The 139269-nt window shown below is 58.9% G+C and overlaps 2 protein-coding genes across 24 annotated transcripts; one reads left to right on the top strand and one right to left on the bottom strand.

The window, feature by feature from the left end:
* The first annotated feature begins 37703 nt into the window (after window positions 1-37703).
* On the top strand, window positions 37704-87071 carry SLC19A1 (solute carrier family 19 member 1). Of its 17 annotated transcripts, XM_036850048.1 has the most exons (9): window positions 41033-41101; window positions 41635-41729; window positions 42284-42382; window positions 42485-42829; window positions 43064-43302; window positions 47411-48179; window positions 48256-48448; window positions 51235-51376; window positions 59582-60404. In XM_036850048.1, the coding sequence occupies exons 5-9, from the start codon at window positions 43114-43116 to the stop codon at window positions 59795-59797; spliced, it is 1509 nt and encodes a 502-aa protein (XP_036705943.1). In that variant the 5' UTR covers window positions 41033-41101; window positions 41635-41729; window positions 42284-42382; window positions 42485-42829; window positions 43064-43113; the 3' UTR covers window positions 59798-60404. The 17 variants fall into 17 exon arrangements, with proteins under 17 accessions (XP_036705939.1, XP_036705942.1, XP_036705938.1 ...); XM_036850047.1 differs by lacking the exon at window positions 41033-41101 and adding an exon at window positions 37705-39197 and having other exon boundaries at window positions 42284-42829; XM_036850046.1 differs by lacking the exon at window positions 41033-41101 and adding an exon at window positions 39304-39690 and having other exon boundaries at window positions 42284-42829.
* On the bottom strand, window positions 63363-111567 carry COL18A1 (collagen type XVIII alpha 1 chain). 7 transcript variants are annotated; one of them, XM_036850032.1, is made up of 41 exons: window positions 110168-111567; window positions 100276-100823; window positions 93295-93384; window positions 92445-92504; window positions 90502-90631; window positions 87986-88062; window positions 87432-87608; window positions 87082-87108; window positions 85867-85929; window positions 85694-85780; window positions 85334-85387; window positions 85018-85176; window positions 84149-84211; window positions 83267-83293; window positions 81948-82088; window positions 81532-81594; window positions 80222-80248; window positions 79378-79413; window positions 78884-78955; window positions 78535-78570; window positions 78181-78270; window positions 77673-77702; window positions 77565-77591; window positions 77312-77374; window positions 77006-77080; window positions 76051-76077; window positions 75801-75854; window positions 75476-75550; window positions 74121-74189; window positions 73541-73583; window positions 72962-73024; window positions 69364-69407; window positions 68991-69113; window positions 68213-68366; window positions 68056-68129; window positions 67537-67668; window positions 67089-67121; window positions 65739-65984; window positions 65330-65527; window positions 64720-64835; window positions 63363-63795 (listed from the first exon to the last, which is right to left on the bottom strand). In XM_036850032.1, exons 1-41 carry the CDS (start codon window positions 111540-111542, stop codon window positions 63582-63584), a joined length of 5262 nt encoding a protein of 1753 aa, XP_036705927.1. In that variant the 5' UTR covers window positions 111543-111567; the 3' UTR covers window positions 63363-63581. The 7 variants fall into 7 exon arrangements, with proteins under 7 accessions (XP_036705927.1, XP_036705929.1, XP_036705933.1 ...); XM_036850034.1 differs by having other exon boundaries at window positions 67537-67665; XM_036850038.1 differs by having other exon boundaries at window positions 110876-111567.
* Window positions 111568-139269: the final 27702 nt, after the last annotated feature.

Genomic DNA, 139269 nt, shown 5'->3' with positions numbered 1-139269 from the left:
GCGCCTTCACCTTTGCCCCAGCACGTGGAGCCCCCCACCCCGGAGAGCAGGTGCTCGGGCAGGTTGTGGGGAAGGACCGGACCCAGCCCCCCTGCTGGAGACCCCCCTGACCTGCCCCGCCCTTCACTGCCCCTGCCTCACCCTGCCCCTCACTCCGCCCTCACCATGACCTTGCCTCTGCCCGTGCAGCAGTGCAGGGGGCAGCTTCCCACCCCCACCTGTCCTCAGTTGCCAGGTGGGAGAAGATGCACTCACCCTTCTGGTGGCCTCTGCGGGCAGCGTGGTCCCAACGCAGTGGGGTGGGGTCCGCGGCCAGGGCAGCAGAGAGGGACGGACAGCGTCAGCGAGACGGGCCTGTACCAGGGATGACCTCCCCGGTCTCCCAACAGAGCCCTCAGTGAAGAGCCCCGGGCTTCAAACTATGGGACGAGCCAGGACCTGGGGCCGGAGGGGTTGGCTGTCCAACCCCAGCAGGTGGTCCAGCGGTGCGGGGGTGAGAGACCCCAGCTGTGGGCAGGGCAGCTCCACTCTACCCCTTATACCTGGATCCCCGTCATGGGTCCTCTTCTGCCTGAGGCTCCCTGGGGCTGCCTCTACTGCCCCAATGGGAGCCTTCCTCTCAGAGGCCCTGGCGCGTCTGCCCGGCCTCCCCACATGCCAGCGTGGGTTCCACAGTCTGACGGAGCAGAGAACTTTCTGTGGCCCCGTCAGACCATCCAGGTAGTGCTGGGGTATGAATATTTTATCGGGCCGTGCAGACGTGCCAGGCTGCATTTGCAGCTGGGGGATGATGGGCAGAAAGAGGGAGCTAATGCCTCGTCTCTGCATAAATCACTGCCGGTTCCGCTGCAAGGGCAGGTGGGGGCACCTGGGGGCTCCAGTGGGAGCAGGACCCCAGCATGTGACATACCCCAAGGGGCTGCAGCCTTTGAGGTCAGGGAGGGCTGCACGAGAATGGGGCAGGCAGCTAGGAGGCCGGGGTCCTCACCCCAGTCCGGGTGCTCTGCACAGCCCATCCTTCCCAGGTGGCTATGGTCACTGCTGTGCAGGAGGTGTCGACAGTGTGGCCGGACTCTGCCAGCTCTGAAACACTGTGCACAGAGTCCTGAGGCCCTGAAGCAGGTGTAGCTGGGTTCCCTGCTCCCCAGTGGCCTGCCGGGCCTGCCCCTCAGAGCAGGGCTGCGAAGGCATGACCTTCAGGAAGGCCTGGTTCAGTCCTGCTCTTGGCCGGGTGACCAGGGCCGGCTGTCCAGCCTCGTGAGCCCCGCTGTCCCCACGCATAAAATGGGCGGAGGGCCCCCGAGGATGGTCCACGCAGACTCCCCAGCAGCTGCTCCTTCTCTGGGGCAGTGAACGCCCTTCTCTCTCCATCTCCACTGGAAGAAAGTGGGAAGGGAGCAAGGACGTTTCCCATGAAACAAGTGTCTGCTCTTCCCACTGAAGACACCCTTCCCGTACCGAGCACCCAAACATATTGGAAATGTACTTCACGATATTTTTAAAGCACGGCCAAGCTGGTCATGCACAAGGGAAGCAGTGGGAACCCAGAAGCAACTCGGTGAGCATGCACTGGGGTCAGAGGGCCCTTGTGACCTGAAGCCCAGATTGCAAAAGGCCCTAGTGAGGGAAGGGGAGGCCTGGAGCCCGGGCAAGGATTGGGGTCCAGACAGAGACCCCCACACAATACCAGGTGTCCCAAAGGACCGCACACTCAAAGGAAAACCCTACCCCCAGAAGGATCTGGGTGAAGCAGGAAAAGAAAACAGAAGAAGGAAAGGAAAGACAGAGGTCTGCTCTGAGAACTCTCACAAGAATCCCAACTCACACAGCTGCAGGGCCAGCAATCACGCCACCTCGAGGCAAACCAAGAAAGCCCAGACAAAGGTTTAGCTCAATGTGGTCCCAAGTTGGGGGTCACTTGCTTAAAGAAATGAAAGAAGGCATTGGAAACAGGTGGACAAGAGATATCAACATTGAGGAAGCAGATATGGAAAAAGTTATAGAAATAGAAAAGGATGAATGAAATAGAAAACACAGTGAACAGATTAAGCAGCAAATTAGATGCAGACGTGTGTAAAATTAGTGAACTGCAGGCTGTATTCGGAGAATCACCCAGAATGCAGCACAGAGAAAGAAAAGAGAGGAAACAGTCCCTCGTTAGTGGTTAGCATTTCATGTGGAGTAAAAGGCTGCACGTGGCCTATCCGGGCTCCAGAATAAGGAAGCAGGTAAAACGGGGCTAAGGAATGTTATGAGATTGTGAGCAAAAAAAGATGTCATTCGTCAGACTCCAACACTTTAATGGATGTAAGCAGGGTAAACATGGAGAAAGGGATGCCTAGATACACCATGCTGAAACTGGAAACTTTCAAAGACAGAAGGAAGATTATAAAAGCAGCAGAGAGAAAAGAAAGAGAAACACAATTAAATAAAAATGAGACTAATGTCTCAACAGCATCAGTGGAACCATAAGACAGTGATTTTTTCAAAGGCGGGGGAGAAAATAACTTTAAACCAAGAATTTTTCCTCCCATAAAACTGTCTTTCAAGAATGAGGGCAAAACAAAAACACTTGTAGTTAAACAAAAACTAACCACGATGAGACACCTGGGTCCAGGTTTACTCTCCCACCTAAAATAACTATAAAACCAGACAAAATAGGAAAAAAATCTTTTTTAGACATTGGACACCAGGAAGAATTGGATAGTGATCTCCAGGATCTCAGGAACAAGTGAGGTGAGCCCTGTAAGTCCCCCTGGCTTACTGTCCTGCCAAGTTGGAGACTGAGTTAGGAGTTGGGAGGCCAAGGCAACTAGAATATGCAGGGCTGAGTACAAGAGAAGAGGGGGGGCTACAGAGAGGGGGAAGGGGAGGTAACTGCAGGGAGTCCCCCCACGTCTAGGGCTAAGGTGATCTGTGCACGCATGTGGAGAAACTGTCTGTACCCAGGAAAGGGCCACTGCAAGGAGTAGGCAGAACAAACCCAGGAGTTCACACAGGGCCAGGGTAGTTCCTGTTTCCTCTAGCCAGACAGCAAAGACCTCCTAACCCACGGTGGGGGCTGGTCATAGGGGCCTTCACAAGGGTATCCCCTCAGCAACAGGGCTAAATTAGCCCCAGAAGAAAGGACCCACATTAATGAAGCTTCAAAGCAAGCCTCAAAATGACCCCAACAAAACCCCCAAATAGTTAAAGTAATATCAAAAGTTCAGGGCTTCCCTGGTGGCGCAGTGGTTAAGAATCTGCCTGCCAATGCAGGGGACATGGGTTCGAGCCCTGGTCTGGGAAGATCCCACATGCCGCGGAGCAACTAAGCCCGTGAGCCACAACTACTGAGCCTGCGCGTCTGGAGCCTGTGCTCCGCAACGGGAGAGGCCGTGACAGTGAGAGGCCCGCGCACCGCGATGAAGAGTGGCCCCTACTCTCCGCAACTGGAGAAAGCTCTCGCACAGAAACGAAGACCCAACACAGCCAAAAATAAATAAATAAATAAATTTATTTAAAAAAAAAAAAAAAAAAAGTTCAGCACCCAACAGTATAAACCCTACAATGTCTGGGGTTCAGTTTAAGATTACTACCCATGGAAGAAGCAGGAACATGCGATCCATAACCAGGATCAAAGTCTGCTGATAGAGACAGACCCAGAAGAGACACAGATGATAGAATTAGTACTTAAGAACATTAAAACGGGGCTTCCCTGGTGGCGCAGTGGTTGAGGGTCTGCCTGTCAATGAAGGGGACACGGGTTCGAGCCCTGGTCTGGGAGGATCCCACATGCCGCGGAGCAACTAGGCCCATGAGCCACAACTACTGAGCCTGCGCGTCTGGAGCCTGTGCTCCGCAACAAGAGAGGCCGCGATGGTGAGAGGCCCATGCACTGCGATGAAGAGTGGCCTCCGCTCGCCGCAACTAGAGAAAGCCCTCGCACAGAAACGAAGACCCAACACAGCCAAAAATAAGTAAATAAATAAATAATAAAAATAAAGGAATTCCTTAAAAAAAAAAAAAGAACATTTAAACGGGTTTGATGACTAGATCCTGTATGTTCAAGAAGGTAGAGGGAAGCATGAACATGAAGGGGAGATTTAAAAAAAGACCAAATCAAAGTTCTAAAAATGAAGAATACATGACATCATAGAGATACGATAAAAATCCATCTGACAATTCTGAGTCCTTTAATGAATGTGAAATAATTGGCAGCATCCCTTTCTTTATTAATGGCACATGAAAGAGCGGTGCTGTCCTAAATTGAGTGAAATATGGTCATAGTCTATCACAACCTACGTGGCATTTACTTATCCCCTTTAAGATGTAACCGGCACTTTGCTTGTTTGTTTATTTATTTTTCATTTTAGGGTCAGGTTGGGAGCAAGAAGGAAAGTAACCTCCCTCATTGACACACTTATTCACTCCAGTGGGTGTCACGGAGTCTGAGTAAACCCCAGGCTATGTAAACCGGGGACTCTACACAAGGTTCTGCAGGAGAAGGAGAAGGTGGAGTGAGACAGGAGTTTCAAGGCAAGAAGTCAAGTTTGGCTGAGGAGGAGGGAGAGCTTGGGCTGGGCTTGGATGAGGACCATTTGACGGGTGAAAGGTGGGGCTTTCAGGTGAGAGACCTGGCCTCCACCAGCCCTAGTGTGAATGAGGAAGGGCACCCCCTGTGTGGCCCAGTCCCGCAGGTACACAAGTTGGCAAGTGGGCAACAGCTTTGAAGTGAGGAGCTACCAACCCCCTGGCCTGTGAAGGAGCTGCCGACAAAGGTGAAGTCAGCGGGGCACATGGGAGGGTGAGGAGAGTGGCCGCTATTCCAGAGCAGCAGAGGGAAACCACTCCCAGGGGAGATACACTACGTGAGCTCGTGGATCTGAGGAGAGAGATTTCCAGGCAGAGTGTCAGGAGGGCTAACTGGTTTCTCCTAGCTTCGTAAAATAAAGTATGGATGAAATAATGAAGGAACTTTCTGGTTTTGAGCAAAATTTAGAGGAAACATAAAGGAGTCAGGATTTGGCTAGGTTCAGTGTTATTTCTTACATGAGTCTTTAAACCAGCAAAATGTGCTCAAAGCAAGAAAATACCCTGTTACGGACTGAATGTGTCCCCCGCAAGTTCATATGTTGGACTCCTAATCCCCAGTGTGATGGTAGAAGATGGTGGAGACCTTGGGAAGTGATTAGGTCATGAAGGTGGAGCCCTCACATGAATGGGATTTGTGCCCTTCTAAGGGGCTGAAGAGACTGGAGCTCTCCCCTTCCACCAAGCGAGGACACAGCGAGAAGACTGCCGTCTACGATCCAGGAAGCAGGTTCTCACCAGACACTGAATCTGCCTTGACCTTGGACTTCCCAACCACCAAAACTGTGAGAGATAAATTTCTGTTTTTTATAAACCACCTAATCTATGGTGTTCTGTTACAGCTGCCTAAACTGATTGAGGCATGACCCACGGCAAAGATCAAATTCAGAGGCTAGCCAGTGAAACAAGGCCCCGGGCAACAATCAGATTGAGTGTGGCTTTCATACCATTTACTGAGCCTGCAGAAGGATTGATGGCTGAGAGGAGTGTCAGGACATCTTTTGTCTAATGGAGCAAGCTCCCCCACCATGAGATTCATAGGTAATCCACAAAGTTTTTAAGAGAATTGTAGTGCCAGAAGCACTGTCACTTGCAATAAAAGAGACAGTTTAAAATGAAAAGAGGTCTCTGGGACATCAACCACCTATGCTCAGGAAGTAGATTAAGAAAGGTGCTCAGGGGCAAATATGGGCCATTTCTCCTGGAAAAGGGAGAATGACTTTGGGAGTCAAGAACACAGAGGCAGAGGCAAGGACAGAGGAAAGCCCTTCTAAGGAGAGCACTCAGCCCTAATCAAGGTGCATCTCCTGCGTCTTGAGCGGGGGGGACTGGTGCCCTGGCAGCTGGATTTCAGCGGTGTGGATCATGGCTGCTCTGGGCCCCTCACTTCCCCTCGTTTTGATTAGGAGTGTCTATCCTGATCATCCTTCCTCCCCAGTAAGTTGGGAGTGGAACAGAGAATTTGACCCTTTTAGTTCATAGATCTCCAGATCAAGATCAAGGGAAATTGCACCTGAGGAAATATCTCAGAAATAAACTGGAAGCTGTCGACTGCAAAAAAAAAACAACAAAAAACCACAGCCTAAAAGTTGAGAATTATGTTTTATTTGGTGGCATACTGAGGACTTAAGCCCAGGAGCCAGCCTTTCAGACAGCCCTGAGGGACTCCTCCCAAGAGGTAAGGGAGGAGCCTGGATGTATAGGATTTTTTGTCAAAAACAAACAAACAAACAGGTAGTCAGAACTTCAAAAGATTACTACTAAAGAAAAACAGACATCTCAAGTTAACGAATTTAGTGCTTTACTATGTATGGCAAGATGCAAGAGTCTGGGCTCATTGAAATCATTCCTTTGATATGCACTTTAGCTATCTGGGGCCAGTATCCTGTTTTTTTCCATCCCAAGTCCCCTCAGGGTGCGCAGTGCTGCAGTGGCTTGATGACCGCAACATTCTTTGTTTACTGGTATGGCAGGGGACATTCTTTGTCCACAAGGCACTTCGTGGACCTGCACTTGTTTTATATGATGAGACTCTGGACTTAAGCTGATGCCATAATGGGATGAGACTAGAGGGGGGTTCGACTGGGGGGAAGCATATATACTACACATGGAATGGACCTGAATACTGTACTCCGAGTGTGGATGTGACATATTCTATTTTTCAAAAGTGGCCACAGGAGCGTCCAAAGCCACATGAAGAAACTTGTCACACCCTTGTCCAGAGGTGGGGCTACTACTCCACCTTATAAACAGTCCAATGAGGCAATAGAACAGGTGTTCATGGTTTGCCTGAGACGGACGTACAGGAGGAGACACGTGAGTGAACTCAGGGAGCGTGAAATTGACCCGGTGGAGGAAAGGATGCTTTACTAGAACAAACAGAATTGGAAAATGACATAAGGGGCTATATTTTCTAGGAGACTTCTCAATAAAGTCAAGCTTTTCAGATTTATGGTATTTTAACTATATTCTATTTTTCTGCCATTTACAAAGCCTTCAAAAATGACATTGCATGCTCTGAAGTATTTCCTTAAAAGATCCGTGTGCCCTCAGGCTGGGTCGCAGGCTTCCTTTACTCCATTCCAGTGACAGTGTGCTGTGGTCATCACTGGCCCATCATCGACAGTCTTGACTACCCAGAGGGACGAGAGGGTCAGCGGCCCATCGCCAACCAGGAGCTTGGGTTTTTAAAGTTCACCTTCTGTATAAATACTCTCTGCTTGTTTGCACAAATGCTTTGTTTCAGGTAAAACCCTCCATAGGAAGAGAAGGTCTCCAGCCCAGTCAGAGGTCAGAGGGTTACAGCAGGCCCCTGAGTGTCCCAACTCCTGGCCCGAGGCCTCCCAGGGAATGTCAGAAGGAGCCCCTAAAGGGAACCAGGACCTGGGACCACAGATGAAAACTCCCGGAAAAGGCAGCCGGGGAGGGGAAGGCCCAGCACGGTCAGGGGCCCTGTGAAGGGGAAGGACCCTCGGCTGCCGGGTGGCCTCTCTGCAAGGCCAGCAGGGTCCAGCCATCGCAAGCTGTGTGAACCACTCCTGAGCCTGGGCTTAGCCCCACAGCCAGGTCAAGGGCCCCACAACTGCTCAGCTCCAGTTTCAGGACGGGGAGGCCATGAAGTAGTACCTGGGGGGTGCAGTGGGTGCTGCATGGGTAGAGGAGGGGCAGAGATGGAGCAGGTGAGGGGCACATGGAGGGGGGTGTGCCTGTGTGTGTGGGAATGCATGGTGAATGTGTGCAGAGGTGTTAATCCGTGTGTGGGGGTGTGTGGTTAACAGGTTGAATAGTGGCCCCCAAAGTTCATGCCCACCCGGAACCTGTGAATGTGACCTTATCTGGAAACAGGGTCTTTGCAGATGTAATCAAGCTATGATGAAGTCATACTGGAGTTGAGTGTCCTGATAAGAAGAGGGACATTCGGACAGAGAGACACAGACGCAGGGAGAAGGTCATGAGAAGATGGAGACAGAAACTGGCGTGATGCTGCTACAAGCCCAGGAGCAGAAAGGGACGCCTGGAGCCACCAGGAGCTGGAAGAGGCAGGAAGGATCCTCCCAGAGCCTCCAGAGGGAGTGTGGCCCTGCGGCTCCTGGATTTGGGGTGTCTGACCCCCATGGGTGGAGGGGCTGGGGGTCCAGGCTGCTTAGGGCTGGGAAGACCCCCCTGGGACAGAGGTGGGCTTGTGGCAGGGGTGGTGGCCTGTGACCGGCTGAGGCAGGTGGCCTGGGACGCCCAGCTCACTCCTTTATTTTGTTGCTGAAACCAAGTCCCTGTGCCAGGCACACAGTGAGGCCAGACAAACCAAAATGTAGGAGTTTGGATCAGAGAAAGGTTAATCACAGGGCTGAGCAAGGAGAATGGGTGGCTCGTGCTTAAAAGACCCGAACACCGATGGCTTTCAGAGAGGGGATTTTACAGGCAACCTTTGGGGTGAGGGCTGCAGGGTGTGTGGCTTTCTTCTGATTGGTTGGTGGTGAGGTCACAGGGTGGTCTCCCAGGAATCTCAGTCATCGCCTTCTGGTTCTGACCAGTCTGGGGGCTGTGTGCTCATGGCCATCATGCAGTTAACTTCTTCCATCTGGTGGGGATTTTAGTATCTGCAAAACTATTCAGGAATGTACGTCAGACACTGTTATCTAGGTACTTCAGAGAAGAACTAAATATTCTGTGACTGCCATATGGCTGATGTATTATTTAAATTGTCACCAGTTCTTCTGACCCAACTGCTATTTTTTGTTACTACATGTTCACATCCGTTCAAGCATTAATTCTTGAGCCAGGATTTTGTGACTCAGGGGAGGCCTGGGAGACTACAGCTTTTCTTTTCAGACAAGAGGCAGGCAGAGGACATGGGGAGTGGGGTCTGTCCCGGGAAGGCCCCAGAGGGTGTTGCTTGGTTACAACGTCACTGTCCCGGAGGAACAGTCTGGGGACCACGAACCCCCGCCCCCCGTCACAGGGCTGCGGCCGGGAGGTTGCTCCACATCGGGAACGAGCAAACCCAGGAGGTGGGGGAGAAGCTGTCCTGCGGTGGGGATGGGACCATCCCGAGGCCCCATCACCCCTGCAGGCAGGGCAGACCCCACCCCAGACGTGCTCGGCTGCAGAAGAGGGAACGTGGGGGAACAGTCAGGCGTCCCCGTCGCAGGGGAGGGGACTGTCCTTCCAGAAAGACAGGCGACGGAGGTAAAGAGGGAGGGGGCATGTGGGCATCCCAGGAAGTTCAAGTGTGAGAGCCTGAGGGGGTGCTCGCAGATGAGACACGGTGGGGGCCAGGTCAGTGAGTTGGGTGCCTCCCACCCCTACCCCCGCCCCCGCCCAGACGCAGAGGAAAGTAAACGCCGTGAAAGTTCTTAGAGACACAATCCCACACGAGTAAGGACTGTAGACACTTGTGAAGAATAAACAGAAACAATGTAGGTGGAAGAGAAAATAAGCAAAGACCTACTGGGAAGATTTTCCCTGGGCTGAGAAAGGCCCTGTTCACGCAGATGGAATGTGAACCGTGTTGCTTTAAAGAATCAAAGCAGAGAAAGACAGACCTGTGCTGGGAACGTGCAGATCACAGGAGCTCCCAAAACCTCCTACACGGGTCCAGTGAAGGAGAACAAGACTGGAGAAGGGAAACAGCTCATTAACAGATGCCGGAGTCCGCCCGGCGGCCCTCCCCCGACGTGTGAGCCATGCAGGGCTTCTGGGGGGGCTGGGTGTGGCCCCAGCTGGGGGCCCAGCAGGCGGCCCAGTATCTCCTCCAGGCCTGTCTCCCCCTCTGCAGGCGAAGGGGGTTACAGCTCCTACTCGTGACGTTGCTGGAGCACGAAGCGAATTCCTCCCCGTGAGGATTTGGCAGGTGCCCATCACACGGTAGATGCTCCCCTGCAGGGCCAGTCCGGGGTTATTGCATTATTGTTCTTTGTATGAATGAACCGGCACAAGGTCAGCTTCAGTGGCCTGAGAGTTCAACCAGCTCTGGTTCTAGAAAACACACTTCCCAGCCGGTGTCAGATGTGACCCTCTAAGTTTCAAGAAACAGGATGCCCGACTCAAACTGGTCTCAACATGAACCTGCTAATAAATCCTGCCTCCTGCGGCAGGACAATCCAGAGTAGATCAGGCTTCAGGTGTGATGTGGTCAGGTCTCCAGACCCATCCCCGCCAACATCTGTTTACGCAGCCCTCCACCTGCCGGTCTTATCCTCCGGGTGGCTGCCCTCATGGTGTCAAAGTAGCTGCTAGTTCCAGTCTTCACACCCACATCCAGGGCCTGAGGGTGGGGTGGGGTCTACCTCTTCCCGCTCTTCATCCTCAGACCCAGGAGACCAGGAGCTGTTCTCAAACTGCATCCCTTACCCCTGAGTCCAGGTTAAAATCTCCTGTCTCTGCTGAAACCAGCCCCTGGTGCTGTTGTGTCCTGGCGTGTTCCCAAAAGCCTGACTTTTGACTTTTGACCCAGCTGCACAGTTCCCACTAGGAGAGATTTTGCTTCTTCTCCCTGGAAGCAAAGCTGCAGGGACCCACCTAAGGCTTTCAAGCTTGCTGGTGTCTTCGCCGACACTTAACTACTTTTACATCATAGGAAACAAATGTCCTTTCTTTTTCTAAACTTTATGAAAGCACCAAATCTGGGTCCAAAGAGCCCTAGAATGTTCGACTGGAGGGGAATCCTCAGTGCAAAGAAGAGAAGGTTGGGCCCAGAGAATAAACTGTGTCCTCAAGTTTCAGGGCGGCAGGAATAGAAGAGGATCTTGCCCCAAACGAGCTCATTCACAGGGACCTGTGGGCACGAGCCATTTCATGAGTCAGAGGCACCTGCACCCTCCCTGCTTCTCACACTGAACGGAGGAAGAAAGCCCGGGCTTTACGGAGGGCACACTGGGGGTGTTGCACGCTCGTCCCTGCAGGAACAAGGCAGGCACCTAGCTCCGGTGAGCACGCCACGGGGACCCCATCCCCCTCAGACTCCCGCGGGTCCAGGTCCTGGTCCTGGACGGGGTGGCGGGGCCACGTGGGTGGAAGAGGGTCTGGTCTGACTCCGAGATCGAAACTCCTCCCTGGCATGCTGGCCAGCTCTTGCCTGGGCAGCTGTGTGAACCTGGCAACCGGAGCGAGAGAGGCCCACTTGACGAACTAAAGACGTGACGAAGGAAAGACATCTCTGGAAATTTCCACCCAGGCGCAGGGGACCAAATCTGGTCAGCCCCATCAGGGCGGCAAGCAGGTGGCCACGTGTTGCCAAGAAGCTCAGCGGGGTGCGTTTCCACTCGGAGAGCTGGGGGAAGCCAGCGCTTAGCAGGCTTATTTTTTAAACACAAGACATGTTCAAAGACAGAACTCAGAAGACATGTTTGTCTTAAAAACTATGACTCACTCTCTCTGAGCTCTTGGCTGTGCAAAGAGGTTGGATGGAATTGAATCAATGGCACAGTTTCCCTCAGTGTGTGCCACGTTAAGTTATTATTTGTGTTTGCAGATTTGGGCATTTTCAAAGTCCATTTATCATTTTAAAGCCCAGAAAGAGATTTGACACACTTTGGGGGTAAAAGCAAGAGGCAGCACTGTGGTCTAAGGCTCCTCCATCCCTGTTCCCATGCCTGTCACACTGACAAGTCACAGATTTTACCAAAAAGCCAAAATTCCAACTTCTTGGATTGCTTGTGCTTCTGCCCGCAGCTTTACCGAGAACACAAATAAGCCGCCCACTTTTAAAGTGTGGGATGTGATATGTCCAGGCTTGTGAGTCACCACTGGAGCCAGGATCATGGACACAGTCACCCCAGAGCGTCTCCCTGCCCCTTGAAGCCTCCCGTCCCCAGGCGACCACCTACCCACTTCCTGTCACCACGGTTACTCTGTATTTCCCAGAATTTCACATAAATGGAGTCATCAGCACGTTCACCTTTGGGTCTGGCGTCGTCACACGACTCAGCACAGGCACTCCAAGGCCCCCGCTGAGGGTCAGCCGTCTCTTCCCTTATGGCGGCTCGGCCTCCCACCCCTACAGCTGCCCCACGTTCAGGGTCACCTAGGGATGGACACCAGGCTGAGGTCGGGTTTGGGGCGATTACAAACAAAGCTGTAAAGAACGCAAGCTTTTGTTTGGACGCCCGGGTCCCACGGAAGGTGTACCTTGAAAGTTAATTTGAAGGAAGAGCCGTGTGCTTCCCAGAACAGCTGGGCCTGCTGTGCTGCCACCTCCCCGCCAGCAGCTGGCGCAGCCGGCTTCTTTGACTTTAGCCTCCTAGTGGGGTGTAGCGTTATCTCACTGAGCTTTTAATTTGCTTTTCCCAAATGAATGACAACACCTTTCCATGCGTTTATTTGCCATAGGTACAATGCTTGTTTTTTCCCCTAGTATACTTTGTTCTTTTTTTAAAAATAGAAATTTTATTTTTGTAACAGTTTAAGATTTATAAACTGTAAAGATAATACAGCGATTTCCCACATACCCCCCGCATTTCCCCCTATTATTGACATCTTACATTAGTATGCTGTGTTTGTTACAATTAATGAACCAATATCAATACAATATTATTGATGAAACTAAGTCGTAGTTTATTCAGACTTGCTCAGTTTTCCTTAGTGTCCTTCCGCTGTCCCAGGACCCCACCCAGGTCCCCACGTGACATGGAGTCATCATGTCCCCTCAGAGCTCCTCTGGGCTGTGACAGTCTCTCAGACCTTCTTGTCTTTAATGACCTTGACGGTTTTGAGGATCAGTCAGGCGTTTTTCAGGACGTCCCTCAATGAAGCCCACAGAGGGGAAGGGCCCTTCTCATCACGTCCCGTCCGGGGTGCGTGCTGTCACGTGACCTACACTGTGGACGCTGACCTTGGTCACCTGACGCAGGTGTGTCTGTCAGGTCTCTCCGCTGTGCAGCTGCTCCCCCCTGCCCCACTGTCCTCTGGAAGGAGGTCGCCGTGCACACCCCGCACCCAAGGAGGGGGGACGCTCCCCTCCCCTCCCCGAGGACGGAGTGTCTGCAGAACAACGTGGATTCTCCCGCAGAGCAGATTCCCTCTTCCCCCGTTTCCTTATCAATCACTTAGTTATGTCCGTTTGGACCCGTGGGTGTTTGCTTTATACTTCGGGCCATGATCCAGTACGACTGTGTTCCGTTGCTGAACCGGCTCCAGCTCTGGCCCTTGGCAGCTCCCTCAGTTGGCTCCGCTGTCCACCCGACAGACACATCCGTGGGGGCTGTAGTGTTTTGTTTCCGAGCACTTTCCTTCCTCTCTGGCACAAGGTGCTCCAGGCTTATCCTGGGCATTTCCTGCTCCTGTCCGAGAGTCGGCATTTCTCCAGGGAGCCCGGGTCCCTTCCGTTGGAAGTGGTGTAGGAAACCAAGATATGGGCGCTGGTGTGCTGACCGCGGCTGGGGTGTGCTTGCTTCTAGGTCCTCTCAGCTGACAAAGAAGGAAGTATATGTGTGTCTATTAACCCATGTGTATACAAGCACACCTCGTTTTATTGTGCTTTGCAGACATTGTGTGTTTTACAAATTGAAAGTTTATGGCAACCCTGTGTCAAGCCATTCTCTTGCCACAATTTTTCCAACATTTGCTCACTTTGTGTTTCTGTGTTACATTTTTCAAAACTTTTCATCATTATTGTATTTGTTATGGTGATCTGTGATCAGTGATCTTTGACATTACTACTACAGCTCTCTGAAGGCTCAGATGATGATTAGCAATTTTTATCAATAAAGCATTTTTAAGTTATGTACATTGGTTTTTATATACATAAAGCTATTGCACACTTAATAGACTACAGTAGAGTGTAAACATAACTTTTATATGCACTGGGAAACCAAAAAATTTGAGTCACTTTATTTCGATGTTCACTTTATTGTGGGTGCCTGGAACCGAACCTGCAGTATTTTCGAGGTGTGCCTGTACACGTACCTAACATTCTTCCATATGTAGCCATCTGCGTCCTCATTAAGCTAAACGTGAGTTCACACTGATGGCTCTAACTCCAATCCACCACCACATGGATCATTTTCGCCTTCTCCCCTTCCTTAGGTGTAACCTCTCCCTCAAACAATGAGACACCTGGCTCCCACCATCTCATCCACTTAATTATTTAATTCCAATATTGAAACCAAGCAGGACCCTGCAGGGCATTCCCAGGAACAGACCCCTGTGTTCCCTGTTTCTTGTTTATAGAAAAGCCTTAGCCACCTAAGCCTCCCCTGACTTCCAAAGAGCAAATTTAATCAGAAAATTGAGAGGGGCTTCACTGGCAGTCCAGTGGTTAAGACTCTGTGTTTCCACTGCAGGGGGCACGGGTTTGATCCCTGGTCAGGGAACTAAGATCCCACATGCTGTGTGGCACGGCCAAAAAAAAAAGAAAGAAAGAAAAGAAAAGTGAGAAAATGCAGAAACAAAGGAAAGCAGTCAAGCAAAACAAAATAATAACACTTTAGCCATAAAACAAAGTCAAGGACACTTCCTCCCTCCTCAAGCGCTGTAGATAATATCCTGATGAATATCCTTGGGCTGTTTTGCAGAAACTAATCCCCACCAGGTGGAGGAGGTTGACTGCAGGCTGACCACCAACATGTAGACTCCAGACATGATGGAGCCAGAAAATCGATAGTTGAGGTTCCTGAAATATCACCCTGTTACCTCACCACCAACCAGTCAGAAGAATGTCCCTGAGCTGACCATGCCCCCTGTGACCCTCACCCCTAATGTTGCCTTTAAAAACCCTTCTCTAAGAGCCATTGGGGAATTCGGGTCTTTTGAGCAAGAGCTGCCTATTCTTGCTTGGTGTCCTGCAAATAAATGCTGTACTTTTCTTCACCACAACCTGGTGTCAGTAGATTGGCTTTGCTGTGCGTCAGGTGAGTGGACCCAAGCTCGATGTGGTAACAGTATACACGGATAGCAGTACCAGAATTATTAACCCATGCCCCCGGGAAACAACTTTATCAACCTATGCATAGTTTCTTTGGCCTTTGGACTTACAGATTCCACTTGTCTACAACATTGGTCATTCCTAAGGAGGTCAGTGCCCCACCCTCCTCAGTGAGGATGCTTTATACATTTGTGATACAGTTAGATTGTTTCATCACATTCTGGATTCCATCCTGAGATCCCCCAACCTCCTAAATGATCTTTTAACTTGCACACAATAAGGTGTAGTCTTTGTGCTGTAAAGTTCTATGGGATTTGACAAATGCATAATGTCGTATATCCACCATTACAGTTTCATACAGAATAATGTAACCATGCTAAAAAAAAATCCCCTTTGCTCCACCTATCCAATCCCTAATCCCTCCTCACAAATTCCTAGCAATCACAGATATTTTTACCATCACAAAAGTTTCACCTTTCCCAGAACGTCATACAATCATAATTATGTAGTGTGTAGCTTTTTCAGACTAACTTCTTTCACTGAGCAATATGCATTTAAGATTCATCTGGAATGCTTCTCTATATCTATTGAGATGACCTTATGGTATTTCTTAATTTCTGTCTGTTATTGTGTTGAATTACATTGATTGATTTTCAAATGTTAAACCAAGCTTGCATTCCTGGGATAAACCTCACTACATCATGATGTATTTTCCTTTTTACATACTGTTGGCCTTGATTTTCTAACATTCAGCTGAGAATTTGTGCATCTACATTCAGCCAAGGAGAGAGTGAAGTGAATATTTAAAGCGTTGAAAGAAAACCTCCACCAACCTAGAATTCTATGTCTGGTGAAATTATCCTTCAAGAGTGAGGGAGAAATAAAGACTTTCTCAGACAAACAAAAACTGAGGGAATTCATTGTCAGCAGACATGCTCTACAAGAAATTTTTTCTTTTTTAAACTTCTTCAGGGAGAAGGGAATGATATAGGTCAGAAACTTGGATCTACATAAAGAAATGAGTGTTTAAGAAGGAATAAAGGTAAATTAAATCCTTTTCACACTTAATCTTAATTGATCTAAAATATAACTGTTTAAAGTAGTAATAATAACAATGTTTTGGGTGACTCAATATATGGATAAGTAAAACAAACGACAGCAGTGGCATAGGGGATGGGAGTGAAATTTGGGAACACTCTGCTATAAGGCACCGCCACTGTACATGAAGCGGTACAGTGTTAACTAGAAGTGGGCTTAGGTTAACCTTAGATAAACCTCACTAGGTCATGTTTTAATGTACACTGCAAACTCTAGGGCTAACACTTAAATTTTTTTTTAAATCAGAAAAATTGATATGCTAGGAGAGGACATAAATGGAATTATGTAAGATGTTCAATTAAAGCAGAAAAAGTAGAAAAAGAAAGCCTCACATTTTGATAAGCTGTGTATTCATCTTCATCCTGGTTAAAATACTCTCTAATTTCCCTATATATTTTTTTCTGACTTGTGGGTCATTTAGATATCTGTTTTTAGTTTCTGGATATTTGGAGATTATCAAGTTTTGTTATTGATTCTTAATTGATTTCCACTGTGGTTGGAGAACATACTTTGAATGACTTGGATCCTTTAAATTTATTGAGAATTGTTTTATGGCCCAGAATATGGTCTATTTTTATAAACTATCTATGTGCGGCAAAAAGATTGTGTATTCTGCTGGTGTTGGGTGACATATCCTATAAATATTAATTTGGTCGATAGTATCATTCAAGTCTTCTATGCATTTATAAGTTATTTGTCCATTTGTTCTTTCAGTTTTTGAGACAGGGTGTTGAAATCTCCAACCATAACGGTTGATTTGTCCACTTTTCCTTCTGGTTCTGTCAGTTCTTTCTTCCTGTGTTTTGACACTTTGTTATTAGGTACATAAATGCTTAGGGTGTTAAGTCTTCTTAATGAATTGATCCTTTTCTTATTACAGAATAACCCTTTTTATTTCTTTCAGTGTTCCTTGCTCTGATATCTACTTTGTCTGATGTTGTGAGTCACTCCAACTATCTTTTAAATAGTATTATCATGGTATGTATTCTTCCATCCTTTTATTTCTAACCTATTTGTATCTTTACATTTAAAGTGTTTTTCCTGTTGTCAGTATATTGTTTGGTCTTGCTTTTTTATCCAGTCTTACAATTTCTGTTCCAATTGGAATGTTTTGGTCATTAGAGCATCAATGTGATTATTAATATGGTTAAGTTTAAATCTATCATCTTACTATTTATCTTACATTTGTCTCATCTGTTATTTTTTGCTTTCTTTGAGATTAATAGAGTTTTAAAATTTCATATATCTTTTATGTTGGCTTATTAGCCATAATTCTTGTTTTTTTTTTCTTTTATCTGTGGCTCTAGGGTTCATAGGACACATCCTTAATTTAACACAGTAATATTATGTTACAAGAGTACATTTCCATTTCCCCCTCCCAGCCTTTGTGCGATTGTTGTTATGCATTTTGCTTCTATGCTTGTGATAAACCCCATAATACACCACTTTTTTCTTTAAGAAGTCAGTTATATTTTAAGAGATTTTAAAAATACATCTTTTCTATTTATCCATATATTTTCCATTTCTGATGCTTTTCATTCCTTTGTACTGATTCAGATTTTCCTTCTTCTCAAAGGACTTCCTTTAATATTTCTTATGATGTATGTCCACTGTTGTGAAGTCTTTCAGTCTTTGCATGTCTGAAAAAGTCTATTTCACCTCCATTTTAGGAAGACACTTTTCTTGGGTGTAGAATTCTTGGCCGAGTTATATTTTGGTACTTTAAAGATGTTGCTCCATTGTGTTCTTATTTACACTGTTTCTATGAGAAGCCTGCTGTCATTCGTTTCTTTGTTCATCTATGTGAAAGTGTTTTTCCTCCCTCTGGCTGGTTTTAAGATTTTTCTCTTTGTCACTAGTTTTGAGCACTTTGTTCATGATGTGCCTTGGTGTTATTTTCTTAATATTTCTTGTGCTTGGGGTTTACTGAGATTCTTGGTTCTGTGCATTCATGTTCAGATATTTGTCCTTATACCTTTGGGGACTTTGGTGACAATATTAGAGGACTTTAACTTGTCACATAACTCACTGTTTTCTATTCATTTTTTAGAATATTTGTCTGTGTTTCATTTTGTATAGTTTCTAGCACTGTATCTTCCAGTTCACTAATCTTTTCTTCTGCAATGTCTAGCCTGCTGCTCTTCCCCTTCAGTGTATTTTTCACCTGAGACATTTTAGTTTTCATCTCTCGAAGTTTGACTTGGGTCTTTTATATCTTCCGTGTCTCTCTTTATCACGCTTCCTCTTTTTTTCTACCTTCTTGAATATAAAAATATAGTTATAATAATAGTTTTAATGCCCTTCTCTACTAAATCTATCTTCTTTGTCATTTCTGGATCTGTTTCTATCGATTGATTTTTATCTTCATTTTCAGTCATATTTTCCTGCTTTTTTTGCATGCCTAGTAATCTTCTATTGGATGCCAGATATCATGTTTTCCCTGTATTGGATGTCTTTGTGTTCCTATTAGCATGCTTGAGCTTGTCCTGGAATGCAATTAAGTGACTTGGAAACAATTTGTTTCTCTCAAGACTTGCTTTCAACTTTTAATGCAAGATCAGAGCAGCCTTTAGCCTAAGGGTTGTTTTTCTCCTTTACGGAGGCAAACCCTCTGGATGTCCCATGAACCCTGCTCAGTGCCCCATGAATTATGAGGTTTTCCACTCTGACTGGAGGAAGCAGGCACCATTCCTTGCGCTGTGTGTGCTCTGAGGGTTGCCCCCTCTTCTCTTTTGGCGGTTCTCTCCCTGGCCTCGGGTACTGTCCTCGCACGCACACTGATCTGTGCTCACCTGAATTCTGGATGGGGATCCTCTGCAGATTTCTGGAATTTCCTCTGTGCAGTTCGTTTCAAGGTAGGACCCTGTGCTGTGGTTCCTACCCACCTTCACCTCTTGGACTCCCAGATTTTTCCTTGATGGGGAAACCTGTGGGCTCTGCCTGGACTTCCTTTCCCTGTGCTGCAGCAGGAACTCTCCTGCCCTGACCTTGGGCACCTCTGGGTCACACCTCTTTTGTTTCTCATCTCAGGGAACACTTATGCTTCCTGTTTTCCAGGGTCTGAAAACTGTTGCTTCCTAGATTTGTCTGTTTTTTCCATTGTTTCAGGTGGGACAGTAAGTCTAGGCTCGGTTAGTCCATCTGAACTGGAATTGGAAGTTGTCAGAGCTGGTCTCTTGAAAAACTTCCCAGAGGCCATCCTAAGTCTTACACAGTTATGGGACTTCCCTTTAGCATGCGTGTGTGGTACGTGTGGTGAGAATGTGTGTGGGGGGTGTGGGATGTGCGTCTGTGTGGAGTGTGTGTGACGAGGGCTGACTGGATGTCATTTTCCACAAAAATGGCTTTTGGTTCAGGCCTGATAATTTGTCTTAGAATCAGAGGGAAAGCCTGCTGATTTAGTGCACATTTCTGGAAGCTTTGTCTTCCTTGGCTGCACAGGGGCTCCCACCCCCGTCCTAGCACAGGGCCCAGCGGGGTAGCTCATACGCACTGGGCGGAGTGGGGACAAGGGAGGTGGTCCATGTTCCAGACACACCATGTGCAATCCTGGTCAAAGGGACCCTATAAAATCAACGTGCCAGGGTCATGAGCAAGGACAAATGTGACACCAACAGAAATTGCTTTTACTACAAATGGATGGCAAGCTATTAAAACAGAATACCTACGTTTTTATTTTATTCTTTGTTATTTTCAGCACATAAAGAAGGTCATTAATTGTTCCTTCTTTTTACCTCAACCATGATTATCCGAAGCCATTTGCCCAAAGCTGTGTGTTATCCAGATCTCATCCTTCGGCTGGCAGACAAACGCCACGTGGCTCATGTGGCCATCCACACTGCGGGGCTGATTAACCACTGCAGGGGCACCACCGTGAGCACCCGGCACGTCTGCCACTTCCTTCTCCAGGTGGTGGCATGAGCCCATCCCTCGCCTGGGGCCCCACTGTGTTGCGGTCTGTGTCCGGAGTGGCTCTGGAGGAGGAGGCCACTGGGGAATGACCCTGGAGAGGGACGGGGGCCATAGTGTCCCCAGGGCTTCATCTGACCATCAGCGCCAGGCCCCTCTGCAGGACGGCTGCCCACTTCACACTCCACCACCCCCGAGGTGTCCCAGCAGCCCACATCCCGGCTAGTTTCCCACCCTTTGCCAGTCAGCCAGGTGAAAGGCGCTGTTCAACCTGCACCCTGATCCTCCGGGCCCCCCTTACTGCTCTGTTCACACACATCCCTGACCACTGGGGCTGCGCCCTCCCTGCTGACGTGTGGGTGTTCCACACCTGCAGCACTCTTCGCCCTCACTGCCACCAGAACTGGGCGTCATGGTTAAAACAAACCTCTCCAGGCACCCCCAGCCCCACCTCTTCTAGGGCCACTTGGACAGCAAACTTTATTTCCTTGAAAGGATTTTATAAATATCCTTGTGCACCAGTGAAATGGTGAATGTTCAAGGTGATTAGTTCTTCACTGCTGTTCAGAAAAGAACTCGAAGCTCCTGTGTGTGGGTTCGGAGCTGTCTCCCAAGCTTTACCGAGGGAAGGGGGAGGTGGACACAGTCCGCCAGCAGCCACGCAGAAGAGGAGGGGGCCGTGGACGCGTGTGCCACCTTGCACATTTGGGGTGGATTCTCCCCCCGGACCCAGGCTGCCTGTCAGGGGCAGGGCTGGGACGGTGGGACCCGGGCAGAGAGGGGGCAGGTGGGAGGGAGACATTCACCGCATCACCTTTTATACTTTTTGACATTTGAATTATGCAAATATACTACCTATTCAATAAAAGAAAGACAAAAAAAAAAAAAAACCAAACCCTGAAAAAATAAGTTAAACTTTTAAAAAATCTTTGCAAGTTGGATTGTCAAAACACGGCCTTCTCATGACTTTAACGTGACTCTTTTTAGTTCTTGTTTTGAGCCGTCGCCATCTCCATCGCGCGCCCGTGTTTCAGCATGTGTGCTCCTCTTTTCCTCGTTGGTCCAACAACGCTCATCAAACACAGGAATGCGCAAATACGTGCAGACACACCCACTGCCTGAGGACAGCAGCCCCGCCTGGCGGCTCCACGCAGACCTGTTCCCAGTGAGTCTCGGGGCTGCAGTCCCTTGGGGTGCTCTTCGACCTAAAGATGTTTTCAGTTGAATGTAGGCATGCCCGACAGTCTTTTCCCTTGTGATTTCTCCCTTCGGCCTCCCCAGATCTATGCGGTTATTGATGTTTATGTTAAAATTCGATTTACCTGGAGTTGTTTTCTGTGTGCTGTGAAGTTTGAGTCTGCCTTCCTCTTCTTCCCAAGGGCTGAGTGTCCCAGCGCGGCCCCTTCCCCTGGACGTGTGTAAGCCGCCTCCACCCAGCCCATCCCGCCTCCTCACATCAGCTCCACTCCCTTCCCTGCAGCTGCTCTTCTGCAAACAAAAAGTAGTTACATTATACACATTTGTTCGTAGAGATGAGCTTTAGAGACAACTTTCCAAGTTGAAAAAAACATGTTCCTTGTATCCTGATGGGCCTTGTACTGATTCTACAGATCCGTCGTGGGCACCACGAGCCTTCCCCTGGGCTCCGGGTACATCTTCTACTCACTTAAATGTCCGTCCGAAAAGGTTTATTGTTTCCCCATATATGTTCTGTACATTTCTTGTTAAGTTTATTTCTAAATATCTTATACTTTATTCTAGATATGTCCATACATATACATATTTTTTTAACAAGTTACTTTACTTAATTCTCTTATGATTCTAACATTTTTCCAAGTGTCACACTTGGCTCTCGCGGGTGGTCTAAATCTGCAGCCAATGGCAGGGGAGTAGCTCCAGTGTGGGCCACGGGACTTTCGGACCCTTCCCGGCGTTCCCGCCCGGTCACACGTCAGGGGTCCCGTCACGCCCTCTGCTTGCCACCCCGCCACCCCGGGAGAAGCCACAGCCCAGGGATGGGGCAGAGGCAGGACCGGCAGACACTGACCTCTGGGCTAACGGCTGCACCTTGAAGGCCAGGGCCCAGCTCCTTGATCTTTTTCGCCCCAGGTCCCTGTGGTCACCTCCTGCACGGTGTCCATTCTTGCCCTTTCTGCTGCATGAAGCTGGGTGGGGACGGGTCAGATCTGGGGCAGGGGGAGGGCTGGTATGGCTCAAGCCTCGAGGGAGTGTGTCTGGGCAGCTGAGGAGGGGGGCTCTGGCCAGCGCTGCCCGCAGATCTGTCTGCGGTGATGGAAACGGCCCACGTCTGCACTGCCATTCACATGTGACCGAGGGCCTGAAACACAGGAACTGGGCTTCAAATTCTGCTGAATGCATTTGACAGGACGCACAGAGCTAGTGGCCGCTGTGGCGGACAGAGCAGGTCTGGAGATGACAGGAAACCTTAGACCCCCGGCTGGTCCAGGCAGGACCCCAGTCGACGGAGCCCCAGCTGGGTTTGGGCTGAAGGAAGAACATCTGGGTGCAGAATCCCCCACGAGGAGGGCGGAGGGGACCACAGTGGGAGCTGGCAGAGAGCACTGTACGCTGCTCCTCTGTCTCGGGCCACGTCTAGGGCCCCCAGGGGACCGTGGCAGGCCAGCCTCGTAGATGCCACAGCTTGTCCTCAGGTTCCCCTCCGTGATCTTGGTGTGTCTGAATAGCCCCTGTCACAGCCCTCATGTGAAGTGTGGATTTGGGGACCACGATGGGACAGGGCGGGTTCTGTATCGGAGCTGATGGGGAGGCCGTGTCACCCGCCAGGGTTGACAGTGGGGTCCCCGGGGCACAAGGCCTGGGGTAGGAGGAGGGGGACACGGCCCCAGCTGCTGGTCCGTCCTCTGCTTCTCTGCACTATTTGAAGAGGTGAGAGTCATTTTTCCAAGTTGAAAATGTGGCTGTTCCCTTGATAAATGTGCACAAGAGGCTCAAGAGAGACAGGACAGCACCGTGAGGGACGTGGCTTCATCCTCTGGTCCGAGGGCAAGCTGGCTGGTGTGCCCCACGTGGAGGTGGACAGTGGGGCCGGGTGGCCACCCCCGCCTGTTCTCGCCCCCGGACCCGCTCGCCTGCTTCCAGCCAGACGGAGCCCGGGAGCAGACGCAGAGAGATAGTGGGACCCGCCCCTGGCCCCACGGCGGGCTCCTCTTGGCTCCCTCTCGGACCAGGGCAGGGCGAGCCGAGCACGGCCACGGCCACATCCCCTCGGAAGGAAGCCGCGTGGCCCACACAGGCCGTTCCGTGCTGTGTTTCAACTGCTTAGTGAGGTCTTTGTACCTGAGAGCTGCCACCCCAACTGGGTCTCAGGAGGAATCGAGTGATGTCACGCTCCACCTGGATGGGCCCCTGACCCGCCGCCAGGCTTGCAGGTCGCTTTTCGCTGATGCCCGGCAGCCTCAGTGGTCCCGTCCGGTGCAGGGTGCCCAGAGACAGCCCCCCAGCTTCCCCCGGGGGCAGCCTAGCCGGGCAGGGCATAGCCCGCACCCCAGCAGGACAGTCGTGCCCACAGCTGCCCCAAGAGAGCGAGAGAACTCGGGTCTGGGCCTGGCCCTCTGTGTGCCCAGGCCCGAGGAAATAGCCAGCGCCTCCCTGCACCGGGTCCCTGGAGAGGAGAGGCCCAGGGTGGTCCGAGCACCTGAAGAGGAGGCTGGGCCGGCCTGGAGCCGTCTGCAGTGGCCACGTTATGCCTCCAACTAGCCCAGTCGGCCTCCGGCCCCATCACCGCGTGTGGGCCTCGTGCTGCCTGTGCAGGACCCCCCCTGTTGCCCTGGGGCTCTCGGGGCCCCCAGTGCGGTGAAGCAGCTGCAGTGAGTCCTTCCCGCCCTCTGGACTCAGCTCAGGATGTCTCAGCGGCTGGGCCTGCAGGCCGGGGGCTTGCAGAGTGGAGCCGGCAGCACCTGAGTCCCAGGGTCACCCGGCTGAGGTCCTGCCCGCCCTGCCCACCTGGGTTTGGAGAGACCAGCTTGTGAGCCGTCAACCTCCCCGACAGCAAGGAGGCCCTGGACTCTCATCGGAGCAAGGGCGAGGCAGCTGTTTAACTATCCATCTGCCGGCAGCCTCATTTTGAACGCAAGGCTCTAAAAATATCCTGAATAGGTGTGCCCAGGGTGCACCTTCCAAGGGCGGAGCTGGTGTTGAAAGAGTAATGAGTCAGACACCGGAGGCCGGAGGCCGTTCCCCGCCCACACCCTGTCTCACCGCCTTGCCCTCAGGGAACCAAGGCCCAGGGCAGCGGGGTGCGGTCACTAATGCACCGGTTTTCCCTTGGCGGCATTTTCTGCTCATGCTGAGGGTCTATGCTGTCAACTAAGCCGCCAGCGCCTCATCTTAGCTGGACGAGCTCACGCCTCTTGTCACCCGTGGACCATCAGATTCTCCCAGGACAGCAGGGCAAAGGGCAGTGAAGACGGCAATCACAGGGCCCTGGCACCTTCCAGGGTGAGTGTCACCATCCTGTATCTGGTGGCCCACCCCGTGCCAGCCTATCCCCACCTGCCGTCCACCTGCCCCAGGTGAGTCAGGATTGAGTCACCTGAGGGGCAAGGGCACTCACACAGCTCCATCCGCATCCGTGGCCTCCATTGGCCCTAGGGGCCACACCAGGTGGTCAGCCTGGAGACCCAACCCCAGGTCAGCTCAGGACACAGAATGAGTCCCCACCCCTGCCCCGGCCCCGAGCATCCCTCTGCCTGCTTCCGTGAGCGACCTCGGGATGGGTCTCCGCACCCTAACCCCTCTCGGCTCCTCTGCTGTGGCCACACCCCTCTTGGGGACCAAGGCCAGAGCTGGTCACTCTCGGGCAGACGGTCATGTGCCAGTGGCCCCCTGCCCCTGCCTTATGCTTGTTGCCTTCCCTCCCCTGTGAGTGAGCAGAGACCGAAAGGTCCCCCCCGTTCCTGGTGGGGGGCACGGTATTTGGGACCAGGTAGGGCTAACAAAGCTGCCAGCCGGCACCTGGATTCACCCCATGTGGACCAGAGGCCTGGGAAGTGTGGCAGGGGTGACAGGGTAGAGCCATGGGGGGAGGGGCAGGGGCCCAGGGGCACAGAGGGAGGCGGGGTGGGGCATGGAAGGGGGCGGGGGACACTCGGCAGGCAGCGCTCCCGGGACCAGGCAGCGGCAGGCCGGCTGACCCCCAGGAGCCTGCGTGGAGGGGTCTGGCCTTGCTCCCGTCCACCAGCAGCTCCAGAAGGCCCCCGTTTCCCGTCCAAGCAGGACTGGGGGAAACCGGCCGTGAGGCACCTTTTAAATACTTGGCAACGTGGAGAGACAGATGGGTAGCGGCTGAACCCAGATCGTTTCTCTTGTACCCTCCGGGCTCAGGCCCTTTCCGCTGGCACCGTCGCCCACCCTCCAGTAGACAGTGAGTCCGTGTGTCTGGTGCTTTAGTCAGCTCCGTGCTTTGAACGGAATTCAATTAGTTTTAATTAGTACAAATTTAATCAATTTTCATCAGTTTTAACTAATTAAAAATTTTTATTAGTTAAAAATCAGGGCTTTCACATACAAATGTCAGATAGCAGACCCTTGGCCCCTCTGTCCGCATCTCTGTGCTCCCCCTGCACCAGCTTCCTCCTGCTTCGAGGCTCTGACCCACGACCCGGCTGCCCTTGGGCACCGGGCTCCTGCCCACAGAGAGCAGAAGGGCCAGAGAGCCCACCAGGTCTCTCTGCTGCACCCCGTCCCCTCCGCCCCCAAAACAGTCGAAAACCAGCCGGAGAGGCGGCAACCCCGCCTGAGGCTGGCCAAGCTCTGAGGCCTCTCCTTGGGGAGAGGTGAGGAGTCACCCGGGGCAGGTGAGGCGAGGGCTCCCCTGGAAGCACAGGGTCCCTGCTGGGTTCCCTTCCCCTCCCTGTCCTGCTCCCCACCCCCGGCCTCGTCTTGCCAGCTCGCGGGACGCAGTGACTGCTCGGAGTCAGCAGAAAGAGGTGGTCTCAGGAGTCAGTGCGCAGCCTGGCCCCAGGTGGGGTGCCCTCACCCTCAGGCCACCACACAGCCCAGCCCACCCACAATCAGCTCTCAGGGCCCCCGGGGGAGGAGCCTGGTCAGTGAGGGTCCCAGAGCCAGGAGGGCAGGTGAGGGCCAGTGAAAGCAGGTGAGGGCAGGGGAGAACCAGTGAGCACAGGTAGGGGCAGGTGTGGGCAGCTGAGGGCAAGGTAAGGGCCAGTGAGGGCAGGTGACGGTGGGTGTGGGCACGTAAGGGCAGGTGAGGGCAGATGAGGGCCCGTGACAGCAAGTACGGGCAGGTGAGGGCAAGGTGAGGACCAGAGAGGACAGGTATGGGCAGGCGAGGACTGATGAGGGCCAGTGAGGGCAGGTATGAGCAGGTGAGGGTGAATGAGGGCCAGTGAGGGCAGGGATGGGCAAGTGAGGGTAGGTGAAGGTTAGGTGAGGGCCAGAGAGGATGGGTATTGGCAGGTGAGGGCAGGTGAGGGCAGGTGTGGGCCTGCGAGAGCAGGTGAGGTGGGGTGAGTACAGGTATGGGCAGGTGGGGGTAGATTAGGGCCAGTGAGCACAGGTATGGGCAGGTGAGGGCCTCTGAGAGCAGGTGAGGTGGGGGAGGGCAGGTATGGGCAAGTGAGGGCCATTGCGGGCAGGTGAGGGCAGGTGAGGGCAAGTACGGGCCGGTGAGGGTCCGTTTGGACTCTCAGCCTGCGCTCCTCCACGCCCACGTCTTCCTGCAAACCCCGCTCCCAAGGTTCTAATGACGCTCCTGCCCGTGGCCATTTCTGGTGGGCGTCACCTCGTATCTCTGAGCACTGTTTACCCACTGACCCCTCTGCCGACAGACTGTCCCACCGGTGTCCTGTCTGTGACTCCCAGGGCAAGCCTCCCTCTTGGGCAGCACCGCCATATGCAGAGCCCATGACAAGCAGCCGCCCAGCGTGGTGGGGTGGCTCAGTCACCCTCCTTCCTAGAGGCGGGGGTCAGCACCTCGCTGGGCCCCTCGGCTTGAGGAGAATTCCCACTTGGCTACTGCCTTGAGCAGAGCCCCCCGAAAGGCAGGCACGTGGCAAGCCTGACCCACTGACGCCCTGCACCCCACCTGGCGGCCACAGGTGTCCCTGCAGCTGCCTTTCGTGGGGCCACTGCTGCTTGTGAAGCGGGTGGTGTCTGCACCCCGCCCCCTCTCCACTTCCCACGGCTACGCCCCTCCCCTCCTGACCCACCCCCACGGCCTCTCCCCACCTGCCTGCTGCTTGCTGGTTCCAGGATCCAGGGCCCTCACGGTGGGCCTGCCTGGCACCCCATCCAGCCCAACCCTTAGGCTCCCAAGCGTGGCTGTCCCTATGAATCTGGCTCCTCCAGGGACCTCATGTAAGTGGATCAGATAGTATTTGTCCTTGCTGCCTGCGAAGCGGGGCCCCCGAGGCCAGGAGCCACCTGCCACCTGGTGGTCACGTCCCAGACAGGGCACGTCTCAGCCACCGTGCTTTCAGAAACGGTAATAGAAGAGAAGCCAGTTCCAGAGCCATTTACTTAAACATTTAAAATGGGTCAAATAACAGGGTGCCAGGTTTTGGAAACATAAACCATGGACTAGCCCTATAAATCCAGAATTCGTGACAGGGCCCTTCAGGAGAGAAGAGTGGGCTGAGACTAGGGAGTGCTGACCCCCTGGATTTTCTATCGAAAATGATAGGAAGGTGCCATGTTAGGATTTGGTAAATCTGGATGGTAGGTTAAAAGTAAAATAAAATAAAGTAGGGAAAACCACAAACACTAACAAAAAGGTTCACCTATCAATTTGTCAGTAACAATAATAAGAGTAAAAATAACAGCAGCACAGCAGCCAAAAGTGGAAGCTACCCCAGTGTTCACGGACAGATGGACAGATAAACAAAACATGGTCCATCCACACAACGGAATATTATGCAGCCTCAAAAAGGAAGGACACTCTGACACCTGCTATGACATGGATGAACCTCGAGGTCATTATGCTCAGTGACGTAAGCCAGTCACAGAAGGACAAATACTATCTGATCCACTTACATGAGGTCCCTGGAGGAGCCAGATTCATAGGGACAGACAGCAGGACGGTGGGGGCCAGGGGCTGGGGGAGGGGATGGGGAGTGAGTGTTTTATGGGGACGCTTCAGTCTGAGGAGATGGAAATTCTGGAGATGGATGGTGGTGATAGTTGCACAATAATGTGAATCTAGTTAGTGACCCTGAGCTGTGCACTTAAAAATGGTTAAAATGGTACATTTCATGTTACGCATATTTTACCACAATAAAAAAGTAATAATAATAGCCAGGCCCAGGGGTGTTGGTGCGACGGGCACCCAGCCCCGCTGGCGGGGTGGGTGGAAACAGTAGGTGTGAAGGGGCAGCCCCACAACCGTAACTCCTCTGGGACCCCGTCCTGGTGGGTTGGCAGGGGGATGTGGCCTCAGGTACGGCCATTACAACCTGCTTCAGGACCTGTCACTCAGACGAAGCTTAAACGTGCGGCGCCTCTGGTTCCCTTGGCCGGGCGGAGCAGAGAGCGCCCGCCCGACGATCCCAGGGTGCGCAGGGCCCGCTCCCGCCCTCCTGTGGGGACCAGCACCCCACTGTCCTCCAGCCACGAGGCACCGAGGGCCCATGCCTGGTCCGGGGCTGGGGCTGGTCACCCGCCCAAGGCAGACACCGCCGGCCTCACAGCACAGAGGGTCAGGGTTTATCCCCAAGGTCGGGTGGGCTCCTTCCCTGGGGCGAAGGGAGACAGCGGAGACTTCCGGTGCTGGGAATACGCACGTTTCCAACGTGGGAGAGTCTGTTGGCTCAGCTCTGGTGGGAGGAAAAGCTTCTTGTGCCCCAGGTCTTGTGTAAAAACCAACAAAGCAGTGGTACATGTCGTGACCCATCCCGCCATCACCTGGGCGCTGGCGCAGGGCGGGTGGACGGGCAGGCCCTGTGTCGGGCAGAGCCCCGAGGGGGGGACGAGCTCAGCCCAGGCCTGAGGGGCACAGCGGGGGGACCCACTTGGGGCTCGGCTGAGGCAGCCAAGGAACGACTCGGGGCTCGGGGCTGCTCTGGGCAAGGCATCTCCTCCTGTCCTGGGGACGACGGCGACATGCTTGTCCCTCCACCCAGGATCCTCAGGAGGTCTGTGCCCCAGGGCCAGGTCTCTGCTCGCTTGGACACTGCCGGGCGCTGGCCCTGGGCCGCACTCCAAGTGCGCGGCCTGCCCTTCCAGCAGCGCCCCTGGGCAGCGGTGCCAGCCTGGTCCCCCAGAGTCCCCTAAGTGTCCCCAGGACAGACACAACACACAGCGGCGGGCAGAGCCGCACTGCCTGCGCTGGCTGCCCGCTCGCCTGAGGCTCTTCCGGAGGTGGGTTCGTTCCGGCTCCTCGCAGCACAGCCCAGCCAATGACACTCACTCTGCCTGGGGGCCCGGCCTTGGGGCGGCGCCTGCTCTCTTGTGCCTCCTGCCCCTCTTCTGGGTCCCGGGACGTGGAGGGGGGACAGTCCCTGCCTCCTGGGGCTGCAAGAGGGGCCGGGAGTGGGGGGGACCAGCAGGTGACAAAGACACAGATCCACAGGGGAGAGCACCTGGGTGTGCACCTGGGAGCAGGGGGCTGGGACGGCCGCAGGGGGAGGGGCAGGAACGGGGAGGGAAGGGGGAGGGGAGGAAGCACGACTGACCCTGGAGTCTCTGTGGGCTGGACCTGAGGTCTCGAGCTCTCTCAGTTTCTTTACGCACTCACACTCACGCACGTGCGTTTACACGCACCCTGCACACAGGAAGGTATGAACACAGCGGCCGTGTGTGATCCTGAGTTTGCTCTCTGCCTCTTCCAAACACAGCAGTTCCTGTGTCAGGATGTGGTTTTAGCAGCCTCGTGGTGTCTCCTGCAGCCCTGCCCCCACCCCACCCCCCACCCCCGCTTGTGCAGCCCAGCCGAGGTCCCGCTGACGTCTCAGGGTTTGCTTTCTAAACAGCGCAATCCTTCTGTCCGATCACAACTTTACGGAGGTGTGATTTACCCCAGCGGCAAGGTCTCTCATCGTTAGCATGAGCCAGCCGTGGACTTCATGCTTGTTTGCCCTCAGCCTGGAGAAGGGCCTCCTTCCTCATCTCGTTGCCCCCGCCCGGCCCACAGGCTGAGCCCAGACCCCCAGCTCCGCAGAGGCGATGCCCGGGTCTCAGGGGACCCCTAAGTAGCCCTCTGTCTCCCGAGGGTTTGGATGCTTTGAACACAGCGGAGAGAACAGCAGAGGGGCTGTGCCGGACCCCAAGCAGACCTGAAACATCCAGCAGGAGGGTGGGCGGCAGCGAGCCCCAAAGGTCTGGGGTGGGGGAGGGGAGCACTGATGCCGCGGCGCAAGTCCCCCTCCCCACCCCGGGCTTCCAGTCTCACCAGGCCCCGCCCCCACCCCACCCTCATGGAACCTGGGGAGGTTGGGCCGGCGTCTGGCTGCCTTCCCACCTCCCCATGAAGCCCTGAAGGTAGGTGGTGGCTGAGCTGGTCATCCGTCTTCCCAGGGAGCCCGGGAGCTGAGGGCCACGCTGTCCCCTCTCTACCTGGCTTGTCCCCCCTCCCTAGCCTATCCCCTAACCCTCCCAGAGCAGGGCCCACTGCAGCACTCTTATAGCAGCACCCCAGCTGGGGCAGCCCCTGGGCAGCCACAGCACAGCGTCGGGTGGACCCCAGGCTGCTCACACTGACCCCGTCCTCCAAGTCTCCCGACAGTCACTGCTGCAAACTGATGGCCGAATAGCCTGTCTAACGAGAGATGAGGGACATTTAGACCCCTGCGGAATCACAACGAAACTGTTTAGAATAATAATAATAATAATATCAAGTAATAATAGGAAAGTGCTCAGAAGACATTAAAATAACCAGTGGGAAAAGAGCCAGTACAGGGTAGAATTTGAATGTGACCATTTCAGAGACTGCCCTGCCCGGTTCTCATTTCCAGAACACAGAAGAACCCTCTCACCCTCCAGAAGCACTGGTGTCCTTAGCCTTCTCTCCCACATGGAGTGACACCCTCGCTATGTGAAACATCTGGGGGTAAGAGGGGTTTCCATCCAGCCCGGAAATCACTGGCAGTGGACGCTGGCTGCAAACAAGCTATTTTTAAAACTTCCACATAACATTATTCTTAGTGGCCAGAGACTAGATGCTTTGCCTCTGAGGTTGGGAACAAGGCAAGGATGTTGGTTCTCACATGAGAATCAAAGTGATGAGGCAAGGAAAAGAAATAGAGGCATAACAATTGGAAAGGAAGATGTGAAAGTCTCTATACACAGGTGGCATGATTGTAAGTACAGGAAAGTCTAAGAAAGCGATCCAGAAATACTAGGATCAATAAGTGAACTTAGCAAGGTTACAGGATACAAAGTTCATACAAAAATAAACTATATTTCTATATTCTAGGAACAAATAATAGGTAGATAAAAATTTAAAAACACCATTTACAGTACCATTAAAATCATAAAATATCTAAGAATTAATTTAATGAAAAATTGCATGTTCTTTACACTGAAAACTACAAAACATTGCTGAGAGAAATTAAAGAGTATCTAAAAATGGAGCAATGTACTATGTTCATGGATTGGGAGGCTCATTGCTTGGGTGAAAATTCTCTCAAAGTTGGTCTATAGATTCAATGCAATCCAATCAAAATCTCAACAGGCTTTTTATTTTGTAGAAGTTGAGAAGCTGATTCAAAATTTATATGACAATGTAAGGAACATTCAATAGCCAAAACAATTTTGAGAAAGAAGAGGAAAGTGGGAGGGCTCAGACACAGAGAAAATCAAAGGGAATGAATAGAGTCCAGAAAAAGACCCACACATATACAGACAACTGACTTTCAACAAAAGTGTCAATATAATTCAGTTGGGGAAAGAATAGTCTTTGGACCAAATAGTGCAAGAACAGCTGGGTACCCACTGGGTACCCATTTTCACAACACTCGTTTGAAATGGGCGATGAACCTGATGACTAAAAAGTCATTCGCCATCTGGTTCTATGAGAATTAGGCCACTGGCCACTGCAGTCTTGACCTTTAACACAGCCTGAAAGGTGTTCAGGGCAGAGATCAGGAATGAGGCGCTCTGGGTGAAGGGCTCTGGGAAAACTGGAAGAACAGGATGTCAGATGGCTAGCTATTTTCAGGAGAAAATTTTGTGAACCCAATTCTTGCATCTTCTGATACCTAGAAAAGCAGTAAATCCATTAACACAGGCATCTGCTCCTCGTGACCAGCAGCAACCTTCTACCGAGATATGGGCTTGATTGCACATACCGCCTTCACCAAAATCACGTATATACTGACCTCCCCACTTTACCTCTTCAGAGCAGTTCCTCAGAGCTACTGAGAGGCTGTCTCCTGGGCTATAGTCCTCAGTAAGTCCCCAAATAAAACTGAATTCACGGCTCTCATGTTGTGCTTTTTTTTTTTTTTTTCAGTTGACAAACCTCAGTTTAAAAGCTAAATCTGTAAAACTTCTAGACCTGTGTTGTCCATCTGGGGAGCCATTAGCTATACGTCGTATTTATATTTAAATTAATTGAAGTTAAGTTAAAAATTCAATTCCTAGGCATACTTCTAGTGCCCACACACATCTAGTGGCTGCCTGTCGGATGGCACAGACATGGGACGTTTCTGTCATCACAGGGACGTCTACGGGACTGGGCTGTTACACATGAAAACATAGCAGAAGATTTCCCCAAACTTGGGATGGGCAAATATTTCTCAGGCTACAGCAAGCAATATTCATGAAGGGAAAATGGATGGAATGGACTTCATCAAAATTCTATCTTCTGCTCCTTAAAGGATACTTAAGCAAACAAAAAGACAAGCCACACCTGGGGGAGAATATTAATATCCCATGTATCTAACACAGAACTGGTATCCAGGTACATAATAATCCTTACAACTCACCAAAGAGAAGACAAATACCCTGTGTTTAAAGTATGCAAAAGATTTGAATGGCCCTTAAAGATACACAAACTACTAATGAACACATGGGAACGTGCTCCAGATCACGACAGTTTGTTAGAAAGGCTGACGTTTAAAGAGATGACATCACTCAGTGTTGACAGGGCTGTGGACGGGGCAATGGTACAGCCTCGGAACACAGTCAGGCAGTTTCTCGCAAAGTTAAATGTGCACCTACAATAAGACCCTACAGTCCACTCTTAGGCATCTACTCAGAAGGGGTGAAAACATACATTCACCAGAAAAACTCGTGCACGGATGTTTGTAGCATTTTTATCTATAATCCTTAAAACTGGCAACAACCCAAACATCCATCAGGGAATGAAGGATGAACACGTGAGCTGGATCCATATAATGAAAACTACTCAGAATCACAAGGAAAGAACAGTTGAGTGAATCCCAGAAGCGCTGCTGAGTGCACAGCCCACCCTGAGTAAACCCTCTGCCCTTAAAACCCTGTCCTGAGGGAAGCAGCTCAGCGCTTGACTGTGGCTGGGAAAGGGTTGTGGGCTCTCTGGGTGGATGGACGTGCTCTGTATCCGGGTGGGTATAGAGGTGGGCGGGGTGCTGTCAGAACGCATTGAACTGCATACTTCAATTTATTTCACCGCAACTTATTGCATGTGAATTGCACCTTAATAAACTTGACTCTTTAGACCTGGCACTGCCCTAAGTGGGTGAAAGGCCGTGGGACCCCCATCTCCTTCCCTCGTCTCCTGGGGGTGCAGCCCCAGCTTCTTTTGACAGGGAAACCGGCATCGGGAGAAGAGGGTAGTGAACAAGGGAGTCCGAGTGAACAAGAGGCTGGGGCAGCCGTGGGTGATGCAGAGGGCTACTGCCTGGACCCTCCCCAGCCAGGAGCGCCGGCTGCCAAGTGGACGGGGCGCTGGCACCCTGGCCCTCGGTCGCAGGTCAGTCCGGTGCCCTTGGAGTCTTGAGGTGCGTTGGGGGGAAGGTCAGGTGCACTCCATGTGACTTACACACATCTCCCACGGAGACCTTCCCCCCCCCCCCCGCCCCTTCTCAGCCCCAGGGCCGCCCTCCCAGGCCGCAGACCCCCGAATCTCTCCTGCACTTTGGAGTCAATCTCTCCCCAGAACCCAGGCTGATGCGTTCGGATTTCCAGGGGTGGCCACGAGTGTTCGGGGCAGAACACTGACCAGCACCTGGCCCGACCTCGCCGCCCTCCCTGTCCCCGTCTCCCCAGCATTCTGACAGTGTCCCCCAGTTGCCCTCCTGCCCACCTGGCCCAGGGGATGCCTCCTGCTGGTCTGAGACACCCTCCTGGTTTGGGGCCTCCCACCTCCCGGTGTGCCCCAGGGGGCACGTGGGCCTGGCTCTGGGGACCCCTACCTGAGCCGCAGCCGGGGGTCCTCGCCTGCCCCCTCCACATGCTGGATCCACTGCTGGCACCACTGCCGTGTGGAAGTGAGTTATGAAGGGCTCTTCTCCTTGGAGTTTCCTTGGCTATTTTGTCTTATTTAGTCTTAGAAATGAACTTAAATTTTATTTGCCAAGTTTCATAAAACAGACAGCTCCTCCTGAGATCTGGAGCAGAACTGCATTAAATGAAGAGGCAGTGTGTCTGCAGACTGAGGTTTTGCCAGATGTCGTGGTCTCCCTCAGTTGTCACACTCAGGGGGAGGGGCTGTGCACAGACCCCCACCTGTGAGCACTGTCCTCCAGCCCAGTGGGGACATTTGTTTTTACTGTGTTTCTTGGTCAAATTGACAAGCATTTGACAAGCATTCCCTACGCCATGTTATTTTAATTTTTTGAGGAACTCTCTTTTGGATTTTTAAAGAATCAAGTTTTATTTGCTTTCCAGTTAATGAATTTCTGTTTTTCTCCATATTTCATTCTTTTTTTACTTTCTTTTGTTCATTTTGCTCCGTTTTTGTTCTAGCTTCTGAGTTAACTGCTATGTTTCTTTCATTTTAATAGTACAGCCAGGAAACGATGAACATGATCTAACAGGGAATTCTCCTGGGGCCCTTTGTCCGGGCCCCACCCACGTTGGTGATGGGTGTTTATCCACAGGAGCCTGATTTCCTCTTCGACCTGTGGCTCACTTGGAAGAACGATTGAAAATTTTCAACCAGTCAGATCTGATTGCTTTTTCGGTATCATTAATATTTAGTTTTATGAAGTTAAGATCTGAGAATATGGCCTAAGCGAGTTTTCATTTTTTGAAATTGGTATGAGCTTTGATTTGCAGCTTGATTTTGGGTCATCTTTTAAACTTTTCCATGGGATTTTGGGGCAAAAATGTCTATTCTCTCTATGCATACTGTACTTTATATAAAAAATAGTATCAAAATTGCTCATAGTGGGACTTAAGTCTTCTACACACTCACTATGCATGTTCCATGGGGATCTCTTGAGTTTGGCCACAAGAGCCAGCGTCCCCTACATGGCTGGATGTGGCCACATCCTCCCTGCGTATTCCTGTACCCGGTGCAATACCATGTGACTCTTAGAACTTCTGCACAAGGCGGGGTCTGGGTGAGAGGCAGGAGTGGGCAGGGCAAGTCCCACCTCAGTGCATAGTTCAGACCTCCGCCTGTTATCGCCTGTCATCCACGGGCCAAAGCCAAGGGGCGATGACTCCTCCACCTCCCCCAGGCCACACGCACCTTCAAAGAGACCTCTGTTCCCAACAGCCCGGCACCCACCTCGGCTGACATGTCTCAGCTTGTTTGCTCCTGTCCTGACACAACCCCGCCAGCCAGAGGCTCCGTGACCCTGGAGTGGAGCCGAGGGCGCTCAAGCATCCATTACTCCCCTGGGGGAGGACAAGGCCCCTTCCCTGACGTCCTGAACCCCCAGTGCGGACATTCCTGGTCTCCATCTGAAAGTAATGCTGCCCACGACTGTGGGCCCTAAGCCTCAGAGGCGCCCTGACTCCCAAGTCCCTCTTCCTGTGGGTGGCCGCAATCCTCCTGAAGTCCTCATCCAAGTTCTCTGGGCACCAGAGACCGCAGTACACACTTCGTTGGTGAGGGCTGAACAGATGTTCAGGATGCGAGGCAGCAGGACGCTCGGGGCCGATCCGTCGTGCAGACCGGTGCCTCAGGGAGAGAGCCTGGGCCCCTGGCCTGACCCTGCGGTGGATGCGTCCTTGGGTGACTCTGAGGGAATCTTTCCAGAAGGTGCTTGCTGGGGTGCCTGTGGCACACGTGTGTGCCCATGTGTGCGTGTCCCCATGTGTGCTGGCATCTGGTCTCAGCCTTGCTTCCAGAGGTGACACATGATACCGAGGCTGAGGCTTGGGGGAAGGCACGGTCCATCCCACTCGCCGACTAGGCCAGAGGCCACAGGCTCCCCAAGGGGCCCTGAGCCTGGGGCAGCCCAGGTGTGCTGGGCGGGTCCAGGGCCCTGTGTCCCTCCCGCGCTGAGCACCGCCGGTATGTCCTGGTCCCCACCCCCGGTCTCTCTGTGTCTCTCCATCTCTCTCCCTCCCTCCTCCTTCTCTCCCCCTCCCTCCTCCTGCTCTCCCCCTCCCTCCTCCTTCTCTCCCCCTCCCTCCTCCTTCTCTCCATGCTCCCACACCTCTCAGTCTGCTCTCACTCAGCCCGGGTCGCCTTGGCTCCTGTCTCCTTTCTGTCCCCCCTTGTTGCGCATTTTGCAGTCGAGGACAGTCAGCTCCTCCGGTTTGTGAAGATCCCATTCCTTCCCCACTCTCTCCTCGGCGCAGCTCAAGGCCACCCCCACAGCCCATCCCTGGGCCCTCCTTTCAGGGATGGACCATTTCCCTGGGTTAGGCCAGGGTGTCCCCGCAGAGCCCGAGGGGCCTGGGTAGGAGCTGGCAGCGGGGAGAAGTCCACCATCCACCCCCCGAAGCCTGGGAGAAGCCCTTTGGGAGACTGGACGCCACGGACCCCCAAAGATGAGCCTCCCTTGAAGTCCTCCCAGGGGGAGTCGTGCCGGGACTGGGACCCCGGCAGGCTGGCCTGGACGGCAGTAAGCAACCTGGACTTGGGGTGTGGGGCTCTACCCGGTGGTGGAGGGGGAGGGGATGGAAGGGGGATGGGATACACTCTGGGGGGGGGTCCCAGGAGGTGGTGAGCTGGGGACGCCTGGAGCTGACAGGCTGGGGCAGCCCGTCGCGGGGAGACAGGGCTGGGTGGGCCAGGTACGGGCTGGGGGCTGTCATTCACGACAACTGCTGAGCGCGCCTGAGCTCCCCTTTGAGAGGCGAGGGGTCTCGCGGGGCAGTGGACCCTGGACATCTCTGTGAGCACGCGTGACTGGAGCCTGCAGGCTGGTGAGGCTGAGGTTCAGCGCTGCCGGGCCCATCCTGACCCCTCCCGACCATGGGTCCACCCAGGGGCCAACTGTCGCTCCCTCCGCGACCCCTGCGGCAGCTACCCGGATCCTGCGAGGAGCCGGCGCGTAAACATCTGACGAATAGACTGTTAAAGCCAAGAGAACCACTTAAAGCTACGATGACTGAAGCACAAGATCCATCCCCCAAAATGACCGCTCGCCCCCAAGCCACTTGTTTCTGCACGTCTCTCTGCTTGGCAATCCCACTTTCCAGCCAGCTGCACCTGCGGGGCCTCTGGGACCCTGTGCCCTGGCGTCCAGGCTGCTCCTGGCAGCAGGATCACATCCTGGACTCTGGAAGCCCTTCCCTCTTCCCACGGAGGAGCGGCCTCCTGGTGACAATGCCCATGGGGTGCTGCTGGGCACCGTGGCCCAGCCAGACACTGCAGCCCCAGCCGGGCTGAGCCCGCCTGAACCCCCCTTCGGGCCAGTGACCCCTCCACCCCGCCCCGGGCCCAGCTAATGCAGGATCCCTGAGCTCTGTGTGGCCAGGGATCAGGGCGAGGCTTGGGCTCCACGCAGGCCCACATGCCCGAGAGAGACCACCGGGTGAGGGACTTGGGGGACGGAGCTCCGATCCTCACTGTGGGCCTGCTCGGGGGCAGCTGCTCTCTGCACACCTGTGCACACCTGTGTGTGCCACGGGGGCCCACGCTTCCTGTCCCGGTCCCAGGGTGCTGTCCGTCCTGCTCCCCAAGGGGCCGCACTGCTGGTCTGGGCCCATTCCCAGACTTGGCCAATGGCAATGGCTCACTGGTGCTGGGTGCCCTGTGGCCACGCTCCTTTGTGCCATCCTTTAGGGCAGCAGGAGGGCGTAGCCACTTTCTGAGGTTGTGAGGCCAGCCTCCAGGTTCTCCCCCTCCCAGTAGTGAGGAGTGGGGAGCAGTGGGGCTGCCACAGGGGCTGCTTCCCACTGCTCCAGCCTGAGGGTCACAGCCTGGGCACCGCAACTTCCCTGCCATGACTCAGAGGCCGGCCCCCCTCACTGTCACGGGCCTCACTGCACCAGACAGGTCAAGTCCGGGGTGGGGGGGGCGGTCCTGCCGTGAGGAGCGGGGAGAGACATTGGCCTGTTCCCTCCCTGGGATCCCTCCAGGGGACCTTCTGCTAGGTCCAAACAGACCTCTGGTCCATCCCTTTGTCTTTGTGCCCATCTCCCAATTTACGCTTCGTCCCTCGGGAAGGCTGAGCCTGTGCCTTGTTGGAGTTCCCAGTCAACCGCCAGAGCGAGCGTGGGTCAGGGTGATCCGCACAGACGCCTGCGTGGGGGGAGGGGGCCCCTTCCAACGCCACAGTCCTGTCCTGCCTGGCTCAGGGACCCACGCCCCTGGCTTGAGTTTGCGGGCTGGCTAGGAGAGGAGCATCTCAGAATGGATGAACCGAAAAGAAAAGGCACAGGGTGGCGGCGGGACAGGCTGTGCATAATTCAGGGGGTCTGCACTCGTCGAGGGGCGGTCACAGCTTGCGGGGCGCGGGGGTACGCGTCTCTGTCCAGGTCCGTTCCCGGAGGCCTCCAGCACAACCCCGAGCTGTGATCGGTATGACCAGAGCCAGGCGCTGGGGGGGTAGGCGCCAGGGGCGCGCGAGGAGCTCGGGAGGGGGCTCCGGAGGGTGCGGCCGGGCGTGTGGACGCACGGGGAGTCGCCCGCGCTGGGCGGCCAGGGGCGCGCGATCGGGGGCGGCGACGCGGTGGGCTGGGGTGGGGACTGAGTCCCGAGTCCCGGGGCGCGGGGCGTGCGCGTGGGGCTGCTGCGTCCGTCCCGCGGGGACCTCGGGTGCCACGGTGGGGCGCGCGTCAGAGACCGTGCAACTGCTGTCGGCGGTGACGTGCGGCGGGGGCGGGACCAGGTGCGCCCCCTCCCCCAGCCTCCCGGAAGCGCGCCGCCGCGGGGCATTGTGGGCAGTGTGGTCCCTTCTAGCGCCAAGCAGCGGAGGCCGCGAGCGCTCAGGTAGCGGGGCTCCCCTGTCTGCAGGAGCTCCGGGGCCGAGGACCGGGGGCTGCGGGAGGAGCGCGGGGGTGCACGCGCTCCGAGTGTCGGGTGGACGGGGGCCGGGGGCTTTGGGGCCCGGGGAGAGCACAGGGGGCACGGACCCCTGGTGCGGGCTGGGCGCGGGGGCGCTGGCGCTGAGTGAAGGGGCGGTGAGTCCCACGTGCAGCCTCGCCCCATGTGGGAACCCAGGCGCACGCTCCAAGCGTCTGTCACGTTCGGTCTCCGCGCGGGCCTGTGGAGAAGCCCCCGGTGCGCTTCTGGTCTCCAGCCAAGCCACTGTTGTTTCCTGTGCCCGGAGTCTGTAGTTGTGAACAACTTCCCCTTGGAGCAGCTCCTGGCGCGGTTGGAGGCCAGCGCTGGAGACGGTCCAGAGCAGTGGGACGCTCTACACGTTTGCGGGAGGAAAGCTATCCCCCGGGTCCTATCCGAAACACTTGTCCTGAGTGTCCAGGTATCCGCCAGGCACACACGTGTGTTCATGGGGTTCCTCGCCATGTGGGGATCCCCGGCCGCAGGTCTCAGAATACAGGTTGGAATCTGGGCCAGCTCAAAACTCCAGAATGCATCTAGAAGCAGCAGCTGTCTCCCAGGCTGCCCACGGTGCCAGAGCCGTAGTCCTCGGAGCTCCCTGCTGGGGGCCCAACCTCGCTAGGGAAGAAACCCGGCTCGGCGTCCGCCCTTTCCTCCGCACCCCCATCCCAGGCCCCAGTACAGGTGGCCTCTCCTCCCGGGGGCCCTGCTGCTCCTGTGTGGCAGCCCGTGCTCCCGGGATGGGGCCAAGCAACTCCCCGTGACCCTGCAGTCCAGCCACGGGCCCATGAGCTGGCAGCCCTCCGCCTGTTTTGGAAGCTTTGGGAAGCGCGTCCGGTGGTGCGGAGCCAAGTGTGGGAGGGACGCACCTTCCAAAGTGGGCCCGGCCTGGTGTGGCGGGTGTCCCTTTAGTTCGGATCAGTGCCACCGATCACGGCCCCGGGTGGTGGTCCCGCAGCGGCCGCAGTGCCGGCTCCTTGAGGCCTGGCCCTTCTCTCTTCAGTGAGGCCTGTAGGGGCATTTCCGCCTGTGACGGGTGACAGAGGTCAGCGCTGCCTTGCGGCCCCCTCCCCGCAGTTCTGCCCTGGGTGCCCCTGCAGGGGCCTTCTCACCGTGGGGAGCCAGGGGTGCTGGTGAAGGGCAGGCCCAGGACTGTGCCCCCCACAAGAAGTTGGAGGAGGGCCTTATGTGGGTGGAAGGGACAGATTTTAAAGCAACGCTCAGGAAAAAACGTCAAGCAGGAATGAAAGTGGCCATTTCTGAAGGGAGCCCTGCAGGGTCTGGTACCTTCTGTGCGTCTCGGCATCCTCACTGCTGTTTCTGTTTCCCTGGCACGGGGCAGGGGGAGGCCGGGCTCCAGGGGTCACTGGGCCGCCACGGGGCGGTAGAGGTTTCCTAGGATAGGCGGCTGCCTTTGTCCAGGGTGGGCATCTTCACTCACGTCCTTGGAGAGCGGGTCTCTGGCACCCGGGCTGAGTGAGAAGCACAGAGGTAGTTGGAGGCCTTCTTTCTGGTGCGCGTGATGGCCCTTCCCAGCCCCGGTGAGAGGCTGCCTTCCTTCGGCCACCCCTGCTGGGTGGCAGGCCTGAGGCTCAGGGGCTCCTTGAGCAGATGTTTTTGGAGACAGCAGGTAAAAGGCTCCCCGTGCAGCCTGGAAGACCCGCCAGCCAATGGGCTGCAGCCCAGAGGCGAAACCGTGCGCACGTGAGCCCAACGTGAGCCCTTGGCCCTTTGCTTCCTGTGATCCAAGAGCAGAGGAGGCCTGGGTTTCTCCCTGCTGGCTGGGGGGAGGCCCCTCCTTCCTTCTAGCTGTCCCGTAACTCAGGAGGAAGGTGAGGGACTCCAGCACTGAGCACAGCGTCCCCAGATGGTAGGGGTGGGGCTGGGAGGGAGGGGGCGCAGCTCGTGGGACACTCCCTGAGACCCCATGTAAACCCCGTCCCTTCAGCCCTGCTCCCCGGGTGTCAGCAGACACTGCCCCCTACCCGCCCCCCACCAGCTCCCTGGCCATTGCAGGGTGTGGACCCTTGCATGTCTTTGCTTCTGGGGATGGCGGTGGTCCACCACTGTGCTGTGACCCTGGAGGACTCCTGGGACCCTCAGGGCTGGGCGCCGGGGCCCTGGGGCCCATCTTCGTGTCGGTGGAGGCGGGATTGTGGTGTTGGCCCGAGATACTGGAGGCGGAGCTCTTACCGGTGACCAGCTGGAAATCCCGAGGCAGCAGCTCCCTGCGTGCTCGGTCACCTGTTTGGGCATGTCCGGGGGCCGTGTCAGGGTGCAGAGTCCTGGGGTGTGTCCGAGACCTTCAGACAAACTTCTGACAAGCTCTCACTGGAGTCTCAGAAGCACCGCCTTGGGGTTTCAGAAGCCATGGGAGTCCAGGAAGTAGAAAGAAGAAGCTGGTGAGCTTGCTGGGTTCTGGTGTCTGAGACTTCCGCCCCGGGATTCGGGGGATGCCAGGTAAGGAAGCGTCTGTCATCTCCTTCAGAACAGGGGGGCCAGGAGCAGGGGCCCCCAAGCCCCTGGGGGACAGGGAAGGTGGGGGCCCACTCCTGGAGACCCTGGGCTTTGTAAATTCTTGGCTGTTCACCCCACGCTGGGTGCTTAGCTGGCTGCAAGTGTGCATTTTTCTGGCACCCAGGGGGCAGCGCCCCAGGAGTGGGAGAGTGAACTTGGCGGACTCCTGGGGCTGGAGCGGGGGGCCATGTGTGCACCCTCCGCCCCAAACATCAGAGTCTTTCTGCTGGAGCCATTTGGCCTGTGTGCTCTTGGTGGGCCACACCTCCCAGGGGGAGGGGTGCCAGGGGGAGGGGCCGGGTTCCAGCCCCCGTCCTAGCTGGTGTGTCGCTTGGCCCTCGAGAACGTTGGGACCTAGGACCCTGTAACTCCTGGGCCACTGTTGCCCCCCTCACCCCTACCCTGCCCCTCACTGTAGCTTCACAAACAAACCTGCCAGCCGCAGCTTCTTCAGGGGGTTTACTGCTGTCACACAGCAGCCCCCCATTTTCCCGCAGTCCCAGAAATAAACACAGGAGGAAGGAAGAACAGCCGGATGCATCTGACTGTAGTAGTTCCCCTTGCTGAGCGAGGCCCAGGCCTGTGTTGAAATCACGGTACTGGGGTGAAGTCTTACTCTGCCCTCGGTGGCCCCTGGGGGTTCTCTGTCCCCGTCACTGACCCCTGTACTGTGGTCTGGTGTGTGCCTGGCCCGGCAGGTCCTCCTCTGCCACGTCCTCTGGGCCATCGCGGGCGTGACTGCTCCTCCTCTGGGTCTGGCACTTGGACACGCCAGGTGCTGTGGCACCGTGAGAAGCAGGCCGTCAGACCTTGCGGGGGAGGTGCACGCAGCGCAGCAATCGCAGCCGGCGCCGTGAGCACGTGAGATGAGCCCAGTGTCCCCGGGGACCTGGCTCTTAAATTGCATTTAGTTTTCGTTACTTAACATTTACGGGCCCCACGTGGTTGGCAGCCACTCTATGGGAGCTGCAGCCCTGGAGCCCCCAGAAGTGGTGACAGCGTGGCCTGGCTGGGCCTGGCTCCTGGATCGCCACAAGCTCCAGGTTGGACCACGGGGCTGGGACTGGGGCTGGGACTGGGGCTGGGGCTGGGGCTGGGACTGGGGCTGGGGCTGGGGCTGGGACTGGGGCTGGAGCTGGGGCTGGGGCCTCTCCACCGTGTGAGATAGAGCCCGATTGAATGATGGGGGGAGGAGCCCTTTGCAGCCAAGTTTCCGGAGGCGGGAGACGGCTGCGAGCTGTCTGCTGAGCCGCCCTGACTCTGGCTCTCCTTCCCAGGTACAGCGTCCCCTTCGGTCTCCTGCAGGGCTGTCGGGGGCCTGGGCAGCATGGCGCTCTCCGGCCTGGAGGTGGAGAAGCAGGTGCCGGCGGATCCCAGGCCGGGCCACAAGCTGCAGTCCTGGTGGAGCCTGGCGTTCTGCCTCTGCTTCTACGGCTTCATGTCCCAGATGCGGCCCGGGGAGAGCTTCATCACGCCCTACCTCCTGGGCCCCGACAAGAACTTCACGCAGAAGCAGGCACGTGGGCGCGCGTGTGGGCGGGCCGGGCTGGAGTGTGGGGGCTGCTCGGGCTGCGGGCGCTGGCGGCTGCCAGGTCCCTGCGGTTAGAGGGACGGCGGGTCCGGCAGAGGGGTCCATGCCTGCCGTGGGCCTCTGAGGGGAGAGCGCAAGGGGGCCCCCGCCCGCCCGTTGGGCCCTTGCTTCCAGCAGAGACCTGTTTGCCCAAAGGGATTACGGAAGGGATTTGACTTTTGCTCAGAACAAGGACAAAGGATCTCATTGGAACCTGACTAATAAGCTTATACCCGGCGGGTCTCTGGGGTCAAACGTGGCGTAGAAGCAGCAACAGGCAGCTAGTGTCCCTCCCGGTTTCTGTCTCCATAAAGTAAAACAAATCAGAAGGGCGCAGAGGCCGTTGGTTGATGAAGCTCACGGTCAGGGCTGTGGTCACCACCCCTGCTCGTCCTGCCTGAGGGCCGCCCGCCGCCCCAGAGCCTGGCCCCGGCCCGCCAGCCCTGTCTGTCCCCTCCAGGGTGGCCGCCGGCCTCCACACCCCCTGTCGCTGTCGCTGGCCCCCGTTGGGTCCCACCGGGATTTCCCACTGGATTTCTTCAGGGAGCCCCTGCCTCTCCCTGGCCCAGAGCTCGGCCCCAACCCCTCACCGACCCCGGAATTAAGTCACATGGAGTCGCCGTGCAGATGAGGCCTGTCCCCTCAAAGTAGCCCTCTTGGAAAATGGACACAGCGGGGTGCCCGGGCCGCGTGCACAGGCTCAAAGCTGTGTGTGTGTGACTGTGTCTGACCGCACGGCCAGCACTGCAGCCAGAGGGGTCACTTCCCGGGTGAGTCCGGGGTGGGGGCTTGCCTCCCTCAAGCAGCCGGTCTGGCACATCCCTCGCTCGCTGATTGGCCGGTTCCCTGGACACCACTCTGTTCTGCGAGGGGCCGTCTTCCACTGCGGAGATGACGTAGGAGTGAGTGGGAAGCTCCGTGAAAATAACAAGAAGGAAAACCTGTCATGAGCTCCCCCGACCTGCCCTCTTAGCTCACTCGGTAACCGATTAAACAGTAGGTTGCAGAAATTAAGCCACCCCCCAGGCGTTGGACGTGACCAGAGGACGGCAGAGGCCTGTCTGGGAAGAGCCCGGCGGGTCTGTGGCCCTCCCACACAGATTCGGGCTGGTGCTGCCCAACTTGCACCCAGGACCTCAAGCCACAGAGGGCCTGCCCTCCGCTGCTCCAGGGGTCTCCGGGGTCACCAGCTCGTCCCTGGGGGAAACGCTGCTGCCCGTGGCTTCCTGCCGTGACCCCCTGCAGCGTGAGGCTGCTTCCAGCTCCTCGGGCCAGCACCCGTGAGGCGCTGTTGAGTTTCTGCCCATCTGATAGACGGAAGAGCTTGTTGCCGGGTTTGCATTTCCTCGATTTCTGCCGCGGTCCTGTGTTCCTGGCTGTCCCCGGAGTGAGGCCTTGGCCAGTCTCCCCCTCCCTGCGGGCGTCTGCCTTCCTGGGCCTGGCGGACTCCTGGCGCTGGCGGGATCCACCGCCTGTGGGCAGCGGCTTCTCCTGTCTGCGCGGGCCTCCTCCCTGCTTGCCGTGTCCTTTTATGCCGCAGCTTCACCTTTTAATTCTGCCGGATTTTCCTTTTGGTTTGTGCTGAGTGTTGCCCCACATGCCGCCACCCCCGGTTCGTGAAGCACCTCCCGGAGGGTCCGAGCTTTGCTTTGCGCCTTTGGGCCTGTGATTCCTCTGCATCTGAGCTGCCTGGGTTGGGCCGTGCCCCCACCCCCCTCCGTGATGACCCGTGCCCTTCACATCACGACCCCTGCTGTGTGAAGGGCGCTTCACACGGCAGTCCTTCCAAGCCCGTGGCTGATGCCGCCCGTTCTGGCAGGATCCTCCGTGGTGGCCCCTGTCCTGTCCTCGCTCCCCTATCAGGCAGGACTCAGCGCCCCTCTGGGTGCTGCCAGGTGTTGGCTCTTGGGGCTGCTCTTGGAATTCAGGGCCCCTCTGGCCTGGCCCTGCCCTGCTCCCCCTGGTCCTGCCGGTCCTCAGGGCCCACAGTGCCCCATCCTGGTCCTGGCTGCTGTGGGGCCCCAGCCAGGCCTCTTGACTTCAGAGCAGCTGCTGCCCTGAAGCCACCTGGGTCGTGACCTGGGCCCAGCTCCCGCGTCCTGCCCCTCAGCCTGGACCCGGCCCGTCCAAACCGAGGTGTTGGGAACATGGCCCAGCGATGCTGGACCGAGGCCAGTAGGAGGCCGTCCTCGTGCCACCTGCCCCAGGGACTTTGTGGGTGCCTGTGCTCCCAGCGCTTCACAGGTGTGGCACGGGTCAGCCTCTCGCCTGGCCTGCGTGCTTGCCCAGCCTGAGAAGTGTGGGCAGCGGCAGCGGGAGGGAAAGCCCAGCTGGTCTCCCTCAGCTCTCACCCCGTGGCCCTTGCAGCTGTGCAAGCCATCTGCCAAGAGGTTTCGTCAGCTGAGAGATGGTTTGATGTTCCAGGAATTTTCCATAAACAAGGTTCTGACCCCTGCAGCCGGCCCCCGTGGCTCTGGGACCAGCGCTGGTTACTCATCCTGCCCCGGGGACGGACTTGCACCAATACTGTCTTGGACTGTCCTGGGGCCATTAGTGCTCGGTGTTTGGGGGACCACAGCCTTTGGGGTCAGCCATGGCTTCTGGTGGGCATGTGGTGCAGGAGGCCACCAGGCAGGGGAGCCCTGGAGGTGGTGGGTGTGCGTGCCAGCCTGGGGTCCTGGGCACACACTGGGAAGCACTGCCCTGGGGCTGGCTGGTCAGGTGGCACATCGTGGGTGGACAGATTCGAGGGCTGCAGAAACCCACAGGTGAGCTGGCCGCTAAGCGGTGGGCTTGGCTGGGCCCCACGTGCTGGCCTGGGCTTGGCTCTGGGTCTTTGGTGGCATCTGTAAAGTGGGCCTTGGTGCCTGCTGGCCTTGCAGGGCTGAGGGCCCCCTGGGCTGGTGCAGGGATCGCCCCATGGTGTTAGCAGGTGGTCAGGCCTGAGTCAAGGTTAGCGCCCTGAGTCAGGTAGGACCCAAGAGAGGCCAAAGCCTCTGAGAGCCCAACAAGGCCCGAGGCTCACCTGGTGCTGCCCTGGCTGATCTGAGCCATGGCTGGGCCCTGGGCAGGGTCAGGTGGAATCCCTGGGTGGGGTCAGTTGGAGCCCCTGGGAGGTGTCAGATGGGGTCTGGTGCAGCCCCTGTGAGGGGCCACCTGCTGAAAACCCACCTGGGCCTTTGGAGAGGCTGTGAACACAAGGTGCGTCCCGTGTCCATCCCCCAGGGAGGGCCCGAGGCCAGGGACCTGGGCCTCTTGTGAGCTGGGACCTCTTGCTGGGGGCTGGGCCCAGGTGGGTCCAGGATGGCCCTTCCTGGGCAGCCAGGGGCACATCTGGCTGTCGTCCCAAGTGGGTCTGTGGCTCTGGCCTCTGCCCTGTGTGCCCAGGAGGGAGCGTCCTGCTGGGCCAGCCCTCTTTGAGTGGAGAGCTGAATGGCCGAGGCTGCGGGCAGCTCCGTTGGTGGAGCCGGGAGCCCTGGCTCCCGTGGACGCATGCCCCTAGTCTTGCCTGGCAAAGGGGGATTGAGGGCCCAGTCCTCTCCTGCATCCCCTGTGCCCTAGGACCGAGTGGGACCGGCCACTGAAGGCCTTCATTGGCGGCCAGCATGAGTGTAGATTGGTCACAGCTCTGTTTTCTGTATTGGTAGACTTAAGGGGAAATCATACCATGTTTTTATTTAGTTAGAAACAAACAAGCCTGGATCAGCATGGCTTAGCATGTAGTTACTGATTATTTTCAGCGTACTTACCAGCTCTCTGCGTGTGTCAGCACCGAGCTGCTGTCTGAGAAGCACGCCCGTGGGGGATGAGGTCAGGGTAGAGCACGGTCTGGAGGTCGGGCTGTGCTTTTCTCCATTTCCCTGGCTGCCCTGGACAGTCTTAACGGGCTGCACATCTTTGGAGGACGGCGCTCCCCATGTAGTCCTGGTGGGGTGCCACGGTAAAGGGGTGCGTGGGGTCCGGGTGGGGCTCCCAGGCACCCGGCCAAGTCCGGTAGATGTGATGGGCGACTGGCGCTCCAGGGGCTTGGGGTCACACACCTGCTGTCCTGCAGGTCACCAACGAGATCACGCCGGTGCTGTCCTACTCCTACCTGGCAGTGCTGGTGCCCGTCTTCCTGCTGACCGACTACCTGCGCTACAAGCCGGTGCTGCTGCTGCAGGGCCTGAGCTACGTGTCCGTGTGGCTCCTGCTGCTGTTCGGCTCGTCCGTGCTGCACATGCAGTTCATGGAGTTCTTCTTCAGCATCACCATGGCGGCCCGCATCGCCTACTCCTCCTACATCTTCTCACTGGTGCCCCCCGCCTGCTACCAGCGCATGGCCGGCTACTCGCGGGCCTCCGTGCTGCTGGGCGTCTTCGCCAGCTCGGTGCTGGGCCAGCTGCTGGTCACGGTGGGCGGGACCCCCTTCTCCACGCTCAACTACATCTCGCTGGTTTTCCTCGCCTTCAGCCTGGTCCTCACGCTCTTCCTGAAGCGCCCCAAGCGCAGCCTCTTCTTCAACCGCGGCGCGCCCGCCTGTGCCGGGGCCTCGCCCTCCGAGCTGGACCCGATGAACCTGGGCCAAGTTCAGCCCACGGGTGGGAAGCCGGGCCAGCTGCCGGCCTCCTGGCGGGACTCGGCGCTCGCGCACATGCTCCGCGAGCTGGGCCACACCGCGCGGCTGCCGCAGCTGCGCCTCTGGTCCCTCTGGTGGGTCTTCAACTCCGCCGGCTACTACCTGATCGTCTACTACGTGCACATCCTGTGGAACGTGGTCAACCCCACCACGGACACCACAAGGGTCTACAACGGCGGGGCGGATGCCGCCTCCACTCTGCTCGGTACGCCCCGCCTGCCTCACCCGGACGGTGGTGACCGTGAGGGCGAGGACGGCGCTGACGCGTCTTGTCTCCCCAGGTGCCATCACTTCCTTTGCCGCCGGCTTCGTGAGGATCCGTTGGGCGCTGTGGGCTAAGCTGATCATCGCGGTGGTGACGGTGCTGCAGGCTGGGCTCATCTTCCTCATGTACAAGACTAGCAACATCTGGCTGTGCTACTCGGCCTTCGTGCTCTTCCGTGGCTCCCACCAGCTCCTGGTGCCCATCGCCACGTGAGTCGGGCTGGTGCGGGGTGGCCATGCGGGACTGCTGGCAGGAGACTCCCGAAAGAGTGGAGCCGAGGGTGGGCAGCTGGAGGGTCGTGCACTGTGTGTGTCGAGAGACCTCCTTCCAGAAGGTTCCATGGGGAGCAGCAGGGGTATGTGCCAGGCAGCGCGGAGCAGGTGTGCTGGCGCGTCACTCACATCACGAGGCGTGTGAGCCCTGGGTGCCTTTAGCCAGGGCCCCACTTGTCCACAGCGTGCCCCGTCCTGGCCACCAGGATCGCAAGGCTGGGCAAGGAGCCATGTGGGCGTCCCCTTTGCTCCCCCCTCGAGCCACAGTGTCCACAGGGACCGGACCTCGGGAAGCCCTTTCTTCCAGTCTCCTGGCCCTGCTGTCCCATCTTGGGTCATTCCCATCCCCTCCCACTCCCACTGCTGGGCACGGTGGCTCACAGCCCAAGAGTGGCTGGGTGACCCAGATCGCCTCCTGCCTGGGGGAGCCCTTCCCCTGATGCCCTTGTGTTCCTCACGCTCCTGGGGATGCTCCAGCACTGGCCCAGGGACGTCCCGGGAGCTGCCTGCCGACCACCCGTGCCTTCCAGAACCTTCCTCAGCCCGCATCTTGCTGGCTTCTGACACCCTCGTACACCCTTTGAACTGGACCTCTCACGAAGCTGCACACGCACACCATGTTGTTCACCCCAGACACATGCTCACACCATATGTGTTCACACCATAACATGCCCTCCTGCTACACACAGCACACGTGCTCAGGACACACGCTTACACCTCCTGCACCTGGCAGGTGGCCTGTCATTGTCCCCAGCTGTGTGGCCCTAGCTCCCCTCCGAGCCCCGTCTCCCTGGGGGCACCTCCCTCCCCACTTGGACTGTCCGCTCCGGTCATGCCCAGCGAGATCTGTCCCTGCCTGGTGTTGAGCTCAGAGCGTGTCCTCGGACTCCTGACCCTCTGCAGCCGTTGCCCCGCAGTGTAGTGGCCTGATTCCCCTGAGCCGTCTCACAGGAGCGCCCGGCACCCAGCGTCCCTCGCCTGCCCTGGGCTGCGTCCTTCCTTTCCTCCCCCTCAGGGCCAGTGCTGCCCAGACACCCCAACTACCCTGGCCCTGCTCTCTTGATTTCTGCTCCTAATGCCCCCCTGCCCCCGTGGCCATGGCTGTGGCCTGGACTTCCACGCAGACTGGACACTGTGTCCTCCCCTCCTGACGCTCAGCCTGTAAACGTCCCACCTGTCCCGTCACTGTCAGCGTTTCGGAACGGGCGCCAGAGCCGTGGGTGTCTTTCCCTCACTTCTCCCAGGACCACTTAGTGTCTCGCGTGTTCTTGTTAATTGTAAAAGCCATAGGTGTTCGTGGCAAAAAGATCTGATACAATGCAGAAAAGCTCAAATGTGAGGCAGAAAGGCGTGAAGGAGACAGCAGACCCCCTCAGACCCCAGCCCCCGTGGCTGACATGGGTGTTGGGCTGCCTGGAGCGAGCCGGGGTCACTCTGCACCCCTGCCCCTCGTAACCTTGTGGCTCCATGTCAGAGGGCATTGTCCTCGGTCCTCCTGGTGATAAGGCCCCTGTCTCCGGTATCTTCCTGTGACAGACGACATGGGAGCCACACCCTCTCACCTACATTTTTCTTCCCAAATTCTGATAATGGCCTCAGGTGGGTCCTGGAAGGGAACCGCCAGGTCAGGGGACACGCGCTTTGGAAGGGGGTGTCAGAGATGTTGCAGGCGCTGTCCAGGCAGGCACACAGCCCCTGCGGGTGGTGGAGGGCGGCCCGCGGGCCACTTGCCTTTCCCTGGCGTCCTGCCCAGTTTATACCTGTGGCTTCTTTTTCTGCTAGGATTTCTTTTTTCCTGATTATCTGCAGTGTGCTTACATCTACCACATGTGATAGGAGCCTTTTATTATGTGTTGCCGTTTTCTTTAATCCAACTCTCGGTGTTCGTGCAGCACTAGCTGAGTCAGTTGTGTGTGTGGTGTGGCGTTCTGCCTGTGCCGGCGGGACCTGGCCCAGCTCCCGCTTCCCAGGACTTAATCTGTCGTCAGGGACCTTTGATCCACCTCCTGTCTCAGTTAGTGCGCCGTTTGTCACATGACTGCTCATCCTGGCACTTCGTGTACTGTCCCCTCCCCCTGAGCCCCCCAGCAGAAGCTCCTCGGTCATTCTTTTTAGAGGCTTCTTGGGTATTTTTGTTCATTTATTCTTCAGAACTTTAGGACACTTCTTGTTCAGTTTTTTCTTTTTTTTTTTTAAAGGCACTTTGGGGCTTTTAATTGGAAGTACATTCAAATGTTAATTTCTTTGCAGAGCACTGCAGGCTCTGAGCGTACTAATTCCTCCTGCCTTCTTTATTTGTTTTACGGTTCTTTCTATAATTTACTGAATCGTTTAACGACAAAGGACTTTAATTCCGGACTTTTCCTCGTGCCCTCTCCGTGCAGTGCCCTGTCTGTTAATGCCCTGCTCTCATGAGGCTGATTTTCTGGGAACCCTGTAGTGATTATGACTTACTCTGTACTGGAGTTACCAGGAGACTTTAAGCATCTCCCGAGGTTGCCTTCTGCACCTGGTTTTGCACTCGCTTTGTGAGTCGTTGCGGGAGGATTTGCCGGCTCAGGACGCAGCCCCGGAGCGGTGGGCAGCCTGGGCACTGGGCGGGTCTCGCCTGTCCCCTGCGGCTGTTCCTGGTGGCCCAGGAGCGCTGCCCCGCCCCTGGGCCCTCTGCGCCTGTGCTGCATCTCGCCCCCAGCTGAGTCTGAGTCCGCTGCTTCCCCGTTAAGTTTTCAGATCGCGTCTTCTCTTTCTCAAGAGCTCCGCGCCCTTGTCTTCGGAGTCAACACGTTCCTCGCCACTGTTCTCAAGACCATCATCACCCTCGTTGTCTCCGACAAGCGGGGCCTGGGCCTCCCAGTCCGCTCTCAGGTGAGCCCCCGTTTTGGGCTCACTTCCTTGAGGAGGGAAGGCTCTGGGGCGTGTCCTGGCCAGGCCTCCTGGTGGCCACCCAGCCAGTGGCGTTGCCTTTCCCGGGACCCAGACCACAGACCCGCTGAGGGTGGGGCGTCTCCATCCAGACCCTCTGGACTGAGCGGGAGCAGGGAGGGAAGGGTCAGAGGGCCAGGTGGCAGGGGGCCACCATCCAGCCCGTGCGGCTCCCTGCCAGGGCTGAGTTGGGGGCTGTAAATGCCGCCCGCGTCTGGGCAGTGCGGTGGGCATGCGCGGTCGAGTGTGGTGAGACCTCTGGGGCCTCCAGGGCCATTCTGGGTGCAGGTCGCTCTGGAGGCGCTCGCACCGGCCCTGGGCGCCCCCTGCACTGGCTGAGGTCCCAGGAGGGACAGAGGCGTGGCCGAGCATTCCCTGTGCCCTCGTTCAGGTCCCTGCCTGTGATGGGTCCTGGCTCACGTGACAGCTGTCTGTCTCCTCTGTGGAGGGCAGCGGAGAGTGGAGCTCGTGGGGTTGACGTTGGCGCGTGCTGGCCCCTTTCCCGTCCCCTCCCTCCATCCAGTCCTAGGCGGGTCCTCGGTCTTCCAAGAAGAACTTGAGAATTCCTGTTTGCTGTGAGACTGGGGGCCGCTCGGGCATGTGACTCCCGGTGGCCTCACCCAGGGCGGGACCACTCTTGAGTGAGCGGGAATTAGCCAGAGGATGGTCCCGTGGGAGGGATTGTCACCCGGCTCCCCGGGGACCCTGCCCCGCCCTCTGCCTGTGGGACGCAGCCTCCATCTGCTGGGAGCCCAGACCTCCCTGGGGCTTGGTCGGCTCCGGGGAGAAGTCCCAGCCCTCTGTCCGAGGTGCCCTGGTGATCCCAAAGCTGGCCAGGAAGAAAGTTCGGGCACGAGAGACCCTCTTGTTCAGAAACTGGCTTTTTGGATGGGGTTTGGAAATCCATTTGGGTGAAGGACATCAGAGCCTCTGGCCCTTCGTGTCCACATGGGCAGGCAGGTCTTGGCCCTTGGTCACTAGTGGGGCCCTCCAGGGACACTGCCCCATCCGCCCCAGGCTGAACACTGGGGACTGTGGCTTAGCAGGGTGGCCAGGCTGGACTCAGGTCCACAGGTGCACGTGCAGCTGCACCTACGGGGCGGGCGGGAGGGGTTGTCTGGAGAGCACAAGGCCTGTCGTCCAGAGGTGGCGGGCTGGGGCCTCCTTCACTGGGGACCCTCCAGGGGAGGCCTCTCCCCCAGAGCGGTGGCCTCCGCAGGGGAGCATGTTGTCCCCTGGCCTTTGCATGGGGCCTTGCCTGGCGGCCGTCCAGCTGGCCTGGGAGGGGCCCCAGCGCCTGGGGGAGCCTCTCCCTCCCTGGAGCCCTGGGTGTCCCGGCTCTGGGCAGCGGGGCTTCCGAGGGGCCCAGGGGCTGGGCCTTCCTCGCCTGACCTGGCCCCAGCCCCTTCCACGTGACAGCTTCTGGCCACGTTGGGTCAAGCTGACAGCAATATATTGATTTTTTTCCTGCTGGGTTAATTTCCTGGTTAAAAGGTAACGCTAGAGGTTTGTTCGTAGTTAGAAATCCTGGTGGCGTCCAGAAGGAAAGTCACCCCAGCTCATCCTACTCACCTTTCCCGAGTGCGGTGCTCCGGGTGCCCTTTCCCTCCGTCCTGGGTGGTGAGAGTGGGGCGGAGCCGGTGGGGAGAGTGGGGCGGAGCCAGTGGTGAGAGTGGGGCGGAGCCTGTGGTGAGAGTGGGGCGGAGCCGGTGGTGAGAGTGGGGCGGAGCCGGTGGGGAGAGTGGGGCGGAGCCGGTGGGGAGAGTGGGGCGGAGCCGGTGGGGAGAGTGGGGCGGAGCCAGTGGGGAGAGTGGGGCGGAGCCGGTGGGGAGAGCCAGCAGGGAGCATGCAGGGAGCTGGCCTGGGCTGGCTTGTCTTTTAAGTTGAACTCTACTTCTGGGGCACCACACACTCACCTGTGGGGTAACAGGTGATGCAAAGACCCACGTACCTGGTGCGGGCCCAGCCTCCCCACCGGTCACGTCCTGCAGGTCTGCGGTGCGGGCACTCTCGGGGTGCGGACCACACACAGTCGAGACGGGCGCATCCCTCCCTGCCCCCCGCGGCCACACCGGGCCCCCACCCTGCCTCCTCCCCGACCCCTGGCCACCACGGTCTGTCCCCCATTTCTATAGCGTTGTCATCGCGAGAGTGGGACCCTGCAGCTGTGAGTCGGGATTGCCTTCCCCACTCAGCCCAAGTCCTGGAGATGCGTGGCTACTTTGCTCCGGTCCTTTGCTGCATGGGGCTCCGCGGTGGCTGGACCACGGCCCATTTACCCACTCTCCGCCAAGAGCCCTGGCTTTATCCAGTTGGGGGCTGCTCCAAACATTTGTTTATAGCTTTTTGTGTGAACCCAGATTTCCATCTCTCTGGATAAATGCCCTGAAGTACGGTTGTTGGGTCACGTGATGGCTGCCAGGCTGTTTTCCGCGGTCGCTGCACCATGTTACGTTCCCACTGGCCATGCCTGAGGGACCCGGCTTCTCCGCATTCTCATCAGCTTTCGGGGGTCACCATTTCTGTTCGGCCATTCCGAACGGTGTGGAGCGCTGATGACCCCTGGGGTTTTCACTTGCTTTTCCCTGGTGGCTGTGATGCTCTTCTCCCCACGTGCAGCTGCCGTCCGTACATCCTCTTCGGTGAAGTGTTCCTTCACTTTTCTGCCCATTTCCTAATTGGCTCCTTTGTTTTTTCACTTGAGTTTTGAGAATGTCTATTTATTCTAGGCAGTAGTCCTTTGTTGGATGTGTGCTTTGCAAAGTCTTCTCCCTGCTCGTAGCTCACCATCTCATCTTCCTAATAGGGTTGTTTGCAACATAAGTTTTTAACTTTGATGAGGTCTGACTTATTCATTTGTCCTTTTGTGGATCTTAGTTTTGGTGTCACATATAATAACTCTTTGGCCCTGGGTCCCAAAGATTTTCCCCAACATCTAAGTCTGTGACCTGTTTTGAGTTAATTTTTTGTGTAAGGTGTGAAGCTTACAACATTTCATTCCTTTGTCTGTGGATGTCTGGTTGCTCTAGCACCATTTGTTGAAAAGACTGAATTGCTTTCCACCACTTGCGTGAGTCTGTTTCTGGGCTGTCTGTTCCATTGAGCGATGTGCCTACCCTCCCTCCATCACCACGCTATCCTGCTTGTGTAGCTAGGTGGTACGTTTTTGAAATTTGGTACACTGATTCCTCCAACTTTGAAATTTAAAAAAAAATTATTTTAGCTATTATAGTTTCTTTGCCTTTCCCTATAAATTTTAGAGTAATCGTGTGTATATCTACAAAAATTTTTGCTGGGCTTTTGCTAGGAATTGCATTAAGCCTGTTTATCAATATTGGGAGAATTGACATCTTTTATTATGTTGAATCTTCCAACCTGTGAACATGGTATGTCTCTCCATTTATTTAGAACTTTGATTTCTTTCAGCATTTTGTAGTTTTCAACATGCAAGTACTGTAGTGCTGTGCATGTTTTGTTAGATTTATTCCTAAGAAGTTCAGTGTTTTTTTGAGCAATTGTAAATGATACTGTATTTATAATTTTGGTGTCTGCATTAATCTTCTAGGGCTGCCATAACAAAATATCACAGACTGGGTAGTTTATGCAGCAGAAATTTATTCTCTAACAGTCTGGAGGCTGGAAGTCTGAGATCAAGGTGTCAGCAGGTTTGGTTTCTCCTGAGGCCTCTCTCCTCAGCATGCAGACAGCTGTCTTCTCCTTGTGTCCTCATGTGATCTTTCCTCGGTGGGTGTGCACTCCTGGTGTCTCTCTCTTATAAGGAGTCCTACTGGATTAGTGTCCCACCCTCATGACCTCATTTAACCTTAATCATTCCTGAAAGGCCCCATCTCTAAATACAGTCACACTGGGGCTTAGGGCTTCAACAAATGAATTTTGGAGGGATACAGTTCAGTTCATAACAGTGTCCAGGTGTCCACTGCTAGTACAGGCAGACCTCATTTTATTGTACTTCACTTTATTGTGCTTCACAGATATGGACTTTTTTACAAGTTGAAGGTTTGTGGCAACCCTGCATCGTCAGATGATAGTTAGCATTTTTTAGCAATAAAGTATTTTTATTAAGGTATGCACATTGTTTTTTTTAGACATAATGCTATTGCACACTTAATAGACTATAGTATAGCATAAACATAATTATTATATGCACTGGGAAACCAAAAAATTTGTGTGACTTGCTTTATTGCAATATTTACTTTATTGCGGTGGTTCGGAACTGAACAATATCTCTGAGGTCTGCCTGTATAAGAAATACACTGATATTTGTGAGTTAACCTTGTATAGTCTTGCTGAGGTCACTTATTAGTTCTGGGAGGTCTTTTTTTTTAATGCTTTTTATTTATTTTTCTTGCCTTACTGTTACTTGCTAGAACTTTTATCCTTATTATTTCCTTCTTTCTACTTGCTTTGGATTTATTTTGCTCATCTTTTTCTAGGTTCTTTAGATGGGAGCTTAGATAAATCATATGAGAATTTTCTTTTCTAATATTTCCATTTATTGCTATACATTTCCTTCTCAGCCTGCTTTAGCTACACCCCACAGATTTTGATATGTTGTATTTTCTTTTTCATTCATTTCTATGTATTTCTATCTCCTTTCATACTTTCTAGTTGACCTATGATTATTTCAAAATGTGTTGTTTATTTTCCAAGTGTTTTGATATTTTCCTGTTATCTTTCTGTTATTGATTTCTATTTTGATTATGTTCTATTGTGATCAGAGAACACAATCTGTATTATTTCAATTCTTATAATTTGTTGAGGTTTGTTTTAGGGGCCAGGACATGATCTATCTTGTTATAAGCTTCATGTACACTTGAAAAGAATGTGAATTCTGCTGTTTTGGGGTGGAGTGTTCCATAAATATCAATTAGGTCCTATAGTCGATGGTGGTATTGCTTTCTTCTCTATCCTTATGGATTTTTTTGTCTGGCCTGTTGTTGAGAAGGGGTGTTGAGGTTTCCATTTATAATTGTGACTTTGTCTATTTCTCCTTGCAATTCTGTCGTGTTTTTGCTTCACGTTTTTGCAGCTCTCTGTTGCATACACATACACTGGATGCCTTGGTGGATCGAGCCTTTTATCATTATATAATGTTCTTCTCTGCCTGTGGTCGTTTTCTTTTCTCTGAAGTCTACTTTACCTGATATTAATATAGCCATTCTGCTTTCCTTTGGTTAATGTTTACATAACATACTATCTTCCATCCTTTTACTTTTAACTTGACTATATTGTTATACCTGAGTTTCTTGTAGATAGCATATGGTTGTCATGTTTTTTTAATCCACTCTGCCAATATCTGTCTTTAATTGGTTTATTTAGACCATTTATATTTAGTGTAATTGTTGATGTATTAGTCCTTATGTCTGCCATTTCATTTTTTGTTTTCTTTTTATTCTCTCTGCCTTTTGTTTCTGTTTTCTTTTTTTGTGCCTTCTCATAGATTATTTACAGATTCTTCAGAATTTCATTTTGGTTTATCTGTTGTATTTTTGAGTGTATCTTTCATGGTGACTTTTTTGATGGTTGCTTTGTGTATTAAATGGCCAGTTGTAGTGAAGTATTGAAATCTCACCTCCTTTAGGTCACCTTTCTCTCTACTGTTTAAGTACAAGTGTCTTACTTATTTTTTCTATATACCATTAGAGCCACCTAAGATAGGATATTAAGTTTTGCTCCAGCTGTCAAACATTTAGGAAACTGAAGAGAAGGAAAGTCTATTTACCCACAATTTGGATCACTGTGTTCTTTCTCCTTCCTGATGTTCCAGGTTTCTTATCATTTACTTTCTGTTTAGAGAACCTCCTTTAAGCATTCTTCTAAGGCAGGTCTGCCGGTGACAAATTGTTCTTTTAGTTTTTCTTTATCTGAGAATGTCTTGATTTATTTTTCATTCCTGAATTTTTCAAGTATGAGAAAAATTTGTCATTTCCTTGTGGCCTTCCTGGTTTCTGATGAAAAATCCACTGTCGTTCTAATTATTTTTCCCTTAAGGTGTCATTTTTTTTCTGGCTGCTTTCAAGATATTTCCTTTTTCTTTGTCTTTAGCTTTCAAAAATTTGAATATGGTGTGTGTTGGTCTGATTTGGGGGGTGTTGTCTTGTTTGGGGTTCTCTCAGCTTCTTGAATCTATAGGTTTATGTCCCTTGCCAGACTTGGGAAGTTTTCCCAGTCATTATTTCCTCAAGTACTTTTTCAGCCCCATTCTTTTTCTTTCTTCTTATTTTACACCCATGACACAGTGTTACATTTTGTCCCCTGGAGAATGAGGCTCTGCTTTTTTCCCCATCTGTTTTCTCTTTGTTGTTCAGATTTGGTGATTTCTATTGTTCCATCTTCCAGTTCACTGATTCTTTTCTCTGTGCCCTCCATTCTGTTGTTGAGACCATTTGCTGAGTATTTATTTTGGTTATTATATTTTTCAATTGTAACTTTTCTTCTTTATATCTTCTGTTTCTTTTTGAGACTTTTTTCATTTGTCTCAAGCATGTTTGTTATTGCTTGTTGAAGCATTTTTATGATGGCTACTTTAAAATCCTTCTCGGATAACTTTAACACCTCTGTCATCTTGGTGTGGGTGTCTGTTGATTGTATTTCATTCATTCAGAGATCTTTGTGGTTCTACGTATGCTGAGTGATTTTTTTTTTAATGAAGCCTGTACATTTTGGCTATTATGTTATGAGACTCTGGCTCTTATTTAATCCTTCTGTTTTAGCTAGCTTCTCCTGACACCAGCCTAGCAGAGGACTAGGGGCATGCACCTCATTATAGCCAGGTGGGGTGGAATTCTAGGCTCCCCACTCAGCCCTCCTCACACTGAGGGGTGGGGTGGGGCTTCTCCTTACTGCTGGGCAAGGAAGGGAGTGCCAGCTCCCCACATGGCCTGCAGTGGTCAGGAGGGCCACGGGTGCCTCATTACTGCTCCCCACGTGGCCTCCAGTGACACTGGTGGGGGAGGGGCATTCTCACTGCTGCTGGGTGGGGTAAAAGTCCTGACTCTTCAGGGAGGGGGGGCACCACCTGGTGGGAGTGAAAATCCAGCCTTTCCATGTGGTCCCTGTGGGGGTGAACATTCCAGCTCCCCACTGGGCCCTGACCAACCCCACCCGACAGGGGTGGGAGGTTTTACAGCCTGGGTCACGAGGGTGGGGTCTGGCTGGAGGAGAGTGGTTTCCATTCATCAGTGTCCTGTCCTGCTGGGTGGGGTGGTGGTCCCTCTCCTGATCCTTTGGTCGGAGCAGCTTTTGTTGAGTGTTTTCTTCTGTGTTTCCTGGCGTTTCTTGTTTGTGGGCTTCTTTGGTTCCTTTAAAAATACTTGCAGCAGAAAGAAAAAAAGCCCAGGGAACACATTGCCGTGGGGCTCCTTGGATTCCAAGGTCCCAGCTAGTCTGCCCCCATCCACTTTTCAGAGTCACCTTCTGTGTGTTGTCTGTGCAGTGTCCAGGGTTTTAATCGTACTTGCGAGGAACAGGCAAGTCACGCCAGCTCCATCTTCCCGGAAGCCAAGTCCCCGACGTTTCATTTCCTGGTTTTGCTTCTGAAAATGAGCTTTCCTAGAAGGGCTGAGCATGCAGTGCTGAGGGGTTCTCGGGGAGACCACCTGGGGCAGCTGAGCTCCGGGGCCGTGGGTGGAACTCACGCTCGTCTGGCCCACACACGAAGGAGACCACCCTGGACCCCCTGCCCCCTGCGGTCTGAGAATCGGGGGGAGTTTCCCGTGTGCTGGGCGCTCCTCCCTGTGTGTCACTGCTCTGCAGCTTCACTGGTCCTGGGGTGCAGGGCTGCCCTGCCCTGGGGCCATGGGGGCTGCGGGGGCCGGGAGACCTGGGTGGCCTGTTCTCCACCAGCCTCCGCCCGCACAGGTGTCCTCCGTGAGGACTTGGCCCCAGAGCCAAGTGTGCATTTGCTGTCAGATGAGGTGATCAAAGTGCTACGGGGCAGATGGCGGAGGCGCAGAAGTGCTGGGTTTGCAGAAGCTCCGCTGGGTGGGTGAAGGCTGGGCCCTGCTGCCACCTCCATGACCCCTGGGTGCCCACCCCCTTTGCCGTGCGTGCTCCCCTGGCCTCTGAGCAGGAGGGCCGTGAGGGGGGGTGCCCCCGCCCGCCTCACCTGCACCCTCTCTGTTCCAGTTCCTCATCTACTTTGTGTACTTCCTGGTGCTGTTTGTCGCCTATGTCCTTGCGGCCTTGCTGTCGGGCCTGCGCCACTTCCGACAGGGCCGCCACCAGCCCCTGCCGCCGGCCCAGGAGCTGATGAGCCCGGTGCAGGAGCAGGCTGTGCAGGACGGGCCCGCCCCAGAGGACGGCGTGTGGGCCGTGGGGGAGCAGCCCGAGGCCAAGGCCTGACCCTGCCCGGCCTGCTCTCCTGGCCGGTGGGCGGCCAGGTTCCTGATGCCAGAGGCAGCCGAGCCTGGGCCTTGACCTCAGAGCTGACACGTCCCCAGCAGCTGCCTGTCATCTGGGTGTCAGCGGACGGGTTTCCAGCATCGTCCACATCGTCAGATTGTGGCGCTGGTGACTGACGGGACCCCGGTGCTCTGTCCCCGAGACCCATGCCTCAGGGGCCTCCAGCCTCCGCAGGGGTCCTTGGCTCACCCCGAGCAGGGCACCCCTCAGGCCTGCTTCACGCCCTGGCCATGACCCGCGGCCTCCCGGGGACGCCCAGGCAGCTGCCCGGCCACCGGGGGCTGGTTTGCTGTCCCTGCCTACACGTGGCCGGTGGGGGGTCCACGTGCCCGCCAGACCTCTCTGCTTTCACCCCCTTGTCCCGGGGAAATGGCAAGGTGGTCCCAGATGCGAGCCCGGGGGACCCGGTGCCCACGGGGTGTCCCGGGCCCTGGGGGTGGGGGCCGTGTTCCGGAGCCTGTGGCTGAACTGTGACATCTGCAGTTGTCCAGGTACTTTCGTTGTAAACGATGCTCTGTTCCTTTTTTAAAAAAACTGACAAAAATGAGGACCCTCGTCTGGCTTGTTTCTGGGGGAGAAGCGGGGTGCTGGGGGTGGCAGTTCCGTCAGGTGAAAGCCCGGGAGCACCGGCTCCTCCGTTCTGGGCTTCACCCCAGGTCCTCTCTGTCCTTCGATCGGAGCTGGGTTGATGCTGACCCTCTCCCGGTGATGGGGGCCACTCACGCGCAAGCCCCCGGGGGACTCGCCCACGTTACCCGGGCACTGCCGCCGGGCCCGAGAGCCGGTCGTGCTTCCTCTGAGACGTGACACCGTCCCCTTGGCCCCAGGCACGTGAAGCAGACGCACAGCCCGAGTGAGGGGACCCCTGACTCCACGCATCCATCCGGTCAAGAGAGGGTCCCAGCCCTGCCCCCCAGCAGGCGAGGACCCAACCCCGTCCTGAGCTGAACCCGGCCCTTCCCATGGCCTCCGGCCCTCATCCAGGGTCTTCGGGAAAGGCCGCTGCTGCGAGTTCAGAGCAGGACGCCTGGTGGAGGAGGGGCCGGAGCTGGCTGCCCCCTGGGATCCCCGAGGTCGGGTTGGGTGAGCAGGGTGTCTCGGGGCACCCTGAGGGTCGAGGAGAGGCTGTACACGCAGCTTAACTCACGGCCGTCGGTGTGGGTCAGATAGGGCAGGTGGTCCCCAGGCGCATCCGCACAAGACACCACAGCCGACCCCAGGACGCTGCTGGGAAGGGGCAGCACCCGCTCCGTGCTCAGGGAGCTGGCGGGGCTTGACGGGTGGAGGGGGCTCGCCTCTGGCTCCTGACCCAGGAGGCAGCGCTCTGCTCTGTGCCCCCCATGAGCGCGACCGGCGCCCTGGTCTCCCGCCTCCCCCTGTAGCCTCCCCACTCGGCCTCTGCCACCCCTGGTCCCGAGCTCCTGGGGCACCACTGAGCCCCTGCTCCGGGCAGTGTGCACGGCCCCTCGGGCTCAGACATCTGCCGCAGCGGTGGGGGACACGGGCGCCGGGGCACCTACCCGGCTCTTAAGATCTCGTGAGGCTGCTGGCCCCCCGGGAGACCCTGAGAGAGGAGAAAGGTGCAGGCACCTGTGGCCTTCATGGACAGCCGTGGACATGCATGTGTATCTGTATCTCACATCCGTGTACATCTGTGTACCCCTGCGTGCATCTCACACCCATGTATATCACTCACATGTGTGCCTCTGCGTTTATCCATGTACACCCATGCACAGATGTGCATATGCACACGTGTGTATATCCATGTACACCAGCGCACACCCATGGTGGCCCTTCATATCCGTGCATTCCACATCTGAGGATTCAACCAACTGTGGATTGAAAATATATTTTTTTAAATTCCAGAAAGTTTCAAAAAGCAAAACTTGAATTGGCCATGTGCCAGCCACTATTTACATGGAATTTACATTGTATTTACAACTATTTATGTAGCGTTTTTCTTGTATTAGGTATGAGAAGTAACCTGAGATAAATTAAAGCATACAGGAGGCTGTGCATAGGTTATGTGCAGGCATTGCACCATTTTATATAAGGGTCCTCAACATCCGCAGGTTTGGTATCTGAGGGGGTCCTGGAACCAATCCCCCACGGGTACTGAAGGACGACCATGTCTCTGGGAACCCATGTGTATTCATGTGCATCCGTGTACACCTGCACACCTGTGTATACCTGTGCACACCTGTGTGTATCCGTATACATCTGCGTATACCTGTGCACACCTGTGCTCCCTTAGCGGGATTGGCCAGCGGGGCCGTCCAGGACAGAGGTTCCCGAGGACTCAAGACAGTGAAAGCTGCTTGCAAACCAAGTGTCAGTGTAAATGGTCATTTTTATTTGGCGCCTGTTTGGGAACCACAGACACGGTTCACAGGACCAGCCCCTCTGGTTTACAGTCACACTGCCTGGACAGCAGACCCTGGGGCAGCTGGGCTCTGGGCCACCCCGCCAGCTCCCCTGGAGATGCCCGCGCGCACCCCAAAATGTCCCCTTCACTCCTCCCACAAGGAGGGCAGTGACGTGGGTTTTCCCCGAGACGTGCTGCTACAGACAGTGGTGAGCGGGGTCCAAGCACACGTGGCCCACCTGTGGACACGGCCCAGTCCTGTCCTGGGCCGGCCCAACCCCTCCATGCAGCCTCGCCCGTCCCGGGGCTCGGCTGGGCAGCCTGTGGGCTCTGTCCTGGCGGGGGGCACGTGTGGCCTTTTGCCTCCGAGGGCTTCTGCCTCTGTGTCCTGCAAAGGTGAACCCGGCGCCTTGGTGCCAAGCTCAGCAGGAGGCAGGTCTGACCCAGGACTTGAGGCAGCCTGGGTTTGGGCCCAGTTGGGTCCCCAGACATGCTGCTGGGCAGAGCTGGTCAGGCATTGGAGTCAGGGAAGGAGCGCCCGGTGTGAGGTCTGGGCCCAGGGACCCGGTGCTGGTTTATGGACCCCTCAAAGCTCTCCCAGTATTCCGGGCCGGGCCAGGCTCTGTGCCGGTGGGACCTCAGGCGACACGGGAAGCCAGCGTGGGACAGAGGAGCGCAGACGGGCCCACATGGCGGGGCTGGCTGCACACAGCAGCAGCAGGAGCCCCGGGGGTGTGCGGGGGGTTTGAGCTTGGAACCTTGCAGCCAGGGGAGTTGCTGCCAGAGGCTGAGAGAAGGTGGTCTCCCCTGGCACCGCGTGTGGCCCAAGAGAGGGCCGGCCAGCTGGAGAGAGGGCAGGAGGGAGGCCCCAGCGCCTCCTCGCGGCTGCCCTGCAGACAGGCCTGGCGTTGGCGCCACAAGGCTTTCTGGGCAGGAAACGGAGCCACCAGTACATGCCCGGGCGGTTGGGGGCCCCATTCAGCACCCGGGAGGCCTCCCCAGGCAGAAGGTTCCAAGTCGGCCTCTTGCCTAAACGGGCCAGGTCCACCCCCTGGTCTGATTCGGGCCAAGAGGGCAGCACAGGCACCGAGGCTCTGGGGGAGAGGTGGGAGGGAGGAAGAGTCTGGGCACCAGGCTGTCTTAAACTTTTTAAAAAATACACTCTTTGGCTTCTTTTTATTTCTGGAGGATTACATGAAACGTGAACCGTACAGGAAAGTGTCCCAGCCAGGTCACCGCCCTGGGCGCCAGCAGAGGCTCCCTGCCCGGGCCGGGGGCGCGTCCGCTCCCCTGCCCGCCGCCTGGCTCTTCTCCGGCCCTCTGTCCGTGCGTCCATCTGTCCATGGAGCAGCAGAGGCCCTACTTGGAGGAGGAGGTCATGAAGCTGTTCTCAATGCAGAGGACGATGAAGGCGTTGTAGCAACCCGCCGCTTTCTGCTCCAGCAGCCGGCCCGCCAGCAGCGAGGAGGCCTGGCCCGTGGCCGCCCTGGCCTCAGTCCGCCACGTCTCGCAGTAGCTCTCCGTCAGCCGGCGCCCACTGGGGTCCGAGCCGTGCCACAAGCTCTTCTGGGGCCTGCAAGAGGCACCGGCCGTCAGTCTCACCGGCGGCCACCCCCACCCCACGCTGGAAGCCACCCCAGGCAGGACGGGGCGTCTCCCAAAGGCGGAGGTTTGGCGGGATGCGGGGGCCGCTGGGAGGGCAGGGACTCGGGTGGCCGGGAGTCAGGCCAACCTCGTCCTGGGCGCTCGGCCTCCCAGATCACACCCCGTCCTGCTGCTGCTTTTGGGGGCACAGCCTGGCCAGCAGCGCCCGGTGACCTCGAGGGTTGACCCTTCGGGGCCTGGGTGGACCTGGCTTCGAGTGCCCATGCTTCGTAAGGGCCATCTCGGTGTGGCCTCCTCGCTGGGAACGAGGCGCAGGCCTGGGGTTCTGGCCTCGGACCAGCCCCTGGGCCGGTGGAGCCCACAGCCCTGCCCGAGGCTCCCACACGGCCCTGGGCGGTGCTCCTCGGTGAAGGCAGGGACACGGGCTCGTCCAAGACCCTGAGCCCCAGAGCGGTGGGGAACAGGGCCTCACACCTGCAAGCAGGGGCATGACGGGCGTGAAGCTGACCTGAGGGCAAGCTAGTGACTTGTGCCAGCGTGTCAGGTAGACACGCGTGTTCTCCGACCCAGAGACTCCAGGGTGAGGAATTTACAGAAGTAATTTGCTGTGATGTTTATGTGACAGACAGAGGGGGCTGGAGCCTGTCTTCCCCAGCAGGAAGTTGGGGGCACTTCCCCGGGGAAGCAGGCCAGGTGAGGGTGTTTCAGGTAACACCGCAAACGACGCTCTCTACTCTTCCTCCTGTGCTTCTGGATTTGGGGGGTTTTAAGCCGCGAGCGTGTTCCAGGATTGGGTCAGCCTGGAGGCTCAGAGCCGGGAGCGCCGCCCCTTTGCTCAGGGCTCTTGGATCCAGAGAGGCCCCGAGCTGCTGCGCCCACACAGCGGACCTACCAGGCGGGGTGCTGTAGGACGTCTCTGCCGTCGAAAGAGAAGATGCGCGCACCAGGCTTCAGCTGGCCCTCGGAGCCCGAGAACAAGGCCTCCCAGCTGGGAGACAGCACCTCATCCTGCGGGGGGAAGCGAGGTCACCCCGTCTCTGGTCACCTCGTGCCAGAGGGCCGAGCGGCCCAGGGGTCTCAGCAACGCCCACGCCCGCCCAAGGGTGGGCTGGCCCCAGGCCTCCCGCCCTCTCCCAGGAACGCAGGGCACCCGCCCCCAGCCCTGGACCCGGGGCCAGAGTGAGTCCACCGCCTTTGGTCCCGAGGAACACCGGCGCTCGCTGCATCCAGAAAGCACGTGGCTCCGTTCGCGGAAGGGGCCGTGGAACACATCCCCGTGAAGAGCACCGGGGCAGGGACGCCCAGCCCTGGGCTGACACCCGAGTGGTGAGGGGACCAGGCCACCTCTGGAAGCTGGTGACGCACCAGCGCGCCTGGCAGGCGGGGGCAGGGGTCGGGGGCCACGTGGGGGCTCCATGGGGTGCCCGGTGGTCCTCAGGGGCGAGACCCACCCAGCGCCCACCCGACGCCCAGGCCCGGCCCAGGTTGGGGCGTGCACGCACTCTGAGGTTGACGATGGGCAGGGCGGCGCGGTCTGCGCGGCGCACGATGCTGTAGAGGTCCTGCAGCCGCGAGGAGAGGAAGGCGCGGAAGGTGCCCGCCAGCCCCGCCGCGCGCGCCTGCTGGAAGCACTGGAAGTCGGCGCCGCGGATGCCGCGAAGGCCCCCCGACTGCGGGCTGTTGAGCGCCACCAGGTGGAGCTGCGGGTGGAGCCGCGTGTCAGCCCCGACGGCCCGGGTCTCCGCGCCCCGCCCCCCGACCCCGGTGGGTCTCTGGGATGCGAGCGGGGTGGACCCCGGGGCAGCGGCGGGGGGAGGGGATGGGGAGGGCGGGTCCCAGACCCAGCACCCTCCCCGGCTGCTCTGGGCTCCGGACTCTCCACCCCCAGCGCTGCCCGGGGTGGTCACTCACCACCGGCTGGAAGTCGTGGTGAGTGTGGGCGGGTGAGGCCGTGGGGGTTGCCGGCCGGAGGTGCGCGTAGGCGCCGGGGTGCGGGGCCCTGGGGTAGGGCTGGGCGTGTGTCAAGCGCGGGGGGCCGGCCAGGATGTCGTCAGCCCGCCAGGACCGCGCTGTGGGGGGCGGGGGCTCCCGGCGGGGGTACGGGTTGCCCTCGTGCAGCTGCACCACGGGGGGCTGCAAAGCGGCCACCTCGTTGTCCTGCAGGCAGAGAGGCAGACAGCGCCGTGGGGCCGGGCCTCCTGCACCTGCGGGTCCCGCTGCCCGGCCCTGCACGCCCTTCGTCTGCACCCGGCTGTGCTCTTGGGCCGGCGACGCTGGACTGGAGGTGGCGAGCTGGACCCCGGGGCGCCCGGCGTGTCAGGCCAGAGCCGGCCCGGTGACACCTCAGTCGGGCTGGGTGGCCCTCTGCTCAAGCCCCCGGGTCCATCACCCTCAGGAGCCAGCTCCTCCCCGTGGCCCTGGGCACCCTTGGGCCGACCACCTCCCCCTGACCTCCCCCTGCTGCAGCCGTGGTACCAGCAGCCCCTTAAGCCTCTGCCCAGTTCCTACCTCCGGCGGTGACCTCGACCTCCAAATGCCAGCCCCTGTGCCCCACCCACTTCCCAATTCCGTCCCTTTCCCACAGCACCCAGCACCTTCGGACACCCGTTACCTGTGTACCTGTTACCTGGTACCTATTACCTGGTAGTAACGTCTAATGCAATCATAAGTTATAGAATGAATTCATGTATCTAGCTGAAATGTTTATATAATTATATGCTATTGCCTAGTCACCTACTGCCCTTACTGCCCATCTCCCCACCATGATGTCGCCTCCGCGGGGCGGGGGCTTTGCTTGCTTCAGGCACAGCTGTGCCCGCGCCTAGAACAGCGCCCAGGACTAGGTGCTGCGAGAGAGAAGGGACCCCCCCGAGCCTGGCGGCGGGGCAGACCAGCCCACGCTGAACCCGGACACCCGAGACCTAGCACGGAGCCCTGCTCTTGAGCCGTCTGAGAGGCGTGACTTCTATTCAGAGGAGCACCGCCTGGGGGACGCGACCCCTACTTAGGGAGACTGGAATATCCTGGGCCCCCTCCCGCCTGCCCCCCTCCTTCCTCCTCCCCCCACACCCTGAAGGGTCTGTCCCCGTGTCCAGCCCTCTGGACGAGGGCAGACAGACAAGGACTCAAAGGAGCCCCTCGCCTGGGGAGGGTGATGAGCGCGGTCTGCACACCCCCTCCCCGGCAGGGGGGCCCCACCCAGGCTGCACCCCTGCCCACCGGTCCCCCGAGATAGTCGTGGGAAGAAAGGACGCTCCTTACCGTCCCGCGGGGGAGGGGCGTGCGGGCCTCCAGCTGGAAGAAAACAGGGGGTCACCCCGGGACCTCCGACCCAGCCAGCGCCACTCGCCCTGGCCGCCCCCCACACCGGTGAAGGCCGGCACGGCTGCGTCCCAGTGCCCCCCACCCGGTGCCCGGCGCACAATAAGCACATCTGTTAGTTTAAAAACTGAGAGTCACTTCTCTGTGAACCTAAAACTGCCATAGAACAGCTTCTAATAAAGAGAGAAGTGGAGGGAAGCGGGTGAGGATGGAGAACCGCTGGCCGCATGCCCGCGGGCCCCACCCGGCTGGTCCTTGCCGCTCGCCAGGCGCCGGGGCCCCCTGCAACGCAGGTCCTCCGCCTCCCGCCTTCTCTGTACCCTTTGCCCCAAGAGCAAAGCGGGAAGGCGCCCCACCACGTGCAGGGATCACCCTGTCCAGAACTCACCAGAACCTTCCGGAACCCGTTCCGGACCCGGACGTACAGCTCCTCCCTGTCGGCCACATAGACGAGCCAGCCCTCTGGCACTTCGGGCACCTGGTCCAGCAGGGTCTGGTACGTGGCCCAGACCCTCACCTGCTGGAAGCCCAGCCCAATGGGGTCCCCTGTGCACAGGAGACCTCTGGGCTCATGGGGAGGGTTGGGGGCTGCAACAGTCTGAAGACCTACGTGGCCGCCTCCTTGCCAGGCTGGCCCCATGAGCGCCACGGGGAGACCTCAGCCCCCAAGTGCCTGGGCCACCGCAGCCTCTGCACAGCAGACCCGCCCTCAGGGACCTTCTCAACGCCCCTCCTTCGTCCTCCTCCCCTGCCCATCTCAGACCCCAGCCACACCTGGGTCCCCCACTTCTGCTTTGGAAACCTCGTCTCAGGGCTCTTGGCACTGGGGTACCCACCCACACGCCTCCAAAGGGAAGGGCAGCCAGGCAGTGAGGGTCCGACAGGTCAGGAACAGGGTGGTGCTTACCCCTGAGGAGGTGCCCATGGATCCGGGCGGTCCTGGGGGCCCAGGTGGGCCTGGGGGGCCAGGAACACTGATAGCTACAAGAGAGAAGCCAGAGGTGGGAACAGTGGCCCTTCCTGGACGAGGCTGGAGCCCAGGGCCCACTCTCCACCCGACTTACTCTGCCTGTAAGGGCCAGGAAAGGATGGGGGTCCCGGGGGCCCTGGAGGTCCGGGGGGCCCAGGAGGCCCCTGGTGTCCCTCGTAGCCGATGCCAGGGGGTCCCTGAGGTCCAGGAGGGCCAGGCTGGCCCTGGATGCTCTCTCCCTTGGGCCCCTAGCGTGGAAGGCAAAACACAGGGCGCTGTCACCTATGTCCCCAGGCTGGGGACGAGCAAGCTTGAAGGTCCTGGCTGCATCTGCCACAAGCCCCTGCAGGGAGCACGGGCCACGACCCCCTGCAGGGAGCATGGCCCCCAAGCCCCCGTCCCCACACTGCCCACGCGGGGCCTGGGAAACCCAGCCTTCCCACTCCATGTGCCCCACACTGGGACGGGACCCTGGGACGTAGACGAGGACAGCCGCCCACAGAGGTGCAGCCCTGAGGGCCCCCACCCCTCCTCCACTCCCGGACGGAAGCTGGGGCCCACGGTCCCCCAGACGCTTTCAGGACAGAGGGTCTCCCTGAGGGGGTTTGGTGGAGAACAGCGCCAGCAGGAGAATGGAGGAGCCCCCAGGTCAGGTGCCCAATCCGGGAGGGCAGCCACTATGCACCCACCAGGCTCCCCACGTGGGTGCCCTGCGCTCGGGCAAGGAGCCGGGAGGCGGACGCTCGGGGCCCAGCCCGCAGGGTGGACCTGCCCTTGGCTCCTGGCCCCAGGGACCCCGGGGACGCGAGCTCTGGCACAGGATGGGCCTGGGCCTGTGTGTGGTACCCACAGGCGGCTGGGGTCAGACTCACCGGAATCCCAGGGTAGCCTGGCGGGCCGGGGGGGCCAGGCATGCTGGAGCTGAAGAACCCGCCGCCCCCGGGCTCGCCCCTTTCTCCTTTCTGCCCGGCGGCCCCTTGGTCACCTTTCTCACCCTGTGGATGGAAAAGCTTGTCGGGACAGCCCCGTTCCCGGTGCCGTGTGGGGAGGGGCGGGCGCCGATCCCCAGAGGCCCCCGGTGAAGCTTCTGCGGCCCAGGCCTGGCCAGCCCGACAGGAAGGGGCTCGGCCTCCCAGCTTCCCATTGCGTCAACCGAATTCCCGAAAAACGGAGCCAGGGGTGCGCGTCCCGGGTGCCCTCTGGGGCCCCGTGTGGGGGGCAGCGTGATGACCCGGGGTCACCCACCTTCATCTCAGCGCCCAGGTGCAGGAGGTCGAACGGGAACTGCCCTACGGGGGGGAGAGTTTGGGAGGTCCTCAGTGAGACACTGTCTTCCTGCCTGGTCCACCCGTCCCCCCGCCCCCGAATTTACCTAAGTCCCCTCTTTCTCTAATTTCTGTATTTCTGTGTAGAGATCCCCTGCATGTTTTGTTACAGTTATTCCCAATCACTTGATATTTTTTTGTGTTTTTGTTCATGGTGCCTTTTTCCCTTCAGTTTTTATCACTGACACACAGCGCTGCAGACGGTCAAGGGGGACCGCTAAACGACCGACTTAACGTCTGCTGCGAACTGCACACCATAGGACGTTTAGTTAACAGCTACCACCTCGCAGAGACACACACACAGGAAAAAACATGGTTTTCCCTCGTGACAAGAGCTGTTCTCGCTTTGCACCTTCAAGGACACTGGGCAGAGGTGTCGGCTACAGCTGCGTGCCCCCGGGTGCTGTGTCCTGTAACTGGACGTTGGTACCTTCGACCCCCTTCACCCCCCACCCTGCATCCCACCTCTGGCAACCAACCTGATCTTTTTCTAAACGGTGCCTTTTAAGGATTTCATTTAGTCTATGACTGACCATCGATTTTTGTGAACTGCCCCTGTGACTTTGGTAAATTTACTCATTAATTCTGACGGTTTATCTGCACATCCCTTTGGGTTGTTGACATTCACAAACGTGTCCTCAGTGAAAACAGCAGGTTTGTTTCTTCCAGAGTCACACCCTGCGTTTGTTTCTCTTCCCTGCCCCGCACCCTGGCTGGGCCCCGCGCCGGCAGCAATGACCGGCCACCCCCCATGGCCCCGACCCGCCACTGCGGATGGCGGAGAGAGGGTGCCCGCTCTTTCCAGAGCACGGGGGTGCCATCTTCAATGTCTCTTGCTGTCTCTTTCCTTCATCAGTCCCTCGAGGGGAGTATTATTAGTCTTTTCAAAGAACTAACATCTGACTTCTTTGCTTTCTTGATGCTTCCTGTTTTGTACATTTTTTTTTTTTTTCCATTCACTGCATCTCCCATCTGCTTTCTGGGAGTTAAATCTATTTGTTTTCTAACTTCCTGAGCTGGATGCTTGAAGCGCAGGCTACTTAAGGCTGTGACCTTGTAGACAAGGAGCTGACAAGACCCTCGCTCCTTCTGGGTGGGAAAGCGACCTTGGCTTACCCTTCTCCCGTGGCCTTTCCCCTGGAAACCTGATAAAGGTGGGGGTCAGACCCCCAGGGTGAAGTGATGCCTGCTGAGTGAACCATGGGCCCAGGGGGCTGGGGGAGCCCCTGATCTGGGCTCCACCAGGGCTGCTCCGGGAAACCCACGCCCGCCCAGGGCCACCCGGCTCACGTTCACGGCCCGGAGCTCCTGTCCTGGGTCCTTCCTCAGAGCGGGGTGACCCCACTGCCACCGCGGGCCACGGAGTGAGGGCCGAGAATCCCAACCCCAGCCCTGGCTGCACCCCTGCCCCTCAGACACAGCCTTGTCCTTCAGCTCCAGGGTTTCCAGTTCCCACCGTGGCCTCTCCTCCCCGCAGGCGCCCTGCTCGGTGGGCCCGTCCCGGTTGTGTCTTCGATGCTCCCTCGAGGGCACACAGGCCTGAGGGACTTGCTGTGTGCCCGGCGTGAGCCTGTGGGCTGCCATGTTGGTGCTGGGACTGGGGGCCAGGTTGTCACCTGCCGTTCATATCTTCCACCTCCCAACTGACCCGGCCTTTTGTCTGCTGCTTCCCTCGCTTACAGATTTCCCCCTGTACTGAGTGACTTGTGTGTTTTTCCTTTTATTTCTGTCAATTTTTGCTTTTCATATCTTGAGGCTATGTGGTTACTGGCGTAGAAATTTAGAATCGCTGTACTTTCCTGGCGGGTTTACCCCTTTATCATTATGGAGTTTAAAAAAATTTTTGGCAGTATTTCCTGCTTTAAAATACACTTGTCTGATTTCTCACGAGCACACACACACACGGCTCCCTTCTCACCAGACTACCACCCCTTCCCCCTCAGCTCTCATGTCCTTACACTTGGGGGTGTCTCTCGTAAGCAGCACGGCTCTGGTTCTGTCCCGTTGACGATGTTCGTCTTTAAACAGGAGAGCGGACCCGCTCACTGAACATACGCGCCAACGGATCTGAGTTTAATCAATCTTCACCCCGTTTCCTGCTCCTCCACCTGTTCCGAGCTCCTCTTCTCTCCTTTCCTGCCATCTTCGGTCGGGTTTTTCCTACGCTGTTCTTCCTTCCTGCTCGGTTATCAGGGGCACGTTCCCTCCTGTTCTCGGCTGGTCCCTGAGGTGACAGGTGCGTCCTTCACTTGGGTCTGATGTAACGGGGTTTCGGCCTCCTCGGGGCCAGGCTGGGGTCTCGGGGATGCGACCTCTCTGCGGCGGGGCCGAGCGGGGACGCGTGGTCTCACCGCCCCCCTGCTGCTCCTCCTCCGTCCCCGCGTCATCAGCACCGCTTCCTTCTCCCCAGCGGCCCTCGCGTCCCCCCTGAGGATGGTGTCCTGAGAGGCCTTGTGGCCCACTTCCTCTTCCTGTAGAAGACGACGTCTTTACCGGCTGCAGAATTCTAGGTGAGCAGTTACCTTCTTCCGACCTTTGGGACCCTTTATGGCCTCTGGCTCCTCTCAACCCCGTGAGGAATCAGCTTGTGGCTCGTGTTGACCCTTCGTGTGAAGGGCTCCTTGAACCTTTCCCTGGTTTGGAAGCTCGGCCGTGACGCCTTCAAATGCTCTTCTGCCCCAGCCCCAGCCGCGTGTCCTCACCCGCACGTGTCTGACCTCCCTCGGCGTGTCCGACAGCCCAGCGCATCGCCCGGACTCCGGGCTGACCCCTCCCCTCCTCGGCTGTGTCCCGTCTGCCTGAAGTCGCACAGAATCCTCACGTCCAGGGGCTGCGGGTTTTCAGTCCCAGAACTACACCCGACTCTTGCCCGCGGGCTCCAGCTCTGTGCTGCCATCTCCTCTTCTCCACGTCGGGGCATCACCGTCACGGTCAAGGCCAAGCCTGGAAACTCCTGTAGTGCTGGCTGGTCGCTTGCCCGCTTGGGAATCCCAGGCCCTCAATGAGCTCACCTTCCTCAAGGGGAGGGTTTGCTTCTGCTTCTGGCAGCTCGCAGGGGAACCCCGAGCTTACGCAGACTCTGGCAGTGCCCGGGGGTCCAGCTCTCCTGGCTTCTGCCTGGCCTGTGCCCGACATCACACTTGTTCTCCTGCTTCATCGGCTGCAGAAGCAGGATTCAGCAGGGGATTCCTGCCATCCCAGGGGACATCCGAGGTGCCGGGAGTTCATCCCCTGGACGATCCAGGCCGATGAGGCCCCCGCGGTGCGCTGGGGGTGCCGGGTCTCCCCTGGGAGGTGCACGCTGGGGCCCAGCCCTGCTCCTCAGCGAGCGGGGGGCTGGGACATCCTGCCTGGCCACCACCTCAGGCCCCTGTCCTTTTAGCCCCCAGCCCTGCCCCGAGGCCGCGGGGCCAGCCAGGCGTCCCTTCAGAGCCCCCTGAGCCCCGAGGGCTTCCTTCCTCCGGGAGCCGGGTGGGCGGGTGGCCACACACAGCCCAAGGCCCCCAGAGAACTCTCACCTGGTGGCCCGGGTGGGCCCACTTCTCCTTTGTCACCTTTCGGTCCAGAAGGCCCCTGGTTCCCTGGAGGGACAGAGACCCCAGTGCCTGTTACTAAACATGTGACAGAGGCGCCTGGGACAGGCCCTCCTGCCCACGCATGGCCCAACCCTGGCGGGCACTGTGTGCGCTGCAGGCCTGGACCAGGGAGGGGGCAGCGTGTGAACCCAGGGACAGTCAGAGTAAGAGCTCGTGACTGGCGGAAGTGCCCGGTGGTCGCGCCCCAGGGGCTGCAGCCTCTGCTCCCAGAGGCCACGCCACTCCTGCAGGGAGGGGCTCGAACAAACAGCAGGCTTGGACGAAGAGCTGGAGCTGGACAGTGGGTGGCCAGTGGGTGGCCGCTTGGTGCCCACTCCCACCCACGGCTGGGCCGCCCGGAAGGCTGTGCTGGGAGGACCCAGCAGCCCAGCAAAGGGGGCCGTGATCAACTGGGCCTGGGGGGCCTGGATCATCCAGCACCCCTGTGAGGGCCGCCCACACCCTGCTCTGAGCTGTGGCCGGAGGGGTGACCTGCCCTCCCCGAGTCCCCAGGACCCTCACCTGGCAATCCCGGGGGTCCAGGGCGGCCAGACTCCACAAACGCCTGCGAAGAACAGGCCAAAGATGGCCGTTGAGAGACGCTCTGGAAACTGAGGCCACCACCTGCCCAAGGGTCTGCGAGGCCACACCCCCAAGCACCCCTGCCCCCCAAGACAGAGAAGCAGGGAGGGGGAGGGAGAGGACACAGGATTTGGAGTCGGGAGCCCCGGTCACGAGATGACTGCCCCAGGTGGTCACTTCATGTCACTGAGCCTTGTGAGGTAGGGGGAGTTCACCCCCCAGGACCCCAGGGCTCGTGCTCAGAAGCCCAGATCCAGAGAGCCCTCCCCCAACCTCACTTCCCCTGGGGGCTTGTCTTCTAACCAGCGGCCCACCAGGTGCGGCCTACAAGGCAGGTGGGCCTGGGTCCCACCACCACGCCCTTCCCAGAAGCCCCCCCCCCAGCCAGGGTCTCAGAGGTCGTGGCTCCGGCTGCCCTGCCTGGGGTTCAGCCCTCCCCGGGTCAGCGGAGGGGAAAGGAAGCCAGTGCAGGGAAGAGTGTGGGGACGCAGTGGGAACAGCAGGTGTCGCGGTGACTTACGTTGCTGTCATAGACAGGAGTCCCGGGAAGGCCCGGGGGCCCTGGGGGCCCAGGCGGGCCGGGCGGACCCTGCGTGGGGGAAGAGAAAGCCTGGTCAGTCAACACTGGCCAGCGACACTGTCCAGAACAGCAGATGTGGGCAGGAGCCGTTCTGAGAATCACGGTGAAGTCAGAAAACATCAGATGGACAACGCGTCCAGTTTACTCTGTGGTCGTGGGTTCCCTGAGGACAGAGCTGCCCCCTTCCCGTTCCCAGACCGGAGTCCTGCTCAAATCCTCCCACGGGAGACGTGCGGGTGGCGTCTGGGCCGGACACGACCTCGGACACGGCTCGTGTTGTTACTAACTGCCAGCTGGGTGAAGGTCGGCTCCGTTCGTTCACCCGCTCGCAGGAAAAGGACAAACGGCCGATTCAGGCAGTGTCAGAAGAGCCGTTCTGAAAATAGCGGCTCGCTCACCAAAGGGCTGGCCTGAGTGATGACAGTGCCTGGGGACAGGGTCCCGGGACCTCACGGCCACCTGCTCTAGGGCCCCTGGGCACCTTCGCCCCGACCCTGCGACCGAGGAGAGAGGCTGGCAGCGGAACAGAGGCGCAAGCTCAGGCCCACGAGGAAGCCGGACGCGCTGGACGCCCTGACGGGGGCGCGCGCACAGCGGCGGGCGCTCCGCCTCTACAACTCAGAACCGCGGGGGGAATTCAAGAGCCCCCCGTCCTCCTCGACGGAAGTGGCCTGGTCCACCTCCATCTCAGAACTCTGCAAGACGCCGCCTCGTGTTCTGAGTTTTCATGACACCACTGCAAGGAGGAGGGAGCCCGAATGAAGACACGCAGTGACGGAAAAACCAGAAGAGCCGCAGCCTGAGCCACTGCCCTCAGGACCCCGCGTCGCGCGGCCAGGCCAGGTGGGACGGGGTCCAGGAGAAAAGGCACTGGGTGCAGCCGGCGGGCCCACTGGGTGCCCAGCGGGGTCAGAGGTGAGTCCTGCATCTCGATGGCACCGTTTCAGGTAGAGGTGACGACAGGGCCTCACCCGGGGACTTTACCGAACCCTCGGCTCACGAGGCGGCAGCAACTGCAGCGTGAAGGCGGTCGGAGCGAGAGCCCCACGGGCCAGAGGCGCCCACCCCAGAGCCCACGCGGCCTACAGGCCCTTCTGAGAAAACCACGCCGGGGCACTGTCCGGTGGCCTTGGCGCGTGTGTGTGCGTGTGCGTGCGCACACGTGTGTTTGTGTGCATGGGGGTCTGCGTGTCCGAGGGCCACGAGGCTGCTCAGAAGCCTCCCGCAGGTGAGCTCTGGGACCCGAGCCGCTGCGGCCAGGCCTCCTACCCCCGCCCGCCCCGCAGGACACTCACCCTCGCGCTGAATCCCACGCTGGCATCTCCCGGCTCCCCCTTCTCCCCTTTCAGTCCGTTCATCCCGGGGCGCCCCTGGGGCAGAGCACAGTGGGTGGCAGCTGTGAGGGCTGGCCCAGCAGCCTGTCCCCACCCAGGGCCTCCTCGGGGTGCCCGTCCCTCTGCGGCCCAAGCTGCCCGCGAGCGGGGCTGGAGAGAGTCACGCTGGGGCGGGGGGTCCCCAGGAGGAGGACAGCAGAGAGACTGCAGCCCACTCCCCTCCGGGCCCATTGTCCCCGTGGGCCTGGGCTGCTGTCCACACCCGGCACGAGACCCGGACACTCACCGGCCGTCCAGGGAAGCCAATCTCTCCCTTGTGCCCGGGCCGCCCATAGGGACCCTGTGGGGGGAGCCAGGTTTTAGGTGAGCCGTGACCGGCCCCCCGCCCCGCGGTCTCCCTCCCGACACCTGCCCCCGCACTTAGAGGCGCAGCTGGGATAGAAGCTCAGCTGCCACGCCCGCCCAGCGGCCAGGCAGGCAACGGTGCCCTCCGCAGCACGCGCATGGGCGCTGTGGGGAAGCCTGGGTCTACTCACCGGGGGTCCTCGGAAGCCAGGCTCCCCCTGAACAGAAAACCAGAAGGCACCGTTAGGTGGCCGTAGGTCACACCCCCCAGTGGGCAGCCGCCGAGGGGTCCCTGTGTCCATCTGGATGCCCCTGGCGGCGCCCGAGGCACTGACAACACCCAGGAAGAGAAGGAAACAGCAACAGGGAGAAAGCTCTGGACTGGGGTTTGTGTCCCTGGGCCCACCCTGGGGGCCCTGAGACCCAGGGGTCGGCCCCGCAGCGCCCGGGCTGGAGGGGTCTGTGGGCCCCGACCTCAGCTGTGACACACGGTGGGGCCGGCGGAGTTCTCTCTGCCCCGCGGTCCCTCGGTCTATCCCCCGACAATCCTGGGGGCCTTTGGGGACCCCCTGCGGGCCTGTCCCCAAAAGCCTCCTGATCCAGACCCAGCTCTCCCCAGGGCTGGGGGTCCCCTGCTGGGGGGGCAGGGGACCCAGGGCACAGGCCCCCGTGGAGCCCATTCCCAAGCCCAGCCATGCTTGGCCCCCTCCTGAGGAAGGCAGGCCAGGATCCCTGCCCCCAGCGGCAGTGCCCCCAGAGGGCCAGTCGGGCACCACAGGGGTGCAGCTCCCACAGGCGAGGCCCAGGCCGGGGCCCCCAAGAGCCCCCGGCCCCTCTGCAGTGTGGGCCCCGCTGACGGGCAGAGGAGAATGAGGGGCCAGCCAGGCTGAGGCTGATTGGAGGTGCAGGCTCCGAGGGGCCCCGAGGACCCTCCCACCAGGGTGGTGGGAGAGGAACAGACGGACGGGCGAGGGGCCCAGGCTGCGGAAGCTTCCAGAGCCCGATCAGCAGAGGCTCCCACGCACGGGCAGGAGCTGGCCCCTCTCAGGAGGACAAACCCCTCTGTGCCGTCTCCACGGCCCCCGAGCCCCGCTGCCCCGGCCAGGCAGGACAGAGGGTGCAAGCTGGGCCCAGACGTCCCCTCACCTTGGCTCCTTTCTGGGCGGAGGTCAGCGCTCTGCCGTCAGGGCTGAAGACCATGCCCGGCTCACCCTTCTCGCCCTGGAACAGGGGGGCGGGTAAGGGAGGCCGGCTCGGGCAAGAGCAGGCCTTGCACCCCCCCAGCCCTGCAGTGAACCCCCCTCGGCACCGACGCGACAGCCCAGGACACAGAGCCGTGAGCGGGGCCTCTGCAGGTCCAGGGAAAAGACCAGAGGGGAGTCCGCCCCAGGTTCCCGGGCATGGCCCCCCTCCCCCGGAGCGGTCACCCGGTGACCCTGGACGGCCCCTCACCTTGGGTCCCGGGAGGCCCTGCTGGCCTCTGGAGCCCAGGTCTCCCTTCGGCCCGGCTGGTCCCTGCAGGAGACACAGAGCGCTGCCCAGAAGGCCCCTGCCTCAGGGCCGTGACCCCCCACCCCGCCGTAGACGCCCACCCGACACCCCTGTCCGGATGGGGTCTCCGGCTCCGGTTCCTCGGCCTCACGGGGGCCCACCCGGCCCCCTGCCTGCGAAGCAGAGGCCCCGCGCCCGCTGGGGAGGTACTCACGGGGAGGCCTGCGAGCCCCGCCCGGCCCTGTGGAGAGAGAGACAGCGACGGTCAGGACCTGCCGCGGGGAGGTGCACGGCACCCAGCCCGTCCCGGGGCCGCACGTACCTCGGGGCCCGGCACGCTCGCCAGTGCCCTCTGTCCGTGAGTCAGCAGAGCCAGTGTCCCGGAGGAGGAAGGAAAAGGACCACGTTTACCATGAACACTCAACTCCCGTGACATTACCCACACAAGCCCCACCAAGAACACCAGGAGGTCAACGTGAAAGGCATCTTCCTGGCTTTGGCCTCAAGGTCCCTGAGACGAGAAATGAAGCACCCCCGGGAGTCCGCTCCCGTGCCACAGAACCGGCCCGGGACCCTGGGACCAGGGGGACACTGCCCCCCACTCCCCTGGGTGCTGTGCATGGGGGCCGGAGGGGGCCTGTCACAGCTGGAGCGGGTGACACGCGGGCAAACAGCACGACCAAAGGGCAGCTCTGGAAGGGCCAGCTTCGACGCCAAGAAGCCCCATGGAACCAACAGACTGGAACCCCGGGGGTCTCTGGAGGTCACCCTATGGGGGGAGGGCTGGGGGCCCTGGGCAGAGCATGTGTCCACCCATGCACGGTTCTTACGTCCTGCTCCGACACGTAGACGACAGGCCCTGGGGGTCCGGGGGGTCCCGGGAGGCCTGGCTGCCCCACTCCGTCCTTCCCTGGGTCGCCCTGGAAGAGAGTTTCCCCTGGGGGTTGAACTGCAGCCCAGCCCGGACTTGGAGGGGTTTCCGGTGCCCACGGGGTGTGAGGAGACGCCTGAGGGCTGAGCACAGTGGCCCACAAGCCCCCACCCCAGGCAGGGCAGGCTCTGAGCCCGGATCCCGCCCAAGTCTCTGCGCCACATGGGCGGGCCCGGGGCAGAGGGCAGCACCCCCGGCCCTGCCGTGCACCTACCACCCGTCCACAGACACCCGCCAACCCCTGCAAACTCACTTTCTCTCCCTGGGGCCCTTTTTCTCCTTTTGGTCCCTGTGGAGACAGGAAGAAAATCGTTCATCATAAACAGCACACGAGCCCCGCTTCCTGGAGACCCCAAGCCGCTGGGACTGGCCCTGAGTGAAGATGCGGAGTTTCCCTGCACTGACCACATGGGGCCTGGCGGGTGGGGGGGGTCAGCCACGCAGGAAGCCCCCTAAGGCAGCCTGGACCGCCGACTCACGTCCCACGGAGCTGGGGTCTCCGGGCCCTGTGGGGACCCTGAGATACACACCGGGCGCCAGCTCTCACCCAGGCGTGGCTACTTTGGGGGAGTCAGCCGCAGCAGCCCCGGGTGGCCACTCACCTGGAGTCCGGCTGCACCCTCCCTGCCTGGAAGGCCGGGGGCCCCAGGAGCTCCGTCTGCTCCGACCTCTCCCTGCAGTGGACATGAGGAGAGCACGTGCGTCAGCCGCGGCACCTGGGGGCCACGGTGTCCCGGAGCTGGCCACCAGCTCACACCCGATTCAACCTGGTCTGTCGACCAGGTTGAGGGAGATCCAACCTGCTCGGCCTCCTGGGGAGCGCCGTGGGGCAGAGGAGGGGGCAGGGGTCAGAGGACTCCGCTGCGGAGCTGCATGGGAGGAAAGCTGTCCTATGGGAAAACCCGGGGGGACCCGGGGGGGACAGGGGGACAGTGGGAGAAGGACGCCGGGCCTGGCATGGACTCACCCCTGTTTACTGAGGCCCCAGGCGATGAGGACCAGCCAAGCTCCTGGTCTCAGCCTGGGGACCCCGCCCTGCACCCCAGACCAGGGCTGCTAACGACTGGAGTTCCTGAACCCGAGGTACTGTTCTTACCTTGGTCCCTGGTGGCCCCATGACTCCAGGATCCCCCTAAAGTGGACAAAGGGTTCTGTGGAGCTGCGAGCGCTGGCCCAGCCCCCAGGCAGCGCCCACCCCTCCTCAGGTAACCAGGTGGTCCCCACGCCACACCCCGCAGCTCAGAGCTGAGGACCCCAGACCCTGTGCCCACCCATGCGCTGAGCGCACACGGCCTGGACTGTTCCGGAGGCCAGGCCACCATTTCCCGCAGAAGCAGGAGCACTCAGGTGACTTCACCTTGAACAGTTCAAGAAAGCTAAGAAGGACGTCCTTCTAAAAAAGCCATCTTTCCAACTGTCTCAAAGGTTTGCAAATCAAAGCAGACGCTCTAAGGGGCTGGGCGGCACAGCTGGCGCGCGGGGGTCCCTGCACCCCCGGGACGCACGGGTGCCCGAGGAGCAGGGTGGGGCTGCTCCTGCCCTCGCCACTGCCCCCCCAGGGGCGGGAGCTGCTGTCCCCCAGGGGCGGGGAGGGGGCAGGGCCAAGCAGGGAGGCGGGGCCAGCGGCGGCGAGAGAAGCACCCAGGTCCTGCCGGGCGCCAGCCGCTGTCCCCCGGGCTGGGGGCTCCTTCCCTGAGCCCCTCGCTCTCCCCAAGTCAGCACACACCTGGCACGTGTGGAGCCAGAGATCCCGACTCACGGGGTTAGAAAGATGGGACGGCGCCACCCCCTGGACCGAGCTCTGGGGACCGTCTCCCCGTTAGGCTTTTCTGTATTTGCAAATTTCCCACGAGGAACTTGGGGCCACTGAGCAGTAGCTCCTGGCAGGAGGGGGTGAGCGGTGGGCGCCCCCCCCCCCGGCTAACAAATCTCTCACTGACCTTGACTCCAGGCGGGCCAAGCGGTCCCTGGGGGGCAGAGAAGGAAGCGGGCCAGGTCGGTGCTGCTTCCGCCCCTCGGGGGACAGCCTTTCCCCGCAAGAACACTAGCCCCTCTTATAAAACACGGAAAAAAGGGCGTCCGTGTCAACAGGGGCCCGCACAGCCCGAAACCCCACCAGACGTGGCCTGTCCTCGGCACTACCTGGTGTCCCACAGATGGCACACAAACCGGCCGCGGGGAGGGCATGAGCAAGTCACCCCAACGCAAAGAAACCTGCACTTTATTAACTAGAAACAAATGCATTTGAACGGATGGGATGCCGCCTTTTGGCCTCCCCAGGGAGGAGGAGGGTTTAACCCCACCCGAGGGTCTCCATCACCCTGAGGCCACGGAACAGCCCACAGACCCCTCCAGGGGTCAAGCGGCACTGGAGCTGTGTCCTTGGACCTGGAGGAGGGGACCCTGCCCTGCGACCTCGCCCTGCCACCTTGGCTCAGATCTCACCGGATGCCGAGGCAGCTGACTGCTACTGCCCCAAACTAAGCCTTTCTAACGCAGAAAGGGAAAGGCGCTAACTCAAAGGGGCAAAACCGCTCTATTTCACCAGAGTTAGCTTCTGCCCGAGTGAAAATCCTCAGCAGTGGTGCTCAGAACAGGAGGCCCGTCCCACCACCCTCTCGCTGGGCTGAGACTCCAGGAGCCCAGCTGGACACTGGTTCGAGGTCCCCTAAGGACCCCCAGTGGGGTCTGTGTCGGCCCCGCGGGCTCCTGGGGGAGGGAACCCTCTCTCTGCCCGTCCCAGGCATCCTGCCCCTGGGATGGCCCCTCGTGTGTCCGTCTGGTGTAAGCTCGGTTACCTCTGGACGCCAGGAGCTCCAGCTGGACCTAACCCTGACCAGTGCACATGTCAATGGCACAACAAGGTGGGATTTCATAGGAATCCATCCATTTTTCATAGGAAAAGTGTCCCCATTTTTCTTTAACTAAAGTTCTGCTCAGGTCAAAACTGTGTAACTTCCCCAAAGTTAGAGCCATAAAGAGAACTGGGCTAGTATTTCCCAGGAAGACCTGTCTTTGGGGCCCATCCTGCCCCGTGCTCATTCAGCTCGACCACCAGCGGCATTCCCCACACTGGAGACTGGACTCTCTCCCCAGCGGCCGTGAGGTAGACAGTGTCCCGGAGGCAGATGGCTCACTGGCTCTGCAGGGCTGCTCCTGGTCCCCCTGGAGGCCAGTCCCAGGGACGCTCCCCCGGACCCCCCAGGCAGCCCCGCCCCCAAGCCGACCAAGCCCAGCTCTGGGGCAGTACCTGCGGCCCACTGGCACCTCGGGCTGTCGACCAGAAGGGGCCCCCGGAGCCTTCCATGTCGTCCTGGAGGAGAACACACAGGGACGCCAGGGTCTGTGTGTCTTCTCACAGGAAGAGACCTGCCCCAGGCTGGGCAGGGACCCAGACGCCCGAGCGGGTGGATTCTGAGGGTGGGGTTCCCTGGTTGCAGGGCCCCTGCTGGGTGGGTCACGGGGACAGCAAGGCAGACACGCGAGGCTGCCAACGCCCCCCATTCAGCGCTCACATGTGGGGACTCCGTCACCAGCCAGGAGGAGCCCAGGCAGGGGTGGCACCAGTCTGGCTGCTGCCGGGCTGCGCCGGTCAGTGTGGGTGCCCGAGGGCGCCTGGGGCCGCAGAGCCGCGCTTTCTGGGGGCCAGGGGCAGCGGGTACTCACAAACCCCGCAGCGAGCCCGGGGCCTGGGGGCCCGGGGGGGCCCGGGGGCCCTGGTGGTCCTGCGGGTCCTGCTGGTCCGGGGTGTCCTGCCAGGCCGTGCTCCCCAGGCGTGCCGATGGGGCCGGGGTCTCCCTTGCTTCCCTGCGCAGGTGGGAGAGAAGGTCATCACCTCGGCCCTCGGGGTGTCCCTAAACCCCAGGCGCCACTGCACTGCCGGTGCACCTGTGTTTTCTCGCGAGCATTTTACATCTGAAGAGCCAGGGGGTGAACAACCAGCCAGGAGCTACGCTAACCCCACAGCACCTCTTCCTTCTGGCCTCGCCCGACTTTATCCACTTAACACGAAACCACCGAGCAAGACCCCCAGGCGGGGGCCCGAGACACTCCTTCCAGGAGGGGGGAGGACTCCGCTGGAGGAAGCGGGGCAGGGGGCCCAGGACCCCATTGCCACTGGGATGAGGGAACCATGAAAGCGTCTGTGACTGGGGCCGGCCCAGGCGTCTCAGTCAAGATGCTCGAGAGCCCTCTCTCAGGTCTGAGTGGCCTTGGTAGCTGAGCATCTAGCTCTGGTGTCCAGGATCTCCAACTACAAGTGGAGTCTGGCCTCGCCTGTGCTGAATTTCACCCCCAGCTGTAGCCTTTTCCCTCACTGTAAATCTCACCAGCTTTCCCCGTTTATCCCTGAAGCCCGTGCCCGTGTGTGCACGCACAGGTTGTGTGTGTGCACGTGTTTACACACCTGAGTCTCTACTCTGACCCTCGTCCCTCCCTCCAGGCCCCTCCAGTCCCACTGTCATCCTCCCCCTTCTCTCCCATGTCACCTTCCCCCTTCTCCCCTCCCCCTTCTCCCCCTTCTCTCTGTTTTCCCGGCGGACGAGTCTGGAGCTGCACCCCCTCAGCGGCTTCCCCAGTGACCGGCCCTCTCTCCTGGGAAGGCTGCCGGTTTGGCTCATGGAGGGGCTGGGGTGGCCTCCCCAGGACCAGGCCTGTGTGACGGTGCTAGGGACCCACTCGGACCACACTGGGGCCCCAGCAGCACCCCGACCGCCAGCAGCCCACTCCCCCGCTGCAGCCCCCGGGACCCCAGGGCTGCCTGCTTCCGAGCACATCTGCTCTCGTTTCGTCCCCAAACCAGAACTCGGGTGGAAACGGTCTTGCAGGACAAACGTGGTGCCTGCTGCCAGGGCGGTTCCTGGCCGGACCCCACGATCAGTGCCTGGGGGCTCGATCTCTCGGCCGCCATGCCCTCACCCCCACCCCCTCGGCTGGCGGGCCCATTCCGTCCAGGAAGAGCGGCGGCACTGGGGCTTTGTCTGTACCTTGGGTCCTGGGGCGCCGGCCTCGCCCTGCGGGAGGAGAGAGCAGTTACTACACAATCGGACCAGGGCGCAGGCAGCAAGAGAGAGGGACAGAGTCTCACTTGCTTTATCCCAGCCCATGAGGTCAAGTCTTCCCCTTGTACCAACTATCTCTAAAACTCCAAGTGTCTCCTCTTGGCCCTGGTGCACCCCTGGCTGTTCCCGCCGTCACCCCTGTTTCAGGTGAGGATGGAGGCTCCTGGGAGGCTCAGCCGTGGAGGGGGCAGAGCTGACCTCGCTGCTGAGCGGCAACCCTCGCCCCCCGCCTTCCCCGGAACCAGGAGGAGAGTCCTTCTAGCTCAACGGCTGCAAAGCAGCAAGCTTGGAGCAGCGGGTTCCCTTAAAACTGGCCTCCTCTGCTAAGCCCCAAACAGCCAGGTTCTCGCTGAGAGATCACAGGGAAGTGTTATCTCCAGATGACTGTGTGGGCATCTCCCGTGGTCCATCCCCGAAAAACCACACGGAAACCTCGGGCCCCGGTTACAGGTTTGTCCAGCCTTGAAAGTTTCTCCATTATCAATGCAACCAAAATGGAAACTAGAAATAAAATGTCCAAATCAAGTAAAGCGTCGATATTCTTCAAAACCACTAGGCCAATTGTCATCATGGAGAAACAGCATTATGTAGTGAAGTCCTGGATTTTTACAGGAGGCCCAGCGGCCGGTTCTGAGCCAGCGTGGGAAGCCCAGGGTTCCCCAGACGGCGGCTCCCTGTTGGATTAAAGCCGTCACCGCCCTGCCCTGTGGCATTTCTCCTCTGTTGACCCGGGGCCGCACCACCCAAATACCCACACGCCGTGGCGCTAGGTCAGGTCCGCCCTGGACGCCGGGGGGAGTGACTTACAAGGCTGCCTTTCTGGCCGGTCTGTCCTGGTCGCCCATCTTTCCCTGGAGGACCTGGGGGTCCCTGGGGAGAGAAGAGCAGAGTGTGAGGCCAGATGGAGAATGATTTGGGTTAGCAGGAGACCATCTCCGCATCCGGCACCTGACACACTCCCGGGACACGGCCCAGAGTCCCACGGCTCACGGGAGACCCGCCCACGTAAACGGTCAAGGGCGTCGGACAGCTCTGTTCGGGTTTTTCTTTCTTTCTTCCCCCTTTTTAGTTTAATTTGAGTCGCCAATCAAACTAGGGAGGATGAGAAGGGCCGCCAGCCCCGTGGGGAGGGGGTGGCCTCGTGTGCAGAGGTTGGGGCTGGTGACCGGCCGTGGACACTCAGTAAAGGGTCATCACACCTTCAGCAGGAAACCGCATGGCCCACGGACTCTGTGTCCCGAGCACGTTGCTGGGTGAAAACCAGGTGCACACCCCTGGCTCCTGGGACCCAATCTCAACAGCGACACCTCCAGGCACCTGCCAGGCCACGGTGTGGTGTCCCCAGTGCCAGGAGGGGGGCCCCTCTCGGCCTCCCATCCTCCGGGCATCAGGGCCAACCCCGCCCGAGTCACCCCCGAGACGGCCTCTGCAAGGGCAGGGAGGCGAGCAGCTGTCAGGTGGGCACCAGCGGCTCAGCAGCCAGAACCACGGGGCTGCCCACCCAGGTCCCTCCCACCCCGGGGGGCCCAAAGACGGGTGCCCCCCCGAAAGGATTTGAGGGGTGGGGAGGACGGAGGTGGTGAGGGGGGCTTTCACCCGGACGGGGGAAGGCCCCACGCTCCCTGTCCCCCCGACCCGGATGCGGACACGGGCAGGTAAGGGGAGGCGGGCCTTACTGGGGGTCCAGGAAGCCCGGGGGGCCCATCCCGCCCAGGCACTCCGGGAAGGCCTGCGGGTCCGGGGACGTCTGAGCTGTTCATCCCGAAGCGGCCTGGCTCTCCGGGCAGGCCTGGGACGCCAGGGGGCCCAGGGGGGCCGGGGACACCTCGAGGGCCCTGGACACAGAAAACAGAACCGTCACTGCATGCGGCACTGGCCGAAGGACGCCCACGGCCCCCACCCCCACCCCGCCAGGCCTCGTCGCCGCCCAGCGGGCTCCGCTGGTGCTTGGGGTCGTCAGGGCAGCGGCCACCCCGGCCAAGGGTCACTCACGCGGAGGCTCTCCAGGTCGCCACCAAACCCGGACCCCTCCATGTCGATGAAGGTCTGAGGGGAGAGGCCGAGTCACCGGAAGCCCCGACGGCCCACCTGCGGTCAGCCGGCGAGGCCGCAGCCCTGCCCCGAGCTCCGCCCCGAGCACCGGCCCTTGGTGCTAACCGTGCAGGACTGTCACAGTGACCTCGAGCCCCCCGACCCCCGAATGAAAACATCCGAGGCAGGGCAGGAGCCAAGTGCCCGGGGACTGCACACGCCCCGGGGAGGCCGGTTCCGGACCCGAGCAGTGCGGCATCGGAAGCCGAGCACGACCAGAGGCCCCTTTGCTGGGACCGGGGTGGGAGACGGAGGACTCACCAGCCTGTCATGTCTGAAGGAGGGTCCGGGTGGCCCCGGAGGCCCTTGGGGTCCTGGGGGTCCCCTCGGCCCGACCCCAGGATCCCCCTGGGAACAGAAGACCCCTGTCACACCAGGGTTCACAGCCCCACCTCGGGTTGCGCCCGCCCCACGCCTGGCCGGTTACCTCTCACCTTCTCGCCCTTGGGGCCCACGTCTCCCGGGGTTCCTGGGAAGCCCTGTGGCCCGGTGTCCCCCTGGAAGACAGAAGCCAGGAGGTTCGGTCAGGAGAAGGCCCTGTGCCCATCACCGGCCAAGCCACCACCGACATGCGGCTCTGTGCCTACGGACCAGATGGGGCTGTCATGGGGGCCGCAGGGGTGCACCGCCAACCTCGGAGATGCGAGGCCGCCACCAGGGAGCAGCGGCCCGCAGAGGTGACCTCGGTGTCCCGGGGACACCAGGCCGGAGGGTGGCACCCTGCCCGTCGCGTGTGTGCGTGCTCGCGTGTGCTGCGGGGGCACTGAGGAAAGGAGTGCCTCCGTGGGTGCTGCCTGGGTGAGTGGGTGGAGGCCGCGCGGCCGAAACGGCCCTCTCTGTGTTTGCGCGTCCGCAGGCAGGGCGCGTCCGACTCGAGGCCCCAGCGCACCCCGACCCAGGAGCTGGCTGATCCAGTCACCGGACCCTGGATTCCACACGTGCACACACGCACCCCGCTCTGCAGAGGCTCCCCGCAACGACTGAGCCACGCTTTGTCCTCAAGCGCAAAGAGGCCGATGAAGGACAGGCTGAGTCCGCGTGACACGTCCCCGCGTCCTTGCTGACGTCCCCCCGGGCGTCTGCTGTGTCTCCGCTCAGTCCTGCGAGCCCCCCTCCCTGCCTTCCCGTCACCATTTGTGGGTCTGTCGTTTCCTAAATCTTTATTTGAACCTTCTTGTGTCATTTTATTCTGTTATTATCAACCAATAGCATTTGTTGATTTTTAAAAATCCAAACTGTCTTGAGAGAGAAGCTGTCTTATCCACCGTGACGGCTGAAAAGCCTGTGGTTTCTCCTGCGAGCGTCTCTCTTCTTCTCTACGTGCTGTGTCCCCGCTCCACCGCCCACCCCCAACTTCAGGCTGTTTCTCTCTCACCTCTAAGAATCTGGAAGCTTTACCTTTTACTTCTTTCCTTTTCTTTGTTTCCTGGTAGCCTAAACGTCTCAATACACACGCAAAACTTTATATTTCTCTATCAACCGTTAGACTTATACTTTCTTAACAAAGTTGCATTTTGAAAATGGCTTCACTTTGAAATCTCTTCAGTTTGTCGAGCTTAAAAACAGTCACTGGGTCGGGGAGAGGGGGAGCCCGGGGACTCATGCAAACATCACAGATGACACAGGTTCTGAAAGAAGAGGCAACTTACAGGTTTCCCATCTTCGCCAGGATCACCCTGGAAAGCGGGAGAGAAACCATTAGTGACAGAAAATCGCACCTGACCCCACCCCGAGCTGAACATGGAAACGGACCCCTGTGCCCCCAGCCCCTCTGCTCCCACGAGAGGGTGGCTCTCTGCACGGGGCTGGAGAACCTTCCGTCCAGGGCACTGCGGCCGCGTCCCCGCCCGCGGCCCTGGGCTGGCTCTGCCTGCCCCCCGGCCACCCTCCCGCTGCACCCAGGGAAGGAAGCAGCCGTCCGGAGCCCCAGGACCCTGCTGCCCTCTCCCCTCTGGCCACGCCCCCGCCCCCGGCTGGACGAAGCGGAGACAGTACTCACGGGCTCGCCGTCCCTTCCGGGGGCGCCATCCTTCCCCGGGGGCCCCGGGGGTCCCTGCGGCCCGGGAACGGGCTGTGCATCGGGGCTCTGCACGGCCGGGCCTGCGGGACCCTGGGGACCGACGGGGCCAGGGGGGCCCTGAGCGCCTGGTTCTCCTTTCTGGCCCTTCAGGCCTCCCTGGGGACGAAGAGGAGAGGGTACAGGCTGGGGCGGGGGCACACACGCTCGCCTGCGTCCTGGGCCAGGCCCGGGATCACACAGCGGGGGGGTGCAGACAAGACAGGCGCAGGGGGCAGGCAAGGGGACATGCTTGTGGACGCACACGGGGCCGGCATGGTGGTGCCAGCACCAACAGGGGGCTGCCTGCCCGGCGTCCCCTACACCCGCCCTTGTGCTCTGGCTGGGGAGCGGCCCCAGCTGTGGACACCCAGTGCCACTGGCGCCCACGGGGACGGGGGGCACAGAGGACGGCCGGGAGCCCCAGAGCTCTGTCAGGGTCCCCAGTGAGCAGAGCAGGGGCTCCGACTGCTCTGGGGTCCCCGTGGTGACCTCACCTCTTTCAGGCCGCGCCCAGGGCTCCACTCGCTCCCGGCCCACGTGGTGACTGTGCTCAAGCTGGGGAGGGTCTGAGCTGTAGGAGGCAGAGGTGGCCGTCAGACCGTCCCCAGGCTGCCCCCTGCCTGGCGCTCAGTCCTGGCCGGGCCCCGAGCCCGGGCTCCAGCTCCGTCCCCGCACACTCCCATTTCTCCTCCCGATGAACCGTCTGAGGGTCTGCGGCATCCTCACGACCCCAAGACCCTTCTCTCCTGAGTGCCAGGCGTCACCTGGGAGCGAGGGCCTCCGAGAATCCGGCTCACGTGTGGGAAGTGCAGCGCTGTTCTGTGCAGTGACCTAACCCAAGTCTCCCCTCGCGCCCAACCGCGTCCCTGTGGCTTCCTTTTGGGGGATGGTGATGGTTCCATCACCATCGGTTCCAGGACCTGTGGAGGGTCGGCCCACCTGGCAAATCCGGCCAAAGCCAGCCTCAGCCCAAGCTAAGGATGGTTCCCACGGAGTTGGGAAAGCAACAAAACGGCCCAGAGAAGAGTGCCTGCGGCATGGACGCCTGGCCCCAACACATCATCCTGCGCGTCCCCCCTCCCCCGTCTGCGGGTTTTCCCTCCACTGGGTGCAAGATGGCGCCTCCCCTTTGTGATGGACAGGAATTTGGGGGTGGACTTTGAGACTGTTCCCCCAAAGCTTTCCAACAGTGTCAGCACCACTGAGTCAATTACAAAACGGGATTCAAGCCGCTTGGCAACGTCCCACTTCCTGAGGGGTCCGTGCGCTTGCAAGGTCCTGACCTCACTCTGATGGTGCCGGGCGCTGAGCTTGGGCGCTGGACAGGACCTAGGTTTCCAGGGTCGCACAGCTCTGGGGGACGTCCGTGCCCGTTTCCAGAAGAATTTGGGGCCACAACCCCCCATGCCCACCTGCAGCCGCCCCTGGGCTCGCCCTGCTCAGTACGCGAGCCGGCCGGCGCCTGCTGGGGGCACTGTCGCCTCAACCAGCCCCATCCCACCCCCGCAGACCCGCCAAGTCACAAGTCAGCCACCAGAGGGCACCCCATCCTGCCCCACGCTGGCCTGGGAGGACACCTCCCAGGCCTCTTCCCGCATTAGCATGATTTAAGGCAAAATTAAAATTCCTGCCTCAGAAACATTTAAAACTGCAAAAATGACACTCAGAGAAAGCAAAGGCCTAAATAAGCCACAGGAGACAGATCCTGAGTCCGGGGTCGGAAGACTCAACATGAGCTGGACGCCCAGGCCGGTCCCCACGCTGACCTACAGCATCAAAACCCCGGCAGCCTTCCTCGGAGAAACTGACATACGGGTCGAAAATTCACACGAGACTGCGAAGCACACAGAACACCAAAGCGGCTTCGTAAAGGAAGAGCAAAGCCGGAGGCCGCACACCACCCGAGCCCAGGCTTATCATGAAGCCAAGCCATCAGGACCGTGTGGAAGAGCCGTGAAGACGGTGAGACGGGGTCCGAATGGAGCAGAGTCCAGACAGACTGGCACATACGCACAGCTGTTCTCAGCCAAGGCCCAGGGCAACGCAGAGGCGAAGCACACTCCTTCCAACAAACGTGCCGGAAGCACATACGAGACCCACGTCCTATGGATCACAGGCCCGAGTGAAAACCCGAGACTGGGCCGGCTTCTCAGACGCGACACCAACACTGAGACCCATAAAGACCAAACCGATACCTCATTTCATCCAAGTTAAAACCCTGTGCTCTTCTAAGTCACCGTTAACAAAATGCAAAGATAAGCCGCAGACTGAGAGGATATCTGACGAAGGAGTCGTGTACAGAAGATAAAAACTCTCAGAAGTCGATACCAAGAAAACAAACGGCCCGTTAAAAAACGGGCATGAGACTGGAACAGATCTTTATTAAAGAAGATACAGGAATAGCAACTGAAGGGAGACGTGGGCCCTGCAGCAAGCAGCAACCTTTGTGGGCACCTGCACGCGGCGATGGGCAGCTGTGCACGAAGACACGGTCCGCTTCCCAGGGTGGCCCGGGCATCCGAGCCTGTGCACCCTCTGGGCCGGGCGTGGGGGGAGTCCCTGAGCCCCCAAATGCTGCCCTACTTCGCAGAGGGCCTGAGCAGAGGCACCTTTGCACCTCTTCCCTGAAAACCAGCTCTCACATCCTCCTGGTGACCCCGCTGTCCCCAGGCTGGGAAGGAGCAGCACCCTTGGGACGGTCCCACAAATCCCTCAGGAGCAGCAGAAAGTGAGAAACAAAACACAGGAGAGACCACGCCCACGGAGCCGCGGAGGACCCGCAGCCGGGGCAGCGAGGGGGCGGGGCAGTGAGGGGGCGGGGCAGCGAGGGGGCGGGGCAGCGAGGGGCGGGGCAGCGAGGGGCGGGGCAGGCATGGGCCCTCCCCCTCGGGGCGCGCGTGTGACGGACGGGAGCCCCTCCTCTGCCACACAGACAGACATGCGCTGGGCGCACACACTGCATGCACACGCACACGCCACTGACAAACACACCCTCCCAGCAAAGCTTTACCTCCTAACGAAGACACCGTGGTCTCCTCCTCAGTCTCCTCAGTTCTGAAATCCTCCTGGTTGCCCACTCCAGCCAAGGGTGGAGAAGTGACTGGAGGAGCCTCGGGGAGCCGGGGTCCTAGGGGTGCGCCCTGGGGTGAGAGTGGGAAGCAGCTCTGTTATCAGTGAGGCGTGTGGCCCGTGAGCGCTGGCAAAGCTGTCAGGTTTATATGCGTTTGGTTGTAAAATGAGATGTTTACGGCCTTCAGGGAAGTTAAGAAGGAGCCACCAGAGACTCCGTCACAGACAGGAAGGAGCTCTAGGCCCCTCCAGAGCCATTTTCTTCTGAACAGCTCAGGGGATGGGGGTCTCCTCGCCCTGCAAGTCGGCAAGTCCCCCAACCCCCCACACCTGGAGGGATGGCTGAGCGCCGGGCCTCCCCCTCCCCCTGCAGGGCCCAGGACGGCCCCTCGGAGACTCAGGGAGCCCCAGGTCCTGCCCGTGGTCTGGACGGTGACGGGCACGTAGCCATCACCATGGCGGACGCCCGCACAGGGGGGGAGCCTCTGCGTTCTCTGCACGAGGGGAGGGGTGGCCGCCACGTGTCCTTGGCGAGGGTCATGACCCGGCACCCACGGCCTGGCGATTCCACCCACCACCCCACCCGAGGGGACGAGGTGGCCCTGCTCTATAAGCCCACTTCCCTGTCCCCATAGGCACACGGAGCTGCGAGGACGTGGGCACAGGCGCAGTGAAGACGCTTCCCGTGACCAGCCGTCCACACTTGGCATGAGCTCCCTGGCTACAGTGCTCGGGAGACGGCGCTGGTCCAGGTGCCCGGGACGGCATGCTTGTGAGGCCCGCCCAAGGGCTCCCCCGCCGCCCGGCGGGCAAGCGGCACCCGCGCTGGGCACCAGGCCTCCCCGCCACAGCCACAAGCCTCCAACGTGGGGAAGGTCCCCAGGGACCCGGAGCTGGTCAGCCGCTGACACCCCAGACCCTGTGGGCGGGGGAGAGCGTGCAGGGGGCGCTGAGGGGCCGAGGGTGCCCTGGGCCAGGCCGGGCCCCGCACAGAGGCTTCCGCACGGCCCCTCCTCCCTCCCTCACTGCGGCCTCGGCCAGATTTTCTGAAGCAGGAGCCGGCAGGGACGGCCTCCTAGTTAGCGCACTGCAGGCCGGATGACTCTTTCCATCTCTGACTGCCCCCCGCCTCCAGTCTGTTAAGAGAGGCCCCGTGGCTGCAGCACGTCACGCCTTGGCACCGGTACAGCAAGGACACCGCCGTCTCCGCAGTTTGTGCCCAGGGCCCCTGGGTGGAGATGGCTGAGGAGTGGACGGGCCACGTGACCCCCGGCAGGGCCGTCGTGGGCACCACCCTCTGACACCCTCCAGGGGGCGGCCGGGCGCCAGAGCCAGCGCGGCTCCCAGAGGGCTGCTCTGGCCAGTGCTGGGAGCCCCGGTGTCCCTGGCGTGCGGGGGGCCGCCAACCGTCCACCCCAGGGCAGCTCAGCACTCTGCCCCATCACGGCCCCTCAACGCCCAAGCCCTAGGTGGGGGCAGTGCTGGGGATGGGGTGGGGGGTCAACACGATTCGTCCAAACAGGAGACGGCGATGTCCCTGTCACTCCCGAGACACCCCCAGCCCTGTGTGTGGCTTTGGGCCGTGTGGGCTACGGAGCAAGCTTGGCCCCTTAGTCCCTTACGGCCCCACAAGCTAACGGGAGACGCAAACAGATGCCAAGGTCACTCAGACAATCGCACGAGGTCTGGACCAGACACCGGCTTTGAGAGAACACTCCCCCCCAAGAGGAGGCTCAGCCGGAAGGCGCGCCGCCCACTCAGCCAGAGTCCCGGTCCCCCGTCTCCGGCGGGAATTGGTCTTGGCGACCCAGGGAGCCCTTAGAATTCGTACATGCGTGTGCACACGTGTCCCCGACACCCCACCCTGAGGGCCCCAGCACTCACCAACTCCTCCCCGATATGCTCCCAGGTCTCCGCCAGCCCGCTGCCCAGGTCTCCTGACGCCTGCAGGGTTGACAGGAAACAAGCCGGTGACCGAAGCCCCCCAGCCCCCCGGGAGCTCGGGGTGGGGGGAGAGGGCGGGCTGGGTGGGGGGCTCAGGGTGGTCCTCAACAGGGCACGTGTCCATCAGACCACTTAGAAAGAAATGCCCGCGGGAAACGAGCTCAGCGACTGGCCGGACACACAGACCCGCACGAACGCATTCCTTCCTCTCGAGGGGTCATCCTCTCCCACGGCTGAGAGGGGAGGCCCCGCCCAGGGACCCTCGGGCTCGGACTCAGCGTGAAGGTCGTGCCCCCTCTCGCCTGCCCTGCTCCCTGCACACGGCTGAGACCTGGGTTTGCCCTGGGGACACAGGTCTCCTGCCCGTCTGTCCTTCACACACCAGAGGTGGTGTGCCTTCTGCCTTAGGTCCCACGGGACAGTGTGCACACGCACTCACACACTACTGCACACGCACACACACTCTCACACACACACATTTTTTGCTCTGGCGACTACTAGTGACTCTATTGCCAACTGGCTATTCTAGTGGTGATTTTTAACCTTTAGGTTCTGTGTTCCTATGTGGAAAGTTCTAGGCAAGGGAGGTTCTTTCTCAGGTTACAGGTAGATAGAAACGTAATCCCAGGTAACATCGACCCAAAGTGGCATCTTTCAAAAGAGACCTTCCTGGTCCCATTACTTTGGGTTTCCAGGCAAGGCCACCCCACTCCCGGCCTTGAGTCCCTCGTCCCACAAGGTGGGGGAGGGGAGGGAGCCCCCTGCCTGAGCCCGGGCAGCGGCCACTCACCCGGTCGTCATCGTCCTCCTCGTCCTCATCCAGGCAATGCAGGGGGCTCACCTGGGGCTCCTCACGCAGCCTCAGATCTGAGATCAGGCCCTGAACACAGAGAGGAAGGTCACCAGGGGTCCCAAGGCAGGAGGCCCAGGGCGCAGGGAGACCCCGACTCAAGCTGCAGCCAGCTCAGAGCCCGGCACATCTGAGGCCGATTCCAGGGGTGACACCACAGCGGGTGACACCACAGCAGGGGACACCACAGAGGGTGGCATCACTCCCTCCCTCCCTCCCTCTTCACCATGAACACTCATCACCCTCTCACGGGCTCCCCGCTCCCTCCGTGGTCCCAGCCCCACACTAGGTGCCAGGACACAGCACAAACACATCTCTCGGGTCCCAGTGCAGAGAACAGGTCAGCAGTGTGCGGTATCCTTGGAGGTGGTGTCCCCTCAGGGCACGAGGTAGACGGCACCGGCCGGGGGGAGGTCGGGGCAGCAGGCACGGAGAAGATGCGGGACCCCCGCTCCTACAGAAAGCCCAACGCTAGGGCAGGGCCACCACCAGCTGGGACGGCACGATGGCCGAGCACCTCAGCCTGGCTGCACCGGGGCCTTTGCCATGAGGTCTCCTGTTCCCCAGAGGGTGACACAACCACAGGTTCTGAATCGCGGCAGAGATCTCGGAGCTACGTGCGTGAGGCCGCTGGACCCCAGGCCTTTGGTGCCCTTTCTAGAAGGCTTCCCTGCCTGGGAGTTATGAGTATTCACACATGCTTTCCTGGTATTTCTTTTGTTTTCATTTTAATCCACGGGATTTATCAGTGCATCTTCTCCTGAATAGAGACCACATTTCATCGAGTCTAAGACGCACATTTTCACAGCTCTTAATACAGACCAGTTTAGGTCAGGAGCTGGCAACCTTTCTCAGTCAAGGGCCAGATGGTGCATATTTCCAGGTCTTTGTTGACGCTGCTCTGCAGCTGTGTCGGGAAGCTGACCACAGACGGTTGGTGGACGCTGGACGCAGCTGCTCCCACCAGACCGTACAGGACACTGAAACATTCACACCTCACAAAATATTCTTCTTCTTTTGGTTTTTGCAACCACTTAAACATGCAAAAGCCTTTCTAGTCGCGGGCTGTATAAAAATAGGCGGCAGACGGGATGTCCTCGGGCCGTGTGCCGACCCGGTCAGGTTACTGTTTATCCCCTAAGTGCCCTTCACACTCCCTTTATCACTGATCCTTCGTCTCATGGCCATCCTGCTCCACACGTGACCACAAGCCGACAAACACCCCCGCGTGTCCCCATGAGCCCTCGCCTGAGGGCTCCACTCCTCTCTCCGGGCCCAGCTCAGGCCACCTCCTCCAGGAAGCCCCACGGACTCCCTCCCAAGGATCAGCACCTCTGGGGGCCAGTTCTGCCCCGCTCCATACTCCCCCTTGTACCTCCACTCCCACTGACAGTGAGGCCTATGGAGTGGGACACCCCACCTCCCTGTGTGTGTGTTCGTGTGTACACATCACGTGTGTCACGTGCACGTGGATGTGCACGTGTATTCATGAGTGTATAAGTGTGTCATGCAGGTACGCGCATCGTTGTGTGAGCGTGCACCTGCATCCATGTGCTTGTGTGTATGTGCACACATGGGTGTGTATGTGCACAGGTGTGTGTGCATGTTCAGGCACACACACCTGATCCTGGGAGGCGAATGAGGTCAGCTGGCCCAGGTGGGGGGCTGAGGGAGAACCCCACAGCCCCCAGTTACATGAGGTCCTCATGTCCCCAACACAACTCCCAGCCAGGCCTGCGAGGGGAGGAAGGGGCCAAGGACACGGGTGGGGAGGAGATGCAGGCAGGGGGTTTCAGCTCTGCAGTGCACATGTGACCGCCCCCCTTTCTCAAGTGAGCACGAGGTCTGGCCTCAGGGGCGGTGGGCCCTGCTCGGGGTTCCCAAAACTGCCGCGGCCTCACCAGCTGACAGGGGCACCAAGTCGTCGACAATGGCGTCCTGTCGCTGGTCGATCTCCGAAGGTGGCAAGAACAGCGTCCATTGGTGGTAACACGGGCCATCTTCACTGTTTTCCCCACCTGACCACAGCTCATTTCAGAAGCTCTAAGGCAGAAGCGCCCGTGGCTTCATGGCCAAGGCCCATCCTGCCTGGTGAGCCCCCCCTGCAGCTCTGACCCTCACACCATGGCAGGAGGCTGCACGCTTCTCACGCTCAGGATGACCAGCGGTTCCAGAAGGTTCTGCAGGACGGCCTGGCGAGGACCAGCACCGGCCTGGTGACGTCTGGGCCTCCAGGGGAAGCTGACAGACCACAGGGCTGGGGGGCGGGGGTAATGGTCAGCACTGCTGTCCAGGAGCCTGTCCCCTGGCTGGCGGGAGGGAGGTGGCAGCGTCTTCCCGGAAGTGACCAGGCGTGTGGAGCGCCGTCTCCCTCAGTCTGAGGTTAGCCCATGGTTTCAGCTGAACCAGTGCAGACACCTACGTCCAAAGCTGAGTCCAGCTGCTTCTGCCCTTCACGTCCAGCTCCATCCTTGCCTCCCCTGGGTCCCCCGTCACTGCCCCCCGCAGGGCAGAAAGCCGCCGCCTTCTTCGGAGCCTTGAACCAGCCTGCAGAAACCCCACAAGCCCACAGTCGGAGTGGAGCTGGCCCCTTCTCATGGCGGCCGCTGGGGAGCTGAGGCTGTGTCCAGGGCTGGAGATCACCGGCGGGACACAGGATGGCCTGACTGACCACGGGACGGTGCAGGCATTGGGGTCCCTGGGCCCCGTGTGGTACGTGGATCCTACGGGCAGAAAGCTGGTTGCGGGTAGAGGAGAGGCTGTGGGGCTGGCGGCCTGCAGACCACCCAGGGCTGGAGCTCTGGTCTGAAGAGGGACAGTCCACCCGGCCGTGATGAGGGGATTCGGCCGTGGGCAGTGGTTGGTCTATTCCCCCCTGCAATCCTGAGATGCTCCACCCACCAGGGAGGGCAGCGAGCTGCCGGGAGGGGCATGTGGAGGGTCTGTGTGCGGGAGGGCACACGTGTGTGCATGCACGGGGGTTGGCCACTGGGCTCGGGTCAGTGGCAGCAGCGTGTGGGGGATGGAAATTCTCGGCCCACCCAGCCCTGCTGGAGGAGGGACAGGGGGTCTCCAGGTGACAGAGAGTCATGCCAGGGGCGGCACGAGGGGCCAGACGTTCAATTTCTAGAAAGCCACACTCTGAACGGCACTGGGGGCACTTCGTGTGTGACAGGGATGCGGGGAGGGCACGAGGCTCCCGGCAGGTGGAGGGCATCTGGGCATGACCGTCCCCACACGGACATTGTCCCCTGAGGCGAGGGTCCCCACACAAGCCGGCATCAGGCCAGCCGCTCAGCAACAGGCTGCCGGACGCCGGGAGGCATGAGGAGCAGAGGAGAAGGACACGCCCGAGGCCACGTGCAGCTGGGAAGACGTCAGTAGCACAAAGGCCACGAGACCCGCGGCACGCAGCGGACGGACTTGGAAGCAGAGGTTATGAAATCCAGACTGTTTGAAATCTGTCCTGTTGCTGTCTCGCTAGGGCCACTGGGCTTAGAGTTGTGTGCAGACGACCAGAGCCCCACGCTGTGAAAGCGCATCCCTAGTCACTGGTGCCGGGTCTATCTCCCTGGGACCCCAACTCCGGGTGCCCCAGGGTTCTCCAGGGGGCCTCCCACACTGAGGGGTATCAGGGGTGTCTGCTCCATCTGGAAGGGCCGCATCCCGGCCCAGGGCAGTGGGGCTGAACAAGCCTGGACAGGGGGTGGGTGGGCCGCAGCCCTCCTGGGCCTGCTTTGCCCCTCCTCACCCCCAGCCCCTCCCTCCTCTGCTGGCTGACCCCCCAGGTTGCCTGGTCCCTTGTCACCTACCCCAGCTGTCTCTGTGATTGGCCCACACCACCACCGTCCCATTTCCCATATGTCCTGAACTGAGTGGCTTCTGACCAGCTTCCCGTATCAAGCCCCAACTCAACTATCTGCGTCAAATTCTATTACAAGCAACTCTCTCCCTATTTCTCCATTTCACGAAGTCAGGAAATTGCGTGACTGCTGCAGGACCGTGACCAGTTACACTACGGGTCCGGGTCACTTCAGATGACTGACAGGAGTATTGGGAGAAGCTGGTGACAGTGACCTCTGGTGCCCCGAGCTGCCCCTCAGTCAGGAGCAGCAGGTCTGGTGTGGCTGGACTTGGGGGCCACAGCGAGAGGACTGAGGGGTGTCAGAGGATGCCGGCACTTTCCCTGCCCACTGTGCTCCATCCTTGGGGCCAAGCCTGCCCAAACCTAGCATGGCTGGTGGGCACCCTCTTGGTTTCAGTGGACCAATCACTTATTTCTTATGTAACGTGGCCAACAAAGCCGCCTGCTGAGGAAAATTCACAGCCTCCAGTGCCCTCATCATAGAACAAGAGCAGTGAATGTTCAACATGAGGCGCACAGCTGGAGCGCAGCCCGGGAAGCTGGGCCGCGTCTCTTGTTCCCAAGCACAGTCTTGCCCTGGCCCAGTACCGGTTTCGGACGAGGGTCCCAGGAGGTCTGAATAAACAGATGACTAAACCTCAACAGAAACCTGGGTAAAGAGGAAGGTGGCTTCATAAAGAGAAAAGCCAACAAGAATGAGAAAACAGGAACACTTTCGACAAAGAGAAATTAAGTCAAGAAAATTCAACTACATAGTATTTGAAATAGTTAAAAAAAAAAAAAGAATGGGGTCAATAACCACTGAAAAAGAGTTGCAAGTAACATTTTAAGCAGAATGTTGCAACAACTGGGTGGAATTAGGGATTTCCCAAGAAATATTTATTACCAAATAAGCTCAAGAATAAGAACGAACATGAAAGACCAAGGACGTTCATAATTTTTGTGACGGGAGAAAACAGCAAAGGGTCTGCACGGACCGTCAGGAGGGGAGCCGGGCTGAGTGCTGGGTGGTTGGCGAGGGGCTGAGCACGCTGCCCCGGAGACCATCGGTGGGGACACCTGGCTCATTCCGCACCCCAAGCTCTGTGCTCATCGGGACCAAGTCTTAGCAGTCACACATGCGTGTGATTCTTTCCCAAGAGTCTGAATTCAGAAAGGCTGACAAACCCTGTCCTAAACCCATCTTGTCTACTCCTCCCCCCAGGCAACACGCTTCACCTCTCACTTGGCTGGAGTCTGATCAAACTCCCAGAGAGAGATTCGCGGAACCGGAGTCCGAGGGGACAGAGGAGCCACAGCACACTGGACTCAGCTGGAAGTGGCACGTTACAGCTGGGGGAGGGGCAGCACCCTAACCTTGCTAAGCAGGGCTCCAGACAGAGCCGGACAGTCTCCTCTGCTTCTGTCTCTCTAATCTTCAAAGATTTTTCTGGGTGTCTATTCCAGGCCAGATTTAACCCCAGAAACACTTTAAATATCCCAATGGTTGAAAAGAATGACTAGGTGAAGAGGCAAATGAAAAACTGGGAAATAAAATCTGCAGTGTATAAAACAAAGATCAGTGTCTTACATACATAAAGAGTTCATATAAACCAATAAGAAACAACTGAAGCCATTAAAGCAAAAATGCAAAGGACATAAACAGGCTAGTCACAGGAATAAATACAAATAGCCAGTAAACACGTGAAATATTAAAGTTTGTTTTCACTCACAACTAAGAAATGCAAATTAAAACACCCAGACACTGTTTGCCTATGTATCTAACTGGCAAGTGTGTTTTGCACAGATGACCCCAGCCTGGTGAGACCCTCTGGCTGTCCTCGATGCAGGAAGGTGGTGACCTCTGTTAGCACCCTGAGACAGGCAACCCCTGTTCCCACCAGCACACAAGCAACTTTTGTTTTAAAGTGTTAAAGAAACATGGACCTTATGGGGGAGATTTCCGTCTAGAAAAGCCTGGGAAATCTCAGAACAACTCGCCAGTCCACACAGACCCTCCCTAGATAGAACGGCTCTCTCCAACTTCTCTCCAGTTAAACAAGTTTGAGTATCAAAATGAAAACACGAAGAGGCCCAGTTTGGTATCAAAGTCCTGCTGGCTCCCAGACCCCACGGGTGAAAGTTCCTGCCAAAGGTGAAAGGTCAGCTTTCAGAACCGAGTCACCAGGACTTAGAACAACTTTAACCAAGCAGCCTTTGTCTGGGCAATAATTAACTTTCTGTCCCCTGGGGACACATCCCCCATTAGCACACACAGGGACCCCTGTCTGGACCGCCGGGCGTGGCGTGCCAGCTGCAGAGTGGCTGCAATGTTAGAATTCAGGGACTTGTAGGTCAGTGCCTGCTGGGGGTGCCCACGCACTGTTTCCAGGAGGCGGGCTCCAGCTAAGAAGTGTGAGGGTCGAGGGCCCAGGAGAAAGACCCCGCTAGGATCTGGGATCTACCTCCCCCCAAAAGTGAACGCCAGGGCCAGGCCTGGGGTAAGGGGCTTCCCTGGGGACATGGTGGAGACCGCCACATGCCGGTCACCGCAGGGGAAATTCTGCCCACGCTGCTCTGAAGTGGAGGCCTGCCCTGGGCTCACCGGCCATGGGGCCACTGCACAATTTGGCAAAAATAATAACCAGCACAATGAATGCTGGTGCGTGGCATGAACCCCCTGGCCCAGCCCAGCTGGTGTGCGGCCAGCCCCCAGAAAGGCCCACACTCAGCGCTCCACTGCCGTCTTGAAATTCTTAATTTTCACTGTGCGTGGTCTGCTGCTGGGCCTGGACAAAGCCCCCTGCTCACTGATGGGGGGGCAGCACACCCACGTGCAGACACACATATGCACACGGGGGGTGGGGCCCCTGACGGTGGCAGAGGTAGGTATCCAGTGAAGAAGGCGGTCCCAGAGCAGCAGGGGAATAAAGCCCAGGGGGAGCTGGGTGGACCAAGGGCCCGCTCCCCCCGGGGTTTTCCTGTCCCCGGAGCCCCCGCTGCAGCAGGTGGGAGCAACCACCGTCCCCAACCCCAGCCCGCCCCCTGCCCCGGGCGCTGGCGGCCATCGCGGTTACCTGGAACTTGTCAGGGTCTGCTCGGCCGGCCTGGGCCACGAAGAGGCGGGCGTCGGGCTCCAGCTGCAGGCCGCGTGGGGAGCGCGCCAGGGGCTGGCGCTGGACCTCCTTGCAGTCCACGAAGAGCGCGGCGTGCGTGCCGTCCACGGTGAGGGCCAGGCGCGTCCAGCGACCGTCCAGCGCGGGCAGCGCGAAGCTGGCGGCCGTGTGTGTGCGGGCGGCACCGGGCTCGGTGTAGAGCAGCTGCACCTGCTGCCACGCCCCGCGCGCCGCCGCCAGCTTCACGCCCACCAAGACCACCGCCTGCGCCGCGTCCGTGACCGCGAAGAGCACGCCCGCGCGCGCCGAGGCCGGCCGCACGCGCACCAGCAGGGAGAAGCGGCGGAAGAACGTGCTGGGCAGGAGGCTCCGGGCCGCCCAGCCGTCACCACCCACGTCCACACCGAACTCGTAGGCGGGTCCCACGTCGGGGTCGTGCACCAGGGCCACCTGCCGCGGCAGGGGCTCCCCGAGCAGCAGCTGGAGCCCCACCTCCATGACCTGGCTGTCTGTGGAGAGAAAGACAGCAGTGAGGCCGCGCACGCCCAGGGAAACCGAGGCCCGGCCGCCCTCCCGCCCGCCCCGGCGGGGACACGACAGCCACCTGCCCGTCCAGCCGCCGCGCCCGCCCCCACAGGCTCGCTGCTTCCAAGTGGGGCGCAGAGACCCTCCCAAATCAGCGTGGCGGGAGGGGCAGGGGCACAGCCCGCTGGGGACCCCGTCCCCCGTTAGCACAAGGAGCCACCGCCGGGTGCCGAGGGCTCGAGCCCGCCCCCGTTCCCACACTGGAACCACAGGGGGAATGCACCAGACACTGGTCAAGGTACCCTCACCCACCCCGGACACTGCTGTAACTTAAAGACATCGAAACGTTACAAAAAAGAGAGAGATGCACACAGGGGGTGCCCTGAGCTGCGTCTACACTAGGAACGTCCTGGAAACGAATTACACTCCTAGGAAGGGAGACCGTAAAAGGGGCCGCGTTTCTTGGGGGGCCCTTGTTAGCTGTGGTCTCCATGTCTGCTCACACTTGGTACCGCAAACTCCACCCCAGCCTCCCAGGTGGCTGGGGGTTTTACCAGCTGGTGGGTGCTTCACGGGGCTCCTCACTGCCCAGTGTCCACACCAGGCGCCACACGCAACCGCCCGACCTGGACGGGGCTGCCTGATGGACGACCCCGGCCTCCTCCGCCACCGACCGTTCACACTCGTGGCCCCACACCGCTCCACCCATCCTCTCAGTTACCCCGTGGCTTTCGTCCCTCCTCCTCCTCGTGTGGTCAGCGACCCCCCCCAAACAGAGCCCCCTCGGCAGCATGGGCCCAGGCTGGGACACAGCCACGGTGCCTGGACCCACCCGAGCCGTGGGTACACCATGAGTGCTGCTTCCCGGGCGTGTAGGGGCCACTAGTGGCCTGGACTGATGATCGCTGGGACCGGGGGTGTCCAGGGCTGGTGGCGGCAGGGCCTACCTCTGTACAGGGGACGTGGTCACTGGCCGCCACAGGAGGGGGAAAAACCACTGCAGGGAGAGGCGGGTTCACCAGTGGCTTCCCTGAACGCCCACACTGCCAGGCAGAGTGGGGACTTGGGGGCCGTGGTCTGGCCAAGGGCTCCCCCCAAGGCCTTTTCTCTCAAGACCCCCCATAATCTGGGCGCAGTCTGCCTCCAAAATGAGGTCCACCGGGAGACGCTCTCCTGGGGAGCGGCTGCTGGCGTGTGGGTGTCCTGACCAAGGTGCGGATGAGCCCCAGTGTGCACGCGACTGTGTGTGCAGGTGACAGCGTGACTGCGTCCGTGCGTCAGTGTGCGGTGGGCGCCTGGAGTCTGGCCCCCGAGCGCAGGGTCAGGCCGACCCGGGACTTCCTGGGACAAAGCAGAGGGAAGAAAAGCTGGACCCCAACTTCCTAAGACAAGCCGTGCCTTTCAAAGAGTCCCCTGAGGACAAAATATGACAAGAGAAGAGACAAGAGGCGCCCACACGAAGACCAGGGCTTTGGGTACCCGCCAGGCTGGTCCTTCCCAGATAGCGGCGTCTCTGCGTGGTCCCGACGTCCCACAGTGTGGGCTCCCCCTCGGCCTCACCCTGCCCCTTGCAGGTAAGACCCCGACGCAGATGAGAAGTGGGGAACAGCCAGGGCGGTGCAGACAGCAGCATCCGCGCAACAGTGGCCTGGCCTCAGCGCCTGCCCAGGGTAAATGGCCCCTCACAGGGGCAGGGGATCTTCACCAACACCCTGGGCTCTGGGAGGCCCGCAGTCACTTCCTGCTCAGAGACAGACACTGCCGCCCACCCAGATGGCGGCTGCTATACGGTCCCTTTGTATCAGAAGTGCCCAGGGCTCAAGTGTCCACTTGGGGAGATGCTCTAAGATTAGGAAACAGGACCCTCACCAGCCTGAGTGCCAGTGGCCCCAGTGTCCCAACTCAGCTGCCCCCAAAGTTAAACATGGATGTGCCCCAGCAGTGCCCTTCCTCCCAGGCAGCCAGAACTTTTCCAGATTAATTGAGAACACAAGATGCAGCAGCCGCTGACGTCCTGGGCTGGAAGACAATAGCGTGTTATCGGGACAGCCCAGGGACCCCAGAGATGCATGAGCAGTTCCTTTCCAAAGTTCTCCCATTTCCTCTCCATGAAATTCTCCATGGTTCCCATCGGGAGTAGGCCTCCGAATGCCACAGCCCTAAGATCACTGCTCCATTCTCCAGTTACAGGCGCCTTGAGCAGGGGATGTGGCCACACCTCCCTGCAGATCCGACAGCTGCTGTGCTGGAGGTGCTGGCCCGAGGCGCTGACCCAGCTGTCTCGGGAAGGGAACCAGTACCTCTCCAGAGAGCGAGTGCCCAAGCCAAGCTCTGGGAGCTCAGAGTTACGCCTTCCTGGGAACACAGTGGGTGGCACCTACATACGCCAGGGCCCTCTGGTCTGCCACACTCGCTTCAGATCAAGGAATCGGGGACTTGCTAGTTGAAGACAGTTTCCCTTTCAGCAAACAGGCCAGCCGGGACCAAGCGGGATTTAGCCCAGGTACTTAAGTTTGGTTCAACATTTGAAGATCAATTAATGGAGTCCATCACATCAACAGACTTAAGAAAAGTCACATGGTCCTATCATTAGATGCAGAAAAAGCGTTTTATAAAATCCAATGCACATTATGATAAAAACTCTTAGTAAACTAGGAATAAAAGTGAACTTCCTCACGTTGATAAAGACTACCTACTAAAAAACTACAGTGAACATCATACTTAATGGTATACTTAACGGTGAGAAACTTGCAGCTTCCCCACTAAAAGCAGGTACAAGGCAAGGATGTCCCCTCTCACCACTCCTTTTCACCGTAAGAGCTAATGCCGTAAGACCAGAAGAGGAAATAGAAGCACACAGACTGGAAAGGAAGAAATAAAACTATCATTCTGCACATGACATGAAAATCAAAATGCAGAAAACCCAAAACAATTATCCAAAAAATACTCCTGGAACTAGTGATAACGGCAAGTTTGTAGGATATAAGATTCATGTACAACAGTCAACCATTTTCTATATACCAGCAATGAACAAGTGGAATTTGAAATTAAAAACACAGTACCATTTACATTAGCACCCCCAAGATAAAATACTTATTTATATTTATACCAGGTATAAATACGACATATATGTGTACAAGATCTACATGAGAAAACCTACAAAACTCTGACAAAAGAAATCAAAGAAGAACTAAGTGAATGCAGAGATATTCCATGTTCATGGATAGGAAGACTCAATGATGTCAAGATATCAGTTCTTCCCAATTTGATCTATAGATTCAGTGCAATCCTAATAAAAATCCCAGCAAGTTATTTTGGGGCTATCAACAAGTCAGTTCTGAAGTATACAGAGAGGGAAAAGACCAACACACTACTGAAGGAGAAGAACAAATTTGGAGGACTGACAGTATCTGACTTTAAGACTTATTATAAGCTACGGGAATCAAGACACTGTGGTATTGGTGCAAGAGAGACAAACAGATCAATGGAACAGAACAGAAAGCCCAGAAATAGACCCACATAAATACAGTCAACTCATCTTTAATAAAAAAATCAAAGGCAATACAATGGGGAAAAGATAGTCTTTTCAACAAATGGTGCTAGAACAACTGGACATCACATGCAAAAAAAAAAAAGAATCTAGACACAGACCTTAGACCCTTCACAAAAATTAACTCACGATGGATCACAGACCTAAATGTAAAATGCAAAACTCCTAGAAGATAACATGGGAGAAACTCTTGATGACCTCGGGTTTGGCAATGACTTTTTAGATACAACACCAAAGGCACAATTCATGAAAGAACTGACAAGCTAGACTTCTGTGCTCCAACAGACACAGTTACGACAACGAGAAGACAAGCCACAGACTGGGAGAAAAAACTGCAAAACACGCATCAGATAAAGGACTGTTATTCAAAACATATAAAGAACACTTGAAACTCAACAATGAGAAAATGAACAGCCTGATTAAAAAATGGGCAAAAGATCTGAACAGATGCCTCACCAAAGAAGATATACAGATGGCAGTTAAGGACTTGAAAAGATGCTCCAAATCAGCTGTCATCAGGAAAATGCAAATTAAAACAACAAGGGAATTCCCTGACGGTCCAGTGGTTAGGACTCGGTGCTTTCACTGCCGAGGGCACAGGTTCAATCCCTGGTTGGGGAACTAAGATCCCACAAGCCGCGTGGCTCGGCCAAAAAATAAAATAAAATAAAATAACAATGAGATATCACTATACACCTATCAGAATGGCCAAAATCTGGAATATAGACAACACCAAATGCTGGAGAGGATGTGGAGGAACAGGAACTCTCATTCACTGCTGGTGGGATGCAGAATGGCGCAGCCAGTTTGGAAGACAGTTTGGCGGTTTCTTACAAAACTAAACATACTCTCACTATAGGAACCAGCAATCATGCTCCTGGGAGTCAAAAACTTATGTCCACACAAAAAGCAGCACATGGAAGTTTCTAGGAACTTTATTCATAATTGACAAAACCTGGAAGCAACCAAGATGTCCTTCCGTAGGTGAACAAATAAATAAACTGTGGCCCATCCAGACAATGGAATAGTATTCAGAGCTAAAAAGAAATGAGCTATCAAGTCAAGAAAAGACATGCAGGAAACTTGAATGCATATTTCTAAGTGAAAGCAGCCAATCTGAAAAGGCTACAGGCTGTATGATTCCAACCACATGACATTCTGGAAAAGGCACAACTATGGAGACAGTAAAAAGATCACTGGCCGCCAGGAGTCGGGGAGGAGGGACGAACAGGTGGGGTGCAGAAGATTTGTAGGGCAGTGAAAATACCCCTCGTGACACTATAATGGTGGATACATGTCATTTACATTTGTCAAACGCATGACGGAACATATAACACTAAGAGTGAACCCTGAACTTTGGACTCCGGGTGATTGCGATATGCCAGGGCAGGTTCATCAATAACAACAAATGTACCACTGGGTGGGGGTGTTGACAGTGGGGAACTCTCTGGACCTTCCTCTCAAGTTTGCTGTGAGCCTAAAACTGCTCTAAAAAAAGTCTTTTAAAAAAATTAGGCAAATGATAACAAAAAGTAAGCAAATATTGCAACCCTATTATCAGATAAAACAGAATTTAAGATGAAAGGCATTAAGTGGGACAAAGGGGATGGTAATTTTGACAATCCACCGAGATGTGATGAGCCCGGTACCACCCCGTGCACCCAGGATGCATGGCAAAAAGGGGAGAAAGTCCTCATTCACGATGCAGACCCTGGGTCTCTCTCCTGCCCTACTTTCCCGTTAAGATGGGACATAACCACCTCAGTAAGACAACCTGATCACGTGTCTAAGGAAAGTCTATCCTGTCCCTTCCTCACACATGGCAGTGGTCACCAAGTCCAGACAGCTGCAGGGCTGGGGAACCTCATCTCAGCATCACAGAGCAAACCAACAGAGAAAAAACATCTCAGAAACATGCAGGACTGGGAAGCATCCTAAACAAATGGAGAGGTGACCCAAGTCCCTGCGGACGTGCCGACATGTTTATAACGTTCAGATCTGCGCACACATCCACCATGACCAATCACAGCCCCAGGGAATGTTTCTGATGATCTAGGAGAGAAAGTGCCCAAGGGCATCCGAGGAGTCTTTGAAGAAGGCTACGCATTCCAAGTGGGGCGTGTTACCCAGCACCCAAAGCTGGGATGCACAGGGGCTCTCGGGCCGCCAGTCATTAACACAGACGTGAACAATCGAGGAACAAAGAAATCGGGAGGCTGAGCGGGGCCACTGGCCCTCCAGCGACACAGGGAGGCTTCCCAGACTCTGTGCAGGAAGAGGAGACTTTCAGGTGCACAGAACGTGATCCCACGTCCACAAAGCAGGACTCACAAGTACGTGTGGGTGCACACACGTGCACGCACACGCTACGGCAGCAGAATAATGGGCCCCAAAGATGTCTGTCCCGCAACGCCTGGAACCTGTGAGTTGTCACTGCACTCGGCAAAGGAGACTTTGCAGATGTGATTACGGTGACGGCCCTTGGGATGAGACCATCCAATCTAACCAAGAGCTGAGCAGAGAACCTCTCCCAGCCAGGGCAGAGAGCCAGAGAGACGCAGCCTGAGAAGGGCTGGCGGCACCACTGGCTTTGAAGGTGGAGGGGGGCCGTGAGACAAGGAACGCGGGCCGCCTCCAGAAGCTGGAGAAGACAGAAGCCGAATCTTCCCTGGAGCCCCAGAAGGAGCGCAGCACTGCAGACACCTTGCTTCTGGCCCAGAGCGACGGATTTCAGACTCCTGACCCCAAACGTGACACACTTGTGTTGACTTGAGCCCCTGAGTTTGCGGTCATTTGTCTTGGTGGCCACAGGGCGCTCACACACCACATGTGTGCAAATCCACAGAGACGCCCCCCACAGGGAGCCGTGTCCGGCCCTCCCTGGTGAGGCCCGGACCTTGACAACTGTGTTCGCGACTGGGTCTGGGATGAAAATCTAACACAGGGGAGAAGCAGCGGAGGACGCCGTGAGAGCCGGGGGGCCTCAGGGGCGAGGGAAGCAGGTGCAGGCGGTCCCGGGGCCAGCACGTGCACGGTGGCAGGAGGAAGGCCCGCTCTGAGCAACGGCCACGCTGCACTCTCCCTCCTCGGGACTGAGGCCGCTCACCTGCAGAACCTGCCCCTTCCAGTGGGGCCTCTCCCGACACCCCGGGCGCCCTCTCCCCGACCCCAGCTCCGTCCTCGCTCCCAGGGGTCAGTCCCCCCGCTGCCCACCCAGCAGGGACCCGGGAGGACCTGGGACGGACGCTGGCCCACCCGCCCCTGGGTGGAGGCCTCACTCCCCAATCTCCGGGGCCTGGGGGACAAGAGACCCTCCCGAACAGTGCACTCTCCCCACGGCACCACAGGGAGGGGAGGGGAGGGGGCCGCGACATGCACGGCCCACCAGGGACCGGCCAGGCCCGCCAGGCAGGGGGCGGGCACGGCTCAGGGGCCCAGCCTGACCGCAGACACCGACGGAGCTGCCGGGGCCTCGGCGGCGGCAGACGCCCTCCCCTCCCCTCCTGGCCACGTGGTGCTGGGGGCCCCGCACGGGGGTCCTCCCGACCACCTCCCCGAGCCCCACACCGCTGGCCGCGAGCCGGCGCCAGGGAGGAAGCCAGTCCAGGGGGAGGCGCTGTGATGGGCTGTACAGGGCCACGGCCTCGGGCTGCTGTGCACCCGTCCACGCCCCACCGGCCACTGAGAGGTGAGACGGCCCGTCTCTGTCCCGGGGTCTGCCACCGCCCTGCAGGACACACTTGAGAGGAGGGACGCAAGTGGTGGTACCGCGGGCGTGCGGGGCCCCTGCGGGCAGCTCTGCTGGGGCCTGGGAAGGAGGCAGCACCCGCGGCTCGGGCCTCCGCCCGACCGGCCCCACGGCCAGCACAAGCAGCCCCAGGACCTCCCTCGGCCAGAGCCAGTTTCATCCCAGGGCCGCCCTCCCCGGCCAGGCCTCCCCCCTCCGCCTGCCCCTCCCCCACTGCACACAGGGCTGGCCCAAGGGACTGGCAGTGGGCAGGAGGGGCAGGGCACTCCAGCCCCGGCCCCGTGGGACACCCCTGGCCAGGCCACAGCCAGCAGGGCCCCTGGGGGGGTGGACGTCCGAGCGGCCGACAAGAATCCCGCACGCTCCTGCTCTGAACGTGGCCTCAGGCTGCGGCCCTGCCAATGTCTGCCCACGCCCAGAGAGAAGTCCCCTTGAGGCCGCTCCACAGACGGGGCCAGCTGCAGTCAAGGAAATTCCACACCCCGCGCGGCTCTGCCTGGGCCCTGCCGGCACGAGACCCATCCTGCACCAGCCCCCGGCCCCGGGCCCACTGAGGCTGAACCCCCAACCCAAAGGGGACCTGGGCCCAGCAGCGGGATGTGTGTGCCCAGGGCTCTGAGTGGGCAGGCCTGGCCCTTCCCTGCTCCCTGCCCCTGCCCCGGCCCCGTGGAGGTGGGCCTTTGTGTGGCACCGGGGGCCCTCCTGGCAGGACACCTCCCCGCGGGGCTGCCCCCGCCCCACGCGCTTGGTGGAGACAGGGCAAGGCTGGCTGGGGGACGCGGCACAGAGGCTGCAGGGCCCGGGCTGGCCCAGCGTTCGGGTGTACCGGGCACTGACCGCATGGAGGGTGAGGGAGCACGCAGCTCGCCGCAGCCCCCGCCCTTGGCGTGAGATCAATGCCCTCCGTGCCAACAGCCCGGGCAGGCCCCTGCCTCCGCCCTCGGCCCCGCTCTCAGGGACCGCCACAGGGCCCGTGGGCTCCTCACGCGCCGGGCCCTCCCGGACAGCCCCCCCGCCCCCGCCCGGGCTGTTCCTGGACACCCTCCTGGCCATCCTGCTCACACGCAGGCCTCAGCCGCCGTCGCCCCTCAAGCAGCGTCCCCACCCGTCTGTCTGCAGAGGCCACGGCCCCACCCCCTCTCCTTCCCAGCCCTTGCTTTGCTTCCTCCTCGGAGCGGGCACCACCCGTCGAGGGCGCTTGCTCCTGCCCCGCCGCGGCCTGGGCACCGGCAGCCACCTCCTCGCTGCATCCCAGGCCTGGCCAGGGAATCGCCCGTGCACATCCCTCAGGGGCCCAGCAGAGTGACACCCCCTGTCGGGGTCCAGTGCAGGCGGCCCACCCCCACTGGCCCAGCTCCAAAGCCCAGTGACTTCGGAGACCAATGAGTGGGTCAAGGCCGCCCCCCACGGCACCGCGGTCGGGGGGGTTAGCAGTACACACACGGCAGGGCGCGGATGGGCCCGCAAGTGCAAACGGGGAGCGGGCTCCACTCAGGGGCCCAGCCGCACCCAGGGCGCAGAGGGGGCTGGTGGGCCCTAGGAGGCTGCGGCGGCCTGGCCTGCTCCCCTACCAGCCACGTGGTGACGGGGCGAGGTCCATGTGGGGGGACGTGGGGGTGGAGAGGGTCTGGAGCTCACGGACCGGCTGGGGGGGCCCCCGCGAGCCCCTCAGACTCACTGACCGCTAGATGGTCAAGACCTCTCGACCTGAAGAGCAGCAAGCCCCCCGTCCCTTCCGCCCCCTCGGCCGTGCAGGCTGGGCACAGTGGCTGGGAGCAGCAGGCAGAATTCGGTGGGCAGTCCCGTCGCCGTCCTGTGCCTTGGCTCCCCCTCCGCGACAGGCATGTGGCAGGCGACCTCGGAGCGTGGGGGACCTGCCGTCACGCACAGAACCTCTGGCCGCGAGCACGCCTCTCGGCCTCCGCAGACCTCAGCCTGCCCCCCAAAGGAAGCAGCGCACGCCGTCCAGCCTCCCGAGGGCGCTCGCCCGGCCGGACCGACGGGAAGGCGGGTGGCGGGCCGGCCGTTACCTGCAGGCGGCCCAATGAACACGCAGCGCCCGTCCTCACGGGCCGGGAGCGAGGCGCAGGGGAACGGCAGCCCGCGCCCGTCCAGGCGGCTCCAGCACGCGTCCTCCAGGGCCTCGCAGAACTGGCGGCAGGGCGGCGGGCCGGGCAGGGCGCCGGGGCCACAGGCGGGGGCCAGCAGCAGGCAGAAGAACCAGGCCAGGAAGCGGTGGCAGTGGGTCTGGAGGAGCGCCCCCCAGGCCCGGGCCGCGGCCTGCACCTCCTCGCCGCTCGCGTGGTGGAGGTGGTTGGGCAGCCAGAAGCGCCCGACGCCCAGGTGGCCACAGAGCGCCAGGGAGGGCAGTAGGGGCAGGCAGCGCCCGGCAGCCCCCAGCAGCGCGGAGCTGTCGGCGAGACCGGGCCCCGCAGGGTTAGCCACGCGGGGGACCCAAGCACCCCTGTCCCCACTTAGAGCCACGAGTGCGGCGTGAGACAGCTTGGCAGAGGGGTCAGAGGAGAGAGCCCAGGGGCCAGCGTGCGCTCCCGGGGAGCCCGTCACCAGGGCAAGCGGAGGAGGCGTGCGCGTGCGGTCATCAGGGCGTCGGTGCCGCTGGCCGGGACGGGCTGCCGCGGGCGAGAGTCCCTCGCTGTCCAGCTCCTGGGGCCACCCCGGGGGCGGCTGGCTTCCCTGGGGAGGGGCCCCGGCCCGCGCGGAGGACAGAGAAGGTCTACCTGGGGATGGCGGTGGCACCGCAGGCTCCCTGAGCAGGGCCCGGGGCCTGTCCGGGGAGGGCGGCGGCTGGGTGGGCGCAGGCAGGGTGCCGGCCTCGGTCCTCTGGGCGTCCGGAGAGCTCGGGGCCCCTGTGCTCAGCCAGACGGTGGTCCCGCCGTCCTGGGGGCCGCTGGAGGGTCCCGGGGTGGTGAGGGGGTCCGTGGGGTTCCCGGGGCCTGGCGTTCCCGCCGTGGCGGAGCTCTCGGTGGGGGTGGTGTCGTCCCACAGCTGGACGAAGCTCCGGATGCCCAGAGCCACGTTCAGGATCTTGGCTCCGACGCCGGCAATGTTCTCCTCCTTCGTGTCCGGGCTCGCAGTGGAGACCGCCGAGGGGACAGCGGGGGCCTGGCCCTGGCCCACCTCCGGCCTCTCCAGAGGTGGCTCAGGGCTGGCAAGGGCTTTCCACTGCTGGGTGGGGTCATCCTGGGGGGCCACGTGCGTGGTGGTGTCCTCTGTGGGCCGCACAGGTGAGCTGCCCGGGGGCGTAGAGGCCGGTGCGACCGTGGACCCGGCAGCGTTACCGGGCCACAGCCAGGACATCAGGTCAGCCCGGGCGGGCGCGAGGCAGCAGGCAAGCAGCAGCAGCAGGCCGCAGTGGCCGCGGCGGCCGCTGGGGTCCGGAGCCATCAGGCTGTGTGCACCGCAGGGCAGCGGGCGGCCTCTGCTGTCCAGAGGCGGGGCCAGCCCGCCCCCGCCTCCCGCCCCTGGGCCCGCGGCCAGCTCCCCATTCATGCATCCAGGCGGCTCCTCCTTCTACCTTCCCCTTCCCGCTCTCCAGGAGGAAAACAGACACGAGCCTCCACCCAAGGTGACAGGCCCCCTCGAAAACGTCTCACACCTCCTTAAAGCAGCCACAGATGCTCCCTCCACCAGAGGCCAAGGGGCACTGACAGAGCGGTAACAGGACTTCCCAGCTCCCTCCCCGGGCCCCCCCAGACTGCCGCCGAGTCCCTGCCCCGGAGCGTGGGCACGGGTGGGCTCCGGGCCAGCACCCCGCGGCCCCCTCCAGGGCGGGGGCGCTCCTGGGTGCTCTGGAGCTTTGGGAAGGACCCTCCTCCTTGCCCTGCAGCCTGCAGAGCCCAGACCCAAGAGAAAGCGCCTGGCACAGGTCCTCGGGGCGTCCGTCCTGCGCGTGGCTGGGAGCCTCAGGACACCGGGGTACAGCCCCCGGCCCCCCGTGCCCACCATGCTCTGCCCTTGGAGCTTCTCTGACTGACAACAGCCCGGAAGCCTGGCCTCAAGCCACGGCTCTGGGGCAAAGCTGGAGCTTAGAAACCACTGGATTCGCTGTGAGTCCGTCCTTCTGTTGCAGCTGCTGCCCTGAGACGGTAGCTTCCCGTCCCTGGGGGCTGCTCAGAGTCACCTGTTCCGCAGCCTGCCCAGCTCTGTCCCCCCGCAGACGCCCGGCCGCCCTCCCTCCATCTCGCCAGAGAGCACGCCTCTTTTCAGCTTTCGCTCCTAAAACCTGCTCAAATGCACCGGCCTCTGTCTCACGGGCTGGTACCGCGCTCCCCGGCTGACCTGGCCAGTGTCCGAGTTCTCATCAGCGCTTAGCTGAGGCCTGAGGGGGTTGCTGATGAACTCCTGAGAATTGCTCCAAAGGGACAGAGCACAGCAGTTGGGAAGCGACAAAAGGCAGAGGAAGATTAGGGACTCGGTGAGACCAACGGTAAACAGACAGACAGACAGAGGTCCCCCCGCCACTCCCACATCTCAGAGCTCAGCCCGTGTGCAGGGTGGGTGGCTGGGGGATAAGCCCTTCACGCAGCCCCCGGGCGCCAGCCTCCTCCAGACATCACCGGGCGCCCCTTCCGGGGGTGTCCCACTCTGCGGACCGCTCCGGAGACCGGGTTAGCCAGGCCGGCCTGCAGCTGGACTCTTCCCACCGAGCCCCGACTCCTTCCCTTCATAAAACTTGAGACAACACAACCCTTCTGTCCAAAACACTATCGGATGCTGCCCCGTGGCCTGAAGTCCCGCCAGCGCCTGCCTCGGGGTTTGGGGAGAAGGCCCGGGCTCCGGGAGCAGCCTTGCCTGGGACTCAGCCTGTGCGGGTGTCTGACCTGGATGACAGCTGCTCCCTCCCCACCTGGCGCCTGCCCGCCAGGCAGGGACCCGGCTCACGCCTTCACTGTGGCAGGCACACCGCGTGGTGAGGAAACCTCGGCCCGGAGACCAGAGGCTCTGGGTCCCAGCCCAGGAGAGGGGGATCCCGAGTGGAATCCAGGCGGCCTCTACACGCGCCCGCACACGCCTGCACACGCCCAACACTCGCTCACGCAAACACACGTGTTCCCTCCCGCAGGCTCGCGTCATCACACGCACCCTCACACATCCACACACACACGCACGGGTCTCACCACACGTTCCACGCCAGACCCCACGTGCGCCCTGCGTGCCAGCCACCCCTCTGTCTGAGTCCCCTCGGAACCCCATCCTCTCCAGGCTGTGGCGGGGCCCCCGCTCAGGATGCCGAGGACGCCGCCGGGGAGCGCTGGCCGAGGGCGGAGCTGGGCCGTCTGGGATCCGAACCCACGTGTCAGGACAGCTGAACAGCGGGCCCCCTCTCGAAAGGCGGGGGGCACCCTGTAAGCCGAATCTGGGCCCCACCGTCCATCCCGGAATTCTGAGAAACGCCTAGAGAACAGTTTCTTGCTAGTCACTGCCGCTAATGTGATTTTATGCCTAGAAGTCTCTGGAAAATCTCAGGACAGATATTCCAAAGGCCCTTCCCCTTCTCCAAGCACGTTCTGGAGAGGAACTCTGGGCCCTTTTGAGGCAGAGCCCCTGAGCCCATCAGGGTGGGGCTGCCCTTGTCCCCCCGATGGCACCGTGCCCTCAGTTACTCCCTGGGGACCACTCGCCAGCCCCCAGCCCTGCATTCACTTGCTCAACTCACGCTTCCCGGGAGAGCCAGGAAGGCGGAACCGCGGGGGAAAGGGGGATGGTAGCTGTGACCCCACTGCACTGAGCGACACACCACCATCCAGTGGGCAGCCCCTGCCCTCCCCGCTCCAGACCTCACCCTTCCTGCCCACCTTCTGGAGGCCGCGGTCAACCCCCGGCACTCCTAGAACGTCACACGTCCACCTTCTCTGGAAAACGTCAGCACAGCTCTGCCCCAGGACTCGGCTCCCATCAGGAAGCAACCTGCCGAGGTGCTGGTCCGTGAGGCTCCCTGCACACACGTGCCCACACGTGCCCAGGCTCGCATGCACGCGTGCACACACGTGCACATGCACACACACACATGCATAGCCCCACATGTGCACACGCTCACATGCACACTCACACGGACACTGCAGCACTCGGAAAGCCTGAGGTGTAGACCAGGCTCCCCCAGCAGGCTGTGGCTGCAGCAGGCCCCGCCCGGGCCCAGCCCCTCAGGGACACGCGGGGCTCCGGTCCATCCGTGCGCAGGGTCCCGTCAGCACTGGTCCCTATGGAGTCTGTGCTCATTGTGGAGGTTGGATAATCTCCCTGTCACTCGTGGGGATGGAGAAGGAGGGGAAAATGGGTTTCGAGGGAAACCATCTGAAATGACTGAAACACAAATACCTCTGGGTCAGGTGCCACGTTTCTGAAAGCACTTTGTTCTCCAAGGCCGGGCCCAGAGAGCCCTCAGCCCTCCTCAGAATCGTCACAAACGCTGTGCTGAGGAACGACCCCAGGCCCCTTGGGTAAGGTGGCCCTGGCAGATGTGCCCCCCCCATCGTGTACAGAGTGGTCCCTCGGCCACTCCCCCACCCGTTCATCCTCATGCCCTAGAGGGGGAGGGATCAGACGAGACGCTGAGGGGTGCACAGGCAGGGGCGCGTCAAGACCAACATCCCCTCACCCACCCCCCGGCGGTGACCTGGCCTTTCCTCCCTCTGCCCACCGCTCGGGGTATCACAGAGGCATTTCCGTGCAATCTGAGAAGTTTCGTGGTGCCTCGGCGCTGCCCAATCAGAACTCGGGAGCACAGCCTCCTCTGGCCTGCCCAGCCCCCCACCCGGAGCAGCCCGGGGGCCCTGTTTCCAGGGTCCCAGCCTCCTTCCTGGCGGGGACTTGGCCAGCTTCCCTGCAGCTCCTCAGCCCAGATTAGAGAGCAGAGGTCCAGGTCTTAAGGGCACTCGCCCCATCGCCTCGGGGCTGAAGTGGACAACCCACCCACCCACCCTGTGTGCCCTGCCCAGGGTTCCCAGCCGCTCCCGACAAGGAGCACGGAGGCCGTGTCCTCAGTTACTTCACGGGGAGCTCAGGAAACAAACCAGCCCCTAATCACACACCCCCAGCAAGCACGTGCAGACGAGTGGGCCCCCATGGAGCCCAGAGCAGCCTGGGACCCCGTGGGCCCCGTGTAGCCCCTTCCTCGCCCTCAAGGGTCTGTGGTCTCCCTTCGGGTTTCACTTATGAGAACAGCCGGCAAAGGGCCGTCCAGCTGACCATGGGCTGCCCAGCAACATCTAAAGCCTTCCTGGGCTCCTATGACCTTGGGTGACTCTCTAGTCATCCCCTGGTAACCCGGGCACTGGTGTCGGTGGGGACAGTGGCGCCTGAGAGGCCAGCCCCTTGGAAGCCATCGCGGGGGCTCCCTGCACGCAGTGACTCTGTGCTGGGCAGGCCCCTGGTGGGACCCTGGCCGAGAAGCCACCTCGCGTGGGGTCTGAGGCTAAAGGTCCCTCTGCCCTGAGGACTGGCCCTCCCCCGCAGGAGCTGAGCTCTGTCCCGGGCCCTCCAGCCAAGTTTGGCCACGAGGGTTCCAGGAGTCTGAGCAGCTACCTGGCCCTGGAAGACCCTGAGGGCACTGCCCCACCAAGGAGTGGCCTCGATGTCCATAGACCCATGCGTGGGCTCGCCACTGCCTGCCACCAGCCAGCTGGGCTCAAAACTCAGAAGCAGGCAGCAGCTCGGTGCCCAGGTGGGATGGCCTCTGGGGAAGCCTGAGATGCATCTGAGAAGACGCATGCATTGATCTAAGCTCCCCAAGCGGCCCCTGGAGGACCCTCTGACCACATACAGGTGCCCAGAAGGGAGAAAGCCCACGGCTGCCCAGAGGGCCATCCTCTGAGGACCTACGGCAAGTCCTGCCCGTGCAAGGAGCCCTGGGCCCCCAACATCCAGTTCAGGAACGACCGGGATCCAGGAATTCCTGGTGAGCTGGGAATTCACCAGGTCCAGGTCCATTGTCAAAAGCCAATGACAGCACAAATGCTGCTGTGGTCTCCATCTGGCAAACTCTTACACATCCCTCAAGACCCCATCCCCTATGCTTGCTGTCCTGCGGCTCCCAGACAGGGCTCGCTGTTCTTGCCTTGGATCCTGCCTTGGTGACGACGTCCCACTCCTCCATGGTGTGGTAGTTTCTGTTCTTTGTTAACCTGGTGTCCACCTGTACTCGCATTTCATGCTGTGTCCTGACTTAAGGCAAGTTCTCCTGCATGGGTGGGTTCCTCCTCCCACCCAGCCCTCCCCGTGCCTGCAGAACTGTCTCTGGTGGCTGAAAACTCCCCTGGAGGACATCGGATTTCTGTCTGAAGGCTCCTGGATACTATCCAACACAACAAGGGTAAATTAAATTATAGAAGAGAATTCTGGACCCAGAAGAGACATGCGGGTGGCACTGGTAATAACAAGGAGGCTTTCTCTTTCTTGGGAATGAACTGGCCAAAACTCCTGTAGATGCTTTGTAGGTGCCAGGTGGCCCCTAGCAAAGCTTTGGGTGGATTCCCGATGCCCCTTCTCCCCTCACGCCCTCACTCCTCCCACGCCGCCTTCCTGAAAGGCCCCCCTCTCTCCTCCACCCACGACACACACAGCGGCTCGTGGCCCAAACCAGCGAACACCTTCACCCCTGTTAATTCACCCCAGGGCTCGCCAGGTGCACGGGTGCATGTGCGGCTATAGGTGTGTGTTTGTGTCTCTCTGATGGGCGTGTGATTACGTCTCTGTGTGCGTGCATGTGCATGTCTGTGTACACACATGTGTGCACACGTCTTGGGTCTGTGCCCGCATGCACCCACTCACTCCCGTGCACACAACTGTCTCTGGGTTCCTGGACGCCAGGGAGGCTGCAGGAAAGTCCCGCCAAGCCGGGGTTTGCCGGCCACCCCCTGGGGTCTGCACTACCCGGGGACGGGGGTTAGGACTTGCTAACTTGTTAGCCAATGTTTGCACATTCTCGTTGGAATGACGTCCCAAAGCCGCAAATGTCTAAGTCGCTCCCTCAAACGCCTGCCTCGGCCTCCCCACGGGCACCCAGGCGCCGGCCTCATCAGACGGGTCTCTCTGGCTCAGGATCACTCCCCTACAAGCACTGGGGGGGGGGGGCCGGTCACCCCTTCCGAGAGGACCCAGCACCCAAAACTTCCAGAAGGTTCTGCCCTCCTGCTGCTGGGAGACCCGCCAGCCTCCGGCCCCACCCTGCACTGTGCCAGGGTTTGTTCTGTCTTGGCCCTTCTGGTTTGGATTCCTGAATAATGTGGTCTTTTATTTTCATTGTTTCAAAAGCACAAAACACCCACGTGTGAGCAGAGCAAATCCGAGGAACAAAGCGGAGAGCGTGTCCAGGACTGAGGCTTCGGGCTGTGAGCTCAGAGGACGGCCTTGTCTGCCGGGTCTCAGGGGTGCTGCCGCTGGGCCCACGGCGGGGTCTCTCCTGGGCCCCTCCGGGTGGACTGCCTGCGCCTGCCCACACATGGCCCAAAGGCTGGCCCTGATTCCTCTGTTCAGCCCATCCCTCAGGCCATCCCCGCCCCCATGCTCCCCAGGCCAGCAGTGTCCTGCAGGGACCCCTCCTCAGGTCGCCCAGGGTCACCTCTCCTGCTCCTCCCTCGAGGACCAGACACTAGAGACCAGTCAAGACGCGTGGGCCTGTGAGGAGCTGGCCAGCCCAGGCAAGTGTCCTCGGCCTCCAAGGAGCAGGCCTGGGAAACCACAGTCCCAGCACCCAATGCCGGGGACAGCCCCCAGGGCGGCAGCACGTCCAGTAAAGACCCGTACATTGTGGGGACGTCCCTGGTGGCTCAGTGGTTAAGAATCCGCCTGCCAATGCAGGGGACACGGGTTCGAGCCCTAGTCCGGGAAGACCCCACATGCCATGGAGCAACTAAGCCCGTGCTCCACAACTACTGAGCCCGCATGCCACAACTACTGAAGCCCGTGCGCCTAGAGCCTGTGCTCCGCAACAAGAGAAGCCACTGCAATGAGAAGCCCACGCACCACAAGGAACAGTTGCCCCCGCTCACCACAACTAGAGGAAGCCCACGTGCAGCAATGAAGACCCAACGCAGCCAAAAATAAATAAATAAAGTTTTAAAAGTTAAAAAGAAAAAGACCCGTACATTGTGGACATGTTTACAGCCCTTCCAGAATGGAACACACCTTCTCATCTTTCTGTTTATAACTGTCCAAAGTGTCCAAACGTTCTGCCCCAACCCTGTGCTTCATGGTGACTTTTTTGAGCCACAGTGATAAAGGCCACAGCTCTTGAGATGCCCACTGAAGGCCCTGCTGCTGGGCCTGCTGACGACAAGCTCTGTGCCGACCGCTGGCCAGGTTCCCGCGCTGGCCGGGCCTCTCCTTGTGGCCACTGCCCGCCCTCAGGCTGCTGTGAAGATTAAGTGGCATGAGGTGTCCGGGCAGCCGGGGCTACAGGTCAAGGCCCACGGGTGCCTCCCCTCCCCTTGGGTGTCGGTCACCCGAGGACCCGCCTGGCCACACCGCCAGTGAGAGCCGAGCACACAGACATGAGGACCGTGGGCAGCGGGGACGTTGCGACACCGTCTAATCTTTAACCACCAGGCTGTCCAGCCCTCCCCCTCCGCCCTCAGGTGTCCTTTAACCCACTTTGTCCCAGTGTGGAGAGTGGAGACCCGGGTTCAGGTCGCCAGGTGCACCCCCTCAGCTGAGCCCCCAGCTCCCGCGAGCGCCGAGGCCCCGCTGCCTGGGCAGAGCGGGCAGGGGAGGTGCTGCCTGGTGGGAAGGAGGCTGTCCCAGCCCAGACCCAGATTCCTCCACGGTAACAGTGGAGCCCACGGGAACCCTCTGGTTCCCAGATCAACACCAAGCGTCGCCCCGCACTCAGCTGGGTGGGCTGTTCCCACAACCCCACCACTGGTCTGGGGTGACAGAACACAGGGGACCCTCCGGCCCCCACGGAGCCGGCCCTTGGGGAGGTGAGCGTGGCAGGTGGAGACCCCCGGTTGGAGGGGTCGGCAGTGGAGGTGAAAGGTGGCTGGGAGCAGAGATTCTCAAGACGTCGACACATCTCGGGGAAAAGGCACCTCCCCGGGGCCACCCAACGACCGCCAGACACCGCGCCCTCCCACCTCCCGTGGGAGGGCCACGCGGAGCACACGCGGTTGCCTGTCCAGGGTGCGCACCCGAAGCCTTAATCCAAACACGAGGAAACAGCTAGGCAAGTCAGACAGGGCGTTTCACGGGACAGCGGCCGGACTCTCCAAAAACGCCCACGTCAGGAAAGATGAGGAGGAAGGGGCGGCTCTAAACTCAGAGGCAGAGGAGCCACGGCCGCCAAGTGCCACGTGGTTCCTCGATGCCCCCAGGGCCACCGGGCAGAGATGGGGCCAGCTTCATAAAGGACATTACTGGGACCTGGAGGACCCTTGAACGTGGCCTGTACGAGAGAGGACAGGTGGCCGGGCGCGCACGTGCATGACCAGGACACGGGTCAGGACGCAGCGCTCACGTCCCCAAGGAGCGCGTGCACCTGCCCGGGGCTGTGAGTGTGGATGCACACGTGGACACGGTGTGCGGGTGTGCACGGCCCTGGGTACAGACAGGGACAGACCTGGAGACCAAGGGCAACCGTGGTGAAGGAAGTACGTGAGCAAACCCCACACTGTCCTTCCGGCTTTTCTGCAGGTTTGAAATGTTCCCATGAGAGAAGTTCATGGGGAAAGTAAAGCTCTCCTCCTGTGTCCGCCTGGAACACTCTCTCCACCAGCTTCGTCTCTGGAAAGGCAGGTGACGCAGCAGAGGGTGGTAAGAACTGCTTTCCAGGCACGTCCCGTCCCCGGGGCCACACGTGGGTGTTATCCCTGCCGAGCCTTCAAAAGCCCCTGGCAGGTCGCCACACGGCTGGGAGTGGCTCCCGCCTTCCCTGAGCGCCCAGCGGGCAGCAAAGTCGCCGATTTCTCTTACTTGGTGTCATTTAGGTTCACCTTCACAAAACAAAGATCTAAACGTGTTTCTCTCAGTCAGGTTTTAGACTCTACAGGAATCATCCAAGCTACACCCCAAGGCAAAGCAGATACGTTTACAGGCTCTAAAAACTCCTTTAAGAACCAAGGGGTTATTCTACTTTGTTCTTCTTTTTTCAAGAGTGTTATTCTGGGTGCCTTGAAATTCCATATGGATATTAGGATCGGTTTGCCAATTCCTACAAAGACATCAGCTGGGATCGGGTAGGAGCTGTACTGGTCGGAGGTTGTTTGTGGGAGTGATGCCATCTTAACGATGTTAAGTCTTCCAATTCGTGAACATGGGATGTTTTTCCTTAATTTCTTTCTATGTTGTTTTTTTAAGTTTTCAGAGTATACATTTTGCACTTCTTTGTTAAATTTATTCCTAAATATTTTACTCTTGTTGATGCTTTTGTAAATGTAATTTTTTCTCAATTTCATTTTTGGATTGTTCATTGCAAGTTATCGAGAAATACAATTGGTTTTTTAATATTGATCTCGTATCCTACAACCTTGCTGAATTTATTTGTTAGTTGTAACAGTTTTTTAGCAGATTCCTTAAGACTTTACGTATATAAGATCACGTCATCTGTGAACAGAGTACAACACTGAATAGAAGTGGTGAGAGGGGGTGTCCTTGTCTTGTCCCCAATCTTCGGGGGAGCATCCAGCCTCTCACCAGTAAGTTCGATGTTAGGTATGGGTTTTTCGAGATGCCTTTTATTGGCTTGAGGAAGTTCCCTCCTAGTTTTTTTAATGTTCTTATCACGAAAGGGTGCTGGATTCTCTCTAATGCCTTTTCTGTGTCTATTGAGATGATCATGTGATTTTTATTTTTTATTCTGTTGATTTGATGTATTACATTAATTTTCAGACATTAAACCAAACTTTCATTCCTGGGATAAAGCCCACTGGGTCATGATGTATAATTCTTCTTCTATGTGGCTGAATTTGGTTTGCTAGTATTTTAAGGATTTTTGTGTTGTAAGAAACATTGGACTGTAGTTTTTTGTGTTTGTGATATCTGTATGGTTTTGGTATCCAGGTAATACTGACCTCATAAAATGAGCTGGGAAATGTTCCCCCCTCTCATATCGTTTGAAAGAGTTTGTGAAGAACTGGTTTTAATTCTTCTTTAAATGTTTGGTAAAATTCAGCAGTGAAGCTGGTCTTTTCTTTATGGGAAGTTTTGGGATTACTAATTCAATCTCTTCATTTGTTATAGATATATTCAAATAGTCTATTTCTTATTGAATTTCAGTAGTTTGTGTCTTTCTAGGAATTTGTTCATTTCATCTAAGTTATATAATTTGTTAAAATACAGTTGTTCACAGTATTGGGTTAGAACATTGTGTAGGGTTAGAACAAAACTGGAGGAATCACGTTTCCCTACTTCAAACCTTTTATAATGCTAAGTAACCAAGACAGCAGGGTACTGGAACAAAGACAGGCAGATAGATGAGTGAAACAGAATTGAGAGCTCTGAAATAAACTCACACATCTATGGTCAACTGACTTTTGACAAGGTTGCCGAAACTATTCAGTGGGGAAAGAATAGTATTTTCAACAAATGACGCTGGGACAATTGGACAGCCACAGGCAAAAGAATGCAGTTAAACCCTTACCTCACACCATATACAAAAATTAGCTTAAAATGGATCAAAGACCTAAATATAAGAACTAAAACTATAAAACTCTTAGTAGAAAACATAGAATAAGTCTTCATGACCTAGGATTTGGCAAAGGATTCTTAGATATGACACCAAAAGTCTGAGCAACAAGAGAAAAAAAATAGCTAAATCGGACTTCATCAAAATTGAAAACTTTTGTGCTTCAAAGGACACAAGAAAGTGAAAAGACAACCCACAGAATGGAGGAAAATATCTGCACATCACATATCCAACAAGAGATGTGTATCTAGAATATAAAAAGAACTCCTACAACCCAACAATAGGAAGACAATCCAATTTTTTTAAATTGGCAAAGAACCTGAATAGACATTTCTTCACTGAAGACATACAAATGGGGACTTCCCTGGCGGTCCAGTGGTTAAGACTTCGCCTTCCAATGCAGGGGGTGCAGGTTTGATCCCTGGTCGGGGAGCTAAGATCCCACATGCCTCGAGGCCAAAAAACCAAAACAAAAAACAGAAGCAATACTGTAACAAGTTCAATAAAGACTTTAAAAGTAGTCCACATCCAAAAAAAAAAGACATACAAATGGCCAACAGGCACATGAAAAGATGCTTAATAACACCAGTCATCTGGGAAATGCCAATGGAAACCACAATGAGATACACTTCACACCCACTAAGATGGCTAGAATCAAAAACGTAATCACAAGTGCTGGCAAGATGTGGGGAAATCACAACCCTCATCCTCTCCTGGCCGGAGTGTAAGATGCGGCAGACGCTTTGGAAAATAGTCTGGCAGTTCCTTGAGTGATTAAGCAGAGTTACCTTATGCCCCAGAAATTCCACTCTAGATACATACCAAGAGAAATGAAAGCATACGTCCACACAACATCTTGTACACGAATGTTTACAACAGCACTATTCACAATACAAGTGTTCCCCAGCTGGCGAACAGATACACAAGGGGGTCCATCCACACTTCGCAGTGTGACTCAGCCACCAAAAGGAGTGAGGTCCTGACACGCGACACAACATGGGTGAAGCTTGAACACGTGACGTTCAAGTGAAAGAAGTCACCCACAAAAGGTCACATATAAGTGATTCCATTCACATGAAATAGACAGAATAGGGAAATCTATAGAAAGTAGATTAGTGATTGGTTAGGGCTGGAAGTGGTAACAGCTAAAAGGTTTCTTTTTTTTTACTGAAGAATAGTTGATGTGTAATATCATATAAGTTACAGGTGTACAATACAGTGATTCACAGTTTTAAAGGTTATACTCCATTTAGAGTTACAAACTATTGGCTATACCCCTGTGTTGTACAATATATCCTTATGGCTTATTTTATACCTAATAGTTTGTACCTCTTAATCCTCTATCCCTATCTTGCCCCTCCTCCCTTCCCTCTCTCCACTGGTGACCACTACTTTATTCTCTATATCTGTGGGTCTGCTTCTTTTTTTGTTATATTCACTAGTTTGTCACATTTTTTAAATCCCACATGTAAGTTATATCACACAGTATTTGTCTTTCTCTGTCTGACTTATTTCACTCAGCATAACGCCCTCCAAGTCCATCCACGTTGTTGCATGTGGCAAAATTAAAGGCTTCTTTCTGAAGTGATAGAGATGTTCTAAAATTGACTGTGGTGATGGTTGCACACATCTTTGAACACGCTAAAAACTGCTGAATCGTACACTTTAAGTTCGTGAATTTATGGCATGTGAATTATGGCTAAATAAAGCTGTTTAAAAAAAGAACGAAGGGAGACTGTGTCACCTTTTTCAAACCACACAACCCTAAACGCTACTGAATTTGCATTTATTTGACTGTCCCTGAGATTGAGGTTTTGAATATATCAATGAAAATATCTCTTTCCTTTATAAATTCCTATGAACTTTTACTCATTTTCTAAGGGAGTATTTGCCATTTTTTAAAAAACCAGGGATATGGTCATCTTTGCTGCTAGTGTTGTTTTTCAAGCTTATCACAAAGCCTCTTTCACAAAACCCAGGTTCTTACTTTTAATGAGCTTAAGGTTCCCCTCCCACTCTTTCTGTGCCCGGGGGCCTCTCTGGGCCTGGATGCCTGGCTCATCCACAGAGCTGCCCGTGCTCAGCTCCGCAGGCTTGTGGCTGACACTCACGGGGCGCTCGTTCTGCACAAGGCACGTCGGACCACGCTCCTGCCCTGGTAGGCATCAACCTCACTACCATCCTCCATCACATCAGGAGCCCAGGGGAGGAAAGGAGGTGGGCCGGTGCCCAGCGGGGGCGGCGAGCAAAGACCCTCCGGCTCGGGGCCCAACGTGTAGCCACACCCCTAATTCTTCACCTCGTGGGACATCGTCCCTTCCTTCATTCAACAAACACGCACTGAGCTCCTACTGTGTGCCCAGCCCTGCTCTGGGCGCTGAAGATGGGTCAGCCTCAGGGCAGGAAGAGTCCACCACAAAGAGGATGTGAAGGAACAGAACCAGCTGGGAGAGCAAGGGACACACGGGGTGAGCGCCCAGACCAGGACGCGGGGCAGAGGGAGGGCGCCTCTCGGAAGATGATAAACGCAGCAGCGTCCCCGAAGCCCCCGGGGAAGCGGGCTCCCCGCACGCGGGCACCGAAGTCCTGGGCAGTGACGTGGCCTTCCCCGTGGAAAGGCCAGACACCTGCTTGGCCACCCAGGAGGGGACAGGCAGCCCCTGATGGCCAGCGGGGAGGACGGTCCCCTTTCCAGGAGTCTTGAGGTCAACCAAAGCCGATGTCACCGTGAGACCTGGGTCCCTTAGCAGCTGCAGAGTCCTCTAGTGTCTGCAGCTTCAGTGTCGTGCCCGTGACACATAGGACGGGGCACAAGGGGGCCAGCGTTTCAAATGAAGGCTCTTGACCCAGGAAATGAATATTTGACTAGTGTTTCCACCAAGCGTCCCAGGGACTCGGAGCCGCAGGGCGTCACGTCACTGCTCCGTTCTTCAGTGACACGTCCCCACCGCCCCCTCATAGAGGCACAGGGCAGCCCCAACCCCCCGTGACCTTCTAGAACCCATGAGAACACGCTGGGGGGGCAGGAGGCCCCGGCCAGGGGCTCCCAGCATCTCGAGGGCCCCCCACACCTGGGAGCTGGGCTCCTGCAGGCGCGGGCCAGGGGGGAGCAGAGAGGACGCAAAGGACCCGAGGGGACCTCTGGAGCAGCGGGCAGCCTGACTAGTTTCTAAGGGCCTGGCGGCTGCTCGTTAACTAGGTTTCTCACGGAAGGCTGGGGGGCAGGCTCCCGCGGCCAGCTTCCCACGGGAGGGGCGGGGAGGCGGTGGCCTGCTTGGCCCCCACCTGTGCCCACCCCGGTTAGGGTCACGCTCCCTGCAGGCGCCGCGCTCTGGGACTCACGGCCCGGCCGGTCAAGGCGGGAGCCCGACGCCCCGGGGGCTGCACAGCTGCCCCACCGATTTCACGTCCACAGGCACTTCCTCGATGGTGGGACCCTCACTCATCTCACAGAGCCGTGCCCTCGGGGAAGAGGGCCCAGGCGTGCTCGTCCACCGGAGGGCCGGCCAAGACGCTGCTGCCCGATGCAGGAGGACCCCAAACCACAGAGGAGGTGTAGGGGGCCAGGGAGGAGGGCCGAGGACCCAGCCAGGCTGGAGGGTGCCAGGCAAGGATGGGGCATCCCCGCGGTGACCGTGACAACATAAACGGGGTGCAGCACGGCCACGGGTTACCTGATCCTTGCTCTTGGCATACGTTTTTGAAACTTATGAACACAAAACTCACAGACAATGAAGAATAAGGAGAAAGAGGAAGGTGCAGGGACTGGGAAAGCTGATGGTTTGCTTCACATGGGCGCTGTGCGGTCGAGTGTGTGGGCAGTGTCCAGTGGCGTCCAGACTCAGGGTGGTGGCCCAAGCTGGCTGGGCTGGGTGCCTGGGCAGGACCGGCCCACGTGAGGGCACTGCACGGATTTATTTTAAGGACAGGGGTGGGTGCGCCTCTGTGGGACGGCTCCTGTGTTCTGGTGCTACACGTGCACTGGGCCCTCCCCTGCCTGGACTCTCCTCCGGGTCAGCCCTGGCTTAGCCATCTCCCACCCGGACCCTGTTGTTTTAGCCACTACCGTGTGTGGTTATTTGTGATGACCACCCCAGGAGACCACCAGGGTGGGAACAGTGGGGGCCGGCAAGGGACGGGGGTCAGCAAGCCCACCCAGAGCACCACGGCTTTCCCCTGCGGTTGGGCTGCCGCCCTGTGACCTGCCTGCCCACAGCGCTGGTCCCACATCCGTGGTGGAAACGGTCCCTGGTTGGGCGCCTGTGCACTGGGTCACGATCACCCACAGGACGCCAAGGCCCTCGGGGGCAGAGCGAAGGCTGGGGGTCACCACTGCCTGCTCTGTCCCCTCCCCAGGTGAACCCTCGGCTGGGCACGAGACGAGGACGTGGTCTGGTTACAGCCGCCTATGCAGGCTGCCCAGGCCCCTGGCGAAGGTCGAGGCGCCACGGTGGCCTCTCCCAGAGGCGGCCTCTGGTCACCGTCCATCTGTGTCGCAAGAACGCGACCTCACCTACAGGGGCCTCAGCTGCCCCCTGGGGTCAGGACAATAGGGTCGCCTTGCTCTGGCCTCAGGTGGGGAAGCAGAGAGAGCGCGTGCCCGGCTGCCCGTTGGGCCCCAGGCCCCGCCAGGGAGGGCTCCACGCAGCTAAGACCCCAGCGGAGAGTCGGCCCTGGCCGGAGCGCGGGGACCCCGTGCCGCCCCTTGCACGGGCCGCCCACTCAGGGGTCCACTCCACAGGCTGAGAAGCCAAAGGGAGGGACATCTCAGCCCCTGACCCCCATGGCTTTGGATCCTTTGCTCACCGCCCCCGCCGCCCGCCGTGCCCCACCATCGAATGGCACTTGCTTGGAGGATGCAATCAAGTCCACCCAGGATCCAGAAAACGTCACTGGTAAGTTGGTGCCAGAACAGTTACGAAACAGACAGCTGGTTTGGGCCATGATCTCCTTCTCTGCCGCCTGAGATGTCCCAAGAACCAGGGGCAGGAGACACGCCAGCCCACCCGCGGGCCCTGCTTCCTGCCCTTTCAGGGCCGCCGGCCACATGGATGGGTGGCAGGATCAGCTCGGGGCTCCACTCTCACGGGCAGGCGTCTCGACACCACGGTCCACCAGGCTCGCCCTCTCCCTTCTGGCTGAACTCCTAGCCGGAGCCTGTAAATCCCGCTCAGGCTCATTCGTCCTGAGCACCCTTCAAACGCCAGGCTCGGTGCAGATAAACTGCCTCCCAAGCCCCTAGCTGAGCTCCCCCCGTGCGTCCAGGACTGTCCCGTGCTCTGCTGTCAACACGCTTTGTGCGTGGAAGACGCCCCAGGTCCCGCGGGCGCAGGGCTGTCATGAGGGGGACCGGCCGCTGGGGGGAGCCACAGACCCAGGGATGGGAGACCCGGTGGCGATGGAACCAAAAAGTTCACTTTGTGGGGTCCTTTCAAAGAATAAAAGTATCGTACGTGCTGTGATGCACAAAGGCCCAGGAAGCAGCCCCTCCCGCCCGCAGCTCGGTGACACCCACTCCTCTGTCCCCACCCTCGGACCCCCGGTGACTCTGCGCCTTGGGACCCTCCAGGCCAGCCTGAGGGGACCCAGCTCCCGCCGGCCCGCCGGGAGGCACAGGCGCTGGGTCCGCGGGTCTCGTCTGGTCTGGCTGCTCTAATGCTGCTGAACTGACGTCCTGACAGGAGGTGCTTCCCAAAATGGGGTCATGGGGTCAAAGACGTAAGCTCCCAGAATGTAGGTAACAGAAAGGGTCGAGACCTTCCGATGAAGACACGGGATCCACATGCCCCCGGCACTGCCAACCCTGCAGTGGGGATGGCGTGTTTCGTGTTTCCTCCACGCAGGGTGCAGGCAGATGAACGTATTCTGCACGTGGGCCAGAGGGCGGGGCAGACAGAATCAGAATCACCAAGACACGCACATGCTGTTCCCGGGGTCTGTGAACACTGCAGGGAATTCAGGTGCCGGTGGATTAAGGCTGCTAGTCAGCTGACCTTAAAAAGATGACCCTGGATTATCTGGACAGGCCCATTGGACTCACAAGGGTCCTTAAGTAGGGAAGAGGGAGGCGGACAAGCCACAACCAAAGAGATGGCATCACGAGAAAGACTGAACTGGTGTCACTGGCTTTGAAGGCGGAGGGGCCCAGAGAGCCAAGGACGCGGGCACCTCTAGAAGCCGGAAAAGGCAGGAAATGGATTCTCCCCTGGAGCCTCGGGAAGGATCAGCCCTGCCCACATCTTAATTTTAACCTAACGAGACCCACGTCAGACTTCTGGTCTCCAGAGCTCTGAGAGAATAAATCTGCGTAGTTTTAAGGCACTGACTTTGTGGTCATTGGTCACAGCGGCCACTGGACCCTCATCCGCTCTGCATCTCCTGCCTGCTCTGAGGTGGGCCCTTCACCTGCGACCAGCAGCACCTGCATCTCCACGTTCGGGGGTCCCTCCTCCATCCAGCCCTGTTCTTCCACGTTTGGGGTGTGGGTTGCCGGCCCCCTTTGTTATGGGGCACAGGCTTCCTTCTGACTAGCTCCCCCCTGCCCCCACACTGTGATGCCACCGACCTTGTCTTGAATGACAGCCTGATGTTTGCCGTTTCCTTCTTAACATGGGGACCTTCAGACCATTGCTTCTCAACCCGCCGGCCAGGACCCGCTTCCCCCAACCTGTCGCGGCCAATACTTTATAAAATACAGTAAAAATGTCACAGTGATGCAAGATGACACAAGCGTTTCCACATGGGGACTGCCTCTTTCTGTGCTCAGTGCCCTCACCCCAAACTGCACAGGAGCCCTGGGTCACCACATACGGAGGCATCTGAGTCGTTTTTTTCCAGCTGCAGGGACAGACCTGCCCACGCAGGTCAGCAAGCAAACCGCCGCTTGCAGAGAACAACCACTGAGGCGCGCTGCGCGGGGCCACCAGAAGGCCGAGCACAGAGGGGCCGCGGTCAGGCTCAAGCCCCGCGGCCCTCCCCTCCTCTCCTGGGGAGGAGCTGCCCCCAAGCCAGACACACCAGCCCTACAGGAGAGCAGAGCCCTAGGCTGGGGCTGGCGGGGCCGTGAGAAGCTGGAGGAGGGAAAGGAGGGGTTTGCGAAAGGGCAGGATGGACCGCCGGCGCACCCACTCCCACGGCTGCCGCACCCATGAGCCGGCTCTGGGAGTCCCCACCCGGGGCGTGTGCGTGTGCATCTGTGTGTGTGCGTGTGTGTGTGTGTGCGTGTGTGAGATACACGTCCTAACTCCAGAACTCGGGCAGCTAGGCTGGCCCAAACCTGGGAGGAGACAGTCCTTCTCGGCCTGGAGCTGCTGCGGATGGACGCTCAGGGACACACCATCAGCTCTAACGGCCGCTTCCCGGCTGCAGCCTGGGCGTGAGCTGCATCCAACAAAGGCGACCTTGTCCCCTAATTAACAGCCTCTCTTGTTCCAGAGGAAAGTTGAAAATGGGTATTCCATTAAGCTTTAAAATCACGAGAAATGTGGTCTGCAGGAAGTTATAAAAGTGAAAGTTGATCCATCTGAAGATGGTTTGTTTCACTGGGGCGCCAGGCACAGCCCCCTTCACAGCCCACCCTGCGTCACGTGGGCCGTTCCCCCTCCACGCGGCTGGACGGGGTCCAGGACGGAGAGCGGCTGCTTCCGTGCCGCATTCCACTGGAGGATGAAGGGGCCCCCCCTTCCTGAGAGGTCGCTTCTCAAACCAGGTCCCACCCACGTGGCCCAAGGAAATCAACGAAAGGTTAAAATCAGTGTCACCAACAAGATGACAGAGTACATGGGAGCACTGCAGGTCAGACTGGAGATGAATTCCCTCTGAAAACGTTCCTTCTCAGAGGACATTGTCTGCAAGGGCCCCGAATCATCCTGGCTTTACAGGGCACCCCCAGAAGGAAAGCCGGGGCCCCAGTACGTCCCACGCTGGCCCTCGACCAGGCCACCCGTCCCGCTCCTCCCCCGAGAAGGGCTGCCAGGAGGGGCTCCTATGGGTGATGGAAGGGAAGTGTGTTCACAGAAGTTCCGATTCACACCCACACGCCCACGCGAGGGGGACCACGTGTCGTCATGACCCCCATGGAGCCCCTGCCCTGGGCCACACCCGACCCCTTGGCCCCGTGGGAACCTCCTCAGTGGTGTCAGCCCCCCTCGTCTGCCCCAGCGAGGGGGCCACGCTCCCCACCCTGCCCCCAGCAGACCCCGCCCCCTGCAGACCCCGCAGATGTCCCTCGCTGAGCCGGCCTGTCTGTCCCACGGCCATGGATCTGGGCAGGGCTTCAGGGCTCAGCCCGTACCTGCCGGACACTCAAGCCATGCTGGGCTCCCTCTGCCAGGATGGGGAGCACCCTGGCCCCCAGTGCTCACCAAGCACAGGGCTGCCATTTCTGGATGGTTCTGTGGCCACCGCTGAGCGCCAGACGCTGGGCCTCCACACCCACCCTGACCGCCTGCCCTCAGACCAAACCACTCCCTCTGGGGGCCAGGGTGGGGGGCCCACAGCACCGAGGAGGTGTGTCCCCTCCTGTCCCCCTCCTGCCCCACCCTGCTCCCTGGGACCCTCACCTGCGCCTGCACCCCCCGCAGGGGCCTCACCCCACCCACACCTTCTCATGGCCCCCACCTGGGTGTGCACGAGCTCCTCTCCCACCTCGTGCCATCAGGGAAGGGGGCAGGGCTGCAGACAGGGGTCAGACACTGCCTCCCCGATTTACCCCCTAACCCGTGCCCTGACAGGGTTCCCACGCCTGGGTTCTTCTTAAACTACAGCCTGTCTGTGCAACACGGACCGCAGAGCTCCCACCTGCCTAGAACAGGCTGTTCAAAGGCCCTGGGGTCGTTCCACACCCAGAGCCATCCCAGCACCACCCAACGAAGATGAGCGTCCGCAGGAAGCCGGGCTCCAGCGGCTGCGACCCCCCAGGAGCCCTGGCCGGGATGAGGTGTAGCCTCCGGACCCTGCAGGACGCCCCCTATCTCCGCCCCAGCTGCCGGCCTGCCCCCGCAGACACACCCCAAACCACCTGCATTGACAACCCCTCGGTAGGAAGGAGGCTGAGGAAGAAGATCCGAGCTGCGAATCCGTCTGCTGCGCCCCCTGGGGCCCCGTCGCAGTGCGGGCTGAGCAGGACAGACAGATCCTCCCACTTGGACGTGTCACCTCGACCTGGGCTCACACGGTCTCTGAGCTGAGAGCAGCGGTTTCAGGAGCCCCCGCACCTGTGCCCACGTGGGGGCACCTGCGTCCTGCTCCCCGAGGCCGGGGTCAAAGGGCAGAAAGGCTGCTGCACCCCCCGCCGGGGGGCCACGCCCCCTGGGTGCCGTGCACGCGACCGTGTGGCTGGGGCTCCTGGAGAGGCCGGAGCCCGTCCCCGAGACGCCCACTTCTCAGCGCCCGCACGACGGCCTCCCAGCCCCTTCGCGGCCGGAGGTGCAGGGCAGGCACGCGGCCGGTCGCCGTGTCAAGAAACATCCAGAGAATGGGACCTGCTGGGGCCCCTCAGAGGCTCCCCCAGACCTGCTCCCCGACGAGCAGGACGAGCTCCCCTCTTCCCAGGACCCGTGAGGAGGCCACGGAGGCCTTGGGGAAGGGGCCTGTGAACCCGAATCCAGCCCCGAAGACCGCCAAGGCCGGGGCGCGTCTGGGCCGTCCGAGGCCCTCCCAGCCCCCGGAGTAGCCCAGCCCGGGAGTGCCCGGGGGGGCGTCCACTGATTCTCCCTCTCCCTCGGGAACCGGATGGTCCCATCTGCACACCTGGCAAGTAGTGACAACCTAGTACCTTCAAGTCTGTTCAGAATGTACCTATTAAAAATGAAGCATTTTTTAAATTTTAAAAGATTGAACCAAAACGTTCCATCTCATCAGCCAGACTTCCTACCGACATCTGAACAAATTCAACGTGTTTCTGTGTCCGTGTTCTTCTACAAGACTCAGAAGGTCAAAAGAAATCAAACATTAAAAAGAGTCTGTGACCCCTTTCAAAACGAAACCGCTGTTGTTATTTTCTTTGGCTACGCCGTTAAGTCAAGTTTCAAAGAGGATTAACATCTGTGCAAGCTGCTGTTTTTCTTTAGAACCCTTCTGGCGTTTTCTCACGCAGTCATTACAGGAAGGGGGCCGGGGTGCCCTGTAGGGGGCGTTTCTCGGGGGCCCTCAACGGCACATTTGACATCACTCTGGAAGTCGGGCGGGCAGTCAAGGGGTCAGTCTGATTTGTGCAGCTTCCGTCCACGGAGAGGTGAGCAAGCCTCGGGCAGGAGGGGACGAGACCGCGCCCTCCCCAGGGGCACCTCAAGTGGGTCCCACGTCACGTCTTCACAGCGCGGAGCCACCAGGGGTGTGAGGGAGGGGTCCGGCCCTGGGTGACCTGCTCCAGGCCCTTCAAGGAGCGTGAGGCACAGGAGCCTGGAGACGGGTGCAGCTGAACCTGCGGGGCTGCCTCAGGGGAGCTGGTCCTTGGCCAAGATCACGAGAAGCACCTCTGGGGGTCGCTCCCTCTGTCCCTGGGGTTCCTCCCCGGGGTCCCAGGGTCAGGTCGGCCTGCCCATCCCCGGGGCTCCAGGCCCTGCAGGATGCCCTCCCCCTCCAAGGCCGAGTCCCTCAGCTTCCCTCAGAAGCAGGCACCTGGGCCCTTGGTAGGCATCTGCTCCATTTAAACTTGACAGCAACTTGACTGGACCAAGTCTTCAAAGACAAGAAGGGTGGGGTCCCCGAGGCCTTCCATCAACGCCTCCTGCCAGGGACCCACAGGGCCAGCCGAGCACCACTTGGGCGGCCCTCCCTTCTCACCTTCCTCCAAGGTCCACCTCTGTCCACCTCGGGCCTCGTCCAGCCCCGCCGGCTGCCTGGCCCTTATCTGCCTCTGCATTAGTCCTGGGCCTGCGTCCAAAACTGTCTCAAGTAACAGACACTGAAAGCTCAGAGAGCGGCCGGGGGGCTCCCAGAGACCTCGGGGAGAATTCTGTTGGGTTCAGAAGCGTACCCAGCACAACCACTGGGGCCTTGAGAACACTGCCATCCTCTGGGGGCGGCAGGAACCCCCATCAGATCCATCCCCCTGCCCCACTCTGGGCCATCAGGGCCTGGCCTCCCCCCGGCCCCCGCGGCCGCTGAGTGGGGGGTTCCGGGCGGGGAGCAATGCGAGGCGGGGCTGCACGCGGTCCCTGCACACAGCAGGCGCCCACTGGAGGTGCCTGGAGATGCCCGCCGCCCTCGGCCCCCGCGAGAGCTCTGCTCTGTCTCAGGTCGCCTCCCAGGCTGCCTGACAGCCCAGATAAGCTGCTGTGCATGGAATGTGACCTCCCTGGGGACGTCAGGCCCCAGCCTGGCAAAGAAACCACCTGGAAGACAAATGACAACAGTCCCCGCAGGTCACAGACAGTGGAGCCGGCAGCCGTGGCCTCCCCACTCGTTTGTGTCGGTCCCTTCCGATCCCCTGCCGCAGTGCCCACTCTGCCCGGCAGGCCCGCCGTGCAGGGTGACTGGGTTAGGGTGACTGTGCCGCAGAGCCTGGTGACCCTAGCTTCTCGGCTGGTCAGTCCCCGCTGACCTGACGGCCTGCGCCATGAAAGGGCCAGGCCTGGGGCCTCTACCAGAAGGGTCTGCGGCCCTAAAAGTTCTCTCCCTGTGGCCTCTGCCTAGACATGAAAGCAAATTCACCCGCCGCACCACGAGGCCCGAGGCCCGGACCAGCCGCCTGCACATTCCTGGGCTTCCATCTGCCTTGGAACCGGACCCAGGGTCACCGGGAATGACCCCCGAGCCTGCCCTGCACAGGCCCAGCCCCCTTCTGCAGCTCCGACAGGCCAGGTGGGGCAGGAGCCTGGGGCACCCCACCTGGAACCCCCTCCCAGGCACCCAGGCAGGTGGCTGAGGCCCCCAGAGCGGTGGGGAGGCCCCCCCATTCCTGCCACTTTGATCGCTTCAAGCCGCCTGCCCTAAGCGGGGGCAAAGTGACTGGAGCTGAGGAGGGACCTTCCACCGCTCGGACTACAGCTGGGAGCCCCCGCGGAGGGTCCTTGAACGTGGAGGGATGCAACCGGGACCGCCTGGGCCCACATCCCCACTTCACGGTCACGACGCTCGCCGGCCCCCAGCATCAGTGTAGAAGCGACAAGCAGGGCAGCAGGAGCCCTTGCGGGGGGGACAGGGGGCGGCCGTCAGGGGGGATCAGACACAGCGACCCGGGGAGCCAGGCCCAGGGAGGTGGAGAGGGGGCGCCGGCAGCCCAGGTCCCATAGCGGCGGTCACGGTCACGCAGCTCACAAGGGATGCTGAGACAGTGCCTTCGAGATGCTGGGGACGGGGAACCAGACACCCAGCAGTGTACCTGGCTGCACAGAAGGACCGCCGACACAGACAGCGACCTGGGCCCAAGAGGCACTGCACTCCCCGCCCCACCCGCCCCCTTCCTCCTCTCAGGGGCTTCATCACGGCTGTGGGGCCTGGTTGCCTGCTCGTAGCCTGTTCATCGGCTCAGAGCTTAAAGCTGGAAGACGCCGCCTCCAGCCCCACCAGGGACCACGGGCGGGGCGACCCGGCACTGAGGCCCCCGGATGCAGCTCCAGCCACGCTGCGCACACGGGTGGACGAACGAGTGGACGGAGGATCGTGAAGGAAGACACCCCTGGGCCAGCCACGCGTGCCGGCGGGAAGCCTCCACCTAACCTGCTCTGCCGCTCCCCGCAGCGACCATCCTTCCACCTGCCCGCGCCTTGCGAGCCCCGCGCTGGTGAGCAGAAAACACCCCTCCATCCTTGAGGGTCCTCAGGAGGCCGTCGCCGGGGTGCTGTGCACACACGTTCCCGCGGGACTCGCAAGAGAAGGACCCTCAGACACAACCTGGGTGCTTTTAGGGAAAGCCAGTCGCGAGTCCAGAGTCCCAAGTCCAGAGACAGTTCAGATACACAAGAAAATGTTTTAAAAGTGAAAGGACCTACACCGGAGTATCATTTAGCCATTAAAACAAAACAAACAAACAGAAAACCCCACAAAGCACTGACACTCTACAACGTGGATGAGCCTGGAAACATGATGCTCAGTGAGAGAAGCCAGACGCAAAAGGACAAACGCTGTAGGATTCCATCCACGTGAAATGTCAAGAGAAGGCGAATCCAGAGACAGGAAGCAGATAAGGGGGAGCTGGGCGGGGAGAGTGACCGCCAGTGGGTACGGGGTTTCCACGGCAAGAATGTTCTCCAACTGCAGGGCCAATGGTTGTATGACATGGTGAATGTACTAAATGTCTCCAAATTGTTCACTTTAAATGGTTAGTTTTAATGCTATGTGAATAAATAAACAAAAGTTAAAAAAAGTTAAGGAATCTAGTTGGTCCCAAGACTAAAGAAGAGAGAGCATATGACACCCGTGTCGTGAAGTCTCCTGATCTCAAGTCCCAGCCCTGGCCACGCCCAGCCGGTCACCGCCTGCACCCGGTGGGTGAGGGTGGCCCACCTCCCCCAGTCTCCTCAGCCCCTGTCTGGGGAGGCCACCCCATCACGCAGCACATCCACGGCCCCCAGCCACGCTCACCCACATGCTCCTGAAGCCCTGAGGGGCACCGCGCGGTGAGATGCACCCTCAGAGCTCCTGGGGGGACCAGAGGGGGCATTCAGAAGGGCTGCGTGAGGGAGGTGGTGTGGGCACATCCGCCCACCTCGGCTCCGACCCAGGAGCCCTGGGATCCTCTGGCTCCCGGGACGACGGCAGGAAGCAGCCTTCGCCACAGAGGGGCCAGAACCCCTGGGGCCCCGGGGCCATGAGTCACTACGCCTCATTGCTCAGCCATGAGCTCATCGCCCAGGTGCCAGCCTGCACCCCAAGGCCGTGCCCTCTCTGCTTCCCCGTCAGGCCTGGGTGCCCGGCCCCGAGCCCCGAGCTGAGCGCAGACAAGCCAGGGCCCACGTGTCTGGAGGCGGAAATCAGAACCCAGATCCTAGCGGGACTCGGGCCACTCAGACCCCACCGTCCAGCAAAGGGGCCAGTGCAACGTGGTTAGCTCCACCCGGACATGCCCGGCTCGGCCGGCGGGGTCCCGACACGCAAGCAGGCAGGTGAGATCACGCTGGGTGGGGGCAGGGCAAGCGGGGGCCTGCCCAGAGGGCGCGGCGCCCTCACCAAGCAGCGTCCCAGCGGCACGGGCGCAGTGGGCTCTGGGCTCTGACTGCGGCAGAGACCAGGGGAGCCAGGTGCCTTGGGCTGCCGTGAGCGAGGGGCACCTGCCTCCTGGGGTCCAGCCCAGAAGGCGCGGGCGGGAGGGGGCTCTGGGCCCCGAGTCTCTGGGAACGTGTGCATACATGGGAAGGAGAGGGACGGGGACGGCGGGCGGGGGTGGGGGACGTTCTGAAGTGAAAGCTCCAGTGAGATGGAAGCAGACGGGAGGAAACATCAAGACGACAAGCTTGGCCATTCCCCGCTCGGGGCACCACATGGTCACACAGCATCCAGGAGGTTCAGCAGACCCGGCCCTATGAATGCTCCATCCAGAGAAGCCTCGTTTAACACACACACGTGTGCATACATGCACTTGCACACACACACACCCATGCACCTGCGCTCACACACGCACACCCATGCACCTGCATGCACACATGCACGTGCGTTCACACACATGCACACGCATACATGCACAGATGCACGTGCCTTCACACATATGCACACGCATACAAGCACACACTCACGGTCTTTAAAAAGAGATCTCATGAAGCAAGGGGCACTCTCTTCCTCAGGGACTGTCTGGCAGCAGGACAGGAGACGCCCGCTTGCACGGGAACACCTGTGTTCAGAGACCGTCACACCCTCCTACCTCTGCTCAGCCCCGAGCTCCCTGCACGGCCCTCGGCAGCTCCTTCCACCACCAGGGACTGTGGGTGAGACTCTGCAACTCCCAGGGTCTGGGGTCCTCCCCCCGCAGCCAGCAGCCCTGGGGCCACTGGCCACGGTGAGGAGGCAGGCAGAGAGTTGGCCTGAGCAGCGCATGTCTGCCGGGGGACAGGACAAGCCAGGAAAGAAGACAATGGAACCCACAAATCTGAAGCCTAGCCTTAAATCCAGGGATGCCGGAGTTATCACCCAAGGGACGTCACCTCTGAGGCCAGCAGACAGGCAGGGGCTCCCATGCGGCTCACCAGGAGCCCGGAGCCCTGGCTGCTGCAGAAACGGCCCCGATTTCAGACACACCTCCACCCGGGACTGTTCGTGGAGGCATGTGGGCCCCTGAAATCCAGCAGGGAACACGCCGGGCCCCGTGCACAGTCGGTGCACAGAAAAGGCGGGAAGAGCGCGCCCTCCAGGCCAAGCCCCCCCGCCCCCGCCATCTCAGACGCTGACCCCCACGGCCGGGGACACCGCGGGCCATCCGGCTGCGGATGCCTCTGCCCGGACACCCCTACCCTAAAGGCTGCAGGCAGCCCTGAGCCCAAGCTGCAGGGCCCTCGCCGGCCGCCTCGAGGCCAGCCCCCAGCTGGGACGGAGGGCACAAGGCCACGTCCTCAGAGGCACGCACCTCGGTCCACAGGGTGCAGCCAACACCCCTGCTGCTCCCGGGGCACCTGCAGGCTCCTCGGGGTCTGGGGGGAACGAAAGCCACCAGCTGCCCCCGCTGCCCTTCCTCACACAGTCACTGGGCCTGACCTGGGCAGGGCCCTAAGAGGCTGAGGGCTTTGGAAAGACGCAGACAAAGACAAGCGGCTTAAGAACACTCGCTGTCATTTACGCCGGGCAGGGCGCCTGCAGAAAGGCGGGAAAATCAAGGGGACTCGCGCTCAGCCCCTCCCGATTCTCGTCCAGGTTAAAGAGGTGAACAGAACCACAGACGATGCTCCACGACGTTCAGGCAAGACGGACGTCGCTGAGTCAGGAGCAGGTGCTTCACCCACGCGGGAGTCGCAGGTGGCTCTGATGTTTGCGTTTCTGCGCCAACGAACAGGAATCCTGGGGCCTGGAGCTGGACGCTCAGGCTCTTCTCTCTCTCTCTCTCTCTGTCTCTCCTCTCTGTCTCTCTCCCCCTCTCTGTCTCTGTCTCTCTCCCCCTCTCTGTCTCCCCCTCTCTGTCTCTCTCTCTCTAATTTATCAGCGTTTAAAGTCAGACAGAACTAGGTTCACAGCAGTGCGCAGCCACGTCCTTCGGGCCCTGGGAGGAGCCCTCCTGGATGCCGTGGGGAGCAGGCGTTCCCCAGAGGCCCCCAGTCACCCCACGCCAAGTCCTCAGGCGGGGGCATTTCCTTCCTGGCACCCCACGTCTGGAGCCCCAGCTCTGCACGCCCCCCGGACCAGGGCCACAGCTGGGGAAGGCAGGGATGCAGGACACACCCGGGGGACCTTCGCCCCTGCAGGAGGCCCCTGGGGGCAGCCGAGCTCCCACACATGCCGACCAGCCCTGCCCGGGCCCCTCAGGGCCGTCAGGCAGTAGAGCACAGGGGGATCCTGACAGCAGAAAAATGAGGTTTAGAAAATGAGAAACCACAGGCAGGGACGGGATCACGCGGGATGAAGATCAATAGGCCAACAGTCACAGTTTAAATTCCTTCCCAAAGTGACAGTAAAACTGAAAGCAGCCAGCTGCAGCCTCTGGCATCTGGGAAGTTTCGGGTTTGTTGCTGTCATTGTTTTCATCAGCACGGGTTCTACCGGGGCCCACCCGACGGCCCAGCCCAGGCCACCACCGGGGGCCGCAGGCCCTGCCCGTGGCCCTCAGGGACGCCCGTGAACTGGGCAGTGTCCCAGGCCTGGGCTGGCGCCAGCCACCTCCTGGAGATCCTGCTATGACACCAGGGTTTTCAGGGGGCTTTAGAGGGAGGGCCAGTAACCTGAGACCCTCCGGGGGCTGCCCGGGGCAATCTGAACCAGGTCACCAGGCGGGAAGGGGGACAGACAGCCTCGGGCCTCGTCAGACCTGTGGGAGACTGGGGGGGTCCGTGAGCGGTGGGCCCCACAGAGGGAGCTGTGGGTGGAGGACGGCGCCCTGCCCTTCCAAAGTGCAGGGCGGAAACCACAGGCATCCAGCCACAATCCCCCTGTGCCCCCTGAACTGAGGGGCTCGAGCCACACCTTGGACCGGGTCCTGGGGGCCGACATTAGCGATGGGCCCCAGCTCTGCCACAGCAACCTCCTGAGCCCTCTCAACCAGAGCAGCACGAGACACGGGGACATTCTGAAGTGAGAGTGGGAGCAGAGTGTCCCTTCCGTCCGGTGACACTCTGCGGGGGACTCCAGGCCAGCGCGGGGCCGGCCCCGGGCGGTCACCATGCTGCGGCGTCCCCTGAACACGCGCCCGGGCCCCGCAGCTGACACACGGCGGAGCTGGGCACCAGGCGTGATGACCGGCAGCCTGCCCACCTCCCCGCCCACTCCAGGGCCTCCCAGCGAGAGGGATCCCGTGTCCACTCCCAGAGACCGACAGGCCCGCCACGGGCAGCACCGAGTGTGCTCAGCCCAGCAATGGCCAGGACCCCGCTGTACAGAGGCGCTCAGTGGGTGTGGGCGCGCTCTTCAGCTGCTGGG

Source organism: Balaenoptera musculus, chromosome 4 (genome assembly GCF_009873245.2).
Source record: "Balaenoptera musculus isolate JJ_BM4_2016_0621 chromosome 4, mBalMus1.pri.v3, whole genome shotgun sequence".
Lineage (NCBI taxonomy): Eukaryota > Metazoa > Chordata > Mammalia > Artiodactyla > Balaenopteridae > Balaenoptera > Balaenoptera musculus.
Note: the sequence above shows the minus strand (reverse complement) of the source record. Positions and strands in the feature narration are given on the sequence as shown.

Bases quoted from the DNA above. Each gene is read 5' to 3' on its own strand.
- SLC19A1 (XM_036850044.1), top strand. The intron at 43,303-47,410 runs GCACGTGGGCGC...GCTGTCCTGCAG, and splicing joins AGAACTTCACGCAGAAGCAG to GTCACCAACGAGATCACGCC. The intron at 48,180-48,255 runs GTACGCCCCGCC...TTGTCTCCCCAG, and splicing joins TGCCGCCTCCACTCTGCTCG to GTGCCATCACTTCCTTTGCC.
- COL18A1 (XM_036850032.1), bottom strand. From the start codon at position 111,542: ATGGCTCCGGACCCCAGCGGCCGCCGCGGCCACTGCGGCCTGCTGCTG. The intron at 77,703-78,180 runs GTAAGAACCGTG...ACTCACGGACAG, and splicing joins TCTACGTGTCGGAGCAGGAC to AGGGCACTGGCGAGCGTGCC. The intron at 77,592-77,672 runs GTACGTGCGGCC...CTCTCTCCACAG, and splicing joins CGAGCGTGCCGGGCCCCGAG to GGCCGGGCGGGGCTCGCAGG.